Genomic DNA, 144,179 nt, shown 5'->3' with positions numbered 1-144,179 from the left:
TTATTAGGACAGTGCCTAGGGCCCCTCAAGGTGGGGCCTCATTATGTTAGGCACATAAAAGCAGAATAAGCCTCTGCCCCAGAAAGACTTATACAAGCGTATCTCCTTATACAAGGCAGGAGAGAGGAGGATGAAATAGAAGCTGAATGAAATAGCTGTCAAAGGGATGTTAAGATAATACTCTGAAGCACACTGGAAATTATTCTAGGAGGAAGATGTCTACCTAGGTAGTTTGAAAGGCCAGCCTTTCTGTACTGCCCTGAAGCCATCCTCCAGAGATCTGCTACAGAGCTTGTAGCCACTGTCAAATCCCAAAGGAACGTCTTCATAGTAAAGTCCATAGTAAATTCTTAGGACCTACCTGATCCTCAGGGCTGATTTCCCACAGAATTATTCTTGGGAAGATAACGGTCCCTGTGTTTCAAGGGTCCTGGCGTCAAGTCTGCAAACCTACATGCCGTTAAATACTCAACATTTGGACATACACTCTTGTACCTATTGACTCCTGAGGTATTATTTGCAATATATGGGTTGCAACCAGTTTATTTGGATTTGCAGCTTCCTTGGATTTTCTTTTCTTTTTTTTTTCCTTTTTTATTTCCCTCCAGAGACGCCCCAGGTTGCATAGCCTTCTAGCACTTTTTGTGCACGCTTCTGAATTTACTTTGGATTCATGGGAATGCTCCTCACTGGCATGAGCAAATTATTTGTGATAAGTACTGTTAGTAATAATATTTGCTATTTTTCTGTTCTTTCGTAGTTTCAAAGCATTGAACAAATTAACTATATGAGCTGCTAGAAAAGCTCTTCTAGCAGCATTTCAGATTTCACAAACCTATGCATTCTGTGGCCAAACTGTCAAGACACTGCAGAGCAGGTACAATAGTAACCTCTAGCTGAGAAATGTCAGACTTGACATTGTCTCCCACTTCATCACATGTGTCTGCATACACAACCCTGTAAGTTAGATGTGTGAGTTATCCAGCTGAGGTCACAAACAGTGGACACTATAACTGGTGCAGGGGGCAGTTATATATGGTGTGTAAAGAGTGATTTCAGTAAGAATAAGGCTTGGTTTGGGTCAGTAGGGACAAGAAGGAAAGGACCCAAGCAAAAGACTAGTTAGAGGGTGTTGTATACAATTTTGACTCTAAAAGCCTGGTCAGATCTGGAGGTAAAATGGCTGTCAGGCCTTCTTGCCAACTTTGGCATTAACAGGAAGCATGGAAGCCAACAGATTGCGTGCTGGCCTCAAACTCATAAAGCCCGTGGCCCATGAGCTGCTGGCTGAGTGGCACGAGGCATACTTCACTTCCCAGGACTTCGCTCTCCTTTCCCATCCATTACTGCTCTTTTAGATCATGAGCTCATACATAGAGAAGCTGTTTTCTTATTCTGTCTATGAACGGCAGAGCCCTGAGCTCAGTTGGGCCTCTAGGCATCAGGTTAATATATATAATAATAGCGTGGTACAAAAAAACAAAGGCATAACAGTTTCATGACGGAACGCATCTCAGATGAGTTAATGTGAACAAAGCACTTTGAAGTTGAAAGGTGCTGCAACGTATAAAAGCTGAGCATTGCTTTCATATGGATTTGTTGATCTTGAGGACTCAGGAAGCCACTCCAAATGTGCCTCTACTCAGCAGAGTGTGAATCCCTGCTATTCGCTCCAATTTCCAAATGGAGTAGTATGTCCAAGAAATTCCTATTTGAGGATGTCATTAAGAAAACCCATGTCATTATAAGCAAATATCTTAAGTTTTAGCACCTCTCTATATTAAAAATAAGCATCCCTAGGGAAAAATGCAAATAGGCTTTTCACAATCCTGCTGATTTTGGCATTACCCCTTCTCCATTGCTTTGAGTCACTCTCACTTTCTGGTTCTCCTACATTAAACTGCCATGGGAAATACGAAAAGAAAAAGTGTTACAACCTGCCAACAGATTGACATGAATCTTGTTCATTCTGGCTCCTGAAGCAGAATTGACTTTCCAAGGTTCACTGAAGCCTAGCCTGGCCAGGACTAAATGGCATTTTGTGACTCCATCCAGGCTTGCTTGGCCAAGGTCTTTCTGGGGCTGAAGCTGAGACCCAGCCCAAACATTTCCCAACCGATTTGAGACCCACACTGCTACTTTGGATCATGCTTGCTGTAGTTGCTGTCATACCTCACCATTCCTTTTAGAATATTATATACTGCATTTCAAGCAAGCAGTTTAGCTCAGGACTGAGGATCTGTCTCATGAAGTGACATGCAGGCACACCCAGTGGTGGTCCCAGAGCTCATCTTCTGACTGAGACAGAATGCAGTAACTGAGCAAAACATCCCCTAAAGAAAGCAGAAGCGTGATGGGAAAACAAGGGACTACACAGAGCAGCTTTGACCCTAATTTTGGTGGTTCTGCATCATTTCAACTTTTCCACCCCTTTGGTGTATGTATTACGACAGAGATTCACAGTGATATGCACGCTTATGCATGCACCTACCCGAAGGGAGAAGAGCTCTAATTAAACACACCTGACGGACACCCACCGACCACACGGCCGTGTCCCCTCCCACGGCCACCGCCGTCCTTCCGAAGCCGGTGCCACTAGATGGAGCTGAGAAACAAAATTCCTCCCAGGCCATGTGCACGGCTGCATTGCCTAAGTCTCAAGTTGCAACTTGTTTCTTGCTTACTGGGCACTAATGTTGTTTCCCTGGACAGTTGATACAGGGACAAGCTGTGGCGAATTGTCATTAAAAGATTGCAAAACCATACTCCCCAACCACGCTGATTCACCCTTAGCTGAGGATGATGTCAGTCTGGGTAGATTTGCCAGCCAAAAATGAGTTTGGGAAATGAAAGGAGGGACTTCTGCATGCCCCACAGTTTATGGGGTGGAAAAGCCGTCTCTGTCATAACTTATTCTGGTTAAGTAGGGAACAGGGAGTTTGGCAGCCTCTGCCCATTTAGTGGAAATGCTTCTGCTCATCAACAGCCTCCTGAGAGCCTGGGAGACTGGAGGAAAGCATCTCTGCTTTCCCTATGGTTGCCTTTCCAGCCTTTCAGATGATCCGGTGGCAGCAAACGGGACACAAAGCTGCCTGTTGTCCTTGGGGAGGGATTCCCTAGGAAAAGCAATTGTAAAATAAAACCTCTCCTCATGGTCTGGATGGAACAAAAATTTCAGGGTAGCAATCAAAATGCAGGCACACCAGGTTGCAAAGCACCTGTCACACCTATCCTGCATGGGGAGTGGTGCTGAGAGGCTGAAAACTGGCTCCCGTCCTGGGACAGCCCACTTGAAAGAAGTGACACTGCCAGGTCTTGTTTACACAGGGCATTGGCTGCTGTGCTCTGTTTCCATCCCTTTGGAGGCAGGCAGGCTTAAGTATGCCCTGCTCTCCACAGTGGAAGGGTTATCCCACTGTAAATATGTATAAAACATCCCATTTATTTTGTAAACTACTTTAGTTATGAATGCTACCATAACTAAACAATTGTGGTGGTGGGAAATCTGCTTTGTAATTTTTTAAGATTTTATAAACAGAGGAGATAAATGAATGTGGAACCAAAAGGAAGGAAAGGTTAAAAAAGTATATATATTAGCAAATCCGGTAACTGCAATATCTAAAAAATTTTAGGATGCAGATTGCTAGGCTAAATTTTCATTCTATCTGTTGACAAATATAGTGGACTGTAGTGAGCTAGGAGCAGAATGCAAATAGAACCACAGCTTGTAACATTAAACTTTATTTAGGTTATGTGTTAAAATGGGCATAGGGATAAGCTGAATCTGCGTTATAGCGGGCTCAATATAAACCAGAGAAACCAATGTGAAAACAGAACCAAATCTTAGAAATTTGAAATACACTTATACAAATTACACGGCCATGTGAGAAAAAAAAATTAGTAAGCCACGGGATGAATCTGCAAATATAGTGTTTCTGTCCAAGTCTACCTGTATTATCCAAAATAAGCCTATTTTTGCATTTACCTAATCAAATGCATCTAACTGCAAAGATAGAGTGTATAATCTCTTATTTTCATTATTCCATATGTGTGCCATAACTTTAGTTTTAGGTTACTCTAAAATGAATGCTTTCTGCATCCCAGCTCTTTAAGTGGCTGCAGGCAGACACCACTGAGGCATGGTATGTTTTAACCATATATTATGCAGAGCGGGTCATACAGCAGTAGGTTTCTCCAATGGCAGCCAAGCAGCTAAGGGGTTGGAAGACCACATGCTAAGGTGCTTTGCAGTCAAGGTGTGTTAAAACCTGCAGGAAAGGGTGTGGTACACTCACAAAAGTGTGTCCCTGGCCAAGGTGTTCCCAGGAACGTGGGGTGAATCACCAATGTCACATTGCTTAGTTGCCTGTGACAGGTGACATTTGGTAGCTGCATTATTACTAAACAGAAGTATGAGTGAGCCTTGCTACATGCAGGCACTGAAGTGTGATGTGAGCACCTGATGCTTTGCAGAAAACCTCAAAGAGCACACGGGACTAAAGCTGATAGAAAAAAATGGGCCCTCTGTGCCCGGTGAGCAGCTGTGAGGGGATGAATAAATTTGAAGAGTCTAGCCATATATTACCCCATTGTAATGAACAGAAATAGCTTTTTAATAATTTCAAAGCTAATTTGATATTTAATTTCAGAAAGCAAAACAGTATCTGCTGTAGTTGAAATTTAATGTTGGGAAGCTATAAAAATAAAACTTTTTTTCCTACCTTATTGGGCTTTAGGCAAACTTAGATAGCATCCTTAGCCAAGGGTAGTTCATCCTTTGCCTTCAGCTGTGCTTTGCTGACCAGCAAATCGGAGCTGTGGTGTGTCATTGTCACATTAAAGCCTCCTTGGCTGTACAGAGGTGCTCCCTTTCTCAGGTTCCACATTGCACAATTCCCTGTGCCACCAAGGAGGCTTCCCTCCAGCCCTGCTCATCAGCCCCCAGCACGCTCACACACCAGCCTCTGGTCAGGACTTCCAGTTCTGCTGCGGCACCTTTTGGAGAGGGAAAACTCAGGTATCTGTGCAAGCCCTACCCATCACACCTGTGGTGCTGGGGGAGCTGGACACAGACAGCCCTGAGCCCCATGCACCCTGGCTGGACAGCCCTGGTGACTCTGCAAGAGCAGGCGGGCTGCAGGGCTAGGCATGCCAAAGCCTTCCCCAAGCACAGACGTGGCCTGAGAGGGTGTGCAAGATTTGCCTCTGCCCTGTAAGAAACACATGGTCACCTTGCACTTTCAGGGATCCTCTCTGGCTCCTGAACTCCTCAGTTTTATGGGGCCTTGGAGCAGCTAGCACACGGAACCTCACTGCCCATAAGCCCAGTTCAACTGTGGCTTATGGTGCATATGAAGATACCCTTTCATCCTCACAGGCACGAGGGGATGGTGGCAGCATGGCACTGACCCAGAGGCAGAGCCATGTGAGTGTCCCATCAGAGGATCCCCAGCTCCTATCCCCTCAAACCTGATGTTTTCTCCTGCCCATCCAGGCTGCAGAGGTGACAACGAGCAATTTCAGCCAGTGCTAGCCTGCTTGCTTTCCAGTACCATGGACCCCATGTTAGTGACATAAATCTGAGCTGAATAGAGCCTCAGGCTTCAAGTCATATTAATCCTACTACAAGTTCATACAGTGTGGTGCAGCCAAGGAGCTCCATGCAAGAAATGGAAGAAGGTGGAGAGAGCAATAAAAAGGGAGCGGGAGGGTTGGCACCTCTGGTAGGGACACGGCAGAGACCAGTTGGAGGGTTTCTGACAGCAAGTTTCAGATCACCTTTCATTTCAATGGCAATCCTCTCCATGAGCTGCAGAACCTTACCCCAAGACATTGCATAAAAAAAAGTCATCAATTAGTTTTGCTGTTCAGGGATCTTGCATCCCTGATAGAGAATGAAAGAGGAGAGCTGGTGAATCACAGCATGCAGGGAGAGGTGCAAGGGAACCTGGTGTGTCTGTTTCCAGCCAGAGTCCCTCACAGCACAGCACAGCTGACTACAAGGCTTGCTGATAGAGTCAGCTGAATGGAAGGTACTTTTTTCCCTGAAAAGCAGTGGTTTGTGGTGGGAGCAGAAGGGAGAGAGCCTCTTTCAGCTGGGAGAAGACTGTTAACACCACCAAATCCCTCTCATATGACCATAGTTCACAGCACCTTCCAATTTGTTATGGAATTGGGCAAATGAACAGCCTGAACTTGCCTACTAGCTGATGTGAGGAGAAAAAAGACTAATAAATCCCTTGTCCTCTGACAGGTTTGCACTGGTCCAAACTGATGCCTGGGCTCAGGTAGCATCACTTGAGTCCACCCACTGATGGGGGTAACTGGGGCACAGTGACATTATAACCACTCACCATACACAGGTAGCTGGGACAGAGAGATGTAAAAACAGTCTTTTCCCCATGGTAGTCACTGGTCAAAACTGTGAGCCCAGCCAGGCACAGGGGTAGCTGTGCTGCCAGTGCCAGACTGCTGCCATGCCAGTCCTCTTGGATATCAGAGTTCAGGTGGGAAAAGCACTGCTCCCTGGCTGGGAGACAGGAAAATTTGGCTTAAAACTGCTGGCACATGAGAAGTCTCAGCAGGATGAAATGGCTAAGCTTTGCTTTGACTCTGCTGCTGAGCTTACAGGTGACACTGAGGAGAGTTGAACAATCTAGACACAGAATGACTTTTTAGGTCTGTCAGAAACAAGTTTTTGTCTCAGTTTTTCTCTTTCTCTGCCAAACTCCAAAATCAATTCTTTAGCCACGAAACATCCAGCCAGGAAAGATGTGAGATGAGATGTCTTTTCTCTGCCTGTATATTACTATTGACACTGTTCACCACAGGTTTAGCACGAAACACAATGGCTTTTTTTATCCCTGCCTCTTCTACTCTGCTTTATAATCCCCACAACCAGTTCCTGCACTTACCAAGGAGTTGTGCATCCTCCTAGGACAGACAAGAGATCGGTTTTAAGTACAGCATCTGTTAGTTATTGTTTACAGTGAAAGCTTCAGCTTTGACCTCAGACCAATGGCTCTGAGTGCTGGAGAATGATGAATTAACATAAATCTCTCAGTCATTTCCTTGTGTTCATCTGCTGTACATGCAGGCTCCAGGCCACAAGCTCCAGTAAAGCTTTCAGAGACAGACAGCAAAGGGAGACATGAATGACACACACATCCAGTTATGCCAAGCTTCTAAAATTAAAGCTGGTAAGAGCAGTGTGAGATGCCCTGCAGGTAGCAGGATGGTGTCTTTTTGCTAGGACCCTTTTGCTGGGTAACAATGAAAAGACAACAACTGTCAGGGAGGCCTCTTGCTGTCCTGCCTTTACATGTGAAAGCCTTACTTGCTTTGCCAGAACAAAGCTGGTGCCTCTCAACAGCAGAAGTACTCATGTCTACAAGAGGCCTGCCTGGCCTAGCACAAGGTATGTGTTGTGGTCACATCCAAAGACCCCAAATCAAGGCTGTGGCATATGCTGCAAAGCAAAACACTGGTGCAGGAAGTCCCACACCCTGCCACAATTTCCATGTTGGTGTGGAACAGGACAGGGCTACCAACAACTGGCTGCAGGTATGGTCATAGCTAATGGCAACCCAATTAGCCTGGAAAGCATGTTCTAGGAACAATTTGATCCTTTAAAATCACTTGTAAAGGAAACCAAACAAACCCTTGTACAAATAAAGCCAGTTTGCTTTAAAGCTATCCCAGTCACCTCTTGGTGTCCCTCCTGGGCTGACACAGACACAGCCTTTATGGCCCCACTCTGTGTGGTGACACATTCTGCTCCAAGCAGCCAGGAGGGCTGTGAGAGCAGGGCAGGTGACACTGCAGAGCTGCCCCATCCTCTGCCACAGAGCACGTGCCTGCTGGTACCTCACACAGGGCTCCTGATGCCTTCAGTAACCCTGCCCCCGCCAAAAATCGGGTGGAGGGAGCCTAACCCCACACAGCTGCAAGGCAGTTACAATGGGAACGCAAATTAAAGCCACCCATTTATGTAAACTACCTCAAAGTACTGAATACAAAAGCAGATGCATGGAAACAGAATTGCAATACCAGTTTCAGGCAGGATCCACTGGAGCACAAGATGAATTATATACATATAGGGTTTCAAAGGAGAGCATTAGGACAGACTGAGTTCTGCCCACGTCTTAATGACCTGAATAGATTAGCCTCTCCCTCCTCACTACCTTGCTATCCAGCTGAGGATTGACACTGCAGAGATTTTCACCTTGGCTTCAGTCCTTAAAGCAGAGCTTCAGCTTTGGGGAGGGGGCAGGGGGCAATGGTGTCTTGCTGCATCCCAAGGAGCTCGAACCACCCCGGCAGGTGTGGCTTGTTTGCAGAGGCAAACCCTGGGGCCAGTATCAAAGTAGGAAACAGGCAAAGTGAAAGGAGAGAGAGCCTAGCTGAGTTCATTTGGGGTGGGCACGCAAGGACAAAGGTGAATAGTGTCTAAAATGAACCTTTCTCTGGTATTTCTCAGGCATCAGTAGACAAAAGTGAGAGAAAAGAGAATAAATAAAGGAAAGAAACAATGAAGGAAGAAGTATGATGTTAAATGGAGAGTTTAAACCAAAAAAACATCAAACCATCCAAGGGATTAATGAAGGACATAGAAGATGCCTCTGCACCTTGCAGCTCCTTCCTTACAAGCTTCTTCCAGTTCTGTGAAAGAAGTGCCTGTTGTCCGGGGGGACAAAGGCTGAGCAGGGCTCCTCAGAGCCTGCGCAGGGTTTCCCTGCAGGGCACACTGCCCATCCCTGTGCTGAGCAGCTCTGCCCTTCCGGAGCGCAGGTAAATAATCCCACGCGTGCACGCCTTGGGGCGAGTACATTTCTCCTGGGTGAATACAGTTTTTCCAAGTGATTAAGATAGGATAACCAGGAGTAAGAGACCAGATTATATAGCAGAGCTCACAAATTTCCATGCAAGGCCAGGAATGCTGTGCCACGGGTAAGCGCTGCTGTCACCTCTGTTGTTTTTCAAGACCAGTTTCCAAAAGTAAATTTCGGTTTGCGATAAACAGCCTTGGAGTCACTCCAGATTTATTCTCTGTAGATCAATCCATTGACTGTCCCCTTGTCAGGGTGGTCAGTGTCCCTATGACACCAAGCCTGTAGCCCCTGAGGGATTCCTCCTGCAGCTACAGCAAACACCCCATCAGGGTCTCGTATGTCCTGCATGCAGCACAGAGGGTCTGGATGGCTGCATACAAGAGCCCACCTCAAACCTCCTTGCAAAGCAGCAGAGACTTTTGGGTAGGGCAGACCTAGGGCAATGTTAGCATCACTTAACCCAAGCAGGCAGGTTCAGGTGAGGCAACCTGACACAATCTGTGTTTTACCTCTCTCTGTGCCAAGAAAAAAGTGCAGCTGTTTGGGTTCCCATGGCATTTATTTTATACCCTTTCATCCTAAGCTCTGTGTTCTTTCATGTAATAAACAAATCACAAGTCTTGTTTTACATATCTTTGCACATGAAATCTCTTTCCAGTTCTTATGCTTGTCTGAAAAGTGCCTAGCAAACTGCTGCATTAAACAAAAATTAAGTCAAGGTTGGGGCTCCTGTACTCAGAGAGGTTTTATAGAGCTTTCTCTGTGCAGCTTCTATTTCTGTCTGATTAAGCTATCTAATTCTCAGAGGTTAAGCTATCTAAACTGACTGGGTACTGAAGCATTTAAAATGTAAATGCACTGAGCTTTAATCACAGTCTGCAGACTACACCTCTTGTAGTCTGTATATATGTGGGAGCTGTTTCCTTGCAATATCTTGGTGTTACACCTGCATCTAGTAGCATCTCACATGCCACAATTAACCAGAGTGTCCTGGAGTGAAGGACAAGGTGTCCAGCTGCATAGAAGTGAAGCTAAACATGCAGCTACAGCAGCTAAGTTGACCCCGTCTCCTCTCTGTGTTCTGCTGCCCTCACAGCATCTTCTGTGTCGGTACCCACATCACTGGCTTGGTAAGGAAACACTGCTGCCAGCATGAAAGTCAGGGAGGGGGACAAAGGCACAGCTCCCACACTAATGCATTTCAGACAAGTGAGAGCTGCCAAGATCTCCTCCCTCCCTCCCAGTACCCCACTGTGATATTCAGAAGTCCTTTGAATTTTACATTTGAGAAAAATCCTTACAGAGGGAGTATTTCCAGTCTGGCATGGTGTGCCCTGGGAAAAGAAGACACACTGGAGCTGTTCTGCAGCTCTGGTCCATAGGGGTTATCGGGGAAGAGTGCAGTGAGCCTGATGCAACCCTTCAAATCCCAGCACTAGGCAGCCCAGGGACTTCCCAGGCCACAGGCGGCATCTGCAGCAGCAGCTCTAACAGGCCTCCATAGCCTGCTTTCCCATTAATTTGCCTAATTGCTTTTTGAACCAATGTATAGTTTCAGCACCTGAAGCATCCTATGGCAATGAGTTCCACCAATTAATTATGGTTGGGTGAAAAAAAAGACTTCCTTCTCCATGCCTTAAAAAAATATCTGCCTGATGATTTCATTTAACATCCCTTGGTTCTTGCCCTACAAGCAACTGCAGCCATTCCTCCTGCTGTTCATCACATTGCAGACCTGTCACAGCCCTGAGTCCTCCCTTTTCTAGGCTAAATCTGACATTCAGTCTCTTTTCATACAGATAGCATTGTGCATCTCTGATCATTCCTGTCATACATCTCTCTGCCTTTTCCCATTCAAGTACAGCCTGATTTTCAAGAGTGCCACACGCCCACAATCCCGAGGTTGCACAGTAGGAACCAAAGGTACTGTGCCCTGCATCCTTTAAAAAATCATATTTGGTGCTGTGGGTTGTGCTTCAAAACTGTCTGCAGTCCCCTCAGCAGATGTCCTGGAGGCATTCATCACTAACCCTGTGGAGGGGTGGTAGTACCATGCCTGGCTCCCAGGGCTTCTGAAGAGATCAGCTCCAAAGTGCCAGCCACGGCCAGCTCTGGCATTTGCTTCTTGGTGCCTCTGTCACTAAGCCTACAAAGAGGTGACTGCCACAACATTTGTATTTGAGATCACAGGGACAATAGAGGTAATATGTTCATTGAGCAATTGTGTCACCTCAATGAAACATTTATTGGCGCTTGCAATAGAAATATTGCAGATAGGATGAAGGAATTACCTCAGACAGGATCAAATATGCAAAGCTAACTGTAGCTGTGGACTTCTCCCACAAGATAAATAAGTGGCTAAGGCCTCGAGGGAAATAGCAGGAAGGGGAATCCCAGCAAACTATTCTTGTGCCAGGTATTTTTTTGCAGGGGTTTAGTAGGAACTGTGTTTGGGAGTCCCAGCATGGCCTTGCCCCTGCCTGTCTGCAGGAGCCCTGCCTGAGGACAGTGCTGCTGGATCCCCACTTCCCCAGAGCCCCTCACCCCAAGCCCTGCACATCCTGCACACATGGGTGGAGTAGGCTTGCACTTTGTGTCAGCAGTTGTTTGGAAACTGGACAGGACACAAATATAGGCAAAGGTTTTGAAAGGAGGGGGGGATGTTTACAAGAGCCCGACACTTAAGATGACTTCCTCTTGCTCCTGAGATGCAGAGGTGATTCCATGTTCCATCCCCTCCAAGACAGCCACAAGGAAGAAAGACAAAATGTGAGGCAGAGAAAAAGCTATGGTTCAAAGCACTATGCACACTTCTTTGCATCTCTTGGGATAACAACCCACCAACTACTTCTCCAGGCACTACAACTCCCAGCGGGCTGCAGTGGGGCAGCTCAGAGATTCTTTGTCATCTCTTGGCATTTTACTAGCTCAGTGTATAATCCACTTTTCCTTAAGTACTCTGTTTTTCTTAAACAGTGTTGCTATTCCCTTCAAAACATAACTCTGTTTATCCAAAACAAGCAAGGGCTGGTATCACACCCTGCCAAATGGCAACTGTGTTGCTGCTGGGTGGCGCTTGACAGCGCTGAGCTACAGGTGACAACTCCTTTTTCCACTCAGTGAAACAGGTAAGGATATGCCCATAATAAACCACCACTTATCTGTTGAGGCAGAGGTTTTTTTCCTCTGGTTGCCAACATGGATTACAGTCTGAATCTTCCCTTGCTTTATCAAAAAGCATTTACAGACATTTCCACCATTTCTTCTCTGAAGTTATTCTGCAAAAGATGAGCAAAACAATTAAATCGTTGGTTTAACAGGAGTGAGACAGCTCTTCTTTTAGACAGGGGATTTTGATTGCACCCTGTTACTTCATCTCTTTAGAATATTCACTAGACAGAGTAATTTTCCTGTCTCTGAGCAGTGTTAAGCTGTCAGACTCCTTTCTCTGAGCAAAAGATAGTGCAGCATCTTTTTCCTACATAAGTGCTTTTTTTTGGAAAATAGAAAAGGAGAAAGAAAAACAGCCACACTTCCCCAGTGGTCACTTTGAGGCAAGAAGAAAACCATGTCTGATCATGTAAAGCCCCAGCATCCAGGAATCCCTCCTAGCAGAATCACCAGCTCCACCAGTAAGAATAGTATCAGGAGGCTCATTTAACAGCTAAAATAACCCTCCCTGCAAACATTCTTCCATTTAGTTTTAAACAGCAGTGGGAGCTGAAATTCAGCCTCAAACAGGATGGGGGCATGTGGAGGGTGAGGGATTGGGGCAGGGCAAAAAGAGATTACCCAGAGCCCTCCCTTGCAACCAGCACAGACACTGCCCATGTTGTTTGGTAATTGGGGAAACAATGTCCTCTTTCAGGGGCTGCAGGTGGCTCGGGGCATTGCAGAAAAGGGACATTATAGCTTTCTATCATAGTGTGGTTGAAAGGTTTGGAGCCTATGTACAAAAAAGCCTTTGCTGAGGGTATTGCTGCTGCATCAAGTATCAATGAAAGCTGCATCTCTGCTGTTATGAATCCAATCACCACAGCAAATGAATGGGAAGTATTACAAGTAGCAAAATAGTATTTCAAGCTGCAATGAACAGCACCCAATTCATCAGTGAATAGCAGCCTTGGGTCAGTGGAAGAATAGCCCTGATTGAAAGAAATATGGAAGAGCCTTGAGCAGTCTGCGGGAGCAGATGTGTGAAAGAAGAAACCAAATCTACAGGCACTTCTGAGGTCTCATGCTCTGAGCCAGGCAGTCTGCCTGGGCGTAGGGTCTGCAGCTCCCCACGTGAGCCACTTTACAGGGCCTTTAACATCCACCACTCCCTTGTCTTTGGAAATAAGCTTCTCTAGAGAAGAAAAACAACCTGTATGTGCAACAGCATTTTATCCCTGCAATTTACCTCCAAATGTCATGGTCAATCTTTCAGAAGCCAAACTGGCATGAAAAACATGAAGGCATTACCAGCATTTTTACAGTTAGGCAAAGTAAGGGCATGTAGTAAAGCCAGAAGTAGCACTTGGATGTCCCAGTTTTCCATTCCTAATCCTAACCATGCTGCTCCACCAGCCCCTGCTCATTTCTAGGGTGCTGCAGTGATGAGGGCTGCAAAACCCAAAAGCCAGCCCTGCTTTTTTCCCACAACTGCAGCAGGACAGCCCAGCTCAGGCTGGTAGGTGCCAGGGACCCCTTGTGGGATTGAACACCTGATTGCCAGTAGCCTCAGCCCAACCTTCCCCCTTGCCAGGGCTCAGCAGGCCCTGTGCAGTCTTTTCCTTGGTGAGTGGGATAAACTTGCTGCTGGTGAGACCCTGCTGATGGCACCCTGCAAACTAAAGGGAGGCCTGAAAGACCATGTTCTTGACAGGGAGTAATAGGGACTTGGGCTCCTGGCCCAATGGCTGCTAGTCCCTGACCTGCTGGGATGCCGTGGGGCTGAACTAATGCCAGAACATGTCCCTCCAGTTTTGCACTGCTTTGGTGTGCACACTGGACTTTTACCCAGACATTGCTCTGGCTGACCTCTCTGTGGCAGATGCTGTCTTCAAAGAGCGGTGACACAGTCATAGCAAGACAGCTGATAAGGTTTGATGGCTCTTTATTTAGGGGAAATCCTCCTAATGATTGCCCAGGGCAAATGAGGCTCAGAGGCTTGAATTCCCAGAGGAGGCATTGATGCACCAGATCAAAGCCTGCTTCCCAGCTGTCACCACAGAGGCATCACCTCCAGCTATAACAGGAGGTTATAAAAACAAGGTCTCTCCCTGACATATCCCAGACTGCTCAAAGAAACTGCCTCCAAAGAGAGGAAGGTGAGAGACCCGGCTGTAAGTGCTCTGTGGACTTTGGGTGCAAGGAGCAGGCTCCCAAAAACATTGTGGTGGGGGTTCCAGCCCCAGGGATACACCAGAGCCATGCAGGAGCTGGGGCAGGGGAGCGCGTGTTGCTGGGCTCTGCCTGTTTCTTGCCTTACCTCCTGTAGGCAGGGATGCATCTGTTTGCTTTCATTGGTACACTCTCACATAAGGGAACTTAAACCCAGATCACTGTGAGAGTTTTTTTGAGTTTTTAGAAGTTCCAAGAGATAGTTTTTAAACCCATGGGGCATGGATGATTTCTCTCATGTGGAGGCTTTCCAAAAAGTCTTGTCACTGCTGATACCTCATAAGGAGCCTGACTCCAAGTGGGCACAGGCTACATCAGCCCACTTGTTGTAACAGACAGGATTGTCTTCCAGGGTACTGTGAGTTCTCACGATGATGGCTGCCCCTTGGGGATGGGTTGCTGGTGCTGCTGGCACAAATCATGCCAGCCTGGTGTCAGGAAGAGCTGGTAGCCCTGTGGAAAACTTGCCTAGTGCAGAAAAGACCAAAAAGTTGTGTTAGTTGACACTGTTTAATTTATATCACATTTTACAGCTGTTGAAGTTACAACTACTTCAAGGTACTTCAACATGAAAGACAGCAAGGTCCCTGCCTGGGAGACCTTACAGTCTAGTACAGACAGGTAAACATAACAAGTAGAAACATTAAACTTCAGGTAGGGAGTGGGTACAGGTTGAGGGAGTATGTACAGAAATTATCTTTGGCACATCAAAGAGCTGGAAGAAGTCCATCAGAGGAACCTTTAGGCTATTTATGTATTTCAGGTAGCAAGATAAAATCATGAATAATTAGTTCCTGCAACCTCTTTGCAGAACCAGGACTGAAGCAAAGCTTTCAGAGACACTTCCCTGCAAATGTATGCCTTATGGAAGGGGAACACTGAATCCTCCCCAGATTTGTTTTACATTGCTCTCTTTTAACCAGTAATGAGAAAAGAAGTAACAGGCAGCACAAGTACACCATCAGCCTTCCAGGTGTTGGTCTCTGCCTGTGGCTATATGATCACATTGTTTATTAGCCTAGCAACATCCTTAGCATCTTTCTTTTTTTCTTGCTTTTCACCACAAACTGCATTGAACTTCCAAGCTACCTACCTCCCCAAAACACCCTATTTCGAAGCCAAAGCTCCTACTCTTTAACCCTGCCCTCCCTCACCATATCCAACCCACGTTGTCTTCACTGAATCATTGCTGAAAGAAGGAAGTTACACATCAAAGAGTGGAACAACCAGACCCAGCTTCAAAAGAGCTCACTGTCACCTCAGCTCCTGCAGCCTGACAGTCAACACAGGGACTGTGCCACCAGTGCCCGCCTGCACAGCTTCTCTGGACAGGGCAAAGGACTCAGACCCTTCCCTTATAGGCTTTCAAAATTCAAAAATATTGTGGAAACCAAGCTTTCCTGGCTGGAGCACAAAGGCAGATAAACCACTTGTGCTGATAAACCATCAGGCAGTGGGAGACTCAGACCTCCAAGCACCAGAGACAGCTTGGGCACAGACCAGGAGGTGTTTCTAGATTTATTCTCATTTGTGTGGGCTTCCTTGAGCAGACACAGGACATGCGATCTTTCCATTTCGATGCAAAAATGTATCACCCAAAAACCTACAAACATATGTAGCAGCACTGTAGCTGTTCCACTGCCAAACAGACCCAGACAAGACATTTGATCAAATCAGAGAGGAAACCTGTGGGTCCAGAGCTGGAGACCCTTTTCACCAGGCTGATGCAGGTCTGCCAGCCAAAGTCCCATAGCCATGGTGTGGAGTGCAGAAACAGAAAAAAGGCAGCTCCTGCCCACCCTGCAGCTCCCAAGTCCTCTGCTATCTCTCTCTCCCTGCCAGCCCCAGCACCACAGCAAAGAGCTGAGGGGAAAAAATGTTAACTATTTATTTTAGAAGTATTAGAAAAAAGTGTTAAAAAAGAAAGTGTTTAAAGAAAGTGTTTAAAAAAAGTGTTAACCAAGTGAAAAACGACCTGATGGAAAGCACTGTTTCTCAGAGAGATAAATCCAGTTTATCCCCTAAGAGCTCCTGTGAGTGACTTGTTTGTTCCATTCTTAATCAGTCCCTGGGCAACTAAGTTAGGACTCTTCTACTTGGTGGCAAATAATTGTGAGTGATTGCCACTGTTTGGGTTTTTTTTCTCTTGCTGTTGGTTTTCTCTTGCCCAGTTTATTGGTAGCCACCTCAGTTGTGGTTGCCATGAATCAAGGAGCTTGGTGGCATTATGGTATTTTTGGCTGGAGAAGGCTCTTCCCAGAAAACTGTGCTTCCCCACAGCCTGACCTCAGGGCACACAGAGACACGTAGGCAGAGCCATGCAACCCAACAGAATCCAGGCTGGAGTGGTAAAGGGCAGACAGGGCATTTGTCTCTGCATGGCTGGGGGCACACAGGGCTATTGGGAGGCTGCCTCTGCCTTAGCTGCCTGATAAACGCTGAGATAAATGTCAAATTTCCTTTTCCCTCCTTTCTCCACTTGTGCTCCCTTCAGTCAGGACTGCCAGAGACCTGCTCTGCTGGACCAGCTAGATAGGACCTCCCTGTCCTTGCAGCTGTCCTGACAGCTCTCCCCAGCATGGCACCACCCACCAGTTACACAAGCCAGGATACCTCTCCCTCATCATTCCTTCCCCTCACCTGCAGCAAACACCCCCCTGTTTCCCTTCTGTTTTGACGACTTATCAAACTGCTGTGGCAAAGCAGAGGCAGATCTCCAGCACCTCCTCCTCAGGCATGTGGATAACAGAGACAGCAGCAGGGATAGGGCAGAGCCTGCTCAGCCCCTGCAAGCAGCTGCTGCTGTCTACAGAGGCCATACAGATTACCAGACACAAAGTACTCCACAGTATATCTCACAAGGAGTTACAAAAGGCTCTTAAGTTACCAAATGTTCTCTTTCCCACTTATTTGGCAGTGGACACTGTAAATCCATGGTACACTCTAGACTGCAGCTCTCTGAGGTTGGGGTCATTGGTTTGCCCTGCTGGGCACAGAGCCCAGTGCTTTATGCACAGCCAACCCCATCCCTTCTAGGCTCCTCTGACAATTAAAAAAACAATTAAAAGCACCATACAAGTGAGAGGAATCACCAGCCTCTTAAAGGCAAAGTAAACAATCAGAGAGGAAAAAAAAAAGTGTGTAAGTGGGTTGGCCAAGAGAAAAGGATGTTTGTTGCACAAATAAAGTAAGCAGGAGCAAGACTTTCCAGCTTGACTGGTGAAGAGATCTGTAAATCAAGACTGGAGCTCCTAGCCACGTATATGAATCAATTAAAGCACTCAATGAATCATTTATTTTCGACATATGCAATCAGAAACAATGGTTTGATGTTCAATTGATTTCTCATTTGTCTTGCTCCCCTGAGTAATGATGAACAACTCACCACTTACATGGTGCATGCCTCAACCCGACTGCTCCTGGAGCAGCTTCTTCTTCAAGGAATCACGCTGGGCACCTGCTCCTACCTGCTGACATTTCACACCTCTTGGTCACTACCTGCTGATGCCTTTGGCTCCGCTTGTCTCACTCATCTCTTCCCACCACGTTCCTCCTTCTTTCCCTCTTAAAAAAATTAAATAGCAAAGCTTTGTTTCCAACATGTGGCAGTAGAGCCAGATTCTTCACTAGGAAGCATCAGGATTCTACTTCTTAAAAGCTCAGAATATCAAAAACTGCCAGAAAAGCAGCATGGGTCTGTGATGTGAAACAGTCTAAAGAAAGGAGGGAGTCTTGAGTATATTTTCTATTAAACACCTTATCCACATGCATTTCCTTCATCCAAAGTGCCTTCAGATAAAGTAGTTTGTGTAGACCTGTGCCTCATATTCTGGATGCCTCATGGTACATTTCACTAGTTAGACTCAGGCGCATCCCAAAAGGAAGCCCTCGGTTCCCAATCTGGGCTATGCTGCAGTCTCAAGCAATTTAGGCATTATCTGGCAGTGAGGAGTCCTGCAGTGACACAGTTAACTGTAGGGTGTGCCATTCACACAGCCCCAGCTGCCCATCCTGAAACAAGACAGCTTGGCTGACTATTCCTAGCGGATACAAGGCACCTCGGGGACTGGGCCAAGAGGAACACAAGCATAATCCAATTATGACAAATAAACTGATAAAAGACAGGGGAGAAAAGAAATATTTGGGCACACTGAGCTTGCTCATCCATGAAAATGAGGTTCCTGCATCCAGCTTGCAGAGCTGAGCATGAGCACTGATTTGGGGGCACTGGGAATAAGTTTCCTGGAGGTCCAAGGCCCCCACTGTGCTCACCCATGTGCTCCTCCGTGGGGAGGGTGGAAGGCGGAGGTGGGAGCTACACTGCCTCCTACACCTGCCAGGACTGTGGCCTCAGCTTGGTCACTGCTGAATATCAGGGCTATACACAGTGTGCTTCACCTCTGTCTGCCTACACTCACCCTGGAGCATCCCCTAACCCAAGGGATTTGCTCCCTGGCGTGAGGCTCTGGGGCTCCTTTTCCCCTCCAGCAATCCAGGCAACCGACCAAGAGATCTTGCTTCCTTGTCTTTCCCCAGCCCTGTGTAGCTCTTCAAAAACCATTTTTGGCCATTTTTGTACATAAAGCAGGCCTGAGAGAGGGGCAGGATCATAAACAACTTGTTTCCTCTGTGCTCAGAACATTTCCAAACACTTTGGCTTTTCAGCCACTTCCGCAGAGAACATCTCAAACCACCCCACTTCCATTTATAGCCACAATTCAAAGATTTTAGCCCTTTACCCGCCTTCTCATCTCTAAAGCTTTCAGAGAGCACGGACCATCTCGGGGAACCAGCTGTCAGTGTTGGCCTTCCAGCCCCCCACAGGAGTGAGATGTGGAAGGCAGCAACTACCCTGCACCCCTTCTCATGCACACACACTCTGACTTTTTAAAGAAAAATATTCAGCATTTTCAAGATTACCCAACATGCTGCAGGGAAAGCTGTTGAGACACCTCTTCCAAAGTGTGAGCCTTGTGTCATTTGCTGCACTTGGGCAGCACCACACATGCTGCAGTTATGACTCAAAAGAGCGAGCACAGCAGCTAAGGAAAGTCCTTTCAAAAGGCTCCAGATGCACCTCCATGGAGCAGGCACACTCAGAGTTCACCAAGCCTGAATTTGATATTAGCTGCCTGATGTCATGACAATTGCAGCTCACTTCCTTAAAACCCTGCAAGCCAGAACAGAGAGCTGGTATTCACAGAGGCTGTGCAAATCGTGCCCTTGGTTGTTCCAGCTCTGGCCTGGGCCATGTTCATGCTTTGCACCCTTCCCCAGCAAAGTAGCTGTCCTGGGAAATGTAAAGACCCCTTTACCTGATAGCTTCCATTTTGCCTACAAAATCATTAGAGAGCTTCCCAGGTCATGCAGTGCATCCCCCAGGCTTCTTTGTTCTAGTATAGCAGCTCATCCTTTTACCAGCTAAGCAATCAGACTGCTGTGAGGTTGACAAATGTTGAAACCAGAAGCTGAACAGAAGAGGAAAACATAGGCCAATTTTCACAAGTATTTCAGCTGTGGTGCTTGATACCATTGGACCAACCTGCTGCTGAGAACCACCACATTTATCCTCAGTTGAGATTTTCACAAGGCTTTTCCATGACACAAGACAACAACATCAGGCCTGGGGAAGGGAAAATTAATGGATGTAAGCTGGCTGGTGCTGTTTGATGGTCAACACTGAGGGAGTCCCTTCTGGGATCATTTTCTTCAGCCCTATCAGTGCTTACCCAATGATTTCATTATCTAACCCGTGCTGTTACATGTGGTTAGCCACCAACATACACCTAACAGAGTCAAGGAATGGAAAGCAGCTGCCAAAATATTACTTTGGGGATTGTCAGCACTATCCAATTAGCACCAACACGTGGGCATGCCTTGCCCAGGAAGAGGGATGATGGCCAACACTCACAGTTCAAGGAGCAGATATGTGCAGGAGTTGAGCCCTGCTGACTGCTGCTTGCTGCAGCCCACTGGCTTCCCACGCATGCTTTGGAGCCAGCAGATGTGGCACCTTGAAACCCCAGGGATCTCTGGGAATAAATTTCCTCCACTTTCTCCTGAAATCTGAACTCCAGCTGACAGCAATAGAAGCAAGAAGCAGCTTTGAGCTGCCTCATTGTCATAGATCAAATTCCAGCTTCATCAAATCCACCCCCCAACCTTTCTTAACCAAAAAAAAAGAGTTGATTTTAAATTTTTGTAAAATTATCAGCCTTTTACAATTTCAAGATGATACAAAAAAAGTTTACCAATTTTCTGCATTGGTTTTGATTTTAGAAGTCTATGTATTTAAAATAACTAGCACTTTTCATAGCATTTAAAGATTTGTCTTACAGAAGGAGCAAAGGGTTATTATCTTTTATATCTGAAATCAGAAAAGACCATTTGATTCCTTCAGAAATCAGCAACTTTCAAGAAATAACAACAAATCCAATTTAAATGGAAAACTGCCACAAATTTTTTTTTTTTAGAAGAGGCAAAAGCCCTGTATTTCAGCTACAGCAAACTTGAGTAAATCCTTCAGCTGGGTTTGGCAAGTGAGTTTGATCTGGTATCACAGTAACTCAGCTCCATGGGCTGGACACAGTGTGCAAAGATTACATCATCAGACTTCATGTTGTGATCACTTGGAATAGGCAATACCCCTTGGAGAATCAAAAAAGGAGACAAAAACAGTCAGTGCAAAGAGAATTGCTTAAAGCTAAGTCCTTTGTAGACCCTGTACCATACCATTCCTTCTTGCCTTACAAGTTTTGTTATGAAAGTCACCTCAAATTAATTCTTTGTATATTGCAGTACCTTCCTTCCTTCTTTCCTTCCCTGTGAGACGGATCTTTGCCCTGTTTGGTCCTGTAACACTGAATCACATGCCTGATTAGGTCACCTGAAAGCTCTTTGCTGGGATGCCATGTTCCTGGCTCCGGGAGCAGAGCTCCACGTGACTTTATCCTTGCTCCACTCAGCAGGCAATGAGATCATCCTTCTGGTGGCCCAGGAATTGTTGCAAGTCCTCTCAGGCTGCAGTGATTCACGGGGAGGCTGCTGGAGGTGGCTTTGGTGGAGCATGGCACCCGTGACTCACCGCAGTGCTGGATAAACACCCGCGCTGGCAGCGCGCCGGCTGCAGCAGGGCTGGTCCCTAAAGCACCCGCGCAGTCCTTCGTCCCTCCGCCCCACTCCAGCTCCAGAGGGTGCAACTCCTCTGGTTGCCATAGCACAGGACTTTGCAATAACATCAATAAAGGAGAACGACCTGAGAGGAGGCCACCTGTTTTACAGTCACCTTGAGGCACTGCAGCAAACGTGTTGTGCTCAACTGAGAGACGTTTCACTTCCATAGCACCGGCAACAGGAGCTATCAGGGAGCAGCACAGCTCAGGTCTGCTCAAAAAAAAAAAAGTAAAAAGACTGGGAGGAAGAGGAAAAGAAAGGGAAAAAAGAGTCTTCTCTTCCTAAATGCACCCTTAAAATAAAGAAAATAGTCAACAGTCAAAAAATGGTCAGTTGAGAAGCAAGTGGCATAGCTGCCATTTAATGTGTAGGATAGCTCAAGGTTTCTCATCAACTTTAGTGGAAGGGAAGGAGGGAAGGAAACCCAGGAGAAGGGAGGACAGAGTCAGAGTTCCCTTTTTAAAGGACGTCAGTAAATGACTCATTAGACGTTATCACTGCCTCCTTAATTATGGAATGCTCAACACAGTCCCAAGGCGAAGGGAGAGAGGTTTACTGAAAAATATATATTCATCGCTGAGGGACAGGAGGATCAGGCCAAAGAGCAGGAGACAACAGAGGGGAAAGTCAGAGGGTTTATCAGCATCCACATTGTCCCCATCAGGGAGAAAGGAACAGCAAGTACAACAGGGCCAGCGAAAGGCAGCCCTGGTGATTTCCAGAAGCATGAGAACTCTAACTGGCCAGATAGTGGAAGCCTGGTTAAATAACCTTTTAAACACAACTATCCTGTATTTCTGAAACAAGTTCCTTTTGTTAGGCACATTGGTAGTGTAACAGAGACTGAGTTTGGGTTACCTAAAGTGGTTTTGGGAAACCACTGCAGGAAACACAGATCCAACCTCCCAGAGCTTCCACTTAACTTTGCTGTCAAACTTAACTCTGCTAAACAGGTTTCTAAATGGTTCCAGTGGGTCTCCCCAAGGCCAGCAGGCAGGCAGCACCCTGCCAGCCAGAGCCGCTATCCCACGGCAGCCTCTGAGTGCATGGAGCTGAGGGGGACCAGCCCAAGGCCAAGAGCCAGCAACAATGCCCCCAGTGCCAAAAGCCACCACAGCCTGCTGAGAACAAGGTTCCCCATCCCAGCTTGGCAGCAGAAGCACACTGGGACTCCATCTCCCAAGTGTTTCCACACCCCACAATGTCCCTGGAGCACGGGCTGGCCCCAGAGTCGCTGTGGACCTTCAGTGGGGAAAAATCACAACTCTTTTCCTGCAAAGGCTTAATCAAGCAGAAATATGATAATAAGAGCTTGCCAGTTTGGCACACAACATTGTAACAGATCCAGTTACCAGCAATTAGACACTCCACCCCGATTAACTTGTGCTAGAAATCCTATGACAGTTTTAAACAGAGAGCGTGATTATGTGTTCAAACTATTTACCAAAGGTTGGGGTGATTTCTCTGTCATTTAAAATGTTGTATATTAAGGCTGGACATTTTATTCAGAGATATTTACTGTACTTTCAATGAGACATTCAGAGAAGTACTTTCATTAAACAAGAGTTTAAACTCAATCATACAATGGACCTCTGTGATTAGTCATGGACCCCACTGCCAATTCATGCTGAATTTTTAAGCTACACATTCTTGCAAATCTCTGCTTTATGGTCTTTTTTAATATTGTTGGTTGCTTCTACGATTAGAAAATGTCTCCTGCTGTATTTCCATATGCCCTTCACCCATGGGTTGCTTATGCCGCATTTGACATTATTTCAGACACTGTCTTTGTGCAGGGCTGGGGACACCACAACCTCTGGGACCCCATGGCCACAGGGCTGTGCTCAGGGGCCTTGCTCCTCTGCTTGTTGCACAGATGAAGAACAGACCAAAATTTCAGGGATATTCCTAACAGCTGTTTAAAGAGCTCCCCTTGCTAACACCCCACCCACAACCTCTGGGCCGTATCTTCAGTTGGCAACTCATCTGTAAATTGTCTTGCAGGGTCTGATTTGGTGGTTATATTGTTTGGTAGATCCAAGTAGTCAGTGAAAATTGGTTACATCCCTACTGCAAGGTACACACAGAGAGGGCAGGGGGTAAGATTTGGCTTGTGCAATTCATATTCTCCCTACTGCCATCTCATTTGCTGCCTTACTCAATATGAGATCCTTCAGAGCATGAATTCTGATCTGGGACCATCTCCCCTGGGGTATGAACCAATCTCATATTTTGCAGAGGCCACTAAAAGCAGGAGCTGCTAGATGATCCAGCCCATGCTCCATCCAGTTGATTTTAAGTCTATGGCAACAGATTGCATCAAATCCCTCACAATAACTCAGGCAGTACTTTGCAGAAATGCAAAAATACTTCCTAGATTTCTAGGCTTCCTGGTTAGCTGCTGTTTTCTGTATTCCATATGAGTATCTGTACTACCTGGGATGACCACAGCAGCTCTACTATAAGTGTGGGGGTGCTGGTTTCATTCATAAAGCCACACTGCAAGAAAAAAACAAGCATCAGAAGCATCACATTTTTGAGGAGACTTGCTGCTTAACAGTGCATGCATAAGAGGCATCCCATCCTGCAGGACACAAGTTAGTCATTAGGAATACTTACTGTAATTTACTATTCTATTTGGTCCTTGATTCCTTTAAGAAGAGGGTAAGCAAACCTCTGCCAGGAAAGGTTGAGCTGTTGAGCTCACAAGGGTCATTCCTCAGTTTTCCCACAGATTGATTTTGGAGCTGCCAGCACCCGTCCACATTCATCTGTGCTCAGGTTAACACTGCTGGACCAATCCTCAGCCTGGCTAGTGAGCATCTCTCACCTCTCCTGCTCTTTCTTCATCCAAACTGCAAATGTCCACTGTTTCCACAAGCCTTTGCAATTTCCAGTGTCCTTTTCTTACCTCTCGTGTCCCTTAAGCCACAAACTTCTTTCTTTCTTGCATTCAGTAGGTTGCCTGTTGTTTTTGAGTTTTCTCTCGCATTTCTTGCCAAGCTCCTGTCTTTTACTTGCTTTACTAACTTCACATCACCATCAGCCACCTCAGACTGGCTAGCATTAAAAATTGCATTAAATATATTCCCAGCTTTCAAGCCATAGCTTACAGAAGATCAGCATTTTCCTTAGGGTTTTCCCATCTTCAGAACACTTATTTCAGTAGCAAAATCCTATTCCTCCCTCTTACTTGTGCTAAGAACAACACCCTATGGCCCTCAGCAAAGTGACCTGTGTGTGAAGGTAGCTCTTCTTGGATCAGGAGGCTGGGCTGGGTGACCTCTGCAGGTGCCTTCTCAGCTCAGTTATTCAATTGCTTAGGCTATAAACTCCTGGGGGGAAAGACTGTCTTAAACAGGATTCTGGTTTTTTTAAGAAAGAACATATGTGAGCACCAAGTACTTGCAGCAATAAACAGTGCTTATGGTATGAATATAGTATGTATATGAGTGTTCCAAGTGCTCTTCCTTTTCTGTAGTGATTAGTTACTTTCAGCAGAAGGAAAATTGAATATACTTTCTTCAAGAGCTATCTTTGGCCTTTCACGTGCTCTTATAAAAAGGTCGTTGTCCTTACCCTATCAGAAAAACCCAAAATATCCTGCAGGCTCAGTCCATACTGAGTGCAAATCCAGTGCAAATTTAAGCTACGTGCAAATTTAAGAAACAGTAATACAATTATTTTGCTCTGCTGCACAGGGAAGCAGCACCAGATGTGACAGCACAAATGTATTTGCTTTCAGTACCAAGACTATGGGTGGGGTTAGAAATCACTTCACCAAATGGCTTTTGAAGCTGTCGTCGACAGTCTTTCATTAGGGCTTTTTAGACACCGCAGAGCTAAATTAGTCACACCTTTATTTGAACAGACTTTCCTCACCCACCTCTGCAAAATCACCCCATGTGCTCAGATTCTCAGCTCCCTCATAAGCTGCTCTGCTCGGCGTAGGGGGTGAGCGACGCTCACACAGAAAAGAGCAAAGATGCACTTCTGGGTAACGGCCTCCCCCAGCGCCTCGCTTGCAGTAACAAGGCAAAGCTGCAAAATACAGACATGCAAGCCTTAAAAGTCTGAGTTCATTTTGTTCCTCTATTCCCACACCTTACTGAAAGCTGGCAGCAAAAGGTCTCAGTTTGCAGATTTTGCAGACAGACATTCGAGACGGACTCACATTGGCAGAAAGAAGAAAGGGATGGAGCAAAACATCCATCCAGAAACGGAGAGAAAGCAGGATGAAGCAAATGGAAGAGTAGTACAGAAAGCCTGCCACGTGAAAATAAGATTAAGAGAGGGATGAGTTATTAACGATTATGGAAAATTTAAGAGGAAGATGAAAGATTATAACAGAGGAAACAGAAGTGGGAGGAAGCAGTCATGGGACATATAGGGGTAAATACAGCTGTAAAAGGGTGGGGAAAAAAATCAAAACCACATTTACACCCATTTTTCTTCCTAACAACAGGGATTAAAGATTTGCATAGGGAATACGTCTGAATCAGTTTAAAATGCTGCGTGAGAAACACCAGAAACCAAAACATGAAGTTAGCAACGTGTCCTATTTTCAGCCCCAGAACTCAAGTGACTCCAGCAGTTCTCAGGCAATTGCTTTCTGCAGCAATTCAGTGGAGTTAGGCTCAGGGAAGTCCTGGTTTCTCCTGGAGACTGTGTTTTAAACCTAGAGTTGCCAGAAAAAGCAGACAGAAAGGGACCTGTACTGGTTCTGAACACTTGTCTCCACTTGTGCCTGTTTGTTCTTGTCACTTTCTTCCTTGTGCATTTTTCCCTACGAAGCACACCAGTTACTGGGCTTCAGTAATTCCTAACACCAACTGAGCACATATCCACCTTAGATATATATTTAGTTCCTTCCCACAACTTGTGCTAGCCCATCTGAAAGATGCAAAATATTACTGTTTTGAAGAAACTACTATAAGTGCACATAGAGAGTCAATGAATCTGTTTCCCCAAACCTACAGAAAAGGACCATGAGGAGCAAGCACCAGAGAAGTGAAGGTGATAGTAGCTTTGTATCTCTCAGCCCTGTTTTACTGCTCTCTCTTGAAAGTCACCTTTTTACTTCAAATGATAAAGAAACTGAAAAATAAAGGGAAATAAAATGAATTGTAAACAATTATTTAGAAGTGGAATCAAGTATTTTCTAGCCAGCTCCTCTTGGGTACCCAAATGAACATTGTCTGGGTTCAGTTGCTAGGGTTTGTTTTCGGAGAAGAGGAAACAATCACTGGGATGTACTCTGGAGCTAAACAGAGTTCTTGCTTTTATGCTCATTTTGCTGCTGGATCACTGCAGCCACTGAAAATATCTGCTGCCCCTGTGTAGCAGAGAGTTATTTGAAGCTAACAGCTCTATTTATGAGTCAAAGTCCTATTGTTTAAAAAGACAAAAACCAAAGTAGGTAGAGTTTATATCTTTGCTCCACTTGACCCATGAGGAGGCATCAAAGTTTCTTGCTTTTTTTCCGCTCCTCTTCCCAACAAGTAAGGATAGAATAGGACAAACAAGGAGCTATTGTTCAGACCTGATCAAAAGCAGAAGAGGCACATCTCTGTTCAAAAGGAGTCTGTCTGCTTCAGATGGTGTGAACGGTCTCAGAAACTCATGTAACTCTCTCCCCTCCATGCACACAAGGCCACCCTCGCTGAGCATTTGCTCAGCCACTGCCAACCTCACCCTGAACAACAGCACTAAAGTAAACCTGCTCATATCTCCAGTGCTTCCATGCTGAAACTCAGGACATCAGCAGCTGCAGATTGAGGATTTTTGTTTTCTTTTTTTTAAATCAGAGCAAGTTGCCAGCTGACACAACCAATGCCTATCCTGCAACCTCAGCCTTCAGGCTGAAAAAAACAATTGTATGGCAAGGAACAACCACTGGCTTGAAACAATCTTCTCTGAGAGGTGATTTGATGCTGATGATGCCAATCACACACCTTGCAGCAAGTACCTTCATATATCCTTTGCCTCAGTCACTTTCTTTTAGGGTTGCACAGATACTTCTTCAGCTGCCAGCTTTAAAAGCATACAAGATTTCCAGAATGCATCTTTCAATCAGGGGAACACAACAGAGTTTTTAATATCAGCTTGCAAGTAATAAAAAAGTAACGTATTTTTGGCTATTTAGATAGTGACGTGGCTAGAACAAACTCCTTTGTTTCCAGCAGCTGCTAACAATACCTGTAGGGAGCTGTTCCCAAGGCAGTTATCTCTGGCACTAGCAGCAGGAGGATGTAAACAGCATGTATCAAGTTAATGGAAAACATTGTGCAGCCAAATCTGAAAGGAGCAGTGTTTAGCTGGGCCTCTCTCACAGGGATTACGTTCTCACATGCAGCAGCAGGCAGGCCCTGCCGGGGGTGGGCAGCGGGGCTCTGGGCAGGGCTGGCCGAGCAGCGCAGCCCGGCCGGAGGCACCGAGCCCGGAGGATGTGCAGTGACAGCCCCGGGCTGGGAGCTCGGGGTCAGCGCCCAGGGAGCACCCCCAGCACTGAGCTGGCTCGGGAAGGGTTAGGCAGGAGCCAGCGTGTGGCTGTCTGCATCCATCCACTCAGACAGACCCTAAGATTAGAAAGATACTGAAGGGTTATTTTGAATGACATAGTCCAGGCTTGTACACTGTGGGAGGTGTGATGGGAACCCTTTCTGTCTTTCTTGATAATTTAATGAGCTGTTGTAATGAGGGATCCACCGATCCCCTCATTTGTATGCAGTTCCCACATGAGATGTGAATATTAAATTCCTCCAAGTATGAATCAGCACCTCTTACTCCCACAGCTTCCCTCTATCTCTCAATCTTCACCAACTCCAGAGCTCCAGATTACCCTCATGGTCCCCTGGGCTCCCCCACTTCACTGACAGCTCAGTAGTGACCAGAGGAGACTGGCCCAGGTCACAGTCAGAAGCATCAGCAGAACCAAGCAGGAGACAAGGTCTTGGTCCTCTCCTGAAAGCCAGCTGCAACCAGGCAAGTGCCGTGCCCTGGTAGCCTTTGGGAAAATTGTATGGCATGGGAAATTTAACCTACAGGGCATCGCTGTCTCTGACACCTGGTAGTTTAAATAATGAATTGGTAATTATAAACCCTTTTGACATAAAAATGAAGTTTAAAAAACCAAACTTTTGAGACACACCTTTTGATGGTGAAGGGCTTTCCCACGTAGATTCCACCAGCAGCCGTCACTCAGCACTGGCAGACAGCAGGTGCTTGCCACTCCAAATGGGGAGAGACACTCACCAAACTAGAAAAGTCAGGGGCTAAACAAGTTTGCAAAAAGCAGCAATTCCAGTCCAGAAATTATTTCCATAGCAGAGAAGAGGAAGTGTTCCCTGAGGACAAAGAGGCTGGCTGGATTTAGCTTTTTTTCTGCTGAATAGATGTTCTTTCATATGCAATAAAGAAGGAAAAATAATGGGAGAATGGGACAAAATTGAAAAATTCACAATTGCAGTGCAAAAGTCACCACATGCTCCTGCAAAACAGGCTGTTCTGTACTTCCACAGTCCTGGGAGCTGTAGACCAGAATTTCTCAATAAAGTGTGCTAAGCTCAAAGGCATGAAGATAGCGACAGATCCAGACTTGTTAGTGCCATGAACATTTGTCTTGGCCACAACATACAGTGTGTACACGAAGTGCTGCATCTACCATCTAAAGCCTCCTATGTTATACTCAAACCTGTGCAGAAAGTCCCAGCCCAGAAATGTTCAGAAACTGCAGTTCAACTGCATGTCTCGATATAAAAACAAACCCAGGATTTCAAACACCACGATTTGTGCTGTAGAGTCCTTCCCACAGTCACCCACCCAGAGTCAGTTGCCTGAGCTCTCCAGGACCAAAGCCAAGAGTGCAATAGAAAGGAGAAAGTACAAACCTCATACCCAGTAAATGGGAACTTTATTAAACTACTGAGTTACTCCGAAATGTATAAATGTTCCATTAAATACAGTCGGTTTTCTTTTACACAGATTTATAGAAATTTATTTACATGTTCCAAATACATTTAAATTATTTTCCAAGCTTGCTACCAATAAAATTTGTTTCTTAAAAAAAAAAAGGAAAAATGTCAATCATCTGCTCTTGCAGATGTGCATACATCCACACAGATACAAATAAGAAGGGAGATGCTTTTGTATCTAACCCACAATGGAGGCAGTATCCAAAAAGCAAAATATTTGCCCTCGCAAAAAATGGGCTCTATAAATTCTCCCCGTGGGACAGACTCAAACAAGAAGCCCTGTGCAATACTTTATGGTGTTTGGGTATGATGTCTGCATCAAGATTGGCTGGTATGTGGGAGGAGCCAAAGGCCCCTTGCCAGGTTCAAACCTCACAGTTTGCAGTCCCTGATTCCAGCCCGTGAGAAGCGTGTGAGCTCATTCTCGTTGAATTACACTCTCCCAGCATGGAGGGATAGAGCAGACAAACAGATCTAGCACTAGTATGCCAATGCCACTTGTCTGAAGAGATTTCCCTTTTGTTTTTTATTTTATTCTTAAATGAGGCTTCATTCATAAGTGAATAAAAGGCAATTCTTTAAATAAAATGCTTAGGAGAACAGCACTTTCCCCATCTAAATACATTTCTCTTGGGAAGATGCATAGCATGCTGAATGAGTTTCCCCTCATTCTCTGTATCTCAGTCAGACAGAAGTTAAAATTTGTATCTGTAGGTAAAAAGGGGTGTTTTTACTTTGCAAAAAGCTTATCAAATGCTAGTTTAATTCCTTTAGAGTCTTTAAACATTAAAAACCACATTTTAAGCAACCAAAGAATTCTACAAAAACATTGTCATGCGTAAGCTCTGTGTTTCATGCTAAATATTCTTGTTGACAAGGAGAAGGAGTGGAGGAGGAGGAGGAGGGAAACTAATGGCTCAATCAGAGCCATTGCAACATTCAAGTAGTTTGGTAGTATACAAACCAGTGGAAACATGGAATGGTAAGAAAGTGCTCGGCACTACATTGCAGCCTTCAAGAGCTGAACTGCAAACATCCTGATATGTATCATAAATATATGGCACTTCTGTATGACCAAAAGCTGGCAAGTTAGCTTGTGATCAAAACACGTCAGGAGTAGTCGTCATGCCAATGGCCCTTCCAACAGGCACAGCCTCCAGGTGTGCTACCCAATGCAGCACCAGCCGTATCCACTTGTGCATGCAAGACAATGCTGCCACATTCTTGGAGAACAAGCCTCCTGCCCAGCAGAAAGCCTTCCCCAGACACACATACACATTCATAAAACATGCTATAAATTCTTCAGGGAGGTTAAAGACAGCCATAAACAGCAAACGTCTTGTTTTACAATTTTTTGGCCAGCAGTTCCCAGTCTGTCCAATTGCCAGCAATGGACTTTGCAACAGGCAAAAAGAGCTCCCGAATCCAAGGAATTGAAAGCAATGGAAAGCACGATCACCTAAGTTCATTTCAGTACTGTTCCACAAGATTCATTTTGACATCAAATAAGAAACCAACAAGCACAAAGGCTTGAGTCCTAGGAAGAATCTTATGCACACAAAAAAACTGGCCTTAATCCATGTTTTCTGTCACAAAGTGTTTCATCTTGTAGTTAAAACTTCTTAAAACTTTTTGGCTTTTGGTAACTTTTTTTATCAAAAAATGCAAAGATTTGCTGTTCTGCTCGCTTTCCATCACAGTAGCTTTAAATACATTCAAATTCATAAAAAAGGATTTAGACCAGAACACGGCTACTTGCCCTTTTCCAACAGTGTGCCGTACTTCAATAAGCACATGATGCCATGTATTGGCAAGGTTAGTGATTTAAGGAATTTCACTACACAGACATCCAGTGCTTGGACAAGTGTTCACATTCCAAGGTTGAAAAACCCCTCTCCCTTATTTCAATAACGGCTTCAGGATTTTACCAATTGTGGTTCGGTTTGCATCCTTCAGTTTAAGAGATGCCTTTTCCACTGTTCCCTGTTCCTTTGGTGCAGGCTCTGCTTTCGTGCTGACAGCTTCTCCCTGCAGGATGCTTCTTCCAACCACTCTGGCACTATTTGCTCTCTTTAAAGTACTCACACTGTTCTCCTTTGGATTTGGATCATCAGAGGTCGCTGCTGGCTTCACTTTAGGCAGCCTCTGGGACACAGACCTTGTGATGGGTGGAGGTCTGGATGAGCTGGATAGATCCACTTTTGCACGCTTTGAAGAAGAGGCCACTGTATTCCTTGCAAAGTTTGGGACAGCAGGTGGTGCTTTGGGAATACTGACTGTGGCAACCTTGGTTTCATCTGCAGGGGTCTGGGGTTTTACACTGGAGCGACACATCTTCGTTTCATCTGTCTTTGATTTGACATTACTCCTGGTAATGGGTTTGGACACTGGCTTCTTGAGAGCGACTCTGTCCCTCTCGAAATGAGCACTGCTTGAGGTGACAGTGCCCCTTCGTAACTTTGGCTCTTCTACCGACATGCTGTGCCTGTAGGGACTTCTTGGCAGTGTGTCTGTTGTGCCTCGGACAGAGCTGCGATGCGACAGCCGGCTTTCCACTGTACTGCTTTCACGAAGGGCTGGCTTGGCTTCTGGCTTTTTCACACTGCTGGGTGCCCTGTTTGACCGAGAAATAGGCACCACTTTCCTCATACTTTCATTCTCAGAGGCATTCAAAGTTCTGACAGGTCTGGAAGGAGCAGTGTGGCTAGGGCGAGTGCCACTGGATTTTGTGGAGCTTGGAGATCGATCTTTTAGAGAGTTTGTCTTTGGTCCTATTAGATCTTTATTTTTTATGGGTTTTTCTTTAGGAAGGGTGTGCTTGCTATCAGCATCGTCCTTATCATTGGCAGAAGTGTGAAGAGACAGGTCCTTGTCAGAGGTGGAATTCAGGTTTGAGAAGAATGATCTAGCCTTGTGTTGAGCATCATTGCCAGAAGAGCATGCTTTGCCAGCCTCATTTCTTATTTCATTGCCTGCCAGTTTAAAATAATTTCCCTCTTCAGAGTCCAATGTCAGAGAACAATCAGTTGTGGTATCTGACATGTAGCACACTGGCCCATCTTCCCTACTTCCTGAAACACTTGTATCCATAGGACTGCTGCTGCTGGGCTCTAAAGCTTCAGTCTTGCAACCCACTGCCTTGGCTTGATGGTCACAGACCTCTCTGGAAGTCCTGCAAGCTGGAGGCAGCTCATCATCGGCAGTGCTCAGGGAATGGAAGCTTAGATCATCCAGAGTCTCCAGGTCTGTCCCGCCAGCATCCTCTAAATATATTAAAGGTGCATCTTCTGCAGGCTTTGCTCCTTGAATATCAAACTTACGTAACCCTTTAACAAGTTCACGCTCCTCAATTGCAAGGGCCAGAGCATTTATATCTGTGGACTCCTCGCAGGACACGTTGGAAGTGTGCAAGTTGTAGTCGGTGCTCCTCTGTGAGTAATGGGCACTAGGACTGGCTGAGCTGCTGAGGTGACTGGGCTGAGCTGGAGGCACCTGCACGGGGCCACCACCTTTCACTTCCATTTCAGACTGTTGGTGTAAGTGCAAGGTGTTTAAGTTGAGATCCCTTGTTTCTTTGGATTCCGGCCAGGCTACGTTAGGTTTTGCTTGTCGGGTGTTTGCACGGGGAAGGCTGTTAAACTTGTTTGGATCCTCATCTTTGGAGATTTCCAGGAAACTCTGCAACTCCCTGTCTGCAGTCACCCCCAAAGAAAGTCGAGAGCGTCTGGAATTTGTGTTTCTGTACAAAGGGCTTTGAGGCCTCTGCTGCAAGAAGGGAAGAAATTCTCCAAGTCCGTTTTTAGCCAACATCTCTACATCATTTTCACTGCTGCTCCGCCCAAAGCTCCCAAGCTCTCCAGCTGCCCAGGATCGACGCTTCTCCTCCAGCTCCTTTCGCCTTTGCAGACTATGAAGTTCCTGGATCTCTCGTTCCCTATTCTCCTGAAGGAGGAAAATCACAAATACATGTCTCAGAGGACAGTGTCCTATGCATAAGAACAAGACACACTCCTTCCTCTCTCCCTTTATTTCTTCCCATTGAAATTAGCTCCTACTACTATCACCCACTCCCAACCTCCAATACAGACACATGCATGAAATCACTGTGGCAACCACAGCCTGCAACCATTAACCCCATGGAGAGCAGCTCCCTACATAACAAATGGGACAACACATTCATCTGGTCAGCGTATGCAAAAATTGCACCAGACTTTGCAAAGACCAACAAATTGACCTATCAAACTCAAGCAGATTTCACATCTTAGAATTACAGAATATGCCGAGTTGGAAGGGACCCACAGAGATCACTGAATTCAACCCCTGAGCCTGGACGGGAGCATCCCCAAGAGTCACACCATGTGCCTGAGAGCATTGTCCAAACACTTGAATTCTGTCAGGCTTGGCACCATGACCTCTTCCTGGGCATCCTGTTCCAGTGCCCAACCACTCTTTGGTTGAGCCAAAGAGTTCCAGATGTAAGATGGAGAGCATCAAGTCCTCACTAAGTTTAAAGGTGGCAGTCTTAACAGGTAAACTGTTAAGAGTAAACATCTATTTAATCTTTACATCCATATTTTAAGACAAACTTGTCTGACCAGCACACAGCCAACACATTTTTTCCAACCTACCTCACTACAACTGCAATTGTTCCTCAACAAGTCCAATTTCTGCACAGTGATACTTTCCTCTACCATTGCAGAATGAAAATTTTGCAAAAAGGCATTACTTAATTGCATATGAAGGCAAATAGAAAAGTTAACACAATGCCTCACGATACTTAGACATCAACTGACACCACTCAGGGACCATCAATCAATGTCTCGCTTCAATTTTGGATCTCATAATCACTGTCGGTTTCAAAAACTGGCAACTGTAGTACAGAGATTGCCCAGGGTAGGATGGAGATTTTGGCAGCTAAACTGAGGGATTTTGGTTCAGGAAGCCATAGAAGAGGTAGTTTGAATTTGAAAGAGAAGACAGCAAACACCTTTTTACTAAAATAATTAGCAGTGATTTACTGTGAATATCAGCATTTTAACTGTTACCTCTAGGCTTCAGATTTAATCTAACTGCACCTTTGGTTGAACTTTCTGGGTTACTTTCTGAAATGAAGAACTTGGCTTGCTGCAGCCAGTACAGCTGTAGCAAAAGAAAGAAGGAAGAGGCCAGTCCTGACAGAGGATTCAAAAATTACATGATTTTCCAGCACGATGTAAAATCTGGTCTAATCAATGACACACTGTTTAGAAAAATCACACCTTTATTTGTCTAAAGCTCTGTGTAGTTTAATCTTCCCATTGTTGTGACAACAGAAGAGCTGCACCACTAGGAAAAGTCACCTGAAAGCTTTCAGTAAACAAAAGCCTAATGCTTTGGGATGAATGGATTAATCTACACCTCTTAAAGCGGATTTGAGACTACACTGGGCTCTGAAAGATAGGCTGCATTAGAGACCTAAGAAACCTGAACATCTAAGAAAGGAAAAAGAAAAAACTTCCATTTCAGGAAAAATGTTTGGCAGGAAGCTTTCTTTCACAGGTATGGAATTACAGAATGAATTCTTGCCAAATGCTAAAGCTCAACTTTAAATATACCATTGTCAAGAGAAATGGTTAAAAATAGTTGCAGATACTAATACCATATTGCATATTAGAAAAAGAATATTTTAACCTCACCCAGAACATGTTTTAGGAGATTTTACTCAGATGAAGAACCTATTTTAAGCACATAGTTAGACATGCCAAAAAACTGCAAAAAATGTTTAAGCATTTGAAATATGTGCACATGCCATGGTAGAACAAGCCACCTTTTTAGTCTGTTGGACGTGCTGTCTACACATTACATTCTTTTGTCAGAACTGCCATTTTTACTCTAAATTGTTCAGGTAATGTTGTAGGAACAGTGGTAAATCCACAGTTAGCAAGCAAATCTTCTCAAAATTTGCAAGCAAGAGTCTAATTTGTCATTTTTTAGAGTGTAGCTGCTTACTACAAAGAGGTGACCCCAAAAGTCATAGCTATCCAACCACCACTTGCAATATGTAACTAGGAATGAAATCCTCAATCCCCAATATTTGAACTCTCTTGCTAAACTGACTGCAACAGCTATCACCATTTATTTTTATACATTTGTGCAACATTCACCCTCCTGTAGCTACGTGTTGTCTCGGGTGTAAGGGTTAGGTAAACTAAAGGTACAACAGGCACATTAGCTGAACATCTGTCAGCTCGCTCCGAATCGACACTGTTCTCTTCCTTCTGAACCAAAGCTTTTATCCAAAGTGTTGCCAAATGCAGATTGCAAAAGGGCACTGATCCAAATAATTAATGCTATTTATAAAGATCTAAGAAATATCTGTAACAATAGACAGACTTTTCTGCACCAAAACTGTAACCAATGCCAATACTACTCCTCCATCTTAGTACATTTTCTGAATTATTTAGGACCAATTTAGGGTACTCAGCAAATGAATGCTCATACTGGGGATAAGGTTCTTGCTGCCATAGGCCTGTTTCAAGTTTTCACCCACAAAAATCCTTTGAAAGGACAAAGTAGAATACACAGCCCTTACTTTACATGGCTAGTGCTTCTAGCCATGTGAAGGAAGGCAGTGGAGAGCCCGAGCTAGTACCAATTCAGGCAGGTACATCCAAGGAATGGCGTGCCACACCTCAAGGCCTTTCCAATGATCCAACACTACCAGGCCAATGCCTGAACAGCGACCCAGTCAGGAAATCTATGCAATCTGTCTCACAGCTCAGCTTAGCAGTCACCAGCCTCCTCACCAAAACAGAAGGGAGAGACCCACTTACAAGTAGGCCAATGAACAACCCTGATGTATCATGCCCGTGGTCCTGCCCACCTGAAACAGAAGATGCAGAGCAGCAGGGCTGCTCACAATGGCCATTCCCACCTGGCTTCTGACAAGGAATGCTTCTAGCAGTGCAGTTTTCTGTAGCCATTTGAGCAAATAGATCAAATACTACATGATACAAAATGCCCCTTAAGCAGAAAGAACAATTCACATGAGCCAATATCCATTTCAAAAGTGTGAGAATTTCATTCAGCACTCTTACCTTAACAGATGTGTTGAATCTTATGCAGAAGTCCCTAAATATCTGGAAACATTCATCCAACTTCATAGTTTCTTTGTCTTCACAGAAAAAGTCAATGAGAGCATTTCCCTCCTTTTGCAGTTCTCGTTTCTGATGTTCAAGCTCCTTTAGATGCCTTACAGCAAACTGTAGCATACACACATGAACCAGACAGAAAAATTAAAGTCACAACAGGTCATGTATATATTAGGAAGTTATGAACTTCATGTTCCAACCTAGAAGCTGCTACAAAGCCCAGGAAATTAAAATTTTGAAGGAGATCTCGTACTAAAAAAAGGACACATGCAATTTCAGCAAACTGAATAAAGAAGGTCAGGAAAAATGGATCAATCAAAATGTACATTCTAGTGACTACGATGGAAACCATTAAAAAGTTCAAAAGCCCTTGAACAAATTTACTGCTTTAAGTTTTAGATGAGTAAAATCAAAGACTGTACTAGAACACTGACAGACCTCCTGGGAGCTCCTTAAAAGCTCCTATTCCTTATTTTCCCATTTCCCCTGCAACCCTCAACTAAGAATGAAGGATTAACTCCTCCTCCCCACTTTTCCAAAAACACACATGAACTGATTAATGGATATACATCACAAAATCAATTCCTTCCTAAGGTGACCCTACACCACAGTAAAAAACTTTTCATACCTGAAAGGTAAGGAGCCACTGAAATTACATATATTTTAACACATCCAGAAAATATTCCCCAGAAGTAGCACTTTGAATCATAAGTGTAGAGCAATATAGAGAAGATGGGAGTAGTTTAGTGGAAGAAGATTCAGGAGGAAGAGAATAAGGCTGTGATTAGATTTTGAGCAGCAGAACTCCTTAAAACAATTTTATCAGGTGCCCTGTCTCCTCTATCTGCATCACCAGCTATCCACTTCTGTTCTTGCACAATCCTCCATCTGACACCACCTGTAGCTCAAAGTAACCTGAGAAGGAAAGTTAATTTTTCAGACAAATCTCTTCTCTAACTCACAGTCACCTACATATTTTTCATAACGTAGCACTGGGGTGGGAAAATGCAGTTGGAGGCACTGGTGACCACTTAATCCAAACCCGCTTTTAGGAATTACTTGGAAAATTATACCACCAGGTTAGGAACAAATATGATTTGCTAGTCTTAAAAAAAAAAAAAAGAAAAAAGAGGGAGAAAAATTCCCACAATAAAATCTGAAGATAAACTGGACAACTGATAAAAGCATACATAAAAAAATAGTTCCTCCCACATATTTCAGGAATTTATTCACAAGGGTGAAATAATCAAAGCTGATTTTTAGATCAGCTTGGTTATCACCTGTAATTTAGAAACAAAATCCGGAAGCGTTTATGCAAGGTATGCATTTGTAAAATTATTTTTTCCCCAACATTTCTTTTGGAATGTGGCCTAAACAAGGTTGTAGTGTTACATAAAACCACCTATTAAATTTTTTAAAATCCCAAACATGTTAAAACATAACGTTAAAGAGTCTGGGTGCAATGGATAAAAGCCAACAATTCAGAGTGAACGAGGACAGGTATTTCAATCTTAACCTGCCCCTTTCTTCATCAGCTTTTCATCTCCTGAAAAAACTACAGGGACTATTAACTAAATTTGCAAGTTGAAAATCAGGGCGGGTTAAGTTCCAGATCAACACCTGCCTTCTTACTTTTAATAATTACCTGTAGTGTGAAGCAGAAAAAATAATTTAAGTAAAGTATAATATGTATTTCTCAAGGCATCACCACATGCTCAGAAAATACCAAGATCTCTGCTTCCAAGGTAAGTGCTATATACATCCAGGCTGTAAAGTCACTGCAGTACTTAATAAAATAGAAAAAATGAGAACCCACACGGACATAATGGTATGGCTCTGAATAAGAGACTCTGTGTTAAGGGTAAATTTGTAGAGAAAAGAGTCCCTTACCCTTCCAGCTTCTAGCAATATCTCTTCAGTCAGCCAGCAAACAAGATTCATCCCTCAGCACACCCTCAGCTAAAACTGATGTGCTCCAGAATAACATAACATGCAGACATTATATTTTGGGCAGCTGCAAAGTACAAAACCATAGACCACTCCAAATTGTCTCATATTTTAACTACTGATCTTCATCAGTAACTTCGCACGCACTAAACACGCTTGCCTAACAAGCCTTGGGCAATGTACACTCAGTATCCCTCCCTGTAAAAACACAGCCCTTCCAACAATCTTACTTGACAAACAGCGTGAGGCTGGAACACCTTTGTACAACTGACAGGCTAGGCATATTAAAACAGTGCTTCTGTTTATTGACAGGTCCACACAAATTACATTCAGCTGAGGAATGCTGCTGTATTCAGGCAACAGTAACACATTAACACAGATAACCTACAAACCTGGAGAAAGTTTTCCATCTGGTGAAAGAGTTTTGGGTCTCGTCGGACGCTGTCTTTAACAGATCTTGTCTTGACAGACAGCGAGTGCAGCTCTGCTTCTACACTATCAATGGATAACCTAAAAATAGCGCATACAGAGAACGTTTATCAAAAGAGAAGGAGTGGCCCACAGGTTAGCCACAACTGCAAAAGTGGATGCTTTACATGAGGAGCAATCAGGCTATCAAACAAGACCTGCCTGTTCAGGAAATCTTTCCAGAGTAGACACTGAAAATTAGGAGAGAGATAAGCACATTTCTTCTTATTTGCAACCTGAAAAGATTCCCATGGGGTGTGGTTTCATGATTAACTCCAGCCAGTCCTACCCACCTAACCTTAGAAAGGTTACTGCTGCCCTGCCTCTGTCCAGGTGCTCCTTTTCTCTCCTGGTGCCTAGCACTCATTTTTGAGATGGCCAGCCACCTCCGTGAAGTGAAAATTAACCTAGGAAAAGGAAAAAGCCAATTTTCCTGACTGACTACATGACTGTTGGAGTGCAGGAGCTACCACAAAAAGGGGGCCACAAGAGACCAGCCTACTACTGATTTTGGCAGTAGCATCTGGCATCCTGAAATTGCGCATTACACTCTTCGAAGCAGTCACAGCAATGCAACCCACAGTCTCAACCCACAGTTACAATATTTCATCCTTCTACTAAACACCAGCAGTGAAGCTGCTGCTGTGAAAAGGGAACTCAGAAACAGAAGTTCACAGGAATCTGATCTGGTGTAATCTAAGCATTGTCCTGGGAGACCCACATTCCACACAACATGAGCTCCCACCTAAACCTCCCAGTCACATGCTTCTAAACCTATGGAATTTCCTTCACAACTAAACTTTGCCTAGGAATTGAAGCAGTATAGTTAGCCAACTGATAAGAACTAACAACTGTACACATGCTCCTCCTAAGGCTGTCTCACCAGCAGCACGACTTTCAAACACTAAAGATGAAGAACTCGTGGCAGCCTGATGGAAACGCACATGGCAGCAGATGGTGATGCATCTCTAAGTTTGTCAGCACACACACGAATTAATATCATGTGTCTCTGTGTACTTAATCTGCAAAGTTTAGTTCCCTGTTTTGGGAAAACGTGGCTTTGCAAGTAGGAAAAGCAGTAGAAAATACAGGCTACATTTTTCTGCTTGTGAAGGAGGAAGAGGATGGCCTACAAATAAAGAAGGAAAGACAACAAAAAATAAAGAATGTAATGGTAGTTGTTTTAACACGCTCTAACTGGGTGGATTTATGAGTAACTTGTACATGACAATTCTCACTAAAGACCTTCCTCATGCCCAGTGGTGAGGTACATATTTAATTTTGTTTCATTTTCATGTACAAAGTGCACTCCCTGAATAGACTTCGGCATGAGTTACAACAGAAGATTTTCAACATTAACAAATGTGATCAAAGAACATAGTGGTTAGAAAATAAATATCACCAAATTTGGGACTCTGCCTGTTTCTCTCCCGTTTGCCAGGGGGCTTGGATGCTGAGGAAAGCTACATTCCCTAGCAGGCCACATGGCAAACTGCCAAAAAGGTGTGTGGGTTGGATGGCAGAGAGCCACACAGGTGGTCCCTCAAAAAATTTTCTGATTAACTCCATGGCCACTCCTTTCCTCAGAAGATTTCAGTCTTTTGCAGACATTATTTAACCCTCCATCAGATCTAAGAAAATAGATCCATTTTGCAGCTGGGAAAAGAATGTAAATAGATTGCCCTAAGCTCGAGAGTAAGGAAGTAGCAAAACTGGGAACAGAACTTCAGCATTGCTGGCTTCCAGGTGTCAGATTTAGATCACACTGTCTCACAAAAGTAAGCACAGTTACTGAGGTACAAATCAGCTTCAGTTTAAAAATATGCAGCTTCAGACTTTAAGCTGAAAAAATACAGAGCCACAAACCCTTCAGATTTTTCTACCAAGACAGCAAATGAAGCCTCAAAAAGCATCTAAGTGAAGCCAGGGCCAGCACCTGCCCCTGGTACCAGATTTGGAAAAGTACTGTAGCCTGCTCAGAAACTGATGGAAATTGGTTTAAGGAAAAAGAGTATCATGCTTTTAGTTCAATCCCTTGAAAGTAATGAATAGGCCCATGCATTTGACAGAGACAGAATTACCAAAAACCTATGGAGATCATGTAATAAAAAAACCTCATACCTGAAGGCACATTGCAGGCATACTTCTGCTAGTAAATGGAAATGAAGACCTCAAAGCTACAGTAAACATTTGCTAAGATCTGGTTTTGTGCCAAGACTTTCCTAAATAAGCCTCATTGCTTCACAAATGAGAAAATTCCAATTTCACTCAAACCATAAGTTTTCAGTTTTCTTTTAACTCACCTGGCGGCATCATGAACACTCCTAATTTTTTCTGAAAAGTTGAGAAGAGCAGCATCTTTCTTTTGGGCTTCCTGAAACAAACAGAACAAAACCAAAACACACACAATCCATTAACATTCCACCACCATGCCAAAATCCCTAAGTCTGGCAGTTCTAAAGCTTCTGGGAGGGCACTTAAAGGTTTCTCTCTTGCACTGTTTTTCTTCCCATTCAATCCTAACACAACTGAGTGGAGGAAAGAAAAGCAGGGATCAGAACTGGAGATGTTAAACAACAGCTTCCATTTTTCAGTGTAAAATAATAGCTCCACTTCTGCCAGTGAACATAAGCCAGATGTATTAATAAGGAATGTAAGGGAAAGAACAATTTACTGATGCCATTGTTTGAGCAGATACAATGCTTCCTCCACAAACATCAATTTATACCCTATTAAATCTCTTAAGCCAGTTTGTACACAGATAACCAAAGTCAAATAGATGCATTTAAATTCTCTCCCTTTTAAAATCAAAAAGTTTGAAAGAAAGGAAAAATAGCTTGAAAATGTCTGCTTTAAAAAACACACATCAGTCATTGAGGGAGGAAGAAAAAGCTATCAAGAAGGCTGCTTAAAAGATTCAATGGGAAGATTGAGAGAATTTTTATCAAAATAAGCCACTTCCACAGTGTAAGAATTTGGGATAATAAGAGAAAATCTACAATGAAGAAATTTGATATATTATTTCTTTCTACATGATACAAAAACTTAAGCTTTCCATGGGTTTCCCAATAGGATAACCAGGTAGAAGCAATTTTTGGTGAATTTTGTAGCAGGAGAAGAAAGGTGAAGACTAGATCAAAGTTGTGAGACAGTTGCTTTTTTTGGAGGCACATGGCCCCTTATATTGTGTACCAATTAATGGATCTTTATTTGTAGAAGTTGTTTATACCAGCAAAACAGATTTTCTATACCTGAGCAACAAAATGCAGCAGACTCATCCCAGGTTTGTTTGCCTTTGTGTCTGCCAGCTTCAGCAGCGACGACAGTTTAAATCCAACAGCATTGCCAGCATAACCTCCCTAAAAGAAGCAATTTGCAGAAAAGCAAATGAGAAGCTGAGGCATGACATCAGAGCACTGCAGCACTAACAAGCAAGTGTGGCCCACCAGCCATCTCCCCGTGGGATGTCACTTACCGCATTCATAATATTCCCAGCCTGAAGGACCAAGTGCAATATGGAATGCAGCTCCTCACAAGTCATTAACTCTGTAAGGAACAAGAAAATTGCTGTCTAACAATTGTTTGTTTAGAAATATAGTCAGTTACCAAGCTCCTCTTCACCTCAAGCTTTTTTCTTTTTTTTTTAAATTTGACAAGAAACTCCAATAAACTGAAGAGGTCATGGGAAAGATAATGGTACTATATCATTCCAATTCACAAGCACAACTAACAACCCTCAAGACTTTAAGTTAGCAAGTGTAGTATTTCCAAGGCAACCTCCAGCAGCTAAGGAAACATTTGGGGCCTAATCCTGCAATGTGCAAAGTGTCTCATGCAAGTGGTTAAGTATCCTCACCACCTACTCATTATTCCAGTGGGAGGCAAGTGTTCTGCACCCTGCAGGATCCATTTGCCATCTGCCAGGACTGGGCTTTTGAACAACTACTCTTTTTTTTAGGAGACTTGGCCATAAGGCCTGAAAAGATAACAGACAATGTTTAAATTTTCCTTGCTTATCCCACTCCCACTATGATTCATCATTTTATTTCTGTATGATCACCAACTCAGAGCAGTATTTGTTTTACTTGTCATATCAAAGATGATTTAGCACAAAGTTATATTCAGTGTGACAAAGAGTCACATGGAATAAAACAGCCTTTTAAAGTTGTGCCATCACACAAGCCGGGTTTGTATGTAGGTTCATTTCTTTGCAAAATGCACAGTACTGTTCTATCTGAATTCATGCCTTTTCACCCAGCCACATACGAGCAAAAAACAACATATGTGCAAAAAACAATGTATGTGCACCAGAGGGATTGCCTTAGAAATAAGATGTGAAAATTGAAAACTGTAAAGAGTTAATAGATGTGGCACAGCAAACCAAGCAACTCCAAATTTCCAATTATCCATATGGCAAGAAAATCACTATGAGCTGGTTGTAATTTGAGGTACTACATGTTATACTAATGAAGAAAATAAAAGGTGGAATACTTTTGATTGTAGTGTAAATACTTTTTAAAACTATTTTGGTTCCAAGCCCACATTCTATAATTTATCCTGCATTCAGCTGATCCACACAATACAGTAATGAATCATTTTGGAAGCCCATAGCCCTTACACATTTGTATTTCAATACTGGCAACCTAAAAATATTGAAATAGTTAAATAACCTTTGATTTAACAAGATAGATTCAAGGTGAGGACACAAGGAGGAAGAGAGAGGAGAGAATAAATATGAGCAGAGCAAATTTCACAAGACCAAGAGGAGAAGGCAACTTCTAAAGACTTCACATAGTAAGAGTCTGCTCCATGTCACTGTGACATCCATCCATCTGCAGGCTAGATGAGAATCCACCAGGCTGTTTAGACCATCCTAACCCTTAGTGATTATCAGCATTAAAGTTGAAGTAAATATTCTCTCAGTTTAATTACAGGAAACAAACCCAGGAGACAGCAATAGAAAAGGAGACATAATTCCTAAACAACTTCAGGCTATCAACAAACCCTGAAGTGAAAAGACCAAAAGGAGAAGAGCACATGACAAAGTGGACTGAACACAGGGAAGGCCCAGTCAGTGATTTGCGTGACCGTCCTGCTGCAGGAGTTGGAGACCAAAGTGTCTCCTCTCTGGAGGGAATTAATGCACCAGTTTACATATGTCTTGGGTGAAGGACACGAAGGACATTAAGGTGTGGCTACTTTTATACATAACATATTCCCTCACATATGTCTGTTGCTCAAAACACAAAGAAAATTATTTTAAAGAGATCCTAATAAAAGGCCAAACTCAGACCTAATCCTAAGTACTGCACACTTTCCTGAGTCGATGAGAAGTTCAGTCTCCACTGGTGGGAAAATGCTTTTTTTTCCCTTTGCTTTCCCTTGAAAGGACTATTCTAATCACCAGTGCTCATAATAGAATATTTTAATTAGTGCACCATTTTATAGCACTACAAGCAGCCTAAGCAGTGATCTAGTAGCCTGTCAAAAAATTTCCAACATGAAACAGGAATTTCATATTGAGGAACAGGACAAAGTGGCACTCAAGATACTGTAAAGGGTCAGCATTAATGTTTAACTGGAACCAGGAAATCAACTATTTTCCTGCAGAGTAGAAGACACTACATTACCCAACAAACAGCCATCTGCAGCAGTTCAGAACTTGAGAAATGTAAAAAGCAGAACAGGTATGTAGAGAAACAGAGAACAAAAACAGAAAACCGAGGAATAGCAAAGGTATTCTTTACAATAAAGATTTTAACCTATCAATATTGCCACCTCAAAAGGTAGTGGCCTATAGAGAAATTGAGAAAATAGTAATTTTTTTTCTATGGATCTCTGAAAGAATAAGAAGAGAGGTGTGGCAACCACATTCCATCAAAGGGAGAGCAGTGCAGGAATAAGCAAACTGTACTCAAAAGATGACATCCTAATTTAGTCATAGACACTTTTTCTTCTGTCAGTTTAGGGCATATTCCTTTTAAGCTTTGAACATGAATTTGTTGCTAGTGTACCCAAAGTCTCCAGATTTTTGATTTTGGAAGCAAAGATCCACCAGGCACACCCTGATGGCATTTGTCAGAGGGGAGTTAGCCTCCTTTTAATAGCCAAGGTACCTGAAATTCAAGCTCTGGTCTTCGTAATGCAGACTAATTAACATGCTAACAAAAACAAGAGTATTAGGCATGTCCCAACATATTTAATTACCTTTTGTTGCCCGTCTTATAATTTTCATGTCATCCTGTAGAGAGGCACAGGAGGGTGAGAACTCCCTCTCCAACACCATGGCTTCAATCCTAAGAGCATAGCTGGAGTACACAAACAAATTTAGAACTGACAGCCAAAAAAGAACACTTATCATAAACAGAACAAACCAACTATCTCCTTACTTTGGCACCTGGATTAGCAAGTACATGAAGGAATCAGCTTGAGACAGTTTTGATACATCTCCATCAAAGGCTTTTAATTTCTTTACCTAGAAAAGAGGAAAAAAAAAACACTAGCAAAGAATTTCATGAAAGATCAAGATTAACCTGACTTTGGAAGGCAACACCTTGAAAAGCAGTAAATTTAAATGAAGGCATTGGAAAGTCCACCCAGTGAATGGCTTCACTGTCCCAAGAACCTGTAATTTTGCACACACCCCAACCACAAAAAAAAAAAAAAATTAAAAATAGAGCCACTCTTCTCCCAAAAAACTAGCTACATAATCCAGCAGCAGAAACCATGATGCAACCATTCTGATTGCTGATTTTGATTTCTGATCAATGACTGCTTTCATCGCTATGTTTCGGATACTGATGATGATTTGAAAAATGACCCTCAACTCTTCAACAACTGTGATGTACACTTGGGCATAGCATAACTGTGTTCAGAATATCCAGCATTGGACTGCCTAGATCTTATTGGCACAATGCAACTAAACTTTAAGTTACGGGGTTTTTTCAAGATATTTGCTTCAACCATTTCCCCTAAAATGCTGTTAAGGGGTAAACATAATGATCTTGAGTTTGTATTATTTTCATTAATATGAAATATTTTAAAGATAAATGCAATCTTGCATTTTAAGTAATTTTTTGTCAGAACCCTCAGCACTCTGAGGACACCATTTACATGCAAAGGAAATACCACTGCATTAATTTTGTCGATCTTCCTTCCCAGCTCCACCAAAATCCATATATTTGCATGATCTGGAAGCCACTGATCCACCCACATACTCACTATTTGTTTATATAGAAGAACTGAAAAATACATGCACATATGTTTAAGCGTAACTGGAATTTCTTCCACATCTTCCAACACAGCAACTGTGTCCAAAAGCAGAGCTCACTCTCAGCTACACTATTTCTTCATTTGACCAACAAGCTCTCACCCAGCAGCAGCTATATGTGTCCACTGATTTACACACCAGCCCATCACCCTTCCTTTGTGTAACATCACACTTAAAGCCTGTGCACAACCACATTTACACAGATGGTTTTTAGTTTTAGAAAGCATATTAAGCTATTGGAGAGAAGGACACTACATCAGGGCCTCAACAGTTACCCCCCACCGCCATGATTTAGCAAGATATCCACAGGCTTTGCTAAAGAATCAGCCTACAAATTAATGACTTCGGTTCTTTGTCTGCTTTGACAGTAAAAAGCAGCTCATCTGTAGTGGAAGAAAAATATGCTCTGCTAAATCAGGGCTCTGAAATAATAGAAGAAAAGGATTATTTTAATAGCTTTTTTCTGCTTTATTCCTATTTCTTTCCACACCATAAAAAATAGAAATGTTGAGAATACATTAAGAAAGAGAAAAAGACAAGTTAATCACAGAATGAAAAAGAATTCCTTTTCAAATTAAAAACCAGATAAACAAACAAATGAACAGAAAAAAAACCTAACAAATACTTACAACCAAGAAAGAAACCTCTAATCAGAGAGCAATTTTTATTCAGGCTATCTTGCTCCACTTCCTAACACTGCCACCCCCTTCTCATTTAACTCAAGACACTCAGACAACAGCTCTCCTTCTAAAGATAAACAGCATAACCATTTTTTTTTTAGGCCTGAGAAAACTCCTAATTTACTGAGTAATTCAAGAAGTCTGCCAACAAAAAAACAGGAAAGACCAGACTTGACATTCCTGATAATTCTAAGGTGTTAAATGAGCAAGAAACAAACCCAAAATAAACACTTTTTCTACCTCATTAAGTGGGGAGTGAGAGATAGTATACTGTCTCAATCTTTAAAGGTTCTTTAACCTAACTTCCCAAAACTAGAGGACTGCAACCTAAAAAAAAAATCTGCAAATTCTCCAACTTCATTTTACTATCTTGCAAATACCAGTGTTTGCCTGAAAAGGATACAGGCATTCAGATACAGGAGAGAGGGAGGAAAGACAGAAAAGCAGCCCACCAAAAAAACCCATGCCACCTTACCAAAATCAGACCATATAAGCCACAGGTTAATTACAGGAAGACGCAATTTGAAGATTTAAATGCACAAAAAGCGAACAAGAGATCCTGAGACAGGAGTATTAACTTATTCATGCTACCAGTACTATATTTGAATATACTTTCAACAGTAAGTAGAAATCAATGTGTTCTATGTGCAATTTTAGTTTCAAATGCACTGGATGAAATCCTCTTTCTTCTATCCTACTAGGAAAAACGCCTGGAGTCACATGAGTGACTAAATCCCAGAATTAACTCCGAAGAGGAACATTCCTAAACATGCACAACAGAAGACATTGACAAGGCTGCCTTCTGATGGGTAGGATGGGGTGTGAATGTCATCATGCAAAAAGCTCTGGGCAATAGTGAGCCCAGAAGAAAGTCTGTGTAGTCAGACTTGAAACAAAGATGTGCTCATCACCCCACTTTTCCCAGCCTACATCAACCACCTTAACCCCCACTGTCTTCTCCTTGGATATCCCAAACTACCTTTGTAAGAAGCATCAAGGCAGCCCACCCAAGAAGCCCAAACCCCAAGGACGGTGGAGGACAGTGACCCATTCCACAAGCAGACAAAACAGGAACACGACAGAGTTATAAGGTCCTTTTCACCCTGGAATTCAGCAAACACAGCCTGGTTCTCCATACATGTCTGAAGTTTTTCACATAGAAGACTAAATAATCTGTTAACTTGGCCTTAAAATAGTAAATAGCCTGGGAAATAGCTAAGGTAAAGATAGGACAGCAAATATTCTGTGTTCCCTTTTTTATTAATAATTTCATAATTTAAAAATAATTCTCACCATGAAGGAAAAAAAAAAGTTATTTGACTTTATCAACACTACCAATAAACTAAAGAAAACAACTTCTGAACCCCAAAGCTAAAAAATTACTGGAACACATTTTGGATGTCTGTCATGACACGTTCTAAGGAGGCTATTCAAAATCCCATGGGACTGCCTCTACTCTCTGCTGCCACGCTGTCCAAGTATTCTCGAAGAAAACTGAGATTCTCTGATGGCTCCCAGAATTGGGGGGTCAAATTCAAATACCAACTGCAGCTAGGAGCTGCAAAGAAACCACGGGGATTGACAACAATGTTCACTATTAATCATGTTAACAGATATAGTAGCTGGGTTCAGAACACAAGAGGGCTAAAAATGTAGCTTATTATAAAAATGTAACTAATAACCCTATCAGTTCTGGCCTCAATCTCCTCTCTTGGAGCACAACAAAACTTTTCCACAAGAGTAGGCAGCCAGGTACTGAGATATGGCAGTGTAATGTATATATGCAAGAGAGCATAATTACATTGTATGCTCAGTTCTGTATTACTCAAATTGGGTGCCGAGCTACTAATTTAATTTTTCATTATATTTGTATATGGAATATGCATTTGCACTGTCCATGCATGCCCATGCACACTCAATCTGATTTTAGATACACAAGGTTCTCACGTATATAATTTGCTTAATTTTAAGAACAGTTATGAAACATAGAAAGCCTGATCTTTGATTTGCTTTGTGAACAATTGCAGTAGAGATGCCCATTTCAAGTATGTCATTATACCTGGCAGACACAAAAGCTACTGTATTCAAGTTCTTGGCAATTTTTAAGCTACCAGCAGCACTTCTAGTGGGATTTTATTTTATGGCATAAAACAGGTACCTTGTAGGGTCTTGTAGCTATGCAGGATCTTTGAAGAAGAGGAATAAATATTTTCTCTGTGGGTTTGTTTTTACTATTTAATATCTCCATACCACTGCAAATATTCAGGGCACTAATAAAAAAGAAAGTTAAAAAATATCAATGCCCCAAAAAGCATCACAGTGGAATCCAGCTACAAGGGCATGTGGGAAAGCAGATGAGTGAGGCAGTGAAGTACAATGGGGCACGAGCCGGGGCAGTGGCAAACCACTACCAGCAAATGATAAAAAGAAAGGGAGAAAAACCTGAAGGTAATCATAAAGGGCAAAAAAGGAAAAGGAGATGAAAGCTCTAAAGGACAGTCAACCCTGTAAAGCACTGGCTGAGGAAAGGAGAGGGCATTTAACTACAGACATGGCTTGAAAAGGGTAGGGCTGACAGAAACAGCTCCAATAAAGCAGGTGACGGACGACCAGGGTTTGAAATCAGAGTACACGAGCAAAGGACAGGCTTGAGACATTATAAAGGAAGTTAAGACACTGTGTTGATAACCTGGGAGTGCATGTGTGTGGGTGAGCTGATTACCAGTGTGATATGCTCTCTTCTGTATGTATTTAAAGTACAAATTCTGGCTATTCTAGCTCGTTAAACACTGGACTCTCTCAACTTTTGCCAGTCTGGGCCTGTTGAAGAGTGCAATAATATGCACATAAAAGCAGCTAAAAGCTTCTTCTCCGCTCTAGTCAGGATGCCAGTAAATAAAAGCTGTCAGCCATTTCAACAGGGTATCATTCAGAAACAACTAGGAGTCCTTTCAGAAGAGGTATAGCAGAGAAGACAACTGCTTCAATCAAGGCTCCCTGGAAAAAAACAAACTGAAAAAAGAGATGAAGCAGAGGAGATTCCAAATAGGTGTTTCTTTCTCCTTACAAAATTGCTAAGCACATTATGGTACAAACAGCAGGACTTCTAAGAAGGCTTAAACAAAATCAGTGATCTTATGCTAGTTGTTAATGTATTGAAAATCGTTATAAATTTGCTTTTGGCCTTTTTCCTAACCACTGTGTAGTGGCCAGGCCATACAACCATGGACAGCCCTGGACAAAACATTGAGTGGAGCCTTGCAGCAAGCTCCATCATGGCTAGCTTCAAGTATTTGTCAAGTTTTTAAAATTAAATATTTGAAAATACCCAAACATTTTAAGTTGTAGGAAAGACTTCACAGCAGTGCCAATATTTCAATAATAGTCTTATTAGTTAATAGTCTTAATAGTTTGAGAAAAACATTCAGTAAGGAGCCTGTATTTGCCATTTACATGCAAAAATCTCCACAACTTTGATAGCTGTTGGGATTTTTCATAGAAAATTAGTAGCACTGACACCTATTTCTGCACACAAATAGAGTTGTCACATTACAACAGTGCAAATAGAATAATTTTAAAGACAACTGATGTTAAATGCATTTGTTAATCCAAGGACCTAGCCTCCATTGTCAAAAAGATGGAATACCACCAGGTGCTTGAGATATGATGAACTGAAATGATCTGAAATATGTCACAAAAGTCAAACAAGAGACATGGAGCACATTCAGGTAACGTGACTGGATATCACAACACTTGTAGATAAGATACAATTGGAGTACAAAGCTGGTGCTTATTCACACCAGGTAAAGTGTAAACTTAAACTTCTTGGTAAAAAAGAAGAAACAAAATAGTCCAGAGTGGCCCTTTCTATGGCTATGATGAAGAATGGCACTCCCCTCCCTCCTTTCACTGTTACGGACTAAGGATTTCAAATAGAAAAGAAAAAGCAGAAGACATCTCAAAGCACAGTTACCAGTGCAGAGCCTACAGAAGGCGCTTGGCCCTCACTACAGCTTGCAAGAAACCCTTGCATACAGGCAAATGTGTCTGCAAATACCTGAGCTGCTGGAAGAGCACACACAGAGCAACTGCAGAAGCCCACCCATGGCTGCAGCAAGACAGACTGCCCTGAATAGCTGCTAACCTTTCAGGACCCGAGTGCTCAGGCCTCTGCTCAGAGCAATTCTCAACTCTTACAACTACAAAGCAGGTCCTTAGGAGAAGCATGGAAAGGGCAATGCCAGGGAATCCTTGCTGAGGATGGGTGCAACACTGTGCAGGGACAGGCCAATGTGATGTCTGCTTGTTAAAGCTATGTCATGTGATAAGACAAAAAAGAAATTGGGGAGTATTAAACAGAGGAGGGAACAGCAGAACAAATAGCACCACTTCACCTGGTATCTCTAGTGGTTCTGGATTATTTGTATGTGGGACTGTAAGCTTCTGATGCCTTTCCCTTAGCAAATGGTGAATCACTATTCTAGGAGACAGTTATTCAGTCTAGGAGACAGACAATAAACTAAAAAAAAGTAAGGGGATATATCAGAAGAACAATGAACATACATTTAGAGAAAAAATGGTGGGACAGAAAAAAAAAAAGCTCTGAAGCTCCTAAAAAACGCAAATTTTTTAACTGCCTACACTACAATTTTAGAAGCCACTGTAGTAAATAAGTTACTGGACCCATTTATTCTTAGACCACACCAAGCATGATGACATGAAGGCATGGAAACATTTTTCCATACCAGCAGAAGCATCAGGCCCTTACATTCAGGATTTTCTCCCTGTCTTGCCTGCCACCACCCATCCAGCTCTCAAGGGGAAAAATACAAAAAAGTTCAACGATTATGAGAAGAGTAACAAAGAGGGTCTTTCCCATTTCTGATGCATGCAGTTAATTAAATACATACAAACACCTGCACCTGCTGGAAAGCAGCCTCTTTCCAGCCTTCTCTTGGGAATAGCAACAAATCTCACGTCTAATGCCCCTTTATTTCTAATACCCTCCTGTATCATAGAATATCTTCCATTAATTTCTCAAGTGACTCCTTAAAAGCACTTCTTAAATCCTCTGGCCCCACTATCTTGAGTGACAGACCTGTTGTCAAATCTGTTGCCAAATAAATAAACATATTTTTTCACTCTTAGCAGTAGCTATTGGGCAGCTAGTGAATCTCATTGAGCATTGCAGACAAAACTGATAAATTCAGCAACTTACACTACAATTCTAGCTGAATGACAGTGTTTTTATCACATAGACTACACTAGCTGAAAGATTTTCTACTTGTCATATAATAACAACCAAGATCTAAGCCAGAAAGAGGAAAAGAAGAAAAAGTGCTTTTCTTTCAGTCTAATTTTCTGACTATAAAGTTAAGTAGGAGTCGCTCTCAAGTTAGTACTCCACTGTTCTCCTCTGTCTGACTTTCAGAGGAAGGAGATAAATTCTGTTTATATAATGGAATATGTACTAAAATGCAAACAAAAGAGGGAAGAGGGATTGGTTTTGAGGTCCCAGAACTACTGTCACCTCTTTTTTTTGATTGATTACATTTCAACTTGTTATATCCTCCCAACTCTAAGAGATATATTAATCAAGTATACTAACATATCAAGTATACTAACACAATTTTTACAAGATTCTCTGCAAAGGCAGCTCAATGTAGGGTCATAAATTTGATAGCAAAAGACTTGTAGCATGTTCTACTGATGACTGGATCCGAGATTTGCTGCTGCACAGAGGAAACAAAGTGCTTTGACAGTATGACCTTGAAGTGGTAAAGCATGTGAGCTGAGGTTGATCTGTACATGGACCTTAACTTAGCAATTTCCCAAGTTTCAGCCACTCACTTTGATGTGAAGCACCCAAGCAATTCTAATGCTAATTTTGTCAGGTTTGTGGTTTACATTTCTCTCAAGTACATACAAATGGGTCAGTGCCAACAGTGAGCAGGCAAGGAACTGCACATCATTAAGCAGGGCTCCCAGGTCAGTTGATGAAGCTTCACCTCTTTAATCATGTGAATAGACTTGAAGCTTGGGACCAGGAGGGGAGAAGGCTGAGCTTGGACGTTGGTCATATGGTGATCACAGGAACACTGAGGAGACACTGCTGGTAATTCTGTGCCTTCTAACACGTCCCCTTTGAGCACTAAGCCATGTTAGCAAATTCCATGGGTGCTGAACGTTGGAGCTGCCTTTCTGCCCTATTGAAACCCAGTGACCAGGCCCAGGAACAGACCCAGATGAACCAAGCAGGCAGTGAACCAAAAGGCAAAAAGACAGCAGCACAGGGCTACCAATTTTCAACTCACAGGCACTGCATGAGGCAGGTGCCAAAGAAGTGAATTTTGTTTGCTTAGAATACACTTCAATTCTGAATTTTCTAACCTCCCTAGAGCAGTAATCTGCACACAGGAAGGCTCCAGGTCTTGCTGTTTGTGAGACAAAAGGGACATCATAAAAACAAAATATGTCTTATCAACTTCTTAAAAGCAGGTGAAATTACTTGATGTGAAAGGAATGACTACAGTGTCACCTCAATACCACAAGTCAAATGAACATTAAACATTTGCACTCAGTGGTTCCCTGTTCCCTAGCCTCAGGAAGGCATTGAGATTCCTCTTTTACAGAGCTTCATGTTGGAATCCCAGTCAGCAGAACTCTACAAAAAATAAGTTCCACATAAAATCATTATTTACCTCCTCTGCTTCTGGTAATAATTTAAGAAATTCATGTAGCCGTTCAGGACCATAAGGCTGACTTCTTCCATGATAAATATCTTCAATGATGGATTCGGCAGACCTTGAAAAAACAATTGAGCACACATATTTCTAACACTTGCAGGGCGACAGCTACACAGATTGAAAAAACCATGCCTGGACTACTCAACAGAGTTATAAAGAGGTTGTGGATGCATCAGTGTCCACAGCAGCACTGCTCTGACACCATTTTCAGTGATGCCTTTACCGAAGGGCAACGTTATCAGTGAATGCAGACAGCAATGGAAGGGCTCACTCTTGGAAAAGTTGCTCCCATGCCCCTTTCTAATTGTTTACAAAGAGAGGAAGCCAGCGAAAGGCAGCTCACAGGCATTGTTACATGAGGTAAAAGGGCTTCCCTTAACCATACCTGAAAACTCACCTCAACTGGTTAACATCAGCAAACCCTGTTTGATGCTAAGTCATAAATGCACTTATGCATAAGTGCATAAATGAAACATATTAGAAAAGAAATTACATCAAATTACTTTTGAGAAAACTGCATAAAACGGCAAACTCCAAGGAACAGAGCACAATAATTTATGAGAACTACAAAGACTTCTTACTTTTTGAATTGCTTGAGAAATATCCCAATGTTCATACTTCGTTTTGCATCCAAAATGGAAACCTGAGAGAGAAAGCAAGAGATTAATCTAACAATACCTAAGAAAATAGCATATAATGCAGATATCATTTCTTAAATTGCTACAGATAACTGTTTGCACCAAATCCCATGCCAAATAAGGAGTCACTTCTTATCAACAAAGCTCATATACTACAAAACTAGTTTTTACCAGCGAAATATATAGCACACTCACATCACCTTTCTCCAAGTGAAGCAAAAAATTCCATAGCAACATATAATGAAGGAAAGAATCAATATTTCTATTTCATTACAGAGTAAAAATATTCTTCTTGCTTATTTCATAACCCTGCATCTGCAAGATGTTGCTTATCAGGTAATACACTGTATTGCATTTGAAGGCCCTAAGGTTAGTGAACACCACACTTCAAAATCCATGTAAATTCAGAGGTTTTGTGACAAATGGGACTTCTAAGCAGAGGTCAGGTGCATTACTGATTTAATTCATCCCAACTAACAGCCACACTGACTCAGGGCAAGATAAGTAAGTTGATCTCGAATCAAACCCTGAAACACCTAATGCTCAAATCTGTTTGCTTACCTAGAAGCAAACAGAAATCCATAATAAAATAACAGTCTCTCCCAGCTTTGTATTTCAAAGTAGGTTTGCTGTATCATCTTACGTATATGATTCTGAAGATTAAGTAGACAGAAAAAAAAGCCAAACCCGCCCCACAATATTTCCCCTTAGTTTTGTAAAAAAATTTAAAATCAAAGTGCCTCTTTTATTTTTTTTCCTGTAACAGCATACAAGTTTAAACCTGAGAGGTATGCCCTGTTTTAGCAAATTGTGTCCTTAAGGTTAAAATTTTACCACAGCTGTTTTGGTGATAACAGCTACAGAAGTCATGAGATTTACAAGGACAAGAGAATTGTTTCACCTTAACAGTTCCACCTGACGGCTACAATAAAAGAGCTCAGTACACATAGATGTTCAAGACTACTGTTGGACTCACAAGTGTTTGTGGTTTTGACAACTGGAAAGGCATTTTGACCTTTGTGACAGTGCTCAGATTAGAAGTAGATATATAAATGCAACATTGGCATTATCACGAAATTGAATTAGCCTGCAGTCAGCTGGTGACAGTGAAAATATAGGGATGATTAATGGGCTATCCTCAACATACACCCAGGAGACAGCCTCTTCGTCTGCTAAAAATAGTGAGTCATATTGAAAAGTTTTCTGAAATTCTGGAATTTCCTCTCTTCTGAAAACAGTGAAGACTAGAAAACACAGGAAATATCAGCATATTAGTTTTAATTAGATGATTGGTAGCCCAAAGCCCTTCAGTTTTAGCATATGCAGAGATAAGGGGACAGATTGTGGCTTATTCTCCTGTTATCTTAAGAGTTGAGAGGCCCCCAACAGATCATTAAGGAAAAGCCCCTTAACGCAGGACAGGTTCAACTATCTCTCCCCCTGCAGTATCTAATCTTTTTCAAATGTTTTACTGCAGGGACCTCTCACTGACCTCTCTAACTGTAGCTCCAGTCTCCAATTGCTCCGGTCAACCCTAGTTCTCTGTACTAGTTTAAGCCTATAAGCTTTACCATCATTTGACTTTTGGTTTGTTTGGGGTTTTTAAGCACGTTCAGAGTTAATCTTGTGTACATTTTTTAAATCATAGTAAATGTTACAAGGAGACTGATCATCAGATGAGTAAACCTTTGTTTTCCATGGCACAACTCAGATTTACAGTACAACCCCAAACAAATTACACAATATTTTTTAATATCTTCCCTCGAAGAAAAACAACAAAGGGGAACATATACAGCTGCATTTGTCTTATCAGCACAAGAAAAAAATGTCACAGCTGTTCTTAAGGACCAGGATTTTACATACACTTCTTGCTCTGTGTATGACTGTACTCTATTTTTTCCTCTGATTTCTTGTTTAACCACACAATCAGAACAAGTCTCACTTTTTGGTCACTCTCTGCTTGGTGGCTACTTCAAGCTTATCTAAAGTGTTTGAAACTGCTGTCATTACATAAGTACCTTCAAGGAGTTTCAGAGAGGAGCACAAGGAGGAGAGAAGGGGAACCTCGCACACCCCCCATAAATCCAAGCTCCCTGCACACAATACACTATCTTTCATCCCACATTCAGTTGCATATTAGATTCATAAGCTCAGCCTGAACATCTGTTCACAATGTCTACTCTTCTCCACCGAGATTTCATTTGATTTTGTTCATGCAGAGCACTGTCTGCTGTTGCTTTTTACCCTCTGAACATTACCACAGTTTTTTCTAAACTCTGCTCAGTCTGCTCCTGTCTTCTGTTCACACATGCCATCAATGCTGCTGCCGGCACAGCACGTTTCAGGTCTTGCCACCCAAAGGGGTTTTGAAGTGCTGTCCACCAGTAATACCCCTGGACTTCTTGACTCAAAAAGTTACACTGGACTGTAATTGAGAATTGGGAACAGGCATTCCTAGTCCCACTGGGATTCTCCATAGTAAAAAAAAAAAAAAAACCCTCTCATATGGTTTCCTATGATTTACTTTAGATAAATTCAGGAGAGCTTTCTCCATTCTAATCCTCTACTCTCTGAAGCTAGAAATACTACAATTCTCTCAAATACTTTCCACCATCTCCACACCTGCATTTTGCAAGCCCATGTAAAACATCACAGGTCACTTGCCATCACTTGCCACATCTACTTTACAAACGGTGCAATCTCTAAACCAAGGACAACAATTCACTCATTAATCCACTTTTCATCACCAGAGTATTCAACTCAGCATATTTCCAAAACCTGCAGCAGGCACAGATCACACAGTAGCAGGCCTCAGTTTGACAAATGTTAATCCACCACAGAAATACTCAGTTATCAAGGTACTATGAGAAGGGGGAAATTAGCTTGAGTACCATGGTGAAGTTGTGTTGATGGTAGGAGGATATCTACTCCTGAATCACAACACGAATTTGCAATCAATACAAAAGATTCAGAGGGGTGTTCTGGGAGACACAAAAAGACCCACATCAAAACTGACTTTGTAGTGACTGGAGAAATGAACAGGAGTTTCTTGCCATGAAATCATCAATGAGGAAGAGAAACACAACAAAGCGGATTTATAAGAGATCAGTAAAACAAAACATTGTAGGTTTCTTTGCCCAAGAATAATGGGGTTTCACATGATGGGACACAGTTTATAAATTACAGCAAGCATGGAACAGCCTGGTGGCTCGGGCTTGGTGCTGAAGGTTAGGAAGGATATAAATAACTTCCTGTTTCAGCTTCCACTTCACATTACAACACAGTAACCATCACTCCATGCCTGCAGTCACGGTGCAGCAGAGTGAACCCAGCAGCTTGCTAAAGGGCTGTCCCCACTCTGTGTCATCCTCCCATGTCACGTTCCTAGCCTGCTCTTTCCCTTAGGCAGGCACTGGTACTCATCTCATTTGGTTCTTGCTGTTAGTTCTTCTCTGGATCAACAGGTTGAATCAGCTCTCAAGAAGGTGGAATAAGCATCAGAGCCAGCACAGGGAAAACAGAGAAGGCATGTCTAGCAGAGGGGACAAGAGACATCCTGTTCACTCCTTCCATCTTCCTTCTCTCTGCTCCTCACCGCCCTTTGCACAGGAATTCTCTGCATCCTTCCTCAAAGTCATCAAACCTCACTCGAAGAGCAGAAACTCTCCAGTAGAACACAAATAAAGAACCCCACAGCACTCTGCTGAGCTGCTCACTTAAATATGTTTACAGAGGGTGTAATATCTGTATTGCATTATCCCACATCTGTCCAGAGGCAGCGGACAGGTGGGGTGAGGTGAGAGACAGGAGCAGAGGCACAGTTTGAAGGAGAAAGCAAGAGCAGTTCCTCTGGCTGACAAGAAGCTGCTCTGCCCACTCCGCTGCCAGGCTAACTACAGCCTGGGTGAGCGCCTGCCGCGCCACACTGGGACACCACTGAAGGATGGGGAAAGTAAATTGGCGTGTAAACTTAGCCTTGCACCCCCTATTTTTCAGAGCCTCAAATTACATGGAACCATAGGGCAAATTAAGCCTTTAGTCAAGGAAACATGTTAATTAATCTCCTAAGGGTTTGGTGAGGGCTTGTTTACAAAAAGGAAAGCATTTGCTGTAGGAGTTTGACTCAAGCCTCAAAAGGGACTTCTGTTATAATGATGATGTACATATAAATTCCCTGTATAAACCACTGTCAAGTGAGGAATTCAAAGGACATGCAGTGTTGTAAGTGCCTACATGCATAGAACTTTTACCAAAACTGCTCATAATTTCATAATCAACAGTGATCTCTGGCAAAGGTACGAAACCCCAAATCTCCTCCACAGCCTGTAGGGCAGTGCCCTCAACACTGGCTGAAGAGTAACTCTTCACCACTTGCACTGAAGCTACACCATTGCACCCAGAGGGACATCATAGGGACAACAAAGTGCCCTCTGGCCCTGCCCTTCTGTACAGCACTTCGGACACATGCTGCTTTTTTCATATTTGGATCTAAGTAAAAGTTGAGTTTATGCACTTGAAGTTGCCTTGAAAATTCATTGCTGATATACGATGCCAACTAGGCTAATTCCAATATGTAATTATCTAAGAACATTTTTCTTTGCTAGACCATAAAGCACTGTCTAAAATCAACTGTTTGTACACAAAGGGAACAGAGGTACTGAAACACAAAATGTCTAAACCCTCTCATATGGTTTCCTATGATTTACTTTAGATAAATTCAGGAGAGCTTTCTCCATTCTAATCCTCTACTCTCTGAAGCTAGAAATACTACAATTCTCTCAAATACTTTCCACCATCTCCACACCTGCATTTTGCAAGCCCATGTAAAACATCACAGGTCACTTGCCATCACTTGCCACATCTACTTTACAAACGGTGCAATCTCTAAACCAAGGACAACAATTCACTCATTAATCCACTTTTCATCACCAGAGTATTCAACTCAGCATATTTCCAAAACCTGCAGCAGGCACAGATCACACAGTAGCAGGCCTCAGTTTGACAAATGTTAATCCACCACAGAAATACTCAGTTATCAAGGTACTATGAGAAGGGGGAAATTAGCTTGAGTACCATGGTGAAGTTGTGTTGATGGTAGGAGGATATCTACTCCTGAATCACAACACGAATTTGCAATCAATACAAAAGATTCAGAGGGGTGTTCTGGGAGACACAAAAAGACCCACATCAAAACTGACTTTGTAGTGACTGGAGAAATGAACAGGAGTTTCTTGCCATGAAATCATCAATGAGGAAGAGAAACACAACAAAGCGGATTTATAAGAGATCAGTAAAACAAAACATTGTAGGTTTCTTTGCCCAAGAATAATGGGGTTTCACATGATGGGACACAGTTTATAAATTACAGCAAGCATGGAACAGCCTGGTGGCTCGGGCTTGGTGCTGAAGGTTAGGAAGGATATAAATAACTTCCTGTTTCAGCTTCCACTTCACATTACAACACAGTAACCATCACTCCATGCCTGCAGTCACGGTGCAGCAGAGTGAACCCAGCAGCTTGCTAAAGGGCTGTCCCCACTCTGTGTCATCCTCCCATGTCACGTTCCTAGCCTGCTCTTTCCCTTAGGCAGGCACTGGTACTCATCTCATTTGGTTCTTGCTGTTAGTTCTTCTCTGGATCAACAGGTTGAATCAGCTCTCAAGAAGGTGGAATAAGCATCAGAGCCAGCACAGGGAAAACAGAGAAGGCATGTCTAGCAGAGGGGACAAGAGACATCCTGTTCACTCCTTCCATCTTCCTTCTCTCTGCTCCTCACCGCCCTTTGCACAGGAATTCTCTGCATCCTTCCTCAAAGTCATCAAACCTCACTCGAAGAGCAGAAACTCTCCAGTAGAACACAAATAAAGAACCCCACAGCACTCTGCTGAGCTGCTCACTTAAATATGTTTACAGAGGGTGTAATATCTGTATTGCATTATCCCACATCTGTCCAGAGGCAGCGGACAGGTGGGGTGAGGTGAGAGACAGGAGCAGAGGCACAGTTTGAAGGAGAAAGCAAGAGCAGTTCCTCTGGCTGACAAGAAGCTGCTCTGCCCACTCCGCTGCCAGGCTAACTACAGCCTGGGTGAGCGCCTGCCGCGCCACACTGGGACACCACTGAAGGATGGGGAAAGTAAATTGGCGTGTAAACTTAGCCTTGCACCCCCTATTTTTCAGAGCCTCAAATTACATGGAACCATAGGGCAAATTAAGCCTTTAGTCAAGGAAACATGTTAATTAATCTCCTAAGGGTTTGGTGAGGGCTTGTTTACAAAAAGGAAAGCATTTGCTGTAGGAGTTTGACTCAAGCCTCAAAAGGGACTTCTGTTATAATGATGATGTACATATAAATTCCCTGTATAAACCACTGTCAAGTGAGGAATTCAAAGGACATGCAGTGTTGTAAGTGCCTACATGCATAGAACTTTTACCAAAACTGCTCATAATTTCATAATCAACAGTGATCTCTGGCAAAGGTACGAAACCCCAAATCTCCTCCACAGCCTGTAGGGCAGTGCCCTCAACACTGGCTGAAGAGTAACTCTTCACCACTTGCACTGAAGCTACACCATTGCACCCAGAGGGACATCATAGGGACAACAAAGTGCCCTCTGGCCCTGCCCTTCTGTACAGCACTTCGGACACATGCTGCTTTTTTCATATTTGGATCTAAGTAAAAGTTGAGTTTATGCACTTGAAGTTGCCTTGAAAATTCATTGCTGATATACGATGCCAACTAGGCTAATTCCAATATGTAATTATCTAAGAACATTTTTCTTTGCTAGACCATAAAGCACTGTCTAAAATCAACTGTTTGTACACAAAGGGAACAGAGGTACTGAAACACAAAATGTCTGGTCCACCCGGCCTTGCTGGTTTATGAAACAGCCACAAGAACAACTAGAGCTCCCTCAGCCCCGCACTCTCTCCACCAGGTCACACAGATTCCGCACACCTCAGCCTGCCCCCAGCTCCTGTCAGCTTTGTAGGTTTTACCAGAGAGCTGAGGACAGCCATCTACACTGAAACAATCAATGGAGCCACAAACAAGGCCTGTGCTCCCACCTCAGCCCCGGCTGAACCAGGGTGAAGCACGTGAGCTGCCGCCCATCTGCACTCCCGCACCTCCACTAGCACACTCAGGATTATCTCCTTCCCTCCTTGCTAAGCAGATAGGACTGCAAAGTCCATTAACACATAAGAAATTGCTCACCACTGACACACCGCTGCAGCATGCCTGACAAAGCTTAGCGAGCCACTGGAACACTTTGTCACTTAAGTGGCATCACTCGAGGTAAGTCCTGCTGCCTCACCACCTGCCACGTGCAAAGTCACCACGGGAGCCCCAAACCAGGGCGCAAGGCATCAAGCAGAGTGAATGCACAGCACCACTGTATCAGCTCCAGACAGACACACAAAAACCAGAACTTTCAGCAAGGCAGGGCTTTGTTTCCAAGGTACTGTATCCTGGAGAATCCCCGGTTTTGCAGGCCTCTGATTTTAATCTCTACCACTCCATGAGTTCTAGAGCACACCGGGGGTTTCTCTCACCTACCTATTGCACACTATGGGCCACGTTCAGTTTATGAAACTTACTGTAATATTTACTAGAACTAGATCTTTAGCACACAGCAGTGCTGAAAGGGGGAGCCTCTGAGGAAACGCAGGAGGCCAGAGCTCTGCACATCTGCTCTCGGCACAGGAAGTGCACTCACTACACTCCACTCCTGATTCAAAGATGAACACAGCCTGAAAACAGCGCACAGGTTAATGACTACCTCTGATGATGGCCCCAATTACTGCTTCCCGACGTCAGGGTTTCAGAGCCTGCAATACACATGCCCTCTTAAACCTTAAATTTCAATATGTACAACATGGCTACTATCAGTGCATTGGTTTCTCATCTTGTCCCTTCTGATCTTATTTTGACCTCCTCTGAATCCTGCAAGATATCAGCAACTTCATGTCTCTATTTTCTCACTAAAAATTGATGCATTGTTACATCTCTTAACCCCATGCCCTCTGTATTTTGTTTACAAGTTAACATGTATGTAAGACACACACTAGTGATTAAATCTGCATTTCAGCCCTCCAATTACTTCAGAGAAAGATCACTTGAGACAATTCAATTCAGGCTTCACAAAGAGGCTGTCTATAAATGAGGATTTAAGAACAAGAAAAGCTACTTATCACTTCCCTGGAGAGTGTCTGAACCTAAGAGTACTTGGTACAGAGTACTCCTTCTCACCAGAACACATATCAGTGGCAATCTTAGGACCTCCCTGGAAGGTTATCTTCATGTCCAGAAAAAACAGGGAAGATGAAGTAAAGTTTTTCTTAGCAGGAAAGTCATGTTTATGGAAGTGGAAACTTTAAAATTATGAAATAACAAATACCCTTAATCACTATATTATGTTGTATATCCTTGCTGCCATACTGGCACTTCCCTTCCTGATGTCTCCAGGATACTGTGGGCATATACAGCATTAACCCTTGCAAAAAGGATTTTCTTCTCTCCTGCCTGGTACATATTTGCATATACAACATCTTGCTTGCATCACAGACACAGAGCAAGACTTGAAGAGATAATACAATTGTGTTCCACACTGGAAACTCAAGGGCTATCCAACATGAGTAAATACAGATGCTTTCAGCTCCCTCCGCTTATTCATATTTATTTTAACAGGTGATCAAATCACAGCACTTAGCAAGTTAAAATAATAAAACACAGTTAGCTCTTTGAAAAACAAATATGTGCCACTAAGAACAAAGAGTTTGTGTTTCCCATCATTCCCCTCTCCTTTGAATCAAGACAAATTTGCCGTAAGGATGAAACATGACAGAGAAAGAGAATAAGGCGAGGCAGAATTCACATAAACTCCTACAGCATTATGTAAAAAAAGAGGTTTTACTTTAATTCTTACCTCCTCTTTAGTCTCTTTAAACGAAGACTTTAAAGATCGGTTTCGGGAGTCCTGGGGTTTGGCTTCCTCCTGCTGCCCAAAAAGTTCCTCAATTGTCTTCGTATCAATTTGATACTGTGGTCTTGCAGCAATTGTCCAGATATTGTTTTTACCACGGACTTGTTCTTCAGGGATAGTTTTCCAGAAAAAGCTCCGCATTCGTTTTTTTTTGCCGTGGCTGTCGTGGCCATTTACCAGCTGTGGAGGCAGGGGTATGTTGGGCCCAGGCAGCGGAGGAGGGGGTGGCGGTGGGGGTGGCATTCCCGGGGGGAGTGGAGGGGCTGGGGGAGCCCCTGTGAGGGGACATGGCGCAGGGGGCGGCGATGCTGCAGGCTGAGAAAGTTGAGGCGCTGTCGTCGTATCCTCGCTCATCAATCCCGTCGCAACTGGAATTGCCCCATTCTCTTTATCATTGACCAAGGAGAGACAATTCATAACATGCATTTTACAGCCTCCCCGAAGGGGAGAGTGCTACTTCCTTGGATGGGTTTGAAACATTGAGCAGTCAGCGCGGCAGCCGCTGGGATCACGCCCTCTCAATCCCTATCTGCCAGCGGCGGCAGCACAAGAGGGGACTGTACCATCTCCGCAACCTGCGACAAAGGACAATAGCCACACTCAGATCACAGACACTGGACACTGTCCCTCACACTGAAAAGACCCAAAACTGAGGTACAACAGCTATCAAGTTTTCAATCCAGAAGGGAAATTTAGTTACTCAAAAGCCTTTCACAGGGCAGTAGTTTTACATTTATCCACACCAAGATTTCAAACAGCTTCAGGTGCCCAGATTTCAAGAACATATATAAACACAAGAATACCTCTAAATCATCCACAGTGGGCATCAAAACTACCTATTAATCTCCATTCAGTTCAATTTTGTAAGAGGATATAGTTATGTCAAATTATTAAAACAAATATTATTCCACTGCTAATTTCAGCTATGCCTTTAAAGCTGACTGCACACAGTACTAACTGTGGTATTGGATTAACTGCATCAAACAGACCCTGTTTGCATCTTCTAAACCCATGGTTCAAACCCAAACTGCATAAAACCAGCTAAAAATTTGCTGATGATTTAACAGTCTAGCCTAGTGTACTACTTTTTTTGCCTTTGTATTTTTCACACAAATGTCAATAAGGGCAAAGATAGTGTACAGTCCCTAAAGTCTCTGTCTTTGCTGAGCATGAACTTAAAAGTATTATTAATCTGACTGCACTACCTCCCAAAATACACTCAGAGAAGAAAGACCACAGTTTGATCGAGCTGTCCTTTATAATTTACTTCAGCATCCAAGTTAACAGTGCCAGTTCCACAACAGAAAGAGAGAAAGGACAGAGAAGCTGGTAGGAGGCACAGGACCCTACACATCCTAAGCATTGCACATATGCAAAGCTTTAAATACTTTGGGAAGTTTTTACCTCTAGATTATCTCATAAAACAACTTAACAGGAATCATAGTGGGTTTTAAGACTTTTCTTATACTGCCACCTTCTAAAAAATGCTGTTATTAGCAGCAAGCCTTCAGGTAAGAGCATGACTTCCACAAACCCCACACTTTTGATAAGCTGAGTCTACTGAAACATATTTAATTCATAAGTCTCAGAGAAAAACTGAAGTGTTTCAAATACATGAGGAATCTCATGATTTTATGGAAATTTGGAAGCTATCTAAAAAAAACATATTTGGGAATTCACAAGAAAAAATGTTAAAATTCAAAGATGCCACACAATACAAACTTAGATAGGAGACAGACAGCCTCTGAGGAAAACTCAGTTTCAGGAAAACTCACCAGAAAAAGCCCAAGTAATGCACTGGCACAAGAACAACATCAGATCAGAAATTTGGCACTGACTTAGTGGTATGCCTCGTCAGCAGGGTTCACACAGAGCTAATAGCAACCCAGATCAATTTGACATTGTATAATAGTGATGAAAAAACTTCACTATTTTTGCCAGAGATCCATCACTAGACCATACATGAACGAACAGACCCAAGTCACAGAAACAAGCCTTAGGGCAAATTCTCTCTTGGTCTGCAAGGACTCAGCCACTCACAGCTTCACTGAAATCAATGGAAAACAACACAAAATCATCCACTGTACCTTTTCTTCTCAAAACCTTGCTCAGGTAACAATGAACTCCTCTCTCCTGCTTCAGATTTTCCAATCTCATGCCTTTCGTTATACAGGTGTTTACAAGAGTAGAAAACATATATAAAAACTTGTATAAATCACAAGCATGATGGAAAATATTTTAATGGCATGGTAAAAAGGAGAGAAGCTACAAAGAAAGTGGATCAGGACAGAGTGCTTCAAATTTAAGTCAGCATTAATGCCCAGCTGCTATTACAGGGCTCTGCATGTTCACGCCTCTCCTCCCAAATTCATGATCATAGAAGCAGAGAGGCATAAAAAAGCAGGTGCAAGGTGGTGGAAGGAGATTAACCACTCAAAGCAATTAAGTGTTGCATTAATTTAAAGAAATACTCAACTAGGAAAAACACTTTTCCTCCCTACTACTTATTTAAAAATGAAAAATGTATTAGCTAGTTTTCCACCATCATACAAAGCAGTATTCAACATCATTATTTTCTAACTTGGGTTCCCACACATTCACCAAAAAAAATGTAAAAAAAAGACACAGACAGACTGACCAACCATGCCCCAGGCAACATTCAAGAACCTCATTTTGAGACTTGCAATAAATCCATATGCTTTAGGAAAAACAGGATCAAATCCTAATGGAACAGAGTTGTAGGAGATGAATCATCAGAGTCCCAGCACTAACACACAGGGGAGGAAAACGACTGATCTCAGACCTGAGCGCTTCTGCGCCAGGCAAGGGACACTCCTAGTGAAAGGAGTGGAGAAGGCACGGGGAAGAAAACATCCCAACCTAGATGTAAAGATAGATAGAACAGGAAAAACTGTTTTCAATCCAACGAGCCCTGTACTGCTTTAGATGAGGTAACAGCCAGAACCAGGAAAGGGGAGGAATCAGCATTTGGAAGGAAGGCACGAAAGGAAAGGCACAGCATAAAGGCTGGCATTCAGCTTTGTTTTCTGACAGATAAGCACGATCCAGGTGACAGAGGTCACCTGCTTGTAAGAGGATGGCAGTCTCGAGTTACCAGATACCAGGAGACTCGTCAAAATTCCCTTCTCATGCTGCCCCTCTGGAGCAGCGGCTCAAAGCTGTTCCCAGCGGAGCTCCCACCGCTACCGTGGGTGGGAGAGGAGAGAAGCTGGCAGCCAGGACAGGTTCTGGGCTGCTTGCTGCTACCAGCAGGTGCCTCTGAGCAGGAAGAACAGCGAGAGGAGGTGGGGAACAACGCAGCCGTTCCAACTGTGAGCTACAGATTACCAAGACACGCTGGGACCGGGATGCATAATAGAAGCCAAGCAAAATTTTAACTCCTAAGGAGCCTCTCCACACTTTTCAAAGGATTAAAGGGGGGGAAAAAATGTACCAAAGAACAAACGTTTAAGACGCTGCAATTATACTTCATTGTTGCATGTTTGTTATCCAAAACAGCTGGAGAAGCACCAAAGCTCTAAAATAACATCTTTACTGCACGTTTTAATTGTGCCCATATTTGGCATAAAAGAAATATTTTATTTCTTTGTCTCATTCATTGTTTTAGTCAAGCTAATCTAACTTGGCAATGTAATTTAAAAGTTAGAGGGTGGGGACAACTTTCTCCCCAGGTAAGAGAAACACTCTAAAGTAATTTGTTTCTTGCAAAAAAGGCAGTTGCCACTGAGACGGACACAGATTGTGTTTGCATACACAAATGAACAGGTGAGGTGCACGGCGCACTGAAGGGCATTTCATAATTCATACTGCAAGACATGACTGACTCCCTTTAACTCACACCTTAAGTTCTCCCCTGCCCACGTTTCTGTATCAGGCACCCTCCAAGTTCTCATGAGAACAGCGCCGAGCCCAACCACAGCATTTGGGTGTCTGTGTCTCAACAACAACCATACGAAAGGCAAAGGGAGCAACTAGTTGCTGACTGCAGACAGAGAAGCTGCAAACGCCTATAACCATCCCCTGATCTGGCCAAAATCTGCGGGTTACAAAGAACACTCAGCTCACGCTATTCAGCGACACCGCACTTCCTCGCTCCATGCATCCCACACAGCGCCGTGCGGCACCGCGTCCCTGCCAGCCGGCCGGGCCAGGCACGGACCTGCCGGGGCTCGGCCGGGGGCTCCACTCGGGCTGTTTCTTGTTCGGGCTCCCAGGTGCTCGCCGCGCCGCAGGGAAAGGGCTCCCTCGGGAGGAGCCCAGCCGCACCGCCGTGCTCTCCGCCCGCACCAGGTGCCAGGCTGCGGTGCCCTGTGCCGCCGGGACCACCCGAGGGGCCGCGGCAGATCCTTACTCCGTAATTCCCTTCCACCGACGCCGCAGGCCACGGGGCACCGCGGAGGGCGCTGGCGGCTCGGCTGCACCCGGGCTAACACCGCGCCGCTGCCCTGCGGCTCCGCCGGACCCCGGCGCCCGAGACGCGCCCCGGCCCGGTGGGAGCGCCCCGACCCCGCTGTGCCCCGCAGGACGCGGCGGGGGCAGCGCTCGCCCCGCGGGAGAAATCCGGGGACAGCTCCCGGGACAGCGCCCGCCCCACAGCGCGAGCGGAGCGGCGGCAGCGGCTCTCCCGCTGTGTCAGGGGCGGGCCGGGCCCGGGGTCCCGCGGGAAGGGGAGCCCGTCTCCCCGGGAGCGCTCCCTCCTCCTCCGCCTCGGCGAAGGACACACGCAGGAGGGTGGCGACCCCCCTGCACGGCCCGGCCGCGCCCCCCGGCAGCGCGGAGCCCCCGCCCGGCCCGGGGGTCCCCGCGCCCCGCTCACCTCGGCGCCCGNCGGGCGGGGCCGCGGCAGGTGACGGTGACGGCCCCGGGAGCGCCCGGCCGCGGGGCAGCGGGGCCTCGATCCCCCCTCTGTCCGGCCCGCGCCCCCGAAAAGCCCGTGCGGGAGGAGAGCGACCCGCGACGCAGCGCCGGTGCCGCCGCGGCGGCGGACGGAGATGCGCAGTGGCGCCTCCGGGGGTACTGGATCCAAGCCAGCTCCATCGACACATCGTCCGTCCATCCATCATTGCCCGCACGCTGTCACCGCACTCACAGCAACTCTTTCTGCAGGAACAGGACAGCGGTGCTACCGGCAGCGCGCCCGGCTGCAAGGGACGGGCTCCTCTCCACGGCTGAAGCCTTTCGCCCTCTGCCCACCCTCCCGAGCAAGCGCATCCCTCGCTCCATCCCGCATCCCTCACTCCGGCGCTCCCCGCCGGCTCAGCCCTGCAAGCTCGGGGAAAGCAGGCAAGACGGGCCCCTTGTGACTCCCAAAGCGGACGGTGTGAGAAAACCTCAGACGAATTTAAGATGTGATCACGGCCCTGGCTTACAGCGCTCCAGGCAGCAGCGCATGTGAGTTGTGGATGCCCAAAAGCCAAAGTATCATCGACTGATAAGACAGCAAACAAATACAAATGGTTCTAAAATAATTTATCAAGAGATTGAATCCTATGTCTAAAATAAAAACATTTTCCTAGGAAGAGTAAAGGTGAAGAACCTCACTCAAGTCAATTAATAATCAGCCCACACACCCCGACACTACTTTTTACAGAAGGCAAATTCCAAACAGAAACTTTTTCTTTTCTGAGAAAGGAGGGAGGGAGGAAGAAGAAACCTCACTTCCAGTTCTGCTTGATAAGCCACCAGAGCTGAGCACAGGAGAGAGAAAACACCTTGATAGAAGCAGGGGTGAGAAGGCAAAAGCAGCAGGACAAACTCATGTCTTACCTGAGTGTGTAGCGCCTCACCTGCGCTAATAACTCTGCTCAGGTGTTGGGAGGCAGCAACCAGAGGAAGAGTGGGAGACCAGAGGAGGCCTGGAGCCCAGGCCCATGGTTGCAGAGGTTACACCATTCCTGCTCACAGTTCCAGAGATGTGACCTACTGGTCTGGCAGGACAGCCTGCTTTAGTCACCTCAATTTAAAAAAGTAATATTAGAACAAAAGCAAAATTTAAGGAATGTAATGCCAGGACCCAGTCATTTAAGCTGAAAATTCACTGAATGAAAAGAGTCCAACTGCAGTAAAAGGCAATTCCCATCACAGCACACATCTCTGCTTGGCAGGGTTAGCAGCAGCTGGAGAGGACACGCTCAGCTTTGAGCCAGCGTGGACATTCCTCGAGAGTGTCAGGTCAGCCCTGAGGTCATCGGCGAGGAAGCGCTTTGCCGCTTGGACTGTAACTGCTTGTGCTGGAGCCAAAGGGACTTGTTTTCATTGCTGCCAGTCATGAGCACAAATGTTCTCTGGAAAAGACGGAAAGAGCAAGCCAAACAAGAGACTTGCATAACGGCATTGTATTTAAAAAGTCAGAACCCAAACAGGACAGCAGAGGACCTGGGAGCCAGTCCGGATGTGAAGTTAAACTCTTCACTTTTCCTCACCCTGTGGGTTTGTTCTCCCTGAACTTTTCCATAACATGTTAGTAAATTAATTATAAATTTTTAGCTGTTTTTTTTTCACCTAAACATGTAACACTCAACAGGCAAATATTTTGCCCACACGGCTAAAATTAATCTGAGTTATAAACAACTGAAAACTGGTCTTTACAGTAGGAAGTATTAGGCAACTTTAATAATAGGTAGATCAAGTGGCCCCACCTATAATAAACAACAAATGCACCTCCCTAGAACAGATAGCATTTAGATGAGCTGGTATACTACAAAACCAAATCATACTGTTAATTTTTTAAGATTTCAAATTAATTAAATACTCAAGACAGTTTTCAGGATGACTACTTTTTTAAAGGCTTTTTCTTATGAGAAGTAAAAAAACCCTTGTATTTTGTAAACTCCGCTTTTCTTCAGAGCACAGAGCTTCCATTTCTTTAGGATGAACACAAATCTAATGGCTGAACAGATCTAATGGAAATAAAGCAATTTACACCACTTAAAAAAGGTGCCATCTTCATTACAATCCCTCTAGAATTTTACAGAGTTTTGATAAAAGGAAAAATAATTGTGATACTTTTGTCACATTAAAATCAAGTTATATTCGGGCTCAAAATTAGGCACTCTTAGTTACGCTCTCGAAACAAAACCCTGCAATTAATTACTACCATCACATAAAACTAGCATGAGGCATATGCATATGTAAGAAAGGCAAATCAAAACTGAACAGGCACCACTAGTTTTTAGCATTATTTATCACTTAACTGCTTGATTTTACAGTCCTTGGTATTCTTTAAAAGGCAGCAAGATGTATAATTATTTAATTAGCACAGTAAGATACAGTATTCATTAAGTAATAGGAACACACTGCTGATAGCTGAACTGCTCCTGACTGAACCAATGGATTTATGCTGCCATAAACAGCAAGAACAGGGAAAACCTGAACTAAAAAGTTGTTTCAGGTTTATTCTGTTCTATATCTGATCTCTGCACTTAATTAAGAAATGTTATCAGACACACTGTAACCCATCTCAGTCCTACCAACCAGTCTTAGACAGGAACTCTGCAAAGATTCTCCTCATCTCTCCTTCTGCTCCTCCTGGAATATCAAATACTCTCTCTCCTGCAGTAGCTATTCTCTTTAAAACAGATTCTCATCAAAGGATGAGACTGAGTGTATTTGCTCAGAAAACAAAGTTCTGTTCACCTACAGCCTTTATAAAAACTTGAATGCTCATTTTTTGCTGAGAACAAGTACTTTACAGAACTACACCACCAAGAGCAGACAGCACACAATTGTTGCTGCTCCTGCTCCCTTCTTAGACTATTTTTTTTTAAAGAAAGGCAGCTGAAGTGTAAAAGGCAATGCAATGCTTCTGTGCCAGAGCTCTCAGCTACAGGAAACAAAATATTGGCAAACCACAGACTGAGCTTTTCTGTCCAAGGCCACTGCAGTGCAAGGTTCATGCACTGCTGCTCTGCACCTCAGAGCAGGGACCCTGCTGAAAACAGCAACACATCATTTTCCCTTTCCACTGCTTCTCCATCAATGTACGCCCTTCTTCCCCAAGGCAGGCACAAGCCATCCTACCTGCTACTCCTACACCACAGGGTGAGCTGCTTCCTTCACTCCCTTCAGACATGGCCATGATGACAAACATGTGAACACTCCCATGTCCCTGGCCATCTGGTTTCCACACAAGACTCGTGGAAATGAAGAGGAAGGATGTTGGTGAAAACAGGTGCAGAGAGGTGAACAAGAGTGCTGTCACAGATAGAGAACTCTGTTTTCTGTGTATCCCTACCTTTAACACCAGAGCAGCCAGAATGAACACAAAGATGTCAAAGAGAAACAAACAGTAAGAAATGAGAGAAAATAAACCAAGCAGCAGTCAAATCCTCTGTCTAATAAAGATCTTCTAACAAAAAAACCCCTTTCATCTTGACACAGCTTAGCAACAGCTAGCTTGGTTAATTTTAGGGTGGGAGCTACCATAAAATATTATAAGATTCACAACTAATGTAAAAGTTTTTTTTACTAGTACAACTCTTACACCAAGCATGCAACATGGAAAAGATAACCAGACCAAAAAAAACCTCCAAACCTAAAGATAATTGCAGATGAGGAATGCTAAATAATTGCAATAGCTTTCACTTGTTGTAACACCACAACAAGGAACAAGAGCAGATAAGCAAAGCATAAAAAGTGAATATGCCCCCCATTCAGTTCAAAACAGAGTTGAGGCGGACATTTAGCTTTCCTTTTACATTACTTTGATCATTTTTGAAAGGACAGACAGACTAGAGATAAGGTTTCTGGGAAAACCAGTTGACTGAAGATTGAAAAAAAAGCTGTTAATTTAATTATGTTGGTGTGCTACTATATTCTTGCCTGTGTAGATCTCTTTCCAAATAAAAATACAGATATATTTTGTAACCAGAAACATTCTTTGTAAGAGGCTTGTAAAAGCATGAAGTAGGCCAAAGAGCATTTTTAGAGCAAAAAAGCTGTTTGTAGAATTCAGACAAACAAAATAACATGAGCAACAAGTTTCAAACAAGCCAGATAACTTACAGTATGGTCACTGAGAATCAGAACAGCTCCCCAAGTCTCTGGTACAGCAGCTACAACACCATATCTGAAAATGTTACTAATTGCTTTGAGTTCTTCATCCTAAGAAACCTCACATAACACTGTAAGCATTAATGTAACAATTTAACAGAGATTAAATCTGTCACAGACAAGTCTCTACAAGATGGGTATGGCCTCTTTTACAAACAACAAAAACACCCCATCCTGACAACTGTCCACCTAGATAAAGGCCACATTACAACCTTGAGATATTTATAATGCTCATTTGGAAGGATCAGAAAGCCTCACAACCATAATTAATTCCCATTGGAAACGCTGAAGTGTCTTTTCTCTTACAATCTCTTGATCCAAGTTTCTAAATTTGGTTAGCTCTAAAAAGCTAATTTTAAATATAAGATATGAGCTTGAATTATTTCATAAGCATGTGCATTTGAGAAGTGACAAAGAAAGCTACAGTACTACAGCAGGCTACTATCAGTTTAATAACTTATTGACCAGTTGAAGAGACAACCCTCCTCACTGAGGCTACCCATTAGAACAATTGCTTTGCTGAGCAAAATGGAAGCAATTCTTCCTTCCCCCAGTATTAAACAATACACAGACAGGTTTTAGCAAGTAATCTCTTTGCACCCACCTTTTCTTCCAGGTGAAGAGACTCCAGCAGTTTCAAGCCATTGCAAAAGTTTGAGGATTGCACAATGCCACATTGGTCAGTCTTTCTTAAGGCAACTGCAGACTCAAGTTCACTCTTACCATTTCTGACAGGTGAGTTCCTTCTGAGTAGCAGCGATCCGAGGCAGGAGACACATGAATCTCAGGGAGAAACCAAGAGCACAGGTTCCTTATGTGCTCTTTTCCTACAGTGTTCTGAAAGCTCAATACTTCAGTTGTAGTCAGTGGGTTTGCATTCTTCACCCCTGCAATAATGCACTTCCCAGTTCAACCCTACAGTCACTCAGCTCACTTTCCTTGCACCCTCGTACCACACGTGTGCCAGGATTCAGTGGAAGTCAATGGCTTCATAAGAACTGTAAATAAGATTTAATTTCCTTCAGAAGTTCAAGTTGAAAACCACATATATTAAAAGATTTGTTTCACTATGGATTTACTTTCCAGCTGAACTTGCCCACTGTTAAAATAGCATCACTACGTAACACTGCTTTGAGAGATATTCCTGGGCAGGGGTGACAACTCACAAAAACAGGACTAAGCTTTCACTGGAGAAGCTCCCTTCTACTTTTAACCATCACAAGTCAAGAAAGTTTGACTGCAAACATATTTAATATGAATACAAAATTCACAGAGGATATACATTCTAGGGAACGTAATTGAGCTATTACAAGAGATTCTGACAGAACAAAAACATAAAGAAGGTTCTGTCAGGCCAAGAATTTAATGAGGAATGATTAAAAAGTCTGATTTACAGTTACATTACAGTTGTGTTAAACACAGAAAACTTTAGAATGTCAGCTGAAAGGCATTTGAACGTACAGTACATAAATCATACAATCCACACCATTGTAAATAACATATTTGAAGTATTTCATTTTACTTAACATAACATAAAGCAACATAACATGTGCAAATGAGGACTCCAATATATTGAATTTAAAATGTCTATGATAAAATTGACATATAATTTTACATTTAAGGACTACAGAAATGATGAAGAAATTAAAAATGTGTCCTCCATTTTACTCCCATTACCAAAGTATGCTTTTCAATTAAACAGAAAAAACATACTGGCCTGATTTCCTCTCACAGTCATACCTGCCCATGAAGTTTAGCTAAAGCTTTAACTTGCTCTAAGTGTACAATGACACAGCATTTACACGGTCGTCTTCCCCTTGTTGGGGACTGACAAACTGTTACATGAAAGGGTTCTTAGATTATGTACACTGGTGGAAAATATTATCTTATAAAAAGGCACATACCTGTGATTTAAGGCTAGTACGGTATTTTTTTCATAGAGAAAGAAACATTTTAAATGAAATTAGTAAATTTAATGGTTGGCCTCACTCAGCAAACCACTTGGTGCAAAGCAAAAACGTGTGCTCAGAAGCCTCAGACTGACAGTGATTCTTGCTTTAGTGTTTTTTTGGTTTTTTTTAACCCTTTGATGGAAAGGTACATAATTAAAAAAGGCATTTGCTGCAATTCCACTTGTCAATGAGCCATCTGCTACTGCTGCCTTATATGCAGATATTACATATAGGCTTTATAGTATTCATCAGCAAAATAGTCTTTTAACTGTCTCCTTTTTTTAAAAGTCATACGAAAATTACTAAAGATGTTTTCTATATTCATCTATAAAATACCAGATGTTGGTACAAATCATGTAAACTTCCATTTGCAAATATTTTGACTAGCCACCAAAATACCAGAAATCACAAGCATCATTTGTCAGTGCAAATCTATAATAGTTTTGTTTCCCCTCCCTCTTTCCCTCCCCTATCCCAATTACAGAAATAACTGCCAACCTTTACATACAAAAGGAGTGTTCTATATTGGAAATTACAGAAATCATGTTTGGTTACCTTAAAGTCACCCACTTTCCTATCAAATTCAGTTTTACAGTATTATAAAAGGGGAAAAAATTTAAAGCTGTCCGTTCAAGAATCACAACAGTCCTTCAACCCCAACCCTTAATTATTGTCAGATTTAAAGAATTTTAGGTTAACATTGGGTCCTCTTCTATGATCTAATTACTGTTCTTCAAGCCAGGATGGGGCATCTGCTCCAGGAGTTTTCAATTTGATGTGGAACTGTTTAAGTGTCTGTTCAAGCTGCTTTTGATTGCCAGCAAAGTACGCCGCAATGGCATTGTGGAACAGAACAAGCTGATTGTGCAATACCTTCACCTGCAGGCAAGGAGAGAGACATTAAGAGGAGGCTGATGTTAACATCATCGCAGGTCAGCTATAAAGAAATAGGTGTATTTGAAATGCTCACACTTCCTATAGATTTATTTAACAAAAGCTTAAAAATACAGATACGAAAGGCAAATATGAATTTCTGTAACATTAAAGTGATTCAGAGTTTTCATAAAGTGTGTTTAACAGTCAAAACCAACTCAGCATACACAGAGCAAACACAATTCACTAAACAGCATAATGTTATCAAATATCAAACACTTGATTACAAGTACTTGATGCCTTGAAATTAGATGCCAAACCTCTAAGATACGTGCCTGCAGGCCAAATGGACCTTCCTCCCTGAAACAGTACATGGCAAGGGCATTATCTGAGTGTACAGTTCATGCACTGCCCCCCTTGCAGAGAGTTGCTGCTTTCCAGCTCACGGACACCTAAATGAAATTAAACTGCTGCTTTTCTCCCAGCAATATTTCTTGCCTGTAATATCTCCTGTAACACAGGATTATTTACAGCACTTTGACAATATCTTGACTCTAACATTTGTGAAAAGTAGTCATGAAATACACCTGTCCCAGCAGCAACCAAAACCTGGGCAGAAGAGCACAAGGGCAGCTGGAGGGCACCACTCTTTTTCTCTATGATAACAAGCTGCAGCCACAGTGATGAAGTCGAAGTTAAGCAAATGTTACATTTCCATCCTAGCACACCAGGAAACCTGAAGCTGTGAATGGACAGCAGTATGCTCAAAGGCATCTGTCCAGTTTCTCCTGCAGCCAAACCCTTCTCATTCTTGAGTATACTCTCAGCCCAGCACCACCTTACTCTTGTGTCAGACCCCAAATCCCTGTGGTGATGGCCCTGTACCTGTTTCCAGCCTACAAGGCTGAGCTCAGCAGCAGGCAGCCAACATAGAAGGGAACAGAGGAACAAGGTGGCTGAGTGAGCCCCAAAGCAAGATGTGGGAGGTAACAGATGAAGCTTTCTCTACTGAAATTTTAGATCACTGTCTCATTTCTCAATCCAAAGGGGACAGTTTACTTCTGTCATGCTGGGAATCAAAACTGTCCTTGGGCAGGTTTGGCCTATGCCTACCAGTGGGCCATGACTGTTTTAACAGGTTGTTTTGTTATTGGCTACTGTGCTCCTCTGAAATGCATGCAACTCAAAAAAAAAACCAACACCTTATCTTCTTCATTTAATGAAAGATCTCTAATTAAACCCCTCACCATTATATCTGACATGCTATGACACCCGAAGAGTGCAACATTTACTAAGGAATGTAATAAATATATTTTAAAAATTCCTTGAGAATAAAGGGCTGAGAATGTGTGTGTGCATCCCTGCAGGAATATATAAAAATTCTGCACAGAATTAAAATTTCTGATTATATAATTTTTTTTTAAACTGAATAGACTCAATTCAAAAAATAAGTGATAACCTCTTCTTTGCTGGCCCAAATTTACAACTAAGTTGCTTTGACAATCTGAAAACTGGAACCCCTATGTCTTCTATGTTTCCCCTAATAATTCAGATATACATACCAAAGAATAGGCTTTTTGTCTCATTAACGGTGTAAAATGATATTTTATTCCACCAAAAGGCTCTCCAAGAAAATACATGAGAAGTGTAAATGGTTAGAAAGGAATTCCCCATTATACCTTTAGACAACTTTTTTTTCATTTACAGAAGAATTTACAAAATTTATCACATACAGACATTTAACACCTAGGAGACATAGGATTTGGCTTACTACACTTGTTGAAACAGAGTTAAAACTATTTTTTGACTCATAAAAGGTAGCCTCTTCTTCAGTTTGTGTGGGCAGACAGGAATATAAACATATGTTTTTTTCATCTATAAAAATGTTAATTACCAAAATATTACACTTTATAAGCGGAAAATGTCACAACAACATAAAGGGTTTGCTTTTAAAAGTTCAGATAGAAAGCACAGTGCTTTTTTTGAGCTGATTCTTTCATCACTGACATGTAAGACTTCATGCAATCCCATCCAGGAAGTCTACAGAGAAGTACACTCACTGTTATAGCATATTATTAAAATGCTACAACAGTTTTACTCATACAGTTTATAGGAACTCAAATAAAACAGGTAACAAACCTCCCCTCCCAGACCAAGTTCATCAGTCTGAGACTATATTTGGTATTTCGTTAGCCTAGCTTTTAACATAAACGTTCTGTGAACAGCCCCAAAAATCTTCTGATAATTTTAAAAATTCAGTCAGGCCTAGGCTCAAGGATGTGTGCGTGTACACACACAGAGGCAGGAACTGACAGTGTACAGGTAGATAATCTGGATTGAAAAAATATGGTTTGTTTTGAAGGTATTTTTTTAACTACTAAAGCTACTTCATTGTATGAGGTTCTATACCCTAGATGATTGTGGTATAAATTTCATGAGTGTTACCAAACTGGTTTCAGAGGTTCAAAGTGTTACAACTTCTACTCTCCGCCTCCAGAAGCTGATTGCTAAGTGAATCCCCAAGTGATGGTGGGATCTTCTTTTCCACATCTTCATTCAAGTAACTTGAAAATAAAATTTTTCTAGAAAAAGACCACTTAAACTGTCTGACACTGTACAAAGAAGCTCTATTATGAAGCAGCAGCCAGCAAAGAAGAAGAAGCTGTAACACCTCAAAATACCCAATGTCCACACCAAAACCATCTGCAACCACAGCTAAGGACTGGACCCCAACAATTCATTTAAAACCAAGTTCGTTTACCCACTCTTCCATTGAAATAACCTTGCTCCAACTTGGGGAATGGGTAAGTATCTCACCCACTCCCATATCCAGTCACTGATTGCAACTTCTACACTGTATTTCACCTTAGCCCTCTGTTGGCAAAACATTCATGCAGATATGCAGTCAGCTGGATCAGAGAACAGATCTAGATTAAAATTAAGCAGACAACAATGTATCTGCTTTGACCTGGATCAGTTCCCCAATCTGATTCTCTACACAGCTGCAAAAACACTTTCATAAACACTAGAGGGAAGGCAGTGGGGGAAAAGGGGGGAAATGAAGGGATCACATTCTTTTTGCATCAAAGCCTTGAAACAATTGTCAGATTGCAGCAGTAAAGGCCAACTCTTGATCACCAAGCTGTAGCAGAGATTCCAGGAAAGAAGTGTTTGAAGATTTGCCTCAATCAAAAAATGCTAATGGTATGCTGCTAAAATAGAGGTTCCAATGTATGATTAACATAGATGTCAAAAAGCCATCATGCTTTACAGTTGAACAGTTAAAATCTTTGTCAATTAACTACATATACCTATTTGTTCCTAACAATAAGCAGAGTAAGCACTCCGTAATACAACTGGCACACATATCACAAAACAAAAAAGAAACATTGTGGATAAGCACAAAAACCTACATGTAGACTCATCCTACACAGGAGACTTAAGTGTCATATATAGAAGATACTGTAGGTCGGATTTGATTTTTCACATGGAATGCTCCTAATGTTTCAGTTCTTTCTAAATATTGCCCTCTTTCCCCACCACCCTCTGAACATTGCATTTTCTGTGGCACAGTAAGTGCATATTTCTTTACACCCTCCTCATTCAGCCTGTTTCAGCCATTTCAATGACCCTCACAACCATCATAATCCTTTCTCCTAGCTATCTTAATTTGAAGGTACTCAGTCTAAATAGTTTCCTCATCTGGGTCTCCACTGGACTGCAGATTGCTTTCATTTATAGAAGCAAGCATTTAAGACTCAAACTCCTGAAGCAGAATTCACAGAAGTGCAGTCATTTTCTTTCTCTACATAGAATGGTATTTGACATTTCTCAAGTGCATCCAAGAGTAAGAGGGTTTTTTACTCAAAATGACAAAACCTTCTAAAACTGTTTTCAGAAATTACAGAAATTTTTGAGCTAAGAACAGCCCATCACCCTTATTTAAAAAAATAACTATTTATAAGACACAGATTTTGAATGCAACTATTATTATAATCATCAGCAAGTGCTACAAACTTCTACAGAACTCTATCAGCTGGGGATAGCGCTAATAAAACTTTGTATCAGCAATAAGAAAAATGAGTTCTAACTTCAGATCAAATGCTGTAATAAAAGTCAATAGAAATCTTGTGTATCTTGGTTTTACAGAAACTTGCAATTCAAGCTATACTGTAAATGCAGCTCTCTGAGCCTTTGAGGGCTTTTAATTGAAATATTAGCATATGAACCGAGGAGAACAGGCACAAAGAGACTGCAAACATGTGATGCCTTTTCCCCATATAGGGAAAACCTAGATAGGGCCTTCTAGATTATGGGTTCTTTGGTGACATTTGCAGCACCACAGACCAACAGGAGCCCACCAGCCAGTTAAACTGGCTTCAGAGGTTCTTTGCAGCATCATTTACTAGGAACACACTGCTGATAGCTGAACTGCTCCTGACTGAACCAATGGATTTATGCTGCCATAAACAGCAAGAACAGGGAAAACCTGAACTAAAAAGTTGTTTCAGGTTTATTCTGTTCTATATCTGATCTCTGCACTTAATTAAGAAATGTTATCAGACACACTGTAACCCATCTCAGTCCTACCAACCAGTCTTAGACAGGAACTCTGCAAAGATTCTCCTCATCTTTCCTTCTGCTCCTCCTGGAATATCAAATACTCTCTCTCCTGCAGTAGCTATTCTCTTTAAAACAGATTCTCATCAAAGGATGAGACTGAGTGTATTTGCTCAGAAAACAAAGTTCTGTTCACCTACAGCCTTTATAAAAACTTGAATGCTCATTTTTTGCTGAGAACAAGTACTTTACAGAACTATACCACCAAGAGCAGACAGCACACAATTTGTCAGCTGGATCAGAGAACAGATCTAGATTAAAATTAAGCAGACAACAACGTATCTGCTTTGACCTGGATCAGTTCCCCAATCTGATTCTCTACACAGCTGCAAAAACACTTTCATAAACACTAGAGGGAAGGCAATGGGGGAAAAGGGGGGAATGAAGGGATGACATTTTTTTTGCATCAAAGCCTTGAAACAATTGTCAGATTGCAGCAGTAAAGGCCAACTCTTGATCACCAAGCTGTAGCAGAGATTCCAGGAAAGAAGTGTTTGAAGATTTGCCTCAATCAAAAAATGCTAATGGTATGCTGCTAAAATAGAGGTTCCAATGTATGATTAACATAGATGTCAAAAAGCCATCATGCTTTACAGTTGAACAGTTAAAATCTTTGTCAATTAACTACATATACCTATTTGTTCCTAACAATAAGCAGAGTAAGCACTCCGTAATACAACTGGCACACGTATCACAAAACAAAAAAGAAACATTGTGGATAAGCACAAAAACCTACATGTAGACTCATCCTACACAGGAGACTTAAGTGTCATATATAGAAGATACTGTAGGTCGGATTTGATTTTTCACATGGAATGCTCCTAATGTTTCAGTTCTTTCTAAATATTGCCCTCTTTCCCCACCTCCCTCTGAACATTGCATTTTCTGTGGCACAGTAAGTGCATATTTCTTTACACCCTCCTCATTCAGCCTGTTTCAGCCATTTCAATGACCCTCACAACCATCATAATCCTTTCTCCTAGCTATCTTAATTTGAAGGTACTCAGTCTAAATAGTTTCCTCATCTGGGTCTCCACTGGACTGCAGATTGCTTTCATTTATAGAAGCAAGCATTTAAGACTCAAACTCCTGAAGCAGAATTCACAGAAGTGCAGTCATTTTCTTTCTCTACATAGAATGGTATTTGACATTTCTCAAGTGCATCCAAGAGTAAGAGGGTTTTTTACTCAAAATGACAAAACCTTCTAAAACTGTTTTCAGAAATTACAGAAATTTTTGAGCTAAGAACAGCCCATCACCCTTATTTAAAAAAATAACTATTTATAAGACACAGATTTTGAATGCAACTATTATTATAATCATCAGCAAGTGCTACAAACTTCTACAGAACTCTATCAGCTGGGGATAGCGCTAATAAAACTTTGTATCAGCAATAAGAAAAATGAGTTCTAACTTCAGATCAAATGCTGTAATAAAAGTCAATAGAAATCTTGTGTATCTTGGTTTTACAGAAACTTGCAATTCCAGCTATACTGTAAATGCAGCTCTCTGAGCCTTTGAGGGCTTTTAATTGAAATATTAGCATATGAACCGAGGAGAACAGGCACAAAGAGACTGCAAACATGTGATGCCTTTTCCCCATATAGGGAAAACCTAGATAGGGCCTTCTAGATTATGGGTTCTTTGGTGACATTTGCAGCACCACAGACCAACAGGAGCCCACCAGCCAGTTAAACTGGCTTCAGAGGTTCTTTGCAGCATCATTTACTAGGAACACACTGCTGATAGCTGAACTGCTCCTGACTGAACCAATGGATTTATGCTGCCATAAACAGCAAGAACAGGGAAAACCTGAACTAAAAAGTTGTTTCAGGTTTATTCTGTTCTATATCTGATCTCTGCACTTAATTAAGAAATGTTATCAGACACACTGTAACCCATCTCAGTCCTACCAACCAGTCTTAGACAGGAACTCTGCAAAGATTCTCCTCATCTCTCCTTCTGCTCCTCCTGGAATATCAAATACTCTCTCTCCTGCAGTAGCTATTCTCTTTAAAACAGATTCTCATCAAAGGATGAGACTGAGTGTATTTGCTCAGAAAACAAAGTTCTGTTCACCTACAGCCTTTATAAAAACTTGAATGCTCATTTTTTGCTGAGAACAAGTACTTTACAGAACTACACCACCAAGAGCAGACAGCACACAATTGTTGCTGCTCCTGCTCCCTTCTTACACTTTTTTTTTTAGAAAGGCAGCTGAAGTGTAAAAGGCAATGCAATGCTTCTGTGCCAGAGCTCTCAGCTACAGGAAACAAAATATTGGCAAACCACAGACTGAGCTTTTCTGTCCAAGGCCACTGCAGTGCAAGGTTCATGCACTGCTGCTCTGCACCTCAGAGCAGGGACCCTGCTGAAAACAGCAACACATCATTTTCCCTTTCCACTGCTTCTCCATCAATGTACGCCCTTCTTCCCCAAGGCAGGCACAAGCCATCCTACCTGCTACTCCTACACCACAGGGTGAGCTGCTTCCTTCACTCCCTTCAAATATGGCCATGATGACACAATGTCATCTTACACAATAAACAGAAAAAAGGAAAATAAAACGTGCCTCAGAAAAGCTCTCAGCAGATAATTATATTTAAGCCAATACTGAAGTGTAAAGGAAGTCCTTTCTATAGCTCATTTGGGAACAAAATTACACACACCCTTTAGTAAATATTTTTACATCTCTAATGTCAAAACTGAGAAATGTCAGCCACTGATAAAAAGGCCTAAGCATGTGAGATTCCCTACTGTATTAATCTAAAAGGCAGGAAGGAAAAAACAATCTCTTTCAGAAACAATTTGTAGGCTGTGACTGGTAACAGGATGCTTGGTCTAATTCAAGACTGTCACTAGGAAGAAAACTTCTTCAGTGTTTCCTAAACTATCTAATTTAGTTTAAATAATTATGGAAATGTGTTTTGTACAAGGTAGAAATAAAATGCTTTTGGCTCTGAAACCTTCCTATACATATAAACATAAATTTATAAGTGTGTTATATAGATGATGGAAACCATGAGGAAGCAGGGTAAGTTCTATTTTAAACTAATTTGAACTTAAGCATCAAAATTCCTGTACAGATATGAGTTGGAATGATGAAACCATTTTAACAGAGGTACATTGTAGTGGTAGCAAATAATTTACTAAGTTATTAAAAGAACAAAACAAAGATGGGGAGAGCAGGAAGACACCTTCAGCATACCTGTTTTTAATCTAGCACAGTTTTAAAATCCAGTTCTCAGGAGCATTTTCTGATTTAAGAATCAGTATCAGCATTTCGATTAGACTTCAGCTTTTTCAAGGAAAGTAATTTCAATATGAATTTTTTTCAATCCTTTTATTTTCCAGTTTTTTCAGCAAGAACCAGAAGTACAGTCAGGCCAACGCCAATTCAGTCACCTGATGATCTGGTCCATCACAAAGCCAACTTTTGCTGGCTATGTGATTCCAGGCCAGGGAGTCCTAAGGCAGATGCCTGTATGAAAGAACAGTGCTCAGGAGCTATGTTTTAAGCATATATTATTTTGGAAACCAGAAAATTTGCTTATTTTCTCAACCTTTTTCTTATCATCTGTTCATGGTTCATGTTTCTTCCCTGAGCCTCATCTTTATTTTAAGAAGCTGATGCAACTGAATATGTGACAACATATACAAGAATACAAAATAATAATCTATTTGAATTGGTTTAACTTGTCCCTATGATTTTTCCTTTAAATTTTCCTCCTTTCCAGGCAAGGAGCATGGTTTGCTATGTTAATCTGGGGCCAGTCATGTATTCTTTGACAGGCTGTTACCCGTGTTTAAATTTTCAAAATACGTTAATCAACTCATACTGAAAATGTTAACCCACTGATAATGTTAACCCTGGATAAACTGACAACTATCTCCTATGTAAGCTTTAATCACATTTTCCTTCCTCTGAAGACATAAGAAATATAGCCACACATAATTATAACCATCTCATTTACCATGAGTATGAACAAAAATCAGATCTTGAAAGACCATAATTTTCACATCTAATTAGAGACAATTTTAAAGGACATATTTATCAAAGAAAGGACAGTTTGAAAGTTTTGTATGGCATGTTTATTTCTGCCTGGTAGAATAAGAAGGGTAAGAATCCCATCATTAAGAGGATATGGATGAAATGGTAAGGTTGAAATAAATGCAGAAAACCCCCCCTCACCCTACAAACCAACAGTTCAAGAATCCTGTTGTAAATTAAGAAACTATAATGGCATTAATTATAGAAAGTATTATTTCTCAGTTCAAAGTCTTAAAGAAAGCTCAATTTTGAAGAAGCATCTTCATAGTTCTGTCACTTTCTTTGTGCCTAACCTCCATGACAATGTTGCCAAACGTACTTATTACTTTGAATATTAAATCAGTAATTATGTGACTCATTTAACCATTAAATGTGGTACACTGGAAAAAGGGAATGTTTTTGCAAACTTGAAACCTCCCATATCAACAAGAAACTTACTGCCACAATGCTTGTTATTTGTAGCTGGAGCAGCTTGATTAGGGACTTCTAAAGCTGCTTGTTCTATAAGTGTGTCCCCCAGTGATACAGCAAGAATTCAGAAAATTCAGCTCATTTTCCTTGCTAGCTCTACTTCTAAATGAATACACATTTCAAGATGTAACAACTTAAAGTAAATCTTCAAAGCAGTAACTTGTAGAACAAAACTCCTAATCATAACATGAGAAGTAGTAGCTTACCTTATTTTCTTCCAAAAATTTCAATTTTATAGATACATCATTACGCATTTTGTCATATTTCTCTTTATGCACTTGAAACAACTGCTGTGATTGTTCAATCTTTGGCAGAGTGTTTGCATCACGAGGGCCAAGATTCAGCTCTTCCAGGTCTGTTCGATAAGCATCGTATTCAATCCTGGGAAGAAAGAGGAAAAGAGAAAGAACCACCATCTAAGGGCAGTGCCTCAAAATTGACCTCACTTATAAGTCCAAGTACAACAGAAATTGGACAAAAGAGTTAAGTACAGGGAAAAAAACCCAAAACCAACAACAACAGCAACAAAAAAACAAACCTGGGCAACTTTTTTCCTCCCTCCTCCTATTTATCAAGCACACTGTATAAAACTGCCTCAACAAGCACCCTCCCTTTTCTGTTCCTGTCTCAGCCCCTCTGTTTTGTACAGGCTTCAGTAGTCAGAGCTTCTTCTGAGACATCTCAACCTACTAACCCAGAAACAGCTAGCAAATATTTTTCAGGTCATTCTTCTGCTGTTGAATCAGTTCACTGGAGAGTTTGTGTTGAAAGTAAGAGGCACATGAAGAGCATAACGCCCCCTTCAAGCAGATGTTTGAGGAACAGGTCACTTACACCAAACTCTGACCTAAAGCATTTTCAGCATGCTCCAGGCTGCTCCATGTGCATTAATCGGACAGTTTCATAGCTCTTCCACAAATACTCTTCTGAGAACTTGTCTGTCCTACAGAAAAACAGACTGCAAAAAGATGGTGCAGCCCTGCCCAAAGCATCACTCTTCCTTCCATACTTTTCTGTAGTTGTCAAATAATGGAACCTAGCACATCCACCTATTTTAATGGGACAAACCACACTACTTTTGGCCTTTTAAACATGCTTTCTTATAGATATTTCTTTAACTGGAAGCCAATCAGGATTAAAAACTGGTTATAATCCACAATTTTCAGTTCATGTAACTGCTCAAAAGAAAAATACAAACTTTTCGGAGGTAAAAGGAGTAATATTCACAGGGCTCCTCCTCCTGATTCTCACTGCCACTATGATTGAGGATTTATATGTAATTTATGGCTTAATTTCTAAAAGGAAACCATTAAACTTACAGAGATCTGACAGAAGAGGGGAACAGATGAATGCTCAAGTGCAACTGGGAACAGGAAAGAAGAGGCACAGAAATAAACGCGACCTATTTTCACAGTGCAAAATGATGGACTGGCCGTGTCAGTGAAGAACCTTTATAATTTATTTGACTTATTAAAATGGAAAAATGTTTGATATCTTTAGTGAACAGAAAGGGAAAGCAATAAAGGTATTTCAGGAGGGAAGAACCATATATTGAAAATGACTGACAAGAACAGTTGCAGCAGATGTATTTTGCATAAATTTTCCAGGAGATACCTGGATGTATGAACCAATTTTTTTTTTTCCAAAATACATGTAAAAAATAAAGCAATACTATATCTACACATTAATTCTACCTTTCATGCCTTTGAAAGTTTACCTAAATATCAAAACAATAACCTACTATGTTGTTCAAAAATAAGCATTAGAACAGAACAATTAAAAAAGAGGGGGAAATTCAAAACTCCAGCAGTTTGCAATTTTGGGCCTAAAAAAACCCAAATATCACAAAAAATTATATGTATAAACTACATCTTTTGTCAAATTAAAAAAAAAAAGCACTTTATTGTGGTAAGTGAAAGAAAGTCAGAATGGAATCACTCATCAGAAAGAGCTACAAGTCCCTGACAGCAAAAAGGAACCCAGCTTTAGAATACTATGCCACATCTAAAAGTAACCTTCTCCAGGATAAGAAAGCCATTATTCACTCGCTGAGAAATTTCTGGTTTATTTTCCCCTTTCTGACCAAGCCTGAAACATCTGCATAAAAACCAAAGTGTGAATTGCAGGCATTATTCATCAACAGAGGCACAAGATGAAATGTCTTTCAGTTGAAGAGATTATTTTACCTATTGCAATGCAGCTGGATAAAAGTGTTAATCTTCCACTGTCACGCTACTTAGAAAGCCACCTTAATCTAGCACGTGGGAAAAACCAGCTATAATTACTCCTACAGCTAACAAGTAAGATTCAGTCTACAAGGAAACACGTACAAAACATTTGAAGATCTGTGCAATCATCTACAGTTAAACAGAAACCCTCATTAGCTGAGAGCTGTGTTATAAGGCTTTTATCTGACAGGTTAGTCACTCAAATACAAGACCTAAATTGATACAGAGTCTGCTTCCCAGGGATTAATAAGAAAAAGAGCTAGACACATGATAGCTACCTGGCACTTTCATACTGTTTCACAGTCAACAATGTATCCTCAATTGTTTTATTCACCAACGTATTCACACTGGCAATAAAAAAGTTAATAGCCCCGAGAAGTGTTTCTCCATTTTTAGCTAGAAGTTTCTGCGTATCTGCATTGTAGCCAAACTCCTCCTATAAACAAAGAACAGAGAAAAGAAAGCCGTAGATCAATTGAAATCATAGCATTCATCAGTAACTATATTAAAAAAATGCAAACAGATGTGGCAGGTCTTTCACTTCTGTTTGGATATGATTATGATTTAAATACGATATTTAGTTCACAGTTCTTATGGAATCTCTCCAACATCAGTAAAACATAGTTTATAATTTTGTTATCAGAGATGATGCTAAATCCTATTTTATAATGTGATTTTTCTGTACTCTGATATCTCGAATGTTACTTAAAAGTAAGTGCTAATGCAATCTTCACATTGTCATTCAGCAGGGTTTTAATCCAGAATCTCTCATGGTTGTCTAGGTAATACTTTAATACGAACAGAGACACTGCTACATTAAATACAGTAATGTAACTAAATTCACAAGGGCACACAGCATTAATTAGCTATTAAGTTTTATTCCTACATTCTGGAAAGGAGCACTGCAAAAAATCCCAGCATCTATCATGGTTTAATAGGCTATAAATAATTGAAGAGCAGAACATTATAATGAATAGCAAATAAATACTTTAATGTAGCTCATCCATAAATTTCAAAGAGACGAGGGCAAAACTATTTTCAAGGCATTTTAGTCACATTTAGACATATGTTTGTCCATGTCTCTTTGTTAACAGCAGAGTAAGCTGAGCAAGGCTGCAAAGATTTTTCTAATGCATGGATGCCAAATGAATCCAATTATTTTATCTATGTCATCTATATAGCATCTCCATATTCTACAGATGGGAGTTCTCAGGAAAGAGTACAGTCCCTGGTTGTAATGACTATAAAACACACTAGGTTCATATTTGGAACTTTGGTCTTTTTAGGCTTGCACACTGCCAACAACTGACTCAGAAGTGCTCTACTCTCCCAGTTTCTTTTCATCTGTCTAGAAAATGAACACCAGAGCCAAATGACATTCCATGTCAACAAGTTCATGACAGTAAGGGTAACAGGTAATGGGCAATGGTAAGGGAAGAATCCTCTAGAAAAGAAGGTACAATGGAAGTGAGCAGTGGAAGGAGAAGAAAAAAGGAAGAGAAATTAGGGCAAGTTTTTATGAGCTAAGCCCTGTAAACACTGCTAAAAATCTGTCATCTTTGCTTTGTACAGCTGCTTAGGCAGCAAAAGCAGTTGGCTAAATTGCTACAGATTTTGCTGGGAAAAAAACCTCAAACAAGTATTTTCCAGCTGGCTTTGCTCTAACACTGCCAGCTACACAGCTAACACGAGTGCTAGCACAGAGAAGAAATAGCAGCATGCTGACAGAGACAACAGCAGTAGAACTGCCCCTTGCAGCAGCCTACTCCCATCTATTTTTCCTCCTGCAGGCAAGGCTGCAATTAGTTTTCCAGCTGGTCTCTCACTCAGATCATCCAGACTCAAATGAAAACACTATCAGTTCAAAGGGGGAGGTAAGAAGGATGGGTCTGCAGTGGCCTGCAGTACTAAGGAATATGCTAACCAACAACTGTCCTTCCCACGGCTCAGAACTTCATACAAACTTTTCAGTTTTGTCCATGACCTCTGCAGATTCCTCTTATGAAACACACAGGAAATCCTTTCTACACCCGGAGTTTACATTCAGTTCATACTCTATTCTCAGGTCAATTAAAATTGGGATTCATCTGCCTATATAATTAGAGGCACATGGGCCTGGAACCAGCAGTTATCTTTGTATCCAAAAGAGAAACAGCAACCCATTCACATGAAGTAATACCTCACCAGATACCACATTAAAAATTTGTTTTGTTATAATGTATAAAAGAAAAAGTATTATCTTGAGACTTGGGGGCTTTTTAATTTTATTTAAGTTTATATACTGTTATCATATTAAACATTAAAGACTATCTGTTCAGAAATTTTACTTTTAGTCCTCCACAAGTTTTAGAGGCAAAAATCCAAATATCCAAAAGTAGGCCTGGTTACAGATGATAATACATTACAGATTAAACAGAGGGAAAACACAAAGAGGAAAGAGACAAACACCAGGCAAGTCTCCAAGAAGCAAAGGTTAGATAACTCTTATTACAGCAGCAGACACCTTTATTTGATTTTCATCAACAACCCCATTCAAGAATCTACACAAGAGATGAATGACAGAAACAAAGTCCAAGACCAATACAAGATGCTGAAAGAACCTGGAAGATCAGCATTCCCATTAGAAGTTATAAGCTAATCATGGGAAAAACCCCAAGATTCATTAAATGAGCATGATGCCAGATTCCATCCAAGTTTTGGAAGAAACTTCCAGTTTCAGCACGTACGTCACAACAATCACTAAGATCTTCCACAAATCACATGCCCATATTTGTGTCAAGAATAAACTGATTATTAAAAGCTTCATCATTTAATTTCTTAGCTGCTAGAAATGCTCTACATTTACAGATTTTCATCTGTCAGACTAATATTAAAAATTCCTCCACATTAGTGTAGGAGTTTCACATTTTTTCAGCTATCTATCACTTAAGGTTCCTCTGCGCAAGCATGAACTCCACCTACTCCCTTAAAACTCAATGGGAAAAGACAATTATGAAAAGACAGATGGTTTTAAAATCACAAAGATAATTTGAGCTGTTTCAGCAGCTATGTTTCAGGGAATTGTTAAACTATTTAATATTGGTTTTCCAAAGGATCAAATTGTTTTAACTTTGCAAATGCAAACAAGCAATGTAGAAGCAAGCCAGCTACTATACTCTGTAAGCAACATGCATCTTGTCTCTCTTTACAGCAAACAGTTTTACTACTGGCAAAAGAATGTGCCAGTGTTACATAAACTTCTAAACCATGGAATCATAACAACCCAGATATCTCAAGATTGCCTCTCTTGCTCAGCTACTCCAGGCAACTGAAGAATACAGATTAGTCTTATTAGTAGGAAAATTCTGATTAAAAATGGACTTAGAGATCAAATCTCAATTCTTAAATATGCTACAGAAAAATAATTTACTCACATTCAATGTGCACAAGTGAAGTAATGTGCCCTAATCTACTTATTCCCAGGCACGTTCCCCAAAGACATCTTGTAATTGAAATGACGTAACACTCTGGAACACTTTGATGCCATTTCATTAGGTGCAAAATTAATACTAAAATGCATCTTCTCTACAAAGCAAAATTGTCAGTTCTTGAGTTCAACCATCAACTAGAGACTAACATTTAAGAAACAATAAAAAAACTACAGTAATTTCATTAATTTCCTAGCTTTAAGTGAATCACAGAAGCTTTCAACATGAAGAGCATGTAATATATTGTTAACTACAATGTTTATAAAAGTAGCTGCTAACTAGCAGATACCCTGCACGAGTCAATTAGGCTTATCTTCATCTTGCCACTGTATTTTTTTAACGCTACAGAAGTCTTACATGAAGTTCCAATGATTTCAAACTCAGGTCAGCAAATGCATCTCCAAGTTGCCTTTGGGTATGTACCATCTGGAAGAGCTGTGTGGACAGTGTCTGTGCCAGTCTCAAGATATTTTCATATTTTTTTTTGTTGTCTCTCAATATATCTATCTGAGCTTCTAGTTCCAGGTCTACTGTTCTTGAGCCACGACCCAGTTTTTCAGAGATGATCTGACGTGTACACTGCAGAAAAAAAATTAAATTATAAAGATTCAAGTATATTCAAGACAACACAGCATACACCCATTTTCAGCTTCAAGGGACATATAATTACACACAATTCTTTCACAACCACCCCTCCCAATATAAGTTTGCACAACAAACTGAAAAAACAACACAGTCTTTAGAAGTTTATCAGGACTCAGCAAGAACAGCTGGACAAGTCTCAACTCCTACTAAGATGAATATTCAAGTTAGCAAATCAAGAGCATAACTAATTGTTTCTCAAGTAAAAGAACACTTATCTTTTTATAGGTTTGGTGAATCTCATTAAGTTAAAAGAAGCATTTTAGCCCATTGCATTTAAGTCAGTTAATAGGAGCATTACTATTTGCATAAAAATGTCTAGTTAGTAATCTTTTGGGCTTTGTCGACCAATTTTCTGATCAGAACATCCATGTTAAATTTTCCAAAAATGTTCACTCTGAGATTTTTTTTTTAGGTGGCAAGTAAGAAGGTGGTGGTTTTCAGCATGTTTTTTTAAAGCTGATTAGGAAACTGGGAACTCCTACCAAGAAAGATGCAAAAGTATTAAAATGCACTTATTATTTGCACTTTTCTATAAAACTGAGATGATCTACTCAGAAAGACTACTTCTTTTCTGTCATAATTCAAATTCTTAGTAGGCTTGCAGTTCATTAACACACTGAGCAGGAAATGTGCTCTGACGCAGCTGTAGACACTCTCAGCCAGCCTATGGCTGTGACAGAGCAGGCTGCTACCACATTCCACCGATCTGTGACACCTTCTCTGCCAGAGATTCGAGCCCAGCCTGGCAGTGAGCCTCCCAAGATGCACACTGGGGTTTCCCTTGACTGAGACACAGGAGAAGCCATTTGCAAAGCAGATGTGTAGCAAAGCTATACAGTTTCTCCATGGAAAGCAGAATTATTTACTGCTCTAGGAAGTTACTTGAAGTTAATCTGTGGTCCCAAGGCATGAACAGATAGGCAACTTAGACATATGAAAAATTACTGCTAGAAACAAAAGGTACAAGGAAACTAAGTTAGTAGTCAAGGCCACAACTACTCTGAAAGGACTTAATCTAAGCACAAAGCTGCTATTTTAATTTTTTTTTTTGTGAAATAATGCCCAAATTTATCTGGTAACATACTCCCCAAATACAGCACTGGATTTCCCAGGGTTTCCCAATTCAAGGACTTTAGTTTAATACCATCTTTACTCGTGTCCAAAGGAGATGCACATTCAACCTGCTAGAACTTCCACATCCTTTCTTACTGCAATACAGGAACACAGGAGAGACTCAAGAATTACCAAGGAGATCAAGCTGGTCATGACCTGTAAGGTTTAGGTCAGAAGATACAGACAATTTGGGCTACTTTGTTAAATTCAAAAAATTGACAAGAGAAAGCCCAGCTAATCTAGATGATGTTTATCTGTTAAGCATCAGAAATTTGGGAGAGCATTAACAAATCATAAGAGAGAATACAACTTCACTACTGAAGACTCCACAAGAAATTGCAAAATACAGCTTAGCTCTGAGTGTGCTCAGAGGATAAATAAGCCTTTCATTAGAAACTATGGAAGCGATGGTCACATTTTGGCTATTTTTCCAAAAGAGCTGATGCACACACACACACAAACCCCCATGGAAATGCAAGACAAAAATCTGAATCATGGAAAGCAAGATTTTTGAAAGCAAGGATAAATTACAAATGAAGGAATTATTTTCAGCCAACATGTATTTGCTTCATAAGTCACAGCAAAACACCTAAAAAAGCCCAGCAGTGATGAGTGAAGAAAAACCAGTAACTGGAAAGAGTTACACTGCATACTTTGTTAACTCAGATGTAGCAAAAGATAAAGAAAATGCCCCAATCTATTTTGATTTACTCCATTTCTGAGTGGACTAATACAAGCACACAAGTTGCTCTACATTCTCACTAGCAAAGAAAATTCCATGCATTATTTCCATCGTGCTTTGTTCTAAGAGTATCTATGAAGGAAACTGTCATGAAAAAGACCATGCAACTCAAAAAGAAGTCATCCAATGCAAAGCTTAAGAAAAACAACTCAGAGAAAAAAAAATTACCAAAATGCATTTAAGAGAAATATATTTTAACTTGTATATGCCAAAGATGAACAGAGGCATTACCAGACAGGTCTCAGAAATAAATGTTCTACTAGTAGCCCAGTGTCAGAGAGGTTTGCAAAACAAGTTTGCTTTTTTTTCCCCCTCAAAGTTTAAGAACTTGTACAAAAACCAAAAATTTCAACCTTTTTAGAACTGCTGAAAGTCAAGAAGAGTCTTGACTTTCTTGGGCCTAAATGTTTTTGCTAGACTGAAAACCTCTTTCTCATCCAAAGGGAAAGGCATGGGCAGAAGAAAGAACAGAACACAATCCTGACACTAGACTACAGAAAGAAAGGCAATTTCTCTTCACACTAACTCATGATTACTAGGGAGCATTTGACTGCAGAGTGTGAAGGGCAATGGTAGTTGCAAAGGCATTTACAGATGGGAATGACTTCTGAATATACCAATAATTTTGATTTCTCAACCCCTCATATAGACACCATGGTATAGGAACTACTCATGTCAGATTCCTAAAGGACTTCTTAACAGCAAATTTTACCACTAACTCCCCTTACAGATTAATGTCTGGTATATTGATACCAGGGATTTTAAATTCAGAGGGATTCAAATGCTGATATTTACTCCTGTCCTTTATTTCTGCATCTTCAAACCTATGTAGTTAGCTATTATGAGAGAGGGAGGACACTTCTCCCCATGATCTTCCTGATGGGGACCAAAGCAAGCTAATATGTCCATGAATTTAAATACTGTCCTTAACCATATTAAACATATTTTTTGTACAAAGCCTACAACACAAATGTACGGCATAAATGTAGTTGCACAACACTCTATCAACTCAAAATGAATTTGTAAGTTCTCTGAATGATCCTGTATCTCAAAAAAAGAGTAAAAGAGTGAACAACAAGTCAATATGGGAAAGATCATAACTGACACATCTCCTTAGGCAAGTTTGGGAATAGATAAAAGTAAACATGTTATTTTCTGAAAATGCTAGTCTTTGTTTGCTATGTCATTACTGGTGTGATTCTGGATTTCAGCAAGGGAAAGGCTTAAGCCATAAAAGAAAACTAAAAATTTGAACTTTGCAGACACTACATCCAAAGAAATAGTGTCTAAACAAAGAACCAAGACCCCTTTTCCCAACATTTTTCACTAGTCCTCTGGCTGATGGTTCATGTCAGTGAGTTTGAGACATTGTGAGGTTTTGTGGGTTTGTTTTTTAAATCAAGGTACCAAAAATACAGAATAAGGTCAAGTCCTGCCCTATTTAGTTGTGTTATAGGAGATTTGATCCCAAGAGTCAATGATTTAAAGAGACAAGAGAATTGTAAAGAATAGTTTCAGCTGAATAGCACATATTCTGATTGTACCACAGTGCACTCCAAAGTAGCTGACAGACAGAATCACACAACGGGTCAGGTTGGAAAATCCACAGTGGGACCCCTGGTCCAACACCTCTGCTCAAGCAAGTCCAACTCAGAGCACATTGCACAGGATTGTATCCAGAGGGTTTTTGAGTATCTCAAAAATACTGAGAGAGGGAGACTCCATAACCTCTCTGGGCAACCTGTCACAGTGCTCAGTCACCTGCACAGTGAAGATGTTCTTCCTCCTGTTCAGGTGGAACTTCCTGTGCATCAGGTTCTTCCCATTGCCTCTTGTCCTGTTGCTTGGCACCACTGGGAAGAACCCAGATCCATCCTCTTGGCACTCTCCCCTGAGATAGTTTACAGGTATTCATGAGGTCCCCTCTAAATCATCTCTTCTCCAGGCTCAACAGGCCCAGCTCCCTCAGCCTTTCCTCATGCAAAAGCTGCTCCAGTCCCTTCACCATCTTTGCTGCTCTCCACTGGACCAGCTCCAGGAGCTCCATGTCTCTCTTGTCCTGAGGAGCCCAAGACTGGACACAGCACTCCAGAATTGCCTCACCAGGGCACAATCATCTCCCTCAACCTGCTGGCAATGTTCCTCCTAAGGCACTCCAGGACACCATTGGACTGCAACTTCTGCAGCTGATAAAATATTTAGATGACAAGAAAAGTAGCAAATCTAAAAGCCATTTAATTACACATTAAAAAAAAAAAAATTTCTGATTCTATCAGAAAGACAGCATAAGCATCTACTAGGGATAGAATGTCTCCATCCTTGCTTCTCATCCTCATAGAGGATGTGTTTATCTGAACTTGAAGAACAGTGAAGGGATTCAGACTTTCCTTTCCACAGATAGTTAATTTCTTCGTGGTTTGATACAGACCTCATTGATGCAACTGTCCACAACTCTGTTATTTAATCTGTAGGCATAACAAAAAGCTATTTTTCAGAACTGGTCTTTCTTTAAAACTTTTGACAGGAATGCATTCCCTGATAATTGTTCCTTACCTTACAGTTCTTTAATGAGAGTCACCTCAGCAAACTGGCGTGCCTTAAGCACCTTTTCATTATTCTTACAAATTATTCATTATTCTCTTTTAATTTCATCAAATCTCAACTGATCATGAAGTATAAGCATATAAAAAACACACAAATTGAAGCAACTATTACAAGACTAAGAAAAAACAATCAGCCAAGACAAAACAAAACCATCAGAATAGCAATTAACAAGTTTTGAACTTCTAGATACCCCTGATGTCACATTCATAAAATCTTAAGGTATCAGCAGTCAACTCAAAAACAGCAAAAAACATTTAATTCCAAGCTTTAGCGCTGAAATCTCTACATTCGGAATGATGAAGGGAACATTAGAAATGGAACATTCTTTACCTTGCTAAATCAGTAATACCTATTAAAGATTTTCCACATTGCACCAGGGATTTAACAAAGAATGTTACACTTGGAAGAAAACTAAGCCTTTCCTATACATTTTTGCTTATGCCCACTGGCACAACAGCTTACTTTCATACAGCTTTATTCCCATCTAGTAGCAAACTCACTTATAGAATGCATACATACACACACATAGCTGCATACCTTGTAAGTGTTTAGGCTCCACTTTCTCACCAATTCCAGTTTCTCCATCGCTGGATTCTTTACTTCATCTGCTAACACAACAGGTCCACTCTTCTGCTGGGCTCTGCCCCCTGTGTCAGACACAAAGGAAATCTTTAGGCCTTGGGTCTGGGCTTTTTGTTTGTTAGTTTGTTTTAAGGGATTAGTAGCAGATACGGAGGATTTGTGCAATTGCACATCCAAAAGCAGAGCAAGGCAACAGTATGAACTTAAGACGAATAAGCAGGTTTTTGAAAAGTTCCAGAAAGAAAGACTTACTTTAAAACTGATAAAAAATGTATATATATCTCACTATTTCATGAAGTAATAGGCTGCATTAAGCATACTGAAATCTTAAAACAGCTTTTGAGACATGTTTATTCCCATTATTTTTGAGACATTTATATCTATGTTTAAAAACTCCAACAGTAGAACACCCTTTTGCATTTAGTCAATCTAAATGTCCGTTTACAACCTGAAGACCATTAAACAACAATTACTGGCAAACTGTTGCCATGATGTACAGAGTTTTTTAATCTTTTCCAATGAAAGTCATTCTTTCCAGAAGGTGTGTTCAGCCAATAGTTAATTTATTTCAGTTTTATTAGCTCATTGTATTAGGAACAATTAAATCTGCAAACCATGAGTACAAAATCAGCAAGGAAGAGATTTAAAGCAACTAATTAAAATACCTAGGGCCAATCACCACACACAAACTACCATTACTCAACATTTTCAAGCTAATATGGGATATTATGTGGATTCCATGTTTCAGTTTTGTGAAGTTCCTAGTGTCCTAAATATTAAAAACTGCTAAGTATCATCACTTAGTAAGCAACACTTTTATTTATTCATGTCCATATTCATTTTAACTACTCCTGACTCTGATCCCTACTGCTACCTTAGTCTTGCCAAGTGATTTATGCAAGCAGGAGTTTGGAAAAAAGTCTATACAGATGCCTCAAGATAGTCATTCAGCATCAAGTTCTACTGTGTTTTTACTTCTTCAACATGCTGTGCAAACATTAAGTAATTAACCCTCTCAACACCCTTATGAGGTAACTGAGTTAAGTTTTCTCCTTTTATGCAGGAGGAAGCAGACTAAGATGTTAAGAAATTTGCCCAGAGGCACAAAATGAGTCAAGTGGCAAAGCTGAGTTGGGGTGTTGTGAATTCCTAATGGCTGCCCCCAGTCTACTGAAATATGTGATCATTTGGGCAAAAAATACTACAAGTTTCATCTTTAATCTGAATAAAATATTTTGGTCACTCCTATTTTACCTACTGTTAGTTATTAATAATAGTTATAATTTTAATTTTATGGAGTAAAAGCAGCTTAGAGAGAGGAAAGCAGAGGTTAATTTGTAAACTGTTGAAGTTAAAAGCAAGAGCCACGAAAATCCCACAGAAATTTTATTTCCAACTAACAGTACATCAAATAATCAGAAACATGGAAGGGTTAGTACAGTCTCAGCAGAGACAAGGGCGTTATCCATTCACGGCTTTAATACCTGTGGGAATAATTAAATCACAACCTTGTCCAGCCAGTCTGCTAGCTGCTGCACTGCTAGGAGATATAACAGATGATTTGGGTGATGCTGAGGAACCTGAAAACAGGACATTTAACAATGAAAATACATAATTTTCTCTTAGAAGTGAATGTGCATTCTTACAGAGACACATTTTCAAAACAAACATTTCCTTCAGCAACTACAGAAATATTCACAGAAAAGTTGTTGGAATTTCTGATGGAAATGTTTTTTAAGAGCTGCATCTCTCTGTGTGAACTACTCCAAGTTTTCATGAATTAATCTTTTTCTCTAGGTCATGATGACCATTCTTTTTTTTTCTGTAAAAACAAACAATATACAACTGAAGGACTCATCAGTGAAGTACAGACCACAAACAGAAAATTCCATGTAAGATTGTTATATAACAATCCACAGCTGAAACACTCTTTTGCAGGTCTAGGTAGAATTCACTCTGCATTGTCACTGAGTGGTACTTAAAGCATTAAGGGGTGAAGTAAGCCCTGAAATCTCTGCCAATTTCAGACAGACTTTATTGACATCAGCTCTTAAGTCTGTGTAAACATGCAGCAATAAGTTATCCTGAAGATCATACAAGTTATTAGCTGTGAAAGTGTGTAAACTCATTCCCAAATGAAAGATTTTACAGCACTTGTTTTTTCTCTTAAAAAAAACAAACAAAAAAAACCCCAAACCAAAACAAAAAGCAACCGACTTTAAATGACCTGCACTGTGTGTGTTCTCTAAGCTGTTTTAGGATTATGCTCATTATGCTTTTCAGAGCTATGCCACTCTTTCATAACAGAAATCTGAAGCAGCGTCCTTATGGAGTTTTCAAGATTTAAAAAAGAAGTAAGCTTTTCCTCTGTACTGATGAATGACCACCATACTGCGGAGGAACTTTAATTGCTTTTGCTGAGAAATTCCAATATACTTCAGGGCTAACAGTGTGCTGAGGGGAAAGAAAATTAAACTTTGCAGTTTCAACAAAATTTAGTTACCAGTAACACCAAAAATATCATTCAAAGTAATTGGATCAACAATCAGCTTTAAAACATTCCACAGAGCGCTGCTAACATGGGGTAAATAAATCCAGTGATTTGGATCCAACTGCAGAGAAAAGATGAGACAAAGACAGCTCACTTGCTGTCCTTCTGTAGATATACATTGCATAAGAGCTGCAACTGAATTCATCCAGGCATAAAAGTTTGACGGCAAGATCTCGCCTGAATCATTTCAGCAAGCGAGCCAAGACAAGCAGTTAAAAAAAATCCTTATCATTTGACAGAGTATTAACAGAGTCTTATGCATGCTTCATCATTCAACATCCCCCAAATCCTAAAAGCCCTTCCCCTCCAGTACTGTCTACTTTGCATTCAAAAATGAAGCCCTAATAAGGATACTCAAACAGAAGACAGAATTTTTACAAATAGGGCAATCATTCAACTTTTGTCCATGGTTTCACAGGAAGCCCCTAGCTTTTACCACTTCTCTCTCTCTAGTTTTGTTAGAACCTCAGGAAAAATTACAAGAAAATACCCTTGGAGAAAATCTGTGATACACGAAGTGTCCAAAGCTCATAATTTGTGTACAGAAATTTCCACAGAACATTTGCATTTCAAACACATTAGTGTAGCTTGAAACATCTTCAGACACTTTTCCCTTACAGGCTAATACACTTAACAGCTGCAACAGTTATCCTGGTAATAGAATACAAAAAGGCAGGAATGGTGAGCAGTTTGCCATCTGCTCCAGTTTTTAGCTAGATATTTTGCTATTTTCAAAGGCATAAAGAATAACAGCATTCACTTTGTAATATATGTAAAGTACAAGATGTAAATCAACTGTTTTCATAAGCAAATAATTTTACCAAACAGGAAATTAAGTAAAATGTAAATTAAATTTATGACTACAAAGAGCTTATTTTCATAGCTGCACAACTGAGATAATTTCAAATCTTTCAAATTCAGAAACTGTCAAAGGTACATAATTCATTGAATACCATTTGCCCATACAATATCATGGTATTCTATTGCTTCTAGACAGGAAATAGTGACATTACTGGCTTGTCTATCACTTTGCATTTCTCATTGTTTAATATCACTTAGATTCTCTAAGGCATACATTAATACAACAAGAATCCCACTTTTTAATCTACTTGTGGTAAGTGAATTGTGTATAACAAATTAATAACTCTCCAGTTATGTTTCAAATCAGAACAGTAATGTGCAAAATCTGAAGAAAACTTCAACACAATGTAATAGTAAAATTCTTCAGTAACATTCTTCTGACAGCAGTTCAAGGTGCCCAAGGCCTTCCCTTCCCTTAAGTGCAGACCAACTTAACACTAAGTAGTTTCCTCCAGTCCTTTGACAGATATTACAAGTGTAGCATGTATTCTCTTATTTTAACAACCCAGCTACAAGAGAAGATAAACTGCTTGTCACTAATGCAAATCTCAAATGTGTACATTCATCCAAACTGCTCAAAGCAGCTACAGAACATTGTATTTCTGACCATGTAAGAATATGCCTAAAGATTTTAAATTGAGAAATGCAAAAAAAAAAGCACTTACCTTTATTTGGAAACTGTCCGGCCTCAACAACTCCCTCTTTGGCACCATCAAAGCCATGAGATGTTATTTTAGTTTCAGAAAGTCCAAGTCCAAGTTTCAAGTCCTGGAAAATATATGAATAAAAATGGAAAGTTAAAGACCAAAAAAAAAGCAATTTAAGTGACTCTAAAGTATTATAATACAGTTTCAGCAGCTCTCAGACAACCAATTTTGCCTTTAGCCTAGAAAGTCCTTGCTGGTGTCACTGCTTTCTACTGGTATGCACAAATAAAACATAAATGAATGAGAAACACTGTAAGTATACCCTGAATATTTATTCTAGCTATTTTTTGTTATATTGATGACCAAGTAGAATGCCATGTCCTAGAGAAGTAGTTACCAAAAACGTGGCCAGAAGCATCATGTTATGTGGTCTGAAGCTGGTCCATGCAACATGCCAATTTAATAAAGTGTCCAGTTAAAAACTGACAGGGGTGCAGAATGATATAAGATTATCAAGCAGAAAACACCTTACAAACCAAAAATACAGAAGCAACTATCATAATGTTGAAGATTAAAAAAAATCACTAAGCAAGGAATATCCTTAAAATTCATAGCAACCTTATTTCTTACAAATAGCACATTAAATCTTTTCAATATTTTACACAGAAGTGACATCCAGAAAGCCATCATTTAAACAACTTCCTTCTGAGCACCTACTCTGCATCATAAGTGCTCAGAGCACAAAGCTGCCACTTACTTTTGTTTGCTTTTGAAAGTCCTTCATTTAAAATTGCCTGAGAACCCCTTCTTTAACTTTTGAGGGCTTGATCAACTATTCTAACTAGCTCTCAAGTAACTGAAGTCTTCACTGAAACCCAGCACAGGCCTAAGAAAGACTCCACACACCACAGCTCACGGCCCATCCTACTGCCCATTTCTGCTGTCTTACCTACCTCTACAAAAAGCTTCCCACAGGTTTCCTGGACCATATTGCCAGTGATCTAATTGAAGTTTAAGCTTCTGGTGTTACGGAATTAGACATAGTACTTCAAAAAGTTCAGGTTTTAAAGCCATTAAAACCTCTTAATTCATAGAAGTAAAAACTGAGTGAAAAAGTACTACGAAAGTGAAAGCAAAAAAAAATAAAATAAAATGGAGTTACAAAAAATAAAAGCATCAAGAAATCAGCAAACTGTCAGTGTCTGGAATCAGGTACTATTTTGCATCCCCTCTGCTTCCATACAGAGGTAAAAAAGTGGAAAAGTATCGAGGACCACTACAGAAAAGCTATACATAACTTTAAGATATCTGTGTCTAGACACAGGTACTAACTGTGCATGCATTGATCCATGCAATGCCTCTAATTACAAGAAAAAAGAAATCATAACCTTTAAAATCTAATCCATGTTTGACCTATAACTGTAGTCACTCAATCCACAAACCAGAAGCAAGTTAGTGCATAAGAATGATACTGATACTGCCTAGAGGCTCACATTGTCAAGAAGTAATTTTGGATCACATCCCCCCAGATTCATTTAGATGTCTTTACTTTAGAACAAAGCCCTGGGAAGAAAAAAAAAGGAAGAACTACAAACATATGAATTCCAGCAAATTAATTTTTCCATGTGAATTCCAGAAATTTCGCCGACATCAAAAACCCAGCATGTTACTGCAAAGAGTAACCAATTCCTACAGCCAAACATTCACTGCAATGAACAGGCTAGGTGATAACAGATCATGCCATATTCAGGTACCTGAAGCATCATACCAAAAAAAAGAAAAAGAAACATCATGAAAAACAAATACTAGTCACACGCAGAACCTCACAAATTAAGCATGTCAGAACTTTAGATGCACAACCTGATCTCACAAATTAAGCATGTCAGAACTTTAGATACATACTGTTTTCAGTCTTCAAAACTGACTTAACATTGGTACTTCCATTTAAGTACTTGCAGTTGGTAGTATGATGGAAAGCCTTTGCTTCCACTTAGCTTAGCTAATAGAGGCCATTTAACTCAAAATGTAGCAAGTCACTATAAGCTGAAAAAGTAGAGAGACTTGAAAAAGGATAACCAGATTGCAGAGAAGATGCACTGATTTCAAAAAAAGGGACATGGCATGAATTATTTTTGTCCTGAAGGCACCCTGGCATGTTGTGTAGTTTTCAGAAATACCTAAACCTGAAGCCAAACAACTGTAGACAGCTAACGTTGGCAATAGGAATCTAAGCAATCATCTGTATTTAAGATTAAAATGCAGAACATTGGCTTTGTAAAGACCAAAGTTTGTATCTAAAACTAAGCAACTGCACTACCTCTGTACACTCAATGCAATTCTCATCTGAAGTTAAACACAAGCTGAACAAATTACAGAACTAAATAAATCAAAATACTACAATGCATCCATCTCTTAAACAAAAACTTGGTATTTAGAACATGAAAATTTTAAAGATCTACAATTGTGCATATATATAGCAGACTTTTTAACAGGAATCTATATACATATGTCTATGTATACAAACACAGTTCTTCGAAGAGAAGAATCTACTTTTTTCCCCACTGTCAAAAAGGCAAAGTTCAATTCAACCCCCCTTTTAAACACCTATAAACCAGTTCAAATATATATTTGTGAAGAATGATATCCTTACATACGAATTTAAAAGAAAACTTTACCATTTGTTCATTTACACATGACCAGAATGGAGAAAAAGTCGGTGATTACCAAAACAATATCTTTTCCTTGTTTACAAACATGAAAGTTATTGTTCAGGGGAGACACACTGTTGCATGTAAACTAAAAGTTTGAATGTCATTCTTGCAACTGATTGTGCTTGCTTTTTTTTCTTTACACAAGTGTAGATAAAAAAGCTACAAAAAATCTGTAATCATACTGACAAAACAGTTTATCCCTTCAATAACTTACAAAGAGGGATAATTTAGAAGCACTGCACAAAATGTCATACTTAAGGGAAGGTATGAGTGTACTTTGTTTGAATGGTAAGAAGGCAACCTAAATAGCTTTTGGTTTTGTTCCCACTGTAGAGCCAAATGTAAGTTTGGCTCTTACAAGACAGGAAATGAGGACAGATTCCCCTATTACAATATGATGATTCTATTTTGATAATGTATTGCTCTTCCAGCTAAGTTTAAGATTCCTCCCTTCTTTTTAAAAGGTAAATTCAAATCTTTAGAATTGATCAAGATTCATCAATACATGGCAAGCCCACAAATCTATTAAGGGATCACAATCACCAAAAAACAAATAGAAAAATGCTTCATTAATAATTTTCATTTGTATGAGGCTGAAACCATGCTTATGCAATTACCACCTAGTAGAAGCATCTTAATTTTGTAAGTTCACTGAGACCCAGAACTGGAGGTATAAAAAAAACCCACGGAAGATTCCCAAGTTAAAAGGTTGTATTACCTATTCCATTCTTAGACATCTAGCAAGAAGCAAAAGCATGAAATATAGCTAAACAGAGTAAGTGTACTAGCTTAATTAAGTCTAGTCAAGACAGTTCAAACCTATATGTCATAGGTTTGACATATGAACATTTAAGCCACTTAAACCATTTGTTAAAATCCCATTTCAATGACTTCAAATCACTATACTAAACTAAACATATTTTAGTCAGGTTAGCCTTATTTTCCCAACTCTATTATACAGATAATAGTTTGATGAGCCAGTACAGATTTTTGACATAGCAGTCTTGTTGAGACAGCAGACACAGCAAAGAAGTCATTCAGAATGCATGTTCATGAAGGAATGTTGGCTGAATTACAGGACTATTTCCAAAATGATACTTCCCAATCATGCTATCCATAAAAATATAAAATGAAGAGGGGAATGACAAGAACTGTATTGTTTCTCCAACAGCAGAAACCAACCCAGCCAAAATTTAATTTACAGAAACTTACTTAACTAAGGAGAAACTAAGGAAAGAACACTGGATTAATTTCTTAGTTATACCACTCCATTAGTAATGCATCACTAAGCATTAACTTCTGCTTAGTACCAACAGGAGGTTTGACAGATAGTTTTACTTGCCTTTAATACCTTGAATTAAGGTATTCTTAAAACCTCACACCAATGGCTAGTTCAACAGTGGAACAACTAACATCAGACCAATCATATGCTTGTTTTTTTTCAATGGTGGATGACATTTTAAATAAAACTACTCAAGTTGATTTCAGGAAAAATTTACAACGTATCTATCTGATTGTAAAGTTCACAGTTTATAGTGTGATTACAAGTCCTATGGAATAAAAGGTTATGCAGATAGACGTAACATCTATCCAGAGAGATACATGGGCTCTGAACTTGAACTTCTTATCAAAATCACGTGCAAGTAGAGCTCCTCATACACACTCAGTATTTTCTGCTCCTCTTTGCCCAATTACATTACTCAGTTCCTATTCTCCAGGAATTAAGCCACTAGATCCCCACATCAGTATAAATTCAACATAAATAAATGGGAGAAGACCTGAAGGCTGTAATTTCTGATGAAGTGGCAAATAACAGACTAACACATTTCTTCTATTCTCCAATACACTGCCCTTCAATCAGAAGACCCTTTCTACTACATCCGTTTGAATTACCTAATGTCATACTACAATCCAGTTTTAGTTTCCCACCCACTCACAGCATTAACATGCATATTTTTGGTTTTTCAGACTGTATGAAGAACATTTGACTTTATCTCCTCAAGCCAGTTTTCTAGAACTGATACAGTTCTAGAAATACACTTTCAATCAGTTCTACATTAATTAAACTAAAATTACCCTAAGTAAAAATCTAACTATGTCAGTCAACATAGCAAAACCTAAGAGATTAACTCAGACATTGCAGGCAGAATGTGAGTGACAGGGCTAGCATTTTTTTTCAGAAGGCAAAAAACAAGAGAATTGACCTTATCTATTTGTGCAATAAAATTACAGAACAAGACGGTGAACACATGCACTCAGAGCCATCAGATTCCAGACCTTATTTCATAATTCTAGTAAGACAAATTGAAGATTCACAACAAAGTTCATTACCTTTTTGGATCCTGAAGTTTATTACTAGTTTTACATGCATGTTTAACTATGGTTTTGTTCAGTAAGAGGCATGAGGAGAGGCAGTATCAAAAATTAGATTAAACAAATTCAGGCTCAAACTGATAAGAATATCATGTAGATTGTAGATTTTGTGCAATACTTTAAACACAACAAATCACTTACAGCTGCTTGAATATATTTACAGGCAAATCAAACTGTTTTCTGAAAAATTTAATTTATTCCTATGCAGCTCTCACATTATGTTCTTGTATATAGGAATAATAGAATTAATATACTTCCCTCACTCCTTCCTACTGTCCTCAGCTCCCAATACCCCCAGACACACTACAACACCACTAGGCTCATCACATCATTCCAACAGCATGGGAGGAAAACTGGGCTCTGGAAGTCAGGGATAAGTGAACTAGAACAAGCAGATAATATAAACTAGCCAGACTTTTTATATGTTGGGCTTTCTTATACAAAGTAAGAGGAAAAACTTTTGATTAGGAAATGCTGAAGCATTCTCTCTAACAAATACCCAAACACAAGCGAATACTTCCATACATCAAGTTCTTAAAGCTCATGTGAGATCCAACAGAGCTTGGGGAGCTGAAAAGCACTATGTCAAGCTTTTCTGTACTGAAAGAATGTTAGATATTCAATCCAGTGATGACTGAAGCTCCAACTTTTTCAGTAAAAGAGTTTCCATTCATCATATGGGCAGGACAAAACTTGTCTGAATTCCACAGGCATGTCTTATTAGAGAATTAGAATGTAGCAGCATATTTCTGACTGAGATTTTACAGTTAGGAAAACACTTAAGTTACCTTTTAAATATGCATTATACCAAAAAGATGCACCAATCAGTGCTATGTCACATTCCCACAAAAATGGAACTAATATACTTCCTTCTGAAGTGACATTATGACAATCTGTGCTGTCTGAAGTTCTGCAAAACTAATGGCATCTCTCTTCAAAGAAGGAGCAACCCTACTTGTCATTTCCAGGTAAATACGTTTGCTCTGCACTGATTTGCAAAATGAAATATTTCTCATGCTTGAATGCATATTAATACTGCATTTGGTGAAACACAAATGTGCATTTTCATGCCTGAGCAGCTTATGGACGAGGGCTGATGGAAGTGCCAAACAGAACATGACTCTAGAGGAAAGTGCAGTTTTGTAATTAAAGAATTCTAAAGAAAAGATTGTACAAATAACCCCTCACTCAAAAACAAGCAATCAAAGCTGCTCAAGTCTTGATGGCAAAATAGCTGCAGAAGACTAAAAAATACAGAGCAATAGTATTTTGTTCACTGAATTGTACAGCATCTAGATGAATATTTCCCTGATCCTACAAATAAGGAAGCAGGAAATTAAAATACTTTTGCTCCCCAGCTTCCCAAGAAGTGCTGCAAACTCTACTGTGGTCACATACTCTTACTGAGCACTGTGGTAGCAGTACAAATTAGAGTGGTCAGGGTTTCTTGCCCCTTTCTTAAGTGACTTCATAAAAACCAGTACTTGGCTTGTCATTTCCATAAGTTGTAGGAAAAAGACCCCAAAAATTTTGTGGTGCAATGCATATTGCTTTAGGTTAAAGTAAAAAATTACCTGGCAAGGAAAAAAAGAGAAAGCATGGCATTAAGCATTAGAAATAACAAACATGAAGCAAGATGAATAGAAGCTAAATATTAGAATTTGAGACTAAGAGATTAGTAAACAGACCTAGATGTTAATTCCAAGAAGTTTACTTTCTTTGTTTTGTTTATAAGAAGCCTTGATTATCACATATTCTGACTTCAGGTCACATATGCAGGTGTGAACTTGTACAAGACACTTCAAAAAAATAATTGAAGTGCACTTCTTCATTGATCTCAGAATAAGCACTGCGAAAATAATTACAACAAGTTCAAATATGCTTGCAGAGTACAGGTTTTTCTGCAATTTGACCAAAGATTTGACCCATTTTTGTCAAAGTAGAAGTTTCAAAATATAGTTGACTCCAAGCCAGCAAAATTATTAGCATGCAGCAAAAATCTACTCCAAATTTCACATATGGCCATAGACAAAAACCACCTTAAAATTCCAGCTTTACATTTTGCCTGAGCATGGGCCCTAATGCAGTCATCAGGAGTGCAAGTTCCATTTGCTGTACAGAAGTGTTGCATGCACTGCACTGCAGAAGAATCACTGTGTAAGGAAAAGGTAACTCAGACAGCAGCCAAGTCACAGCAGCAGCAAGGTCATCAAGCTTCAAATTACTAAGTGTGTTTTCCTGCTTTGAGGTGAACCCAAATTCCTTACCACTTCAAGATGTATTCTCCAGCCTTGTCTCCCTAAATATACATCTTCATAGAAATGTAGTTTTAACTTTATTTCATTAAACACTCTACTAATTTTTACATTATGTCACTGGTAGATCTTAGTTGAACAACAAATCTTATGAAGGTTCCCCCCTCTAATCAACATTCTAGTAAAACAGAATAAAATGTCGAATTTCTGCTGAATATCTCTTTTAAGAATAGTTCTGCACTGCAAGTCCGTGTGGAACTGTTAAAACTTCGGAGCTTTCCTTAAAACCTAAGCCTCAGCAGATACCAAATAGACGTGGACAATTCCAAAAGCCAAATAAAAGGAGCCCGACCCCAAATTCCACAGGCTGTGCCCCAGCGCCCTCTGCGGGACTCCCGGGCACGAGCAAAAGCGCTCGTTCGTCTGTGCCGAGCGCAGGGAGGGGGAAGAAGGCGGCTTCTGCCACCAGGAACACAAAAAAGAGCATTGCAGTATGCAACCGCACTGCGTTATGCCAACTCTTACAATAATCTATGAGCTTCAAAGGCCTTTTTTCAGTAAACCTCCAAAAACTATGTGAAGACTGCTTTGCACTGAATTGTAACTATAGCATTTCTGATAATGGTACCGTAACAGACAGCAAAAAAAATTCTGACCCTGTTAAAGCTGTGTTCATGAGCATCTTCCAGCTGTCCATTGCTAGTCACAGGAATTTCTGCCGCTGAATTTTTGGGAGATTCTTGAGCCATTGCACTTCCCTGTAAAAAGAAACAGGTTAGCGTTTGTCTTACATTCCCAAGAAGTAATCCATATGAAAATATTCAATGTATGGGTTTCATAACAGTTGACTTCATTTCAAACTCCAACTGGAAATACTCTGATAACTCAGTCTGCATATGTTTACTTAATCACATCATTGAATCACAATAAGAGTCTAGCACATCTTAGTCAGAAGTAATTTAAAGTTTCCAGATCTAAGAGAAAAGGAAAATGAAAATTTAACCCATTGGCATTGAAGGAGTAAAACATAAATGAGGCATGGGCTCAGACAAATGTTTCACATGCATGCTTGAGCCTTAGAGTAGTTTCTGTATCTCAAACTATAATGAGCTTGGCTAAAAAAATTGTACTAGCAATTGATTAAACAATAAATACTAGAGAAGAGCAATATGTTTAATCTTGTGTTACAAGAAAAGCAATGATTCCAAACTTTATAACCGTTTCAGCTGCTTCTTATTTTACCATAATATAGTGCCACCTTCTGACCAAACTGCTGGTATGCAACTCATGAAATCAACAGCAGCAAACGTGAAGTGAAATGCTGGAGCGTCAAAAGAGCTCAGAAGTACCAAGAGAACTCAGGATTCAAAGCTAGTTTCAAATGCAGCTGCATCACAAACAGTAGCAGCAGCTGTGTTTCAAGTACAACCTAAGGCATAGCCTTGAAGAGACATTCCCAGAAGAACTGCACATTATTTACAAGCACCTGAAGAGAGAACGGCAGCTTAACACTCCAAAATTAAGAGGAAGTGAGAATGTCATCCCTTTCAAAAAGCTGCTCCTAACTCTGCCAGGCAGCTTCATCAGTCATCTCAAGTGTAAATAGCAGAAAAATCAACACACAACTGAGGCAGTGTTTGTTCACTTACATAAAAGTTGTCTCAAGTCCTCAAACCAGCCTGTACACTTGTGCTAGACTGGCAAGACACGGTGTACCATCAACAGGTACTTGAGAATAGGTACCCATACACCCTTAAAGTTCTTAAATCCTCAAACTGAACCAGCTCTTTTCAGCCCAAAGGTCAGGAAGAGGCCCGGCCTGGGATCAGGATCTGAAGCACCATCAGCTTCTCCAACCACACGTGAAGCTTTACAGAGTATCAATATAACACAAAAGATTTTGCTGGTACTTACTGAGCATCACTTGCATGATCATTCTTGCCTGGAACATCTGTCACACCTCATTGCTAATATTTCTTCCAATTTCACACATCGTCACTTCATTTACATTTGTGAGCCTGATTTCCTTTATGTTTTGAGGCTTCTCAAGACTTTTTCTAACTAGGCACTGTCTATGGGCTCCAATAAATGTGCTTCTACTGAAGCACACCAAAAGGTCTGTGCTTATTTTATGAGTACTTTTAAAACAGGAACTTGTTTCATTTCATAGAATATAGACTATCTCAAGTTCTAAGGGACCCATAAGGATCACCAAGTCCACCTCCCTGCTCCTCACAGAGAGCTGCTATACAACATCATTTAGACTAGATGCCCCAGTTACCTGCCACATCACATTTCGATTTGGGAAATCTGTCCAATAGCTCAAGTTTCTTAAGCTTGCTCTAAATCTCATATGTGCTTAATTAAGCTCTAAGACTGCTAGGAACTGCACTTCTACTTGATATGGTCAAGTGAAGTATTTTTCAAACTGCTTGGCCCGTCACAGCTACTTGCACAATACAGAAGCATTAGCATAGGCCACGTTCAGTTCACAGCTACTTTTGTTCTTCTTTCCGCAAATCGCACTGTGATAACACAGTGCAAAGGGAAAGTCCTCTTCTGTCAAGGGGCACTTTGCTAGGGATCACAAACAAAACTGCATCTCTAATTAAAGGAAAAACACCTTGACTTAGGTGCTTCTCAACAAGAATCTAAAATAATTTCACAAATAGTGACATTGGTATTTTTTATGCTTTAATTCAGAGATACACATGCTCAAAGCACATGCACACATCTCCAATAAATACATATATTAGGAAACAAAAATTCATCAGCTTCTCTGGACAACTAGACTCAATTCCCCTATTTTTTTTGCATTCCTACTTGTGTCAGACCTCTGTATCTAGTTCAGAGAAAGCAAAAAATTACTTGCTAATGTCAGTTCCATGCTACATTTGAACTACAACAATTTCCCTTTGCTGAAAAGGGGACATTTCACCACCCTACTTTTCAGTCTCGACTGGGAACCACACAGTGCCTCACCTCCCTAACACTCACCTGACTACAGTCACCACACACAACTCACTAGCGTGGCAATAGACCCTTTCATCAGGTTAATTTTAATTTTCCAGCTTCAGTGAGTTGAATCAGTTTGCAATGAGGTCAGACAAGCACCAAAGTCATGAAATTACCAGCTGAAAAGGGGAAGTGTGATAAACTGCTAATTTAACTCAGACATAACAAGAAACCATCATCTCCATTTTAGTTAACAGTTTAAGCTTGCACTGCTGACAAGAACCAGTCCTTGCCCTTTTCCTCCAACTTTTCCCCCCAGCAGCTTTCACCTTTCACCATCCCTTCACCTCCTTCCTGAGCCAGAACAATGTATTTGCACAGCAAACAAGATTCCGGAAACACTGCAGATCAAAAGAAAGTGACCTCTGCTCAAAAAGAGGATGGGTAATTTTTACACTCCCACCAAGTCTCCAAAGCAGGCACACCTCCAACACTTGCACCTATGAAACAGAGCAGGTAGTAATGCAGTGAAGAAACCACTGAGAATGAAGGACTGCCCACAGCACCAGCAGTGCAGTATCTCAAAATACTTACTCTGACTGTAGGTTACTCCCAAATCCAGCAGCCATTTCTCTTTACCTCTGGATGTGTGTTCTTGTAACTCCACACAACCAGGGTAAAGTTGTTGATCTGAGAGAAAACTAAACCACCAAACCACAGCAGCATTTCTGCTGAAATAGGGAGCATGATTGCTGAATCAAGTGTCTCTTTGGCAAGTGTAGCCCACAGCTGACTTAAGCTAAGCATACAAAGAAATTGATTCCTCAGAAGGACATTTATCATATGTACAAACCACCTAAAATAAATCCATATAAGTTCCTAATTTTTTATTGATGTATTAGATGTGAATGACATAAGCGCTAGAGGGAAACATTGAATTTCAGATGCATGTTTTATTTTGAAAAAATATAATCATCCTTCAGTAACAACCTATGATTTCTTTGTACATCTGTGTTTACAAATATCAGATCTGGAAATGTGCTAAAGAGAATCACTACTCTGTTTTTACTGAAATTTTAAAAACAATTCACTTTCACCAAAACTACAATAGTGATAAAGTCAGCTTTATTTTTTCATTTTTACTCTAGAACAGTCAGGAAAATGTTGACTATTTTTCTGAAAGAGCATCCCAAACACACCCGATTAGCTAAATAATATTGGGAACCTTAAGAATTTGTTCATAATTCAAATCTGTCAGAGACTTCCCCATAGAGAAGGTGAAAACTGTATCTGCTCTCAGGGAAAAAGATTCACTCCTCCAGCAGTAGACAGAATACCTTGTTATAGTGAGGGTACACAGATGCCTTTGATGCCTTTGAATACCAACCCTTTCTTCCTGCAATACTCACACATCCCAGATTCTACTATGCCTAAATGTATTCAACTTACAAAACAAATACTGCAGCACAGCAACAGGCTACTGGCTGAAGTAATCCTTTGCTATGAATTAAGTGGACTGTTCTTAATGGTGTCTCAAAACCAACCCCACCCATTCAAGCTGCTGTGCATGAACTCATATCCCCATACTAACAACACTGTGCTATGTACAGCAGAATTTTTGGGAATCTGAAACTTGTTAGGATTGGTTGATTTTACACTAATATAACTATCACCCAATCACCTCACAGCCAGACTGGATCTCTTCTGCAGATGGATGAGACTCATCAAGTGTTGTGGATTCACTGCTGTGTTCTGACATACCTGAAAACCAAACAGGTTTGGCATGCATTAATTGAAGTGAAAGGAGCTGGACGTTGCACCTCACAGAAACCAAAGCAGGCTTTCAGAAAACATTTCTTTTACAAGTTCTGCTGAAGCAAAGTGAAACCTCCTTCTTTTAATGGTGACTAGGCCTTCAGCTCTCCCAAAATCTAAGAGGGATTAGGAATACAGTCTAGTTTAAGCTTCCACTGCCAAAGCAACCTTTCCCCACAGACAACTAAGCTTGCAACATAAAACTCTGGAAGTCAAACAAGGTTCTTCAGGTGACATATACCCTGCCACTTGCAACAGTATCCTACCATTGCAAAGATCACCATTTTGTTAAGATATAAGATTTATCCAAACATTGCAAGATTACATTAATGCTAAGCCACTGAAACTTATTAAGCTGTTAAGTCTGTTGTGCTTACTAGGAACAGAATCCTTTTCATTTTAGCCTCAAAAAGATCTCAGCTACAGAAGCAAAGAAAGTTGTTAACACTGAGCCCATGCGAAAGAAATCAACTCTGTGAATATAGTGATCATGAAAGATTAATTACATACACAATTTTATCTTAAGTAAGGGAAGTATCTAATTTGATTCCAAATAGCTGGTAACTACAGGTGACACCACAATTCACTCAGCTGTTTGAGAGGAGGAGACAACCAATCATTAAAAATTAATTAATCTGCCAGTATTGCATACAATCACACATGACTTCAATTCATTGTCTTGCACCATTTCATACATGTTCAGACACATACCAGATTAAGAAAATTTATAAGAGATTACCATTTGTGTTTATATTGTATTTCAAATTCCTGAGCTATAAAACATTCTAACTAAAGCAAATAATTAATAAGGTAAACAGCTCACATAGCAAGGGAAATAAAATAAGGACACAAAGGCTGAGAAACTGAATCACCTAGATCATCTTACACTGGATAACCTACTACTTTATTTTGGAAAACCAAATACGTAAAATAAGATATTTTCTCCAGAAAAATAGTTCATTCAGGGCTACCACTGAATGAAGATGGGTTTTTCTAGGATCAGTATAAAACTCCCTTTGAAGTAATTAAGAAGTAAGTTCAACATCCTTATATAGCTTTATTGATTTTTCAACTTTCTTTTGAACATGGAAAACTGTACAGCAGAGATGCTGTTTGCCCACAGCAAAATGGTCCTGTCCAAACTCTGTCTATGGCTGAAAACAAGCTCTGTGCTTAACAGCTTATTTCTGAGTAGCTAAAACAATTTCATTATAGAATAGGACAATAAGTGTGATTTCCTTGCTCTACTTGTTAAACAAAAAGCTAAATTCATCTTGTGATAGAGCCCTCCTTAAGGCAATCTGTTCTTCAGTTCTACCACATCGGTGTTCCTGGAGTTATATTTCTTTATCACATACAAGCCTGTGTACCACGGTAACACAGTTCTAAACTACTACAGGCAAAAACATTTTTTGATAGATTTAAGAATTTTTGATAGATTTAAGAACCTAGGGGCAAGAACAAACTCAGAAGTCCATGTAGAAGACACTGCATAAAAGCAAATAATTTTTAAAACCCAAATGAATTCACCATTTGCATTAGAACACCCCTCCATGATTAATTTTTTTGTAGTTTTCTTTTCCTACAAGTAGTGCTAACAATTTCAACACAGCTCTGCAGGATCACAGTGATCAATTTTAAAACATGAGAAGGCAAAAAAAAGTAGATTAAAAGTGGCTTTCAAAAAAAGTTTAACTGCACATTCAAATTTAACTACAGAATTTCCTGCTTCTACAGGAAAAAAAATGGGGATGTAAACATCAAAAACTGGATGTAAGGATGAAAACTTTCTACACCTTCACAAAGATTCAGAAATGAAGACATTCATGTGAAATTGTGGTAATCATGATATCTACACATATCTATCATTTAAGGTTCCCTACAGAAATCCATACAGACTTTAGCATCTCTGCAGTTCTTGCAGGTGCCAGACATGGGGCTGTTCTTTGTAAGAAGCTGTTCATCCCAGCACAGCATGGATTGTGTTATCCAGGGCTTGGTTTGTTTCTTCACTAAAGCAGCCACAACTTCAGAACACGTTAGATGACTGGTGTACCAGGACATTTGCTACCATCTGCTGCAATAGAACAACTCAAAGAGATTCATTCTACTTGGAAAAAACATGCTTGAGCCATATTCTGACAAGAACTGAAACCCTGTCCACATCACTCCTGTCCTTCTGGGCTCTCTTTTACCCCACTATACCAACTCTACAAATCCACACAAATACTGCGCCACAGCTGAACAGAAAACACAGACTAGACTAAGAATCATTTCCCCTGTGGTGAAGCTACCTTAAATGCATATTTGATTACAGCCTCAGTAATTTTAAGTTCTGCTCATCATAAATAAAACCACATGATTTTTGAGTCCTGGGGATTTAAATATCACTTCTTCAACTGGCAAAGCAAAAAGCAAAACAAAGCAAGAACTTATGAACAACATAGTAAGCTTCCTCTAGGATGGAGACATAAAGAGCCATTTAGCCATTTATAATTAATGGTTATAAGAGCATACTTATGTACTTTTCATTAAAAAGGCAAATTCATATTTGCTTATTCATGAAAATATGAAGTAAATGTCATCAACGATAAATTAATTTTGAATAAGAAGTATATTCTTCACATACTTACATCACTTAGGTAAATGATTGATGGTCTCAGAAATAAGAACCATGGGATTCTCAACAATCAGATCTGCTTTTCTAAGCAAGATGCACTGGTTCCTTCACTTACTTTTCTCCTAAATTAATTGCCAATAAGGCAACAGCAAGATAACAAGACAACTTCTGTATAAAATGAAGTTTATTACACACTTTTATTGTTGTCTTACTACTTAACTGCATAAAGAATGTAAGTTTTTGTAACACTGCAGAAAATCCCAGTGCTGGTAGAAAAATGACCATTTTAATGACCATTTCAATTTTTAACTAAGAACACTTTCACTAATTCTTGTAAAGATAGAGATCAACCATTAAAAAAAATAATACTGTAAAGAACTGTATTAAACACTTCCTGTTGCAATCACACCACAGTTTCCTCTTAATGCTCTGGAATTCCCTGGCTGCTCCACTCACAAGATATAATTAAGCTTGCAAGTTAGAAGACATGATGGAGCTGAAGACTGGAGAACGGGGCTGCTGCTGACTTTTGCACTCCCCATGCTACATCAACCCGGCCTAAACAATTTAATGCTCTGCTTGTCTCCAGATTAGCTAAGCCATGGGCTCCCATTTGGTTTCAACTTCTACCAAATCAGAAAAAAAGCAGCTGATCAAGCCACTGCCTCAGCTTCCAGTTTTGCCAATCCAACACTCTTCTGTGTTTCTTATTCCTGACATTTTAAGTGCGTGCATTTACACATATACATGAAACGATTCAGAAAGTTTTGGAGTTGCACTGATCAAATAACATTCTTCTTCAGCCCTGCAAAAAGAACCCTTCTGTTATCTTCTCTAGAGAATCAACTCTTAGATAACAGAGCCACCAACTGCAAAGTGAGAACTCCTTCCTACATTTTCCACCAAGCATAGAAAGCACACGTGAGAAACAGAAACTACATCCTGGGCTGGATGTTCAGAATGATCCCCTCCAAAGACTTTCATGCAATTAAAGGCTATTAGTGGGGTTTGGTTAAAAATAACCTATTAGAGAGGTACTATAAGAAATACTGGAAGAACTGCCTCTCGTTTGGAGACAATACCACATGCAACACCTGCTTGTCACACAACACCAAAGCGTTTCCGTGCTTTGAGAACAGTAAGCAAAACACAAATTGGCACACTTAAAACAGTAATTGCCAGGGTGTGGAATAACTCCCAGGGGCACGAAATTCACACAGCACCTACAGCTTTCTACCTCCACCAACACACAGCCTCCCTTTCCCTCTCGCGGAACCCGCCAGCTCCCGAGCAGGGCGCTGCTCTCGCCGCGCTGCCGCCCAGCACGCCCGGCCGAGCCGGGCCGAGCCCGACCCGCTGGGCACCGCCGGTGCCGCTCCCCGAACCCGGGCCCAGCGCCTGCCCCGGCCCGGCCCGGCCCTCACCTGCCGCTGCGGCCCCGGGGGCGTCGTGCTGCGGGGGACGGGAGGGCAGGACGGAAGGAGGGAAGGGGGGTCGGAGGAGGGCGGGCGGGGCGACGCCGGCGGCCCCTCTCAAGCTTTATTTTCTTCCTTCCCCGGTGGCAGCAGGAGCCGGAAGCGCCGGGCCGGAAAGGGATGGCGGCCGCGGCCTCTCTGGGCCGTCATGTCTATGGTCGCAGCCATGGCAACCAGCGCCGGCACCGCCCGGGAGGCTGCTGCAGCCCCGCCGGGTGCCGTGCCCGGGAGGCCGGGCCGCCGGCGGGGAGAGCAGCCGGAGCGGCAGAGAAGGAGCCTGGCCGGCTGTGGGCGCGGATGAGCGCGCCTGGGAGACGCTGCTCGGTGCCATGGCAGAGGCTCTGCCCGAACCCACAGTGAGGAGGAAAAAAAGCATAACTATCGAGGAGAAAATCGACATCATAAGCGCTGTGGAGAGCGGCAAGAAAAAGGCGGACATTGCAGCGAAGTATGGCATCAAGAGGAACTCCCTGTCTTCGATTATGAAGAATAAAGAAAAAGTTTTGGAAGCCTTTGAAACTTTGCGGTTTGATCCTAAAAGGAAAAGACTGAGGACTGCTTTTTATGCCGACCTGGAGGAGGCACTGATGAAGTGGTACAGAATTGCACAGTGCTTGAAGGTGCCGGTCAATGGCCCTATGTTGCGCCTCAAGGCGAATGATTTTGCCCAGAAGCTTGGACACAGTGATTTCAAATGCAGCAATGGCTGGCTCGATCGTTTCAAGTCGAGGTACGGTTTGGTTTTCAGAGCCCAGCCTGTAGAAGCAGCTGCTACTCCTGCAGTGGGTGCTCCAGCTCTTTGGTACCAAAATGTGCTTCCTTGTTATTTAAATGATTATCAGCCAAAAAATGTGTTTTACATACAGGAGACTGGGTTGTTGTATCAGATGTTACCACATAACACGTTTACATTTAAAGGGGAAACTTTTTCTGTAGGAAAACAAAGCGAAGAGAGCATCACTGTAGTGGTGGGTACAAATATGGATGGCTCTGAGAAACTCCCGCTGCTCATTATAGGAAAAAGCAAAAGTCCATGCTCTTTCAAAGATGTAAAATCCCTGCCAGTGGATTATGAAGCAAATGATAGGGCGTGCATGACTTCAGGGATCTTTGAACAGTGGATGCATAAACTCGATCACAGATTTCAAGCACAGCAGCGCCGAGTGGTTATTCTTGTTGATTCTCTCCCAGCTCACACAGAAGTAAAGCACCTGAAGTCTGTCAAATTAGTGTTCTTTCCTCCAGACTCCTCTTCAGGTATAATTGTGAAAAAAAGGATTATCAAAAGTCTGAAGGTAAAATACAGGCACTGTCTTATCAAGAGATTTGTTGACTGTATAGAAAGTAATAAAGAGTTTATGCTGACCCTTCTTGATGCAATTGAGATGCTGTGCCTGTGCTGGAGGGAAGTAACACCAGAGACTATTGCAAAAATTTACAATGGAGTAACTTTCAAATTAGAAACTGGGACAAATGATAATGACAGTGAGGTTGAAAGTGATTTTGATTTGATTGCACATGCACGGGCAGCTGGACTAGAGTTTCCAGAAGGTTTGTCTTCAGAAGAATATGCAGCTCTAGATGATGGCTTGGTAACTTACGAAGTGCCCACAAATAATGAAAAGATGTGTGACAAAGAAAGTGCATCAGATAAAGCTGAGACATTTGTTGGTGATGAAGATAAGGATGAAGGTGATCGACTTCAGGGAGCTGAACAGCTTTTACCATCCAAAAATGAGGCTTTGAGTGCTTTAGATACCCTCCGAAAGTTCCTCAGAACTCAGGACACAGATGATTCTCTTTATGATTCCCTATCTGACTTGGAGAACTTTATTCAACATGTAGCATGTGAATAAATGTTTTAGCAAAGTGGGAAAGCATGTAATTGGGGGAAAAAAAAGAAATTATATAATCAAAGATATTTTAAAAACAAGCATTTTTGAAAAGTTCTCTGGTATGTTTTGCTCAGGTGCCTAGATGAACATAACAAAACTATGAGAAAAAAGGCTATGAATTGAAATTTTCCACAAAATCAGAAGCAAATAACACATATTTGAGGTGAAGAGAGGGAGTAAGCTGAACCCTTAAAATGCTAACTGTAATAAATACAGTGGAGGCAAAAGAAATTCTTTGAGCAGTTTGGTGCACTCAGGATAAACTGTTGACCACTTGGAACTCTTTCTTCAAGAAGAGACAAGCACTTCTACACATCAATAATTTCACTGCTGTTTTTGGAGTTTTGACAGTGGAGTGGTAAATATTTATCACCTTAGTGTTTTTGATACGTAAACACAAAATTGAATATCACAGAAAATACATGCTTAAATGCTGAGAAGTAAGGCATTTTAAAAAGAAATATTTTTTGCCCTTTATCAAGAATTCTGGCCATCTTTACTCTTGCAGCAGATGATGAACAGCAGAAAGTTACCAAGCTTTGAATGTGTTGTTTTGTTTTCTTAAAACTGCTCATGTGTGAATACACTCGAATGGCATAATCATTCATCCAGGAGTCAAAAGACAAACAAGCCTTTACTTGGTCTTTGAAGAGGTCACAAAGGAAGGTCCTTCTCTCATTTTCAGCCTCTTTGATGCACAGATTTGATGTAGGTCTTTCTGTGCAGCTCCATGTATTTCTACAGTAAATTCAGGAAGGAAAAAAAGCCAATATCTGGAGTAAAAACATCTCAGAGCTCTTGATTTATTTTCAATACTTGGAGGCTTTGCTGTAGGATTCAGTGCACTAATGTGGTTTATCACTAAAAGTCCCATTAACAAGGATGCTGTTTGCATGATTGCAGCGTGAAGTTGTGTAAATCACAGTACATTTACATGTCTTGGAGCATGCATTTCAAGCAAGGTAATCATATCAGAGCCAAAACCCACAGTGTATGTGACCTTCTGGCTTTTTTCAAAACCTGTTTTAAATCTTTTCCATAACTATAAATTTAGATTTTTTTTTCAAAAGTTGGAGATAATATTTTTTTCTAATTTAGAATCCCTTTTGGTAGCCTGCATAATAAAAAATCTGTTATGCTGCCTATAATTAAACCATGAGAAAAAAATCTCGCGCATATATGAATCTTCAGTTTTAAATAAATAGTTTGGCTACAGTTTTGTTTACTGGTTTTTTTTCTGGTGTAGGACAGTTTATCCATTTTCATTATTGAGAAATCATTTCAGAAAACGTATCAGATTGTAGGAAGACAGCGAAAATATTAGGGTTAGTGAGAAAAAGCTTTTGGCTGTAAGAACATTTTACTGGAACCCCTTCCAAAAAACCCCACAAAATTCTGATTTCTCGTTGTGAAATATATTATGTGAATTCCATCCAAAGGATATTCTGATTAATTAAGAAATTTCTGTTGAATTCCCAATAAATAAAGTCCTGCATGGAGATTTATAGAATCTGTGAGAAAGGTACTCCTCTGAATTATTCCTTCTAGGTATTTATAATTTTAAAATACAGATGCAAAATCTTTTAAATTAACAATCTGTGTCACATTCTTCTTGCTTAAATATTTTATAACAAGCTTATGAAAAATACTTTTGATTCTGACTAAGCTTATTTGAAGTTCATCTAAATCCCACAGATATATCTAGATAATTTTCCTATAGCAATCTTTCGATTTAAAATCTATTTCTTTGCAACAGCTTTTCCTGCTAAAGGCAAGTTTAGGGAAAAATTTCTCTTATCCATATAGTAAATGTGTAATTTGTTATTATTTGACTCCATGTGGCCCTCACTGGCCTGGGTTCCAGATAAAGGAGTTCTGTGTTTCCTTCTGAGAGAATTCAGAGTGTGAAAGTGTTGGATCTGAATGAGAAAGACTCATGTACGTAAGAAGCAAATCTTGGTTAAACAAGGGTTCACTCTACAAGTGTAACTTTTCCAAGAAGAGGCTTGTAAAATCAGGAGATGGGAAATAACTTCGTTAGCTGGAAAGGAAGGAAGTGAATTACTGAGTGTTTTCATATTCCCTCATTAAAGCAACAGGAAAGATTTAATAATTTGGCCTAGACTTTGAAGGTGAATTGTGAAACTTGCTTTAAAAAACATACAGCCTGTCAAAATCCTGTATCTTTGGAGAATTTATGACTTTTTCCTAACCTAGTTCATTCTGAGAAACCAAACTAAAATGCACTCACTGAAACTGGTTCTGTAAGTCAGACACTTTATATTTTAACGCTATAGCTTTCAAAGTTATTTAGGAGCCTGAATATTTCTCCTTTCTTGGATTTTGGTCACATTTATAGTGAGTGCAAATGAAGTCCATTCTGAAGTTGCTGCTGTTTTAGGTGTTTGTCACGGGGAGATGCAGACTCCCAGACCCGAAATACAAACAGTGGAAAAGGAAGCAGTGTGCTGTGTAAATGTTTGTCAGTTTAGCCTGTGCACACAGTTTGAGCTGGAGATTTCTTTACCTTGTCTGGGTAAACCACCGGGACACTGGCTTTTACATCTTGAGGTGTTATCTTTTGGAGGGAGAGGAAGGATATATCTTTAGATTGCATCATATTTAAAATTAAGAACCTTTTCTACAAAAGGCAGGTAACTAAGGCTGTCATTTGCTTTAATACTTTAATATTAGTATGGACAACAATGTGCTTTTTTCCCACAGCTTTTCTGCTTCATGCCATGGTTACAGAGTGATTATATTCTTCAGCATCAAGTCAGTGAGGTTGCTTTTGGTAGCCCAAAACTGACTTCTAGAAATAGGAACTGAAAAGATGAAGTTTTAAAAATATAACTGATGTCTAGACAAGGTCAAAATAGAAAAAAAATATTTGGAAAGTATGTTTGATATAATAAAAAACATCCTCAGATTCATTCTTGTGATAAGTAATATGTAAAATAAATATGCTCGTCAAAAATGCATGTTTTTTGAAAAGTGTTAGAAATATTACACTCTGATTTAATTTATTTTTTTTTTGTATGTTTGTTACTGTGTGTGCAGTTCTGGATACCTTTCAGGTCTATAAAACTGCATCTTCTTTTAAAACTGTTATCAAAAGGAATATTGCTCTCCTCTAATGGTGAGAGAAAATAACAACTTTTTGCACCCTTAGGCAAAAATGGAAGAGAGGAGGCAGTCAGAGATCTATAGGAGAGCAATCCATGTGTGCCTGTATATCCAAGATTTGTGACATTTTGATAGCTGAGCAGTCATAGGAGTAAATGAGTCAATGGTTTCACATTATTACACAAATCTTGAGAATAATACCCTCAAACACACAGAGTCTTAAGTGATTTTAAATTTTATGTGCAATATTTTTGTAAATTTAAGTTAAATTGTAACATGAGAATATTAGTAAAATACCTCCAAGTTTTTTTGGTGGCTATGTTTATTGAAGTGATAGAGTAATGTTGACCTGCTCAAGACTTACCTAAAATGTATGGTGACTGGGCAACCATGGAATGTAATGACAGTGTTTCATGTTATTTTATTCCTTTAATATCAATAAAAGTTGGTGCTTCCTATTTTTGGGAGGCATTTGTTAAATGAAGGGTTTGCAAAGTTCTCGTTGAGAATTGAATGCTGCTGTGGCCAGAGAAGAGTTTTTAGATTTATGCAAGGAAGTCAGTGTTTGTATCCAGATGTTTTAATATGTCTGTTTTGGGGGACCCTTTCTTGAAAATCAGAACAAAGCCTAGTCAATTAATAAGCAAACAAACCTAACTGAAATTTTTGCAGTGGGATGAGTACCAGCATATTTCTGTTGATACATGCTTTAACAACAGAAAAAAAAAACAAACAAAAAACCTTTGCAACAGATGAAAACACAACAACTTGATGTCTGACAGCCTGATTTTACTCACAGCCTTTATTCTGGTAAAGCAGTGTGGTATAGACATGTGATTCCCTTTTCCTGATACAACTGCACATCATTGGTTTATAGAAACAGGAATTCAGGTGTAGTTAATTTCCTTTCTTGGTAGCTCAGTTACTCTATTTGAGCTGAATTTTTTTCCTTTCAAATGTAGCTGTTTAACTGCATTGGTCTAGTTAAAACCATACAACCTCTGGGTTAAGGCAGAGTAGGGAAGCCAGTAGTCCCTTGTCAACTTATTCACAGCTGTGTCACCTCTGTTCTTTGAGCAGAATGGAAAAGCGTAAACTGCAAATTAGTGCTATCAGTAAAGTGAACAAATAGCACACTGAATTACCAAATCTGTTGAGTGAGAAGGTGCTGTATTTTTGACAATTTTTAAAATGGCTTTCTGTGTTTTACAATATTTCAGCTGAAAATCACATTCTTCCCAAGCTTTCAAGTCATGCTACCTCTGCCACAACATTCCAGCCTTGTGCATGAACAGCACCAAGGGGAGCAGGTCACTCCCATCAACACAGAGGTAACTGCAATCCATGGGAGCTGTCAGCCTGCCCACAGGTAGTGGCTGTGTCACTGGGGAGGTGAGGTGCAGAGCTGGTTTGCATCCTCCCTCCTTCCACGCTTGTGTTGCTCTGTGTGCTGTGCCAGTGCTTGGCTGTCATCACCAAGGTAGTGACTCATCTGTCTGAGAAAGCTGTGGTCTGATGGGGTAGTGCAACCTCACCCAGATGCCAAATGAAATAATGCATGGTTTATTGGTTGAAGACTGTGGGACCCAGGATTGCTGAGGAGGACATTAAGATGTCTCAGCTCTCCTGGTCCTTGCTCAGTAGAAGGCTGAAAGAGAAGTTCTTGCTGTGGAGAAGTTCTTACAAAACACTCACTACTCAAGAACTACTTCGACGTGTGGTAACTCGGTGTTGGATTTCCCATCTGAAGTCAGCCACTTCTCTTGAGAGATGTGCTGTGGGGCTGCCTCTGTATCATGCACACAAGGAGATAACCTAATGAAAGTGCTGCTTTTCTTCTAGCGGTGTTGGTGCCTCCTATTTCTAACCTGTATAAATGATGCTTTGCTATTCAAAATGCTATTTCTTTCCCCTTCCACCTTTTATTCATCCATTATATTTATTGATATCCTGACAATTCTAATGTTAATGTTAGGACTGTTGGCCCAACCTTCTGGCAAACTGCTTTCCTCCTTACACTCCCTATTTCTAATATTATCTTTTGCAGATCATATTTTTGAACTGTCTCATGTATCAGCTAGTATCACCTTCTTAGTACTCATCCTCGTGATCGTAGGCCCTAATTTCTCCATTGCTGTATTTAGTGGCTTTCCTAAACCCTTGCTTCACTTAGCTGAAAATATTTAATATGTCATTATTTGTTTTTGTCTTTTCCTTTTGTAGCAGAGGGTGAGCAGTGTTTTTTCTAGCAGTTCCCCAGAATGTCCAAGAGAACTGGTAACAAAACACAATCTCTCTCTCCTTTCAGGTGTCTCCATTTTCTCTTTCTGTCAGTGGTCCCTTCTGACCTGTTCTTTTGAAATTCTGAATTTGACATTTAGTATCTTTGTTTAAACTGCTCCTATTTCTCTTTCATTTCTTACCCCTACCTGCCTGTATAGCATCCTTCCCACATTCCACTTTTGCATTCACATTTCTAAATATCATATCACTACTCTTACTCTTTGGCTCTTTCTTCCCTCCACTTTTACTGGCCCCATCTAATATTTAATCTGCATGTCAAATTCCCTTGTCCTCCTTTCTATGATTTCATGTCCAGTACTCTCCTCCAAAAGCAAATACTTAACTCTTTCTGGAGACAACCAGTTTCTTTTACTTTCTATCTTACTTGCCATGTCTTCATGATATTTGTACATCAAATATTATTTAATGATTAAAAGTATGTTATCTTCCCTAACTTCACATCTTTGCATGTTTTTCCCCCATCCTTTCTGCTTAGTCATTTCAAGTCTTGCCTTTGTTTGAAACTTTCCTTTGCACTCCTGATCACCAGCATGGATTTTATTCTTTTTTTTAGCCTTGTAAAAAATAAACTCACAAACAAAACCTGCACAAAGACAGAGTTTAGGACTGTTTGTTAACATAGCTGTGTTACAATGTTGCATTAGAAAGTCAGATTGAAAGCCAGTTCAAACATTAGCTAGTATCTATCAAGGTTTTTATTTGAACCTACATATTTTTTTGTTTATTTTTGCTTTTTGCTATTTCAATAGGTATTTGTGAGACTTCAGATATTTGTGCCATGTGTAGTGAGCCCATATGGCCTGAGATCATTGAGAAAGGAAGGTAGAACATAAAAAAGGAGGAGTTAAAAGGCAGGGTCCTGGTCTATTGAAATTCCCCTGCAGGAACTCAAGGAGAATTTCTAAGTCAGGTTAAGCAGAACTTTTTGTTAAAAATCAGCATCAAGAGTCCTCTGTAAATCCATGTCTATATATAATTAGGCTCACAGAAATTATTAATGAGAGGTAACACCACAAGCTCACTAAATTCTGAATAGCAAGAAATGGCCACCCACAATTCAGCTCCACTTCAAAACTGACACAAATTTGTGTTTGAGTTTTCTTCCCCAGAGCTAATGACACACGATCTGTGTAAACTGTCACTGCCCTGCCCAGGGCTCATCAATGTTCAGTAAGCAAACAGACATTTGCCTAGAGACAAGGCAAGGCTGAAACAGCATTTCTGTATAAGAAGAGTTTCTGCAGAGTCTTGACGTTTCAGAGTCAGATGAGCTTGAAAATTGACATGGCTTTTCAGAAGTTAACCAAGAGACACTTGGTAATATGAACTTGGGATCTGAACTGGAGATACTTATTATGTGCTAACAACTGCTAAACTATTTTGGAAAGGCTGGCACAATGGATTTCAGTTTCACTGCTCTGAGAAAAAGTGGCTCTGAGTGTTACATGTATGCTCAACACACGGTAAAAGCAAACAATTAACATTTGAACTACAATTCAAATCCTAGTAAAGAAAAACACTTAATTCTCTGTGTGAGCTGAGGGTGACCAGACTCAGTGCATTATACACTGAGCATCTGCAGAGAAGCAGGAGCAGATGTGGCACATGCTATAGACATGCAACAGCAGGACAGAAATACAAGTACAGGCAGACAGGGCTACAGGCTCTTGGCTCTGCTTGTTGAATGAATACAAACAGCCCTCTAATCCCCATCAGGAGGCTTCCCCTACATGTCTTGTTACCAAACCAATCTTTTCAAAAAGCAACAGAAATTCTCTTAGGAACCAAAAGAAATTTAATGTTTGATAATTTCTTGCCAAATTGGCAATGTTGTTCTTCATACCCTTTCACCATGTAGAAGTTGGCAAACAAATCCAAATAGAAAAGGTAATGCTGAAGTAAACATGTAATAAAACTTGTTGTTTTTTGTGTCCCATCCTCAACTGGCCTTCACTTATCTCATGTAGATTTAGGTGCCCTAAATCATACTACACCTTTGGAGCTTTGTCAAAATTAATCTGGTGCCAACAACTTGCCTGCCAGAGCTAACAGGAGAGCATTTGGCAAACATAATGCTTGGATGGCCAGAAATCTTGCAATTTAATCTTAAATATTCATAGTTAAATAGCTTTAGTAAAATTACTTGATCATTCCCTAACAATATATGCAGAATTATTTATACCCAGCCATAATGCACATGTGCAACTCCAAACCTGCATTCCTTGTGAAATGCCTGCATTTGCAGTGATGTGTTGAGAACTAATACTGGGATGGCAGATAGCATCCTGGACAATGAGATTATATGAAACTTACATCAATGTAAGCTTCCTAAAGGAATTATTTGGAATGGGGATTAGGCAGCTTTATGAATTTAAAACTTCTTTCAGATTTCTTTATCCTCTCACCTTATCTCACAGGGGGAGAACCCAGTAGCTTGCACTGGTGCAGCCTCACAAAGGAGATAATTTTGAAAAGTGTTCTTTGGGGGAATTTCTGCTAGTGTTCAGAGGCATATTGACCTGCAAGGATTAGGAAGAAATTTCGCAATGTGTGGAAAACAGCCCATGGGATCTGGCTAGTGGGAGATTTAACTGCTGCTCTGCCTCCCAAGTGGGCTGAGCCAGCTTCTTATTAGGATGCTGACTCCTCAGGCAAGGCACATATTTGTGAGATTACATCCTCCAAAAGCAGTAATGCAGGTACTGGTTTGCTTTTAATCATTCATCCTTCTCTCTCTTCCTGTCTGCCATTCCAGCTCCTCAGAGATTAAAAATTCCCTGCCAGCCACCTGCCTGATCCGATCAGTCCCCCGATTTGGAAACCTGGGATGGTTCTGTGCAATCCACCCTCCTGATTTACAGGCTTGAAACATAGAACCTATATTTGGCAGGCTTTTTTGGGGGATTTGATTTTTTTGTTGAGTATTGGATACTTGCATCGTCTAAAAGCATTTCCAGCTCTAATGGGAAAAGAATGAGTTGTGAACCTCAAATGAACCCCACATTTCTCTCTGTGTGGAGATGAAATTATAAGAATTTAAACCATGCTGAGATCTGCCCTTACTTACATTCAAGAAGGGCGTAGACTCAGGTTAGGTGTGGATTGACATTTGCAGACATGGTAGAAAGCACAAAGCTTCACAATTAAGTACTCAGAAGCAAAATGGATTACGAGAGGAATTATGTTCACTTCCAGGAAGCTTCTATTTCCTATAGGATCACATCTACAATTCTTTCCATCAGGGGTTTCATTAGCAGCCTATAGTTAGGACTGACTTTTTTCATTCTTGCTGCATCTGCCTGTGAATGGCTAAATGCCAGGTCTCACAGAATTTTAGTATTGCTTGCCTCATACTTAGGATACACCAAAGTATAAAACCTGTACCTTCTGACAGAAGATCAAGCCTCAGAGAGCAGGATGTAGGCAAGGTAGCAGCCTGTCAGAACCATGATCTTCTCACTTCAGACCACACTTGATGCACCTATGCTTTGGCACAGGGGTGTGGCTGTGGCACAGACAGATGCATAGAAGAGGAATCACAGGAGTTAAGGGGTATCAGTCTGTGTACTGCTATTAGGATGTATAATTGGGCTGCTAGTATATATACTGAAGTATATTTTACTGGCACAGCTCTCTACAGCAACCAAAAAAATATTTAATAAAGGTGTGCCATCCTGTACTGCCATCACAGACACTGGTCAAATCACGGATCCACCTGAAAATGTGCTGCAGTACATCCAACCCACCTCTCAGAAAAGGATTTCTCCCCATACCAGACTCAATCACAAGGCCAAATTTATGATTTTTTTTCTGCAGCACTACAGTCAGCTTTACTGAACTGAAAGTTAGATTTAAACAGAGAGTGTTGAGAAGCAATGCTTTCTGCCAGAAATGCCCTCAGTATATCCCTCCCTGGGTTGTGACTGATGGCATTTTGAATGCATATCACCAAAAAATTCTATCACCTGTATGAAGATCTGCTCAGTAAAACCCTGTGTTGAGATGGGGTTTTCAGAGAAATAAGAATTGTAGGCAAGACACCACTCACATTTTCATCTGAAAATGAGGGTGTAGATACATGGTTTTCCAGGTTTCAGCATGGTTTTTGATTTCAGGTTCTAGATAAAAGTGTAAAATTTCTGAAACAGCTTCCTTGGTTCTGCAAAGGCAGTTGAAAACCTTTTGAGTTAGCAATATGTGGGTTTAGTATAAGAACCCTCACAAAGCAATGTATCACATATTAGCATCTGTGATGGTCAAACCAGTCTTAATAATGTAATGCCACGTAGAAAGTGCTTTAACTGATTTTTTTTTTAAATATGTTTCAAAATATGTTTATTTTCTAATAATCAGCTACGTTTCATTGCTTCAGTCCTAGTTTCCACTTGCATAGAGGAGCAGACAAAGTGCCTTCAGGACCACTAACACATTTTGATTCAGGGGCCTGAAGTTAAACAGGCACAGGCTCAAAATACAGGCTGAGAGGCTTCCAAACACTTTAATTTAGCCTCTCACTTACATACACATTATAAATACAGTCTCTCTGCAGACTATCACACTTTTTTCCTTTAATATCTGTCTGATTTAAAGCTGGATGCTGTTTCTTTAGTTCTACTGGGACTATTTATATGCTTAAATATGTCCTCAAATTCTGCAGAGCTGGACTGTGACAGGACTGGAGGCTGCTTCCATGATTTTAAATGTTGGTTCATAACACTACACTAGAACTGAGCACTTGGATTAGGTCCTTTAAAGGCATTTAAATTACAAACTATGGAAAATAAATTTTTCAAATCATCTAGGAACAAAATTTGCCCCAGATCAGATATCCATACTCTTAAATGTAGTTATTTGCATTTTAAAGTATCTGAGAAGCTTTAAAAAGGCTTGTCTTTAATGTTTCTTTAGAGTCTGGACGCTAGATAAACTATTTGTGAAGTGAAGTTCAGTAATTATAGTGAAAATATGCAAAGGAAAAACTCAAGAACATTTAATTCAAGAACAGAAAAAGTGACCTAGATGGGAGGATCAAATGAGAGCTGCCACAGCCTAAAAATGTATCAAGCAACATTTAAGCAGCATTATTTTAGGACATCAAAGATTATCTTCAGATGCTTTAGGTGTGGCTGGAAAAATCTTGGTACTCACATTACAATTTGGATGTGCTGGTGTGTTTTTTTATGGTCTAGTACTCCTGAAGGAATGTGCTTTTCAGATTTTATTCTCTTCTTATGAATTGCTCACAGCTGAGAAAATATCTTCATACATCCAGCTGAAGCACCCTAAAAATTAAAGTAAGGAGGATTTAAAAAAATCTAGCTTACTTTCCCTCAAGTACCTTGTTTCTCTACTCTTCATTTTACTAAATCCCCAGTGATTGCACCCAGGACAGATTTCTGTTTGGTTTTCAATACTTTACTTCATCAGTCTTATGTCTTGTTATCTCTTTAAGAGAAATATTTCAATTTCTACAGAGCACTGTGGGTTTTTTCTTAAGCTGGCATTGACTTGTAAGTGACAACTACTGAGTAGGCACCTCCGTGTAAGACACACAGCGCTGACGTTTCATGTGAAGATAATTCACCGGCTGACAGCTTTTTCCCCTTTTAAGCTGCTGACCATGCATCTATCAAGTGAGCTGGCACATGAAAGCCTGTGAGCAGACAAGGCTCTGATCTTTGCGTGGGACATGTTTCTTCTCTCACTCCCAGGAGCAGCCACAGAGAATTTCCATTCTCTGAATTTTTTTCTAAATTGCATGGATACTCCTTTTAGCATGACAGTTGTATTGTCTGCCACGTGTCTGTCTGTGCTGGGAGGTCTGCTGCTCTGCTGTGCCTGCACAGCCATTTCTGTACAAAACAGCTTTATTCCCAATACCAGAGACCCAGGAGTCAGCTCCTGTTCTGAACAGGCTTTTGAATACACTCCTATCCCTCTGTGAGGCATCTCAAGCAAATTAATTCTTCCTAGCTTATTACATGGCTTATCTTTTGGGGTCCACTTCTGGTCAGATGCGTTCCTCAACCTCTGACTGAGAGCGGAAGGAGATCCTCTCCCGACAGCTGGGTTGCAGTGCCCAATGACCTGGTTGTTCCTTTATGACTTGGATTGTTTACATCAGCTTTATACTTAATACAGGTTTGGGATACTGCAACCCTACAGAACATTTATATTTCCATTTATATAATTTCAGTCTCTAATTCCGGCTTAAACCCTAATACAACCTGTGCGTAATTACTTTCAAAGAATGAAACAAACCTTTAACTAATAAATCCCTATGCTGTTCCACTAAGAAGTGAAAGCCTGATTTACTAATAAATAAAAGGTCAGGAAGATGACCCAAGCCTTTTAAAAAACTGATGGCTTTTATTTCAGTTTCATTCCAGCACTGGCCTTAGAAGAACAAAATATAAAAGACTAATATATTGTAAATTTCTCTCACAGTAGTGGTGTGTCACAATGAATAAAAGTGCCTGAAAATTCGATTCTCAGAATTGCATTGCTCAGGCCTTGGCTTCTTGTCTGAGATGCTCATGGCTTCATGTCTCAGGAGGCTCTGCACAGTTTTGAAAATAAGTGAGGGACAGCATCCTGGCCCAAAAACCTGGGTTTTCCCTGTTAAAACAGACAATTTTGGGGGCAGAAAAGGGTACAACCACTGTTGGAGCCCAGGAGCACTCTGAAGTTGCATAGTTAGGAGAAAGCACTAATTATTTAGCTACCAAAAGGAATATGAAGCTGGTGGCATTGAGGTAAGTGCAGGCTTTAAAAAAAAACAAACCCTAAAGCTGTACTTTGGAGTGTTCATCCCACCTTCACCCACCTGCATTGAGACAAAGATAGACCTCATGGAGTCCCACCTACACTTCAAGGATGGGAGTCTAGGAAGGTTGTTGTGTGAAGGATTTCATGGGTGAATCCCCACAAGGCTAGAGAAAGCTCTGCTGGGGACTACCTACATCAGCTAGTAATTGTGTCTCTCTTGTGGTCAAATAACAAGACGACTTTGCTGACCAGACATTGTCCTTTAGGAAGTGCAGCTCCAGCTGCGGATTTTGCCTGAGGGAAAGCTGAGCTTCCAGGAGGACACATCTTTCAATACACAGTCAGTGCTACAGCAGAATGAAGGCATCATTTATTTTAGTAATTTACATAATTCACAAGTTATTTAGGCATGTGCAAAATGTATAATCCATGTACTCCTTTCCCAAAAATTAGTAGAAACCAAGTGTCCAGCTACACTTCAATATAAATCTGCCCATGCTCTCAATGCACCCTGAGGCCTCTTCCATTTCAGAGATTTTCAATCTTAGAAGTCTTTATTTGAACCCATTTTTTATTTTGTTAAAGGCAACTTAGATGCAAACATCTGAATATTTTCAAGTATAATTTTGTAGATGCAAACATCTGGATGTTTTCAATTTTAGTCTTGTATTTTATTTCTGTTCCTTTTGAAGCCTCCAAAATATTGTCAGCACGAAATAACAGCCTGTGTTATGTATGTGGAGAAAAAAAAAAAGAAAAAGAAAAAGAAAATAAAAGACAATTACAAGTTCAGTTAAGCAAAGAGATTCTTAAAACTGGCAGTTTTTATGCTTTTATTGTCATTCTCATTTTAGTTTTATTACATTGTCCTAGTTGTTAGGGATAACATGTCATTGTTCTAATCTTTGTTCTAATTTATACTGGTGGCATTGGTTTCAGAAAGATCGAAAACTTTTCCTGAAGCACCTCTCTGGCTGAAATAAAATGCAACTTCTCCTTTCATACAATCTAGATTTGAATTTGTTGGAAAGAGAGCTTTGTCATCTGCAACTCAGTCAGACATTGCTTGCTCTGAAACAAGTGCAACTGTGGATGGGGCTCCAGATTCCCATGAGATTTCTGCACTAGGATGGATTTCAGCCTTGATTCTGCAAATCTGACCTCAGCAGCCCACAGAAGTGCCATTGCAGCTGACTCAAGAAGATCCCTGTGGGCTTTGCACAAACTCTTTTGCTTTGGTGTTTGTTTCTTTTTAAAATGTTGCAGTGAATTGCAATACATGGTTATTTTCCATTCTTCCACAGAAACTTGAGGGAAAATTTTATCCATCCTTTCTCAACATCTGTCAGAGGCAGAAACAAGTCATTAAGGGAGTAGCAGAACCTGGCTGGCTCTGGCCCCTGACTGCACTTCAGAGCAGGTGGATTAGCTGCTCAGGACTGCAGCAGACAAGCTGTACTAGCAGGTTTGTAATAAAAGCCCTGTAACTAACCATCAGATTGCCACATCACTTGCAAGTTTAGCTGTTGTTGTTCTCACAGGAAAAAGGAACTAGAAGAGTGTCAGCCAAGCGGCTGCAGCATTGCAATACATTTCTGTTTTTCTGAAAATGTCACTCTGATGATATCCTGTAATCTCAGTGATGCAAATCCTTCTCTGCTAGGGAACAACATCAGCAAACAGACTAGCTTTGTGCTCAGAACTGCCCTTTACACTCTAAAAACCAATGAAACAGTAACACTGAACTTGTACAAATGTTTCCAGATGAGTAACATACATTGTAAGCGTCCTGAAAATTTAGCGGTTTAACTTGTGAAAAGACACTTCCTTTTGCTAAGGTGCATTGTGGATCCTAGAAAATGCACTAAGGCCCATGAAATTGTCAGATGCGATCTGCCCCTCTTACAAAACCATCCATGACTGAAGCTACATGGGTTTCCAAATGCACAAGTTTGTTTTGCAGCAAAGTTGTCACTACAGCTTTTGGTTTCTGTATTTCAGCTATGAGGAGAGACACATGAGGCTGAAGACAACAACCAAGGCAAAGGTACCAACCTTGCTTCCCAGGCAGGCCAAAGGGAGCCTGCTGGGAGTACTCAGGGGATCACAATCCCAATGCTGCTGGGCATGGACCGAGGTAACTGCCCTTGCCTGAGAGTCTAATTGGCCAGCATCCAAAATACCTCATCCCTCCTTCTCTACAATTTAAAAAAAATGCATGTCAAATGCATTCCCAACCACCTTTGTATGCCTCAAAAATCTTCATTAAAAGGTACTGTGGCCAAGAGTCACATTACCTGTACTTTTATTTGCCTTAGAAGTCATACTTGTGTACACAGCAGTAGATGGCTATCTTGCTTTCAAGGGCCAGTGATGAGTTGTTAGCCAAATATTTGTCAATAATAGTTGATGGGAACTTGAGGGGAAATGCTACAACCTATGTAGAAAGACTGAAACGGGAAAGAGAAAAGTATATAGTTCTTTAAATTAGAAATATGGTGTAAAAATGGAGCAAAGATACAAACCAAACACAAATCCTTTCCTCTTTTCCCTTCCAGTTTCTCTCTCTAGGTTTATGTTTTTGTAATGGATGAGTGAACTGGGCTGAGTCTACAGAACGGGGCAAAACCACAAATATGCAGGGCAGGATAAATCAGAGGAACATGTTTGCAGCCCATGTGGTATTAGAGTGTCAAAGCTGGGAAGGAAATGGGCAAGAAATAGAAAGGAGTACAGCACACCTTTTCTGTACATTAAAGCAACAAAAATTCTGTTAAATAACAAGACTTTGCCTACTGCTGACTAAAGTTCAAGAAAAGCTGAGGATGGACAACAGTGACAGCCTTGGAATCTGAGATTCTGCTCCTGAAAACATAGACAGGCTTTGCCTTTGCTGGCCACCAGCCCATTACCAGCTTTCCTATTGCCAGGCTAGACAAAATCACCTCTGAGTACAGATGGGTAGCCTCAATTTCTGGACTTCCATCATTCAAACAGTCTGTCAGTTAGGCACTATTACTAATCCTTGGAGTTTCTGTCATTTTTTAATGGAAAATTCTTAAAAGTATTGGCAAGTTTCACCTCTGACACTTGTGTCTGGTAAGTGTTACTGTGTATGACTATGACATCATATTAAAGAATGTCTCCTAGAAATATTTGATTTGTTAGTCAGTGTACTGGCTTCAAAACTCAGAGCTCCTCTTTATCTACTTGTAGGTGCAAATGTTGCAACTTTGCTTTTCCCCCCACTATTTTATCACATACATACATTGCCAATACTAAGAAACCAGTTCAGATTTTAAGTTAACTGTATCATTCAAGGAGCTTAAATCTATCAACAAGCTGGTCATTAAATGAATCACTGACCTATTTCTCAGCTACTCAAGCTAAATAACCTAAAACTGATGACCTATAAAAGCATCAGTGTGTTAAGAAAAAGTATTAGCTGGAGAAGCAGAGCAGCAATGGATCACTCCCCACCAATCTGAACAGAAAGAATCACCAGCTTTGACAAATTCCAGAACTCAGCAAATTCTGACCAGAAATCAGATTTTGACAGACTGATGTCTAGAGGAAGTACTATGAAGCTGCTGCACAGTCACCATTCAACCCTCTTTCCTTACATTACGACTGGAAAATTTTATGCAAGTATTTAAAATGGCTGGGATACTCCAGAGTAAAAGCTGGAGTGCAGACTCTCCTTAACTCAGAGAGATTAATTTTAGACCTAGCACTTATTTCTACAGTGGGACAACCAATTCTGTGGTCCAACCACTCTCCCTGCTTGGGTACATGTTTGGTTTAGATCCAGATCCAGATCCTGAGCCCTGGCTAGGCCCACCCTATATAGCAAGAAGACTGAAAATGTTTGGTTTAATTTTTTAAGTTCTCCATCGCATTTACCCACAGAGCAGCACAGAACAGGAAATGTGTGGAAGCCCCTGGCCAGCTCTTACGTGTTTCTGAGTGTGTGGACAGAGATGGGGTGGTGGGACAGAGGACAGGGCAGCATCTGGGGGGGCAACAGCCAAGGCCTGCACACCCAGACAGAGACTGCCAAGGGGGAGCAAAAACAAAGAGGAGCCAGGAAGGGAGTCAGGATTACCTTCCCCTTGCCACCTCAATCAACCATGGCACTGTGGGCCCCCAGCCCTGCATCCTGGTGGGGACTGAAATCTTCTGTCCCCTGTCATCTGCAGCCATCATCACACCAGTGCCTCAGCACTTTCTCACTAAACCACCTGCTCATAACAAAAAATGATGTGGTTTTCTGCTTTTTCCTCTTCCTTTGCACAAACCAGCCCAGAATATTCAGTTGTAGGCTCCTAATGCCAGCCATTCATCCCATTTGCTGAAGACAGCCCACTTGGGGGCTGCCTTTTGGGACTGTAAATGCATGCAGTCTCTCACCCCTATGTGGGGGAGAATTACAGCTTGAAAACCAAGGCAGGAGGGGAGGCACTATTGACATTTTCTTGCTTAATCACCCTGAAAAGTGACATAAAACCTTCCTGCTTACATACATCTGTAAGTTTTGTGTCTGATTTGTATGATCTATGGCACTGTGTGTAGATGAAGATAGAAGGTAATAAAGTCAGGAGTGAAAGGAGAGGAAGAGTGTGGGAGCTCTCTCACCTACAGCAAAAAGGTGTCTCAGTCAAGTGTGTGCCTGAAGAGCAACTTCTGTTTTTTTTTTCTTCTTCTTTCTTTTGCAATCATTGCTCGCTTGACAGGCCCAGACGGAATTACATCACTTCCTAAAACCCATCAAAGAGAGTCCATCTCCTGAAGAAATGCAGCTCAGATGCTCCCCGGCAGGAAGCAGGAAATGTAGATGCTCGGGTGCAGCAGGGAGGCTGCCGGAGCGCCCCTCGGCTGGCAGCGCTGCCGGGGCAGCATGCGGGGCCCCGGCCTCATCCCCCTGCTCTCGGCCCTGGCGCTGGCCTCAGCATCTGCCGCCTCTGGTGAGTACGGAAGCGCCTTTCGCCCGCCCAGGTGGGACCGCGTGTCTTGCCGGCAGCAATGGGACCAGGTTGGAGGGCAACACCCTCCGAAGTGAGCACAGGGAGGAGATCTGTGGGGACTTGCTCTCTGCTGCTTTTTGCTGTGTTTACCCTCTCTGTTCTCTGTTCCCTCTTTTTTTCAGAGCTTTGACTTTTTTCACTTAGACCTATCCCCGAACAGCAGCAAACAAATCCTACAATCGCAAACTTTTTCTAAATTGCAGGTGTGTAGAGAACCGGAGTTTTCATGCTGACCATCAGGCATTTTGCTCCTAATTTTAGTCAGTTTTTGAACTTTTTTAAACCCCACACCCATACCATCAGTGTTTGATAGCAAAGTTAAAGGCAAAGCACCGCTTCCATTCAAAAGGTGGCTGCCGATTTCCGCAGTCCCGGTGCCCTGAAACTGGTTTAACAAAGGAACAGCCGGTTCCGGAGACAAATATTTTGAACTCTCAGCTGCAGAACAAAGTGGCCAGCCCCATGGATTTAGGTTCTGAGCTTCTGAAGAAAAGAACCATGAATGGAAAAGCAGCTTGTGACAAAACGCTGGAGCACTGGGGTGTTGTTGCAGAGACACTCGCCTGTTTGCAGGGGTCATTGGTTCCACTGGCATTTTGGCAGCCAGCAGCTGAACATGACAGACAGCTCTTGCAGGGAAACCTTGCTGAGGTAGTGCTTGTAAGCCTTTTGGGGTCAAACAAATCCCTGCCAAAAAGCCTTGGTATGGACTAGAAATGTTTGCTGCCTCTGTGCTGCTGTAGTGAGCAGGAGCTCTACAGAAAGCAGGGAAAGAAGATGGTCACTCCCAGATATCACTGGACTTCTCTTAATGTCCTAAAATGCACTGCTGGAATCAGTGTTTCAGTGTGAGTGCTCTTTCCCTGAAAAACAGTACTCTGAGCAGGGTGCAGAGCTGGGCTGCAGGCTCCTGGCGTGCTGCTGAGCTGCTTGCACTGAGGAGACTTGCTTAACTGTACGAGCGAGCTAAGTGAGGTATAAAATGGTTTGGGTTTGGCTGTCTTACTACAGCCCTGCTGCACTGCAGACATGTCAGGAAAATATGCTGCAAGCACTGAGTGTAGCTCAGAATCAAAGCAGTCAGAGGAACAAAAATCCTGCCATGGACAGAGCTAAACAGAGATCCCAGGGATATGGAGGAGTACAATGAAGGCATGAAGGCAAGGCAGAGTGATCAGGCTTCTCCAGCTGATGTGCAGGGTTCTGAGAGCTGCTATTTCATCACCACGTCCCCATGGGGCAGGGGGGAGATCTGAGCCTGGGGTCCCTCAGTTCATGACTGGGTGCACCCTGCTCTTCTCTGCAGTGGGCATTAGGGGCTGCAGGAAGCGCCAGACAGATGTCACACACCAGGTGTGTGACTCCCCACACTCCCCACTTCCTACCAGTAGGTCCACCTTTAAATTCTGGCTGATTTTGGAACAGTTCCTCTTGGGGAGTGAGTCAGTCCTGCCAGAGCCCTTCCCAAGCCCTGTCAGCTCTGACTCTATGGAGCCAATCTGCAGCCATAGAGGAAGGGGAGAAGAGCACCCACCTTTGCTCCACATACAAAGGCGGTTTTTGCTTATTCAGCCAGCTCCAAAATGTACCTGGGGGTTACTCTGACTGTGAGTGGGACGGGGAAGCTGTGAACCTGAGCCTTGGGGGGGAAATGAAACTGGTGACCAATCTGCAGCCATAGAGGAAGGGGAGGAGAGCACCCACCTTTGCTCCACATGGTTTTTGCTTATTCAGCCAGCTCCAAAATGTACCTGGGGGCTTACTCTGACTGTGAGTGGGATGGGGAAGTTGTGAACCTGAGCCTTGGCGGGGAAATTAAACTGGTGGGGGAAAGTTTATGTAGGGCTTGTGTACCCCACAGGCACTGGTGGGTCAGGAGCCCCTCTGCTGAGGGCAGCCTCTCAGGGAGATCCTTTGCTCTCACCCTTCCTTGCTCACAGATAAACAGGGCAGGACCTTTAAGGGAGCTTTTTCACCTTTTGCCAGACACAGTCTTCACCTTTTAAGCAGTCTACTGTCTAGAGACCATTCAGAAAATAGGCAAACAGAGTATGATTAAATCTTGCAGCACAGACAGATTAAAGTCTTTATAAGTCCTGTTCCCATACCATGCCAGAACCTTGTAAAAGCCTAGCCTTGCCACTTGGATTATGATTTATGGATGGTTTTCTCCCTGTGATGCTATAATCACTCTAATCCAGTAGCTCTAAGAGCATTCCTGAGGTCTCAGCTCTGGATGCTGGCCTTCTCCCAGCTCCATGCTGAGGGGATGTTGGGGTTTGCACCAGTTCCCTTCCCCTGCTTTAATGCAGTCAGGAAGCCCTACAGGTAACAGTGTAGGGCATCATCTCTGCTGTAGGGGATGGTACTCACTGCTCAGCCTTGCAGCAGCCCTGAAGACCTACCTAGCTGTGTGGCTGACCCTAGTAACAAGTATTAAGACCCTTACTATAGCTCATAGGAACATGCTCTGACCTGGAGTCATTTCCCAGGCTAGGCCATCTCCCACTGTGTTCAGTGAAACAGGTGGGAAATTACAGCATAAGTGGCCTGACATGGGGAGCAAGAAAATGTGTGAGGGAGAGGAACAGTAAAACATCTGATATCACCACGTGGAAGAGCTGGGGTGGTTGCAGGCAGTGCTCTATTTTGTCTGTCTCTGTGCTATTGTTTTGAATTGTCATTCAAAGAAACACAACTATCAAAGATCCAGATATTCACCAGCTTATAGCACAGCCAGTGACTCTCTCATTGGCAGAAAAGTGTCTTTTAGGCTGCAGTAATAATTTTGACCTGTTCCCCCCTGGAGTAATGAACTGAGAATGGGATTGAACCTGTTACAATCACCTGTTAAATTTTTCTAGCAAAGCAACAATGTAAGAAATGAGGATTTGCTACATTTTCTCTTTCCAAAGTACAGTGCCCTGAAAAGCAGATGAAAAATCCTTTCTACTGAACACATCAACCCCTCCTATATATTTGCTACCATTCCTCCATTTTAGCCACACACAAATATTCACTGTTTTATTCAGCTCCTTCAGGGACATTTCAGAAAAACTCTCATTTGCATCAGCAAGATTGTATACTAATTTTCAGTCAGTGACACCAGTCTCTTTTCCCTCAAGAGTTTTTATGATAACTGGAAAGCCTCCAGAGCTTTTGAATCTTTAATTTCAGGGTCCTCCTGAGAGCAAGGAGCACTGAGAGATTTGCATCACAGTGAGGTCGCAGGAGTACCACAGATGCAGACCTAGAAGGCCATCAGATTAAGTAGAAGCAAATAAATACATAAATTGGTCTGGAAAGCCTGCAGGACTCAGGGTGAGCAATAAGACTACAGGTTCACAGTTTGACTCTAAGATGTGTGGCTGAATTTGCAACACTGCCTGTTAATGCAGCACTTCAGCTGGATAGAAACACAGTGAGGAAAAGCAGTTTCCATCTTGTATAAATGAGCTTAAACAGTTGTTTCCTCTTTCTGGTTATACCTAGATAACGCTTTCTAAGCACCTCGTTTTAATAGGATCTTGTCTACAGATTAGCAACCCTGAAATGCTTGCGCTCCCTCATCAGAACAGTGTGTGCTCCCAACAGCTAGCCTGCAGGCTTTTAAGGATTCCTCTTCTAGCCAGACTGACAGGCAAGACCTGCCACAACAGGCAGCTGGGCAAGCCCTGGCCATGGTGAGGAACAGCCTTTCTTACAGCAACCTGAAATGTGGAGAGAGGAGCAGTGCAGGGATGAGCCAAGCAATACACCAGAGGATCATACAGACCGTGTGGAGTGGTATGACTACACCACCAACAGAATGTGTGCATGGAGCAGAATGATATAGGATATGGTAACTTCATTCCAGCTTTATAGCCTTTTCTTGTTCTGTCACCTTCTCGTGGGCCTTCCTTTCACTGCATTTTTATAGCTTATGGGAAAGTTTGGAGAAATAAAAATTTTCCTTTCAGACAAATAAGCCTAGCTATCCCACTGACATAGCTCTTGCTTTTTCTCTAGCTTGTTGCTTTTTCTTCTGTCAGTAGGCACTCTGGTGTAATTTGAAAAATTCCCTTGAGAGAACCCAGTCCTTGAGTCTGATGGTAAGGCAGCAGAGAGACTGATGGTTCTACAACAAAACTGAATGTGCTGACTGCCAGCTGTTTTCCTTTGCTATTTTCCTTTGCCTCACATCCAAGTGAATTCAGAAACCTGTTTGCCTGCTTACTTCATCAGGAAGCCCATATCACCACCTCTGAGTGCTGCAGCACAGAGGTAGAAATGCTGCAACAACAGAAATATTGTTTGTTTGATTGAGACATAATTTTTTGGACTCCTATCTGTAAAACCGCTTGGTATATTCAACTACCTCTGTGTCCCACGAAAAGCACATTTGGGAGCACCTCCAAAACTCAATCAAAGTCTATCAGTGATCCAAGCATATTTTTAAAGTAAAAAATATTGAGTAATACCTTATACCATGGTATCTGCATACAGGGCCATAGCTTTTTCATAATTTGTAAGAACTGTTAATTGAACACTTTTTGAGATGCTACTAGTGCTTGCTCAAGTATTTTGGTCCCTTGAGTTCTAGATTCTCTCATACCTTAACTAGGGAACTCTGAGAACTCCCTGACTTTCAGCTCCAGCTCCTTAGCTTCCACTTCCAGCTGTGCCCACCTTCCCACCAGGGTGGATTGCAGCTGCATGCCAGCCCCTCTACCTTGTTCTCTTGAAAGCATGGGAAGTGGCAATACAGGCTGGGCTGAAGCTGTGGTGTGTTCCCATCCACTTCCCTTAACACAGGAAGAAGTCACCAGCATTCTGGTCCAGGTGGTCCAGACAAAGGTGAAGCCCATGTGGTTGTTGTACGAGTATTTGCTCCTTGGACAAGATGTGCAGAGGGATGCGTATATGGATGTTGGAATGTAGCCAACAGCATAAGGCTGAGCTCAATAAGAGAAAGGGCACAGGCTTTGCAAAGTCAAGGAGATATCTCTATGGTCACACGTGACTTGCTCTTTGTTACACTCCACTGGCCTTGCTTTTCCATCCTGAATGTCATGCTGTATTGCTGTAAGATTCCCATTTGCAGGGAGCTAGTAGTTGTCTGCAAGATGAAACCACAGCTGACAAGAGAGTTCATGGTATGAATTATCACTGTAAATCTGGCACGGAGAAAATGTTTGAACAGCACCTCACAAAATCTCCATCTTTCAGATGTTTTTCTGCCCTGCTCCAAACCCTGTAATGCCCAACTTTAATCCACCCCACCAAAGAGCCACCCGGGCCAGCTGCAGCACAGCCCACTTGCTATTTTGAGCACTTCAAATTGAAACACTACGACAAATAGCAACTTGAGGTCTTGAGGTCAACCACCTGCATCTCACGGGGTGGGTGGCTGTGGCAGGCACTACAGCTGCACCAGGAAGCCTGAGCCCGACTTCCCTGCTGGGCTGGAGGCACAGCTCCTTCCCTGATGCAAGCCTCTGGGCCAGCCCAGGTGCAGGCTGTGCTTTCCTACTCTGTAAAAAGGGTGATGTGTGGGTGGCCCGAGAGCGAGAGCAACTGCTGGGTGGCAGGTGAGGCATCCCTTGAGGCTGAGCTCTGTTCCTCAGAGGCGATGGGGGAGCGGGATGTGTTGAGGCAGCAGGTAAAATGCAGGAAATAAGAGCAATATCCTTGCAAGAACATTGTGCAATTGGCTGCCCTTCTGCTGAAAGATGTATTTAATTCACTCAGAGAGAGATCTCTGTAAGAGGAAATGGTGTTCCCAGAGAGATGCTGTTTTGTCCCCGGAATTATGCAAAGTGAAAAAAATACATGGCAGGAAGGTCACTCCCTGTGATTTGCCATTTTCTTTGCCTAGAGACTAGAGAAGGTAATTCTATTTCACTCAGAGACAAATGATTTGAAGTCTGCCTTATAGTTCAAAACCAGGAAAAGTGGCAGAGATACTGGGAAAATCAAGCACAGCATACTCTGCAGCTGAAAGTTTATCACTGCAGTTAATGAGGTGTGACTGTTTGCTTTGCTTTAAAGCCACACCATGCTTTAGACATTTGAAAAATCCATTTTAACTCTACGAATAAATGAAAAGTAAGGTATTTTCTCCGCACCCTTCCCTATTTTAAGCAACAGGCTTGTCCCTCTCGATATATCAAATGTGGCAGGCGATGGGTTTCAAGGGCAATGGCTAGAGGAGGAAAACGAAGCAAGGTCATGGAAGAGGCTCAGTGAGGCTGCAGCAGGCCATCAGCTCTGCCCGCGGCGCAGTCCATCATGTCACAGCCCGCAGCACCGACACCTCCCGCGCTGCCTCGCCGCCCTGCTCAACAGCCATAGAGATGGACTGGCTGCAGCCGCTGGGAGCCACAAACTGCCTTGGAAAAGAAAAGTCAAATGGCCAAACTAATAAGGGAGAGGAGCTCTCCCTCCTGTCCTCTGGAATAAGATTAAGAACAGGCAGCAGATCACGGGAAGGGATGGAGCAGCACACACCTAAGGGGGTCGTTACCTGCAAAGGGAGGCAGAGATAGGGTTTTGCTCTTGACTGAAATACTAAATACAGAAGAGACAGAGACACTATTGATACAAAGTGCTTTGCCCCAGAAGAGCTATCATTTTCATTGTCCTATTGTGCTGCAGGAGTCTGGTGACCTTCACAGTATTACATTAAGTATTCAAATTCTTTCCTAGTTTTTAGGAAAGGATGAAAACAATCAAATGCCTGTGCGATACGTGCGGCACAAAAATCTAGATAAAACACTGCTGTCACACTCAAATAATTTTATTCATCTGAAATTGGGTTTCCTTGAATAGGGTCTCATGAAATACTCATCTTCTCTTTGAGATAAATCTGGTGGGAGAGGAGATGCTGCAGAGTGGATTAAGCAAGAGATAGCGCTCTAATCCCAGTTTTTCTCTCTCACTTGGCACCCCTGGGAAAGACAGCATCCCTGTCCTTCTGATTCCTCATTTGTAAAATGGAGATGATAACTGCTCATCTCTCAGGGCCATTATGAAGATTAATGTGTTTACAAAAGCATTTAAAATGCTAAGTACTTGTGGTTCCAGTCCTGTGAGATTGGAAATGCCAGCACTGAGGTCCTGAAAACCTTAAGCTCTTGCTAACTCTTGTGGAAACTCTGGCTGCCCAGCACTTTGCAAGAATGAGGAGGAACATGTAATTGCAAAAGTCAAAAAATTCCATCCTGCTTTATTGCATACAATGAGATGTGCACCATGCTAGTATTGTATCTGAAAGGGCAGATAACACAAAACTCCCATCATTTAATTTCATGCCAAGAAAATCATTGAAGGCTTTTCTGTTGTAATTTATCTAAAGGCTGATTCTTGCACCTTTGGCTACAACAGGATTTTTGGCATCTGCATAGAATACAGTAGCAGCCCAGAATTTGCTGTACTTCTTTAAAGCTTTTAAACTCTGTGACAGTCAATAGACTCTTACATAAACACACAAAAAGCACTTGTTTCACTATTACCTACGCAGCCAATTTTAGCCCCTTTTCTTGTGAAATGTGTGATAATTGAAACCAGAACTGAGATCAAAGTTCAAAACCCCCAGTCTTAGCACTCATGGGGAATATCCAGCACTGATGCTTTGCCACACACTCCTTCAGCCAGCCTGCAGAATCAGTCAGAGGAACAGTTCATTGGTCCTATATGCAGTGAGGTCCCCGTGTTACTGCCACCTCTTCTAGTCCACGCAGATGGGGCAGTCGGCAGCTTTTGCATGCTTCAGACTTCCTTCACCAACTCTGTTTTTCACAGTGAGACAAATTTAACAAATTTGAGAAAGGTACAGAAACAGGGAGATGAATGAACTAAAGGCACTGGTGAACCAGGGATAGTGGTCTCCCTGAAGGCAGTACCTACCTCCTTGGATAAGGGGAGGGACATATGTCAGGCCAAGACTGAGAACCAAAACAGGCTGGTGTGGTTTACTGAGAAGCAAAATAATTTCTCATGCGAGCAAGACCAGATGCCAACCTGCAGCAAAAGAAGTCTGTTTGTGCAAGGCAGCTGTGTGCAGAAGATGACACATGCTGACGTGTCCCAGTAAAAGTCAGCTGAAGAACGTGGTCATGACTGGTAAGATTTTGTGATAAAGTTGAGATCTAGTTTTACATCCAATGCCCAAGACTTCCAATCTGTGTGTATGGGGCATCTGTTGTTTTTTTTTTTTAATACATCAAATGGGAAGTAAATACTAAGTTGTACACTGTGGCTCACTGATAATACTAATGAAACCCTTAAATGTTAAGTTGTCCTCATATATTTGACAGACCCTGGAAACGATGGATCAGGAGATGGATCGATGATATTACCCACTTTTGCAGCAACACATCTTCCTGCTACGGGTCCTTCAACCGTGGATGACCACGAGCCAGTACTTGTAACTGCAAGCACTGCTGAAAGCAGCTTTGATACACAGAGCTCTCCAAGTACTGAACTGAATGCTGTGAACGATGAGGACAGCCTGGAAGCAGCAGAACAGTCTATCTTGATATATGTTGTCCCTGTGGCACTGCTAGTCCTGCTGATTTTGTTGATCACATTTTTTGTAATGCATCATAAAAGGAAAAAGTCCAAGCAAGGTAAGTTTGTCTTCTTGTGCATAATCAGGCTGTTTCTAGGATGTGTTCAACATTAACAGAGCAATAATTTGAGGCAAAGGGTACCACATTTAGGATGCCCTTCTCTGACTGTAGTTGCATGTTTGCCAAGTAAGACAGGGATCCTCCCCAGCCAGCAGTACCTGGTCACACACCTCTCCTTGGGCAGGAGCTACTTCTGCTTCTTGGCACCTCCTGCTCATGCTGCCACACCCATGGGAGCCCTGGAATCAACTCTGGCTCCTGGAAATCTGAGAATGCTCAGGGATGCAACTGTGGCTGCAGATGCTTGTTCTGTCTTTATGCTCAACAACTTTAGGCAAGGTGAAATTAATGCTTCTACTGCCCATAGTGCCTACAAGGTAAAACTGCTTGGAGCTTCAGTAAAATAAGAACAAGAAAAATCATTTTAAGGAATCCTGATTCCATAGGGTAGAGGCTGTTATGAAAACATCACAGCAAATGAGCTAGGTCAGACTGCCTGGGTGCTGCAGTAGGGTGAGCAGTGCTTCAGGAAGGTGCTATGATC

At 41.4% G+C, this 144,179-nt stretch overlaps 4 protein-coding genes across 11 annotated transcripts in view; 2 read left to right on the top strand and 2 right to left on the bottom strand.

Moving 5' to 3' along the window:
* Positions 1-29,282: 29,282 nt before the first annotated feature.
* Positions 29,283-73,393, bottom strand: FHDC1 (FH2 domain containing 1). Of its 2 annotated transcripts, none has more exons than XM_039700028.1 (12): positions 72,900-73,393; positions 63,167-63,798; positions 54,185-54,246; positions 53,559-53,661; positions 45,297-45,382; positions 45,115-45,215; positions 42,383-42,453; positions 42,159-42,266; positions 41,211-41,281; positions 38,832-38,949; positions 36,439-36,603; positions 29,283-33,304 (listed from the first exon to the last, which is right to left on the bottom strand). In XM_039700028.1, the coding sequence occupies exons 2-12, from the start codon at positions 63,647-63,649 to the stop codon at positions 31,262-31,264; spliced, it is 3,411 nt and encodes a 1,136-aa protein (XP_039555962.1). In that variant the 5' UTR covers positions 63,650-63,798; positions 72,900-73,393; the 3' UTR covers positions 29,283-31,261. The 2 variants fall into 2 exon arrangements, with proteins under 2 accessions (XP_039555962.1, XP_039555961.1); XM_039700027.1 differs by lacking the exon at positions 72,900-73,393 and adding an exon at positions 68,061-68,076.
* A 134-nt stretch (positions 73,394-73,527) lies between these two features.
* ARFIP1 (ADP ribosylation factor interacting protein 1) lies at positions 73,528-115,977 on the bottom strand. 5 transcript variants are annotated; one of them, XM_039700031.1, is made up of 10 exons: positions 115,856-115,951; positions 111,678-111,757; positions 107,698-107,799; positions 99,721-99,823; positions 97,128-97,223; positions 95,599-95,708; positions 90,315-90,536; positions 86,769-86,926; positions 84,469-84,643; positions 73,528-75,126 (listed from the first exon to the last, which is right to left on the bottom strand). In XM_039700031.1, the coding sequence occupies exons 2-10, from the start codon at positions 111,753-111,755 to the stop codon at positions 74,971-74,973; spliced, it is 1,200 nt and encodes a 399-aa protein (XP_039555965.1). In that variant the 5' UTR covers positions 111,756-111,757; positions 115,856-115,951; the 3' UTR covers positions 73,528-74,970. The 5 variants fall into 5 exon arrangements, with proteins under 5 accessions (XP_039555965.1, XP_039555967.1, XP_039555968.1 ...); XM_039700033.1 differs by having other exon boundaries at positions 97,152-97,223; XM_039700034.1 differs by lacking the exon at positions 111,678-111,757 and having other exon boundaries at positions 115,856-115,977.
* A 236-nt stretch (positions 115,978-116,213) lies between these two features.
* TIGD4 (tigger transposable element derived 4) lies at positions 116,214-119,016 on the top strand. Its single transcript, XM_039700029.1, has one exon. The coding sequence runs from the start codon at positions 116,236-116,238 to the stop codon at positions 117,760-117,762; it is 1,527 nt and encodes a 508-aa protein (XP_039555963.1). The 5' UTR covers positions 116,214-116,235; the 3' UTR covers positions 117,763-119,016.
* A 15,788-nt stretch (positions 119,017-134,804) lies between these two features.
* TMEM154 (transmembrane protein 154) overlaps positions 134,805-144,179 on the top strand; it is a 20,326-nt gene continuing 10,951 nt past the window's right edge. Inside the window, exons 1-2 of one of the 3 annotated variants that reach the window (XM_039700318.1) lie at positions 134,805-134,963; positions 143,375-143,632. In XM_039700318.1, the coding sequence (XP_039556252.1) occupies positions 134,834-134,963; positions 143,375-143,632 (388 nt within the window). In that variant the 5' untranslated portion in view covers positions 134,805-134,833. Of the gene's footprint in view, positions 134,964-142,989; positions 143,127-143,320; positions 143,633-144,179 lie in introns of those variants that run through there. The other 2 variants (XM_039700317.1, XM_039700319.1) reach the window with 2 other exon arrangements.

The sequence above is a fragment of the Passer montanus genome, unplaced genomic scaffold (genome assembly GCF_014805655.1).
Source record: "Passer montanus isolate IOZ18808 unplaced genomic scaffold, ASM1480565v1 scaffold14, whole genome shotgun sequence".
NCBI classification, from domain to species: domain Eukaryota; kingdom Metazoa; phylum Chordata; class Aves; order Passeriformes; family Passeridae; genus Passer; species Passer montanus.
Note: the sequence above shows the minus strand (reverse complement) of the source record. Positions and strands in the feature narration are given on the sequence as shown.

Coding starts and splice junctions, on each gene's coding strand:
- FHDC1 (XM_039700028.1), bottom strand. CDS start 63,649: ATGCATGTTATGAATTGTCTCTCCTTGGTCAATGATAAAGAGAATGGG. Junction 53,662..54,184: donor TTTCTCAAGCAATTCAAAAA/GTAAGAAGTCTT, acceptor TGTTTTTTCAAG/GTCTGCCGAATCCATCATTG. Junction 45,216..45,296: donor TTGCTAATCCAGGTGCCAAA/GTAAGGAGATAG, acceptor TGTGTACTCCAG/CTATGCTCTTAGGATTGAAG.
- ARFIP1 (XM_039700030.1), bottom strand. CDS start 111,785: ATGCATGCCAAACCTGTTTGGTTTTCAGGTATGTCAGAACACAGCAGT. Junction 86,927..90,314: donor TGAAATCATTGGAACTTCAT/GTAAGACTTCTG, acceptor CTTTGTTTATAG/GAGGAGTTTGGCTACAATGC. Junction 84,644..86,768: donor AAACAGTATGAAAGTGCCAG/GTAGCTATCATG, acceptor CTTTCTTCCCAG/GATTGAATACGATGCTTATC.
- TIGD4 (XM_039700029.1), top strand. CDS start 116,236: ATGGCAGAGGCTCTGCCCGAACCCACAGTGAGGAGGAAAAAAAGCATA.